General features: G+C 40.5%; 17 protein-coding genes and 1 non-coding gene across 28 annotated transcripts in view; 10 read left to right on the top strand and 8 right to left on the bottom strand.

The window, feature by feature from the left end:
- Positions 1-2,077, bottom strand: part of LOC115737401 — a 4,603-nt gene extending 2,526 nt beyond the window's left edge. The window contains exon 1 of the mRNA XM_030669510.2: positions 2,060-2,077. The gene's annotated coding sequence lies outside the window, so the exon portion shown is untranslated. The remainder of the gene's footprint in view (positions 1-2,059) is intronic.
- A 51-nt stretch (positions 2,078-2,128) lies between these two features.
- Positions 2,129-3,461, bottom strand: LOC115737457. The gene has a single exon (XM_030669574.2). The coding sequence runs from the start codon at positions 3,103-3,105 to the stop codon at positions 2,539-2,541; it is 567 nt and encodes a 188-aa protein (XP_030525434.1). The 5' UTR covers positions 3,106-3,461; the 3' UTR covers positions 2,129-2,538.
- Positions 3,462-6,930: 3,469 nt separating this feature from the next.
- On the bottom strand, positions 6,931-14,256 carry LOC115737297 (homeobox-leucine zipper protein ATHB-15). The gene is made up of 18 exons (XM_030669342.2): positions 13,100-14,256; positions 12,593-12,752; positions 12,257-12,357; positions 12,009-12,099; positions 11,671-11,766; positions 11,472-11,585; positions 11,311-11,394; positions 10,966-11,121; positions 10,810-10,884; positions 10,576-10,682; positions 10,295-10,487; positions 9,577-9,762; positions 9,388-9,468; positions 9,022-9,156; positions 8,574-8,899; positions 8,117-8,222; positions 7,612-7,761; positions 6,931-7,301 (listed from the first exon to the last, which is right to left on the bottom strand). The coding sequence occupies exons 1-18, from the start codon at positions 13,324-13,326 to the stop codon at positions 7,155-7,157; spliced, it is 2,535 nt and encodes an 844-aa protein (XP_030525202.1). The 5' UTR covers positions 13,327-14,256; the 3' UTR covers positions 6,931-7,154.
- Positions 14,257-28,691: 14,435 nt separating this feature from the next.
- Positions 28,692-30,497, top strand: LOC115737301 (CASP-like protein 3A2). Of its 2 annotated transcripts, none has more exons than XM_030669349.2 (2): positions 28,692-29,113; positions 29,904-30,497. In XM_030669349.2, the coding sequence occupies exons 1-2, from the start codon at positions 28,836-28,838 to the stop codon at positions 30,256-30,258; spliced, it is 633 nt and encodes a 210-aa protein (XP_030525209.2). In that variant the 5' UTR covers positions 28,692-28,835; the 3' UTR covers positions 30,259-30,497. The 2 variants fall into 2 exon arrangements, with proteins under 2 accessions (XP_030525209.2, XP_030525208.2); XM_030669348.2 differs by having other exon boundaries at positions 28,692-29,134.
- A 1,763-nt stretch (positions 30,498-32,260) lies between these two features.
- On the top strand, positions 32,261-33,591 carry LOC115737431 (early nodulin-like protein 1). The gene is made up of 2 exons (XM_030669554.2): positions 32,261-32,533; positions 32,981-33,591. Exons 1-2 carry the CDS (start codon positions 32,314-32,316, stop codon positions 33,376-33,378), a joined length of 618 nt encoding a protein of 205 aa, XP_030525414.2. The 5' UTR covers positions 32,261-32,313; the 3' UTR covers positions 33,379-33,591.
- Positions 33,592-51,087: 17,496 nt separating this feature from the next.
- On the bottom strand, positions 51,088-52,107 carry LOC115737300 (dehydration-responsive element-binding protein 3). Its single transcript, XM_030669347.2, has one exon. The coding sequence runs from the start codon at positions 51,971-51,973 to the stop codon at positions 51,200-51,202; it is 774 nt and encodes a 257-aa protein (XP_030525207.2). The 5' UTR covers positions 51,974-52,107; the 3' UTR covers positions 51,088-51,199.
- Positions 52,108-61,498: 9,391 nt separating this feature from the next.
- On the top strand, positions 61,499-65,482 carry LOC115737299. 5 transcript variants are annotated; one of them, XM_048275223.1, is made up of 9 exons: positions 61,499-61,706; positions 62,319-62,395; positions 63,012-63,240; positions 63,373-63,527; positions 63,647-63,692; positions 63,788-63,879; positions 64,011-64,107; positions 64,676-64,732; positions 64,996-65,482. In XM_048275223.1, the coding sequence occupies exons 1-9, from the start codon at positions 61,572-61,574 to the stop codon at positions 65,008-65,010; spliced, it is 903 nt and encodes a 300-aa protein (XP_048131180.1). In that variant the 5' UTR covers positions 61,499-61,571; the 3' UTR covers positions 65,011-65,482. The 5 variants fall into 5 exon arrangements, with proteins under 5 accessions (XP_048131180.1, XP_030525205.2, XP_030525203.2 ...); XM_030669345.2 differs by having other exon boundaries at positions 64,983-65,482; XM_030669343.2 differs by having other exon boundaries at positions 64,979-65,482.
- Positions 65,483-66,762: 1,280 nt separating this feature from the next.
- On the top strand, positions 66,763-69,112 carry LOC115737416 (cytochrome c oxidase assembly protein COX19-like). Its single transcript, XM_030669539.2, has 4 exons — positions 66,763-66,904; positions 67,723-67,811; positions 67,945-68,042; positions 68,646-69,112. The coding sequence occupies exons 1-4, from the start codon at positions 66,895-66,897 to the stop codon at positions 68,743-68,745; spliced, it is 297 nt and encodes a 98-aa protein (XP_030525399.1). The 5' UTR covers positions 66,763-66,894; the 3' UTR covers positions 68,746-69,112.
- An 839-nt stretch (positions 69,113-69,951) lies between these two features.
- On the top strand, positions 69,952-75,658 carry LOC115737430. 6 transcript variants are annotated; one of them, XR_007197306.1, is made up of 14 exons: positions 69,952-70,118; positions 70,586-70,997; positions 71,182-71,273; positions 71,619-71,777; positions 72,045-72,381; positions 72,643-72,761; positions 72,850-72,922; positions 73,006-73,223; positions 73,324-73,380; positions 73,466-73,631; positions 74,195-74,312; positions 74,394-74,501; positions 75,058-75,117; positions 75,201-75,251. XR_007197306.1 is itself a non-coding variant. In XM_048273591.1 (14 exons), the coding sequence occupies exons 1-14, from the start codon at positions 70,072-70,074 to the stop codon at positions 75,315-75,317; spliced, it is 2,088 nt and encodes a 695-aa protein (XP_048129548.1). In that variant the 5' UTR covers positions 69,952-70,071; the 3' UTR covers positions 75,318-75,658. The 6 variants fall into 6 exon arrangements, 4 of the variants coding, with proteins under 4 accessions (XP_048129548.1, XP_030525413.2, XP_048129549.1 ...); XM_048273591.1 differs by having other exon boundaries at positions 74,195-74,317; positions 75,201-75,658; XM_030669553.2 differs by having other exon boundaries at positions 74,195-74,317; positions 74,394-74,564; positions 75,201-75,657.
- Positions 75,659-75,682: 24 nt separating this feature from the next.
- On the bottom strand, positions 75,683-81,705 carry LOC115737408 (protein MODIFIED TRANSPORT TO THE VACUOLE 1-like). The gene is given in 6 exon segments (XM_030669524.2): positions 75,683-76,193; positions 76,431-76,739; positions 76,741-77,388; positions 78,130-78,285; positions 78,748-79,491; positions 81,081-81,705. Coding segments are annotated over 6 exon segments (2,106 nt in total). The 5' UTR covers positions 81,288-81,705; the 3' UTR covers positions 75,683-76,151.
- Positions 81,706-83,053: 1,348 nt separating this feature from the next.
- On the top strand, positions 83,054-85,386 carry LOC115737414 (photosynthetic NDH subunit of subcomplex B 3, chloroplastic). The gene is made up of 7 exons (XM_030669535.2): positions 83,054-83,384; positions 83,516-83,626; positions 83,723-83,779; positions 84,221-84,283; positions 84,681-84,743; positions 84,870-84,957; positions 85,078-85,386. Exons 1-6 carry the CDS (start codon positions 83,166-83,168, stop codon positions 84,945-84,947), a joined length of 591 nt encoding a protein of 196 aa, XP_030525395.2. The 5' UTR covers positions 83,054-83,165; the 3' UTR covers positions 84,948-84,957; positions 85,078-85,386.
- A 304-nt stretch (positions 85,387-85,690) lies between these two features.
- Positions 85,691-93,404, bottom strand: LOC115737413 (aquaporin TIP2-1). The gene is made up of 4 exons (XM_030669534.2): positions 93,386-93,404; positions 87,230-87,402; positions 86,706-86,956; positions 85,691-86,256 (listed from the first exon to the last, which is right to left on the bottom strand). The coding sequence occupies exons 2-4, from the start codon at positions 87,354-87,356 to the stop codon at positions 85,888-85,890; spliced, it is 747 nt and encodes a 248-aa protein (XP_030525394.2). The 5' UTR covers positions 87,357-87,402; positions 93,386-93,404; the 3' UTR covers positions 85,691-85,887.
- Positions 93,405-93,416: 12 nt separating this feature from the next.
- LOC115737410 (protein JINGUBANG-like) lies at positions 93,417-94,981 on the top strand. The gene has a single exon (XM_030669530.2). The coding sequence runs from the start codon at positions 93,550-93,552 to the stop codon at positions 94,894-94,896; it is 1,347 nt and encodes a 448-aa protein (XP_030525390.1). The 5' UTR covers positions 93,417-93,549; the 3' UTR covers positions 94,897-94,981.
- Positions 94,982-95,863: 882 nt separating this feature from the next.
- Positions 95,864-104,534, bottom strand: LOC115737409. The gene is given in 16 exon segments (XM_048274894.1): positions 95,864-95,908; positions 95,945-96,168; positions 96,295-96,335; positions 96,578-96,645; positions 96,791-96,872; positions 96,875-96,883; positions 97,227-97,292; positions 99,051-99,163; positions 99,585-99,894; positions 100,636-100,703; positions 100,907-100,986; positions 101,066-101,103; positions 102,773-102,978; positions 103,327-103,462; positions 103,955-104,018; positions 104,373-104,534. Coding segments are annotated over 15 exon segments (1,506 nt in total). The 5' UTR covers positions 104,411-104,534; the 3' UTR covers positions 95,864-95,908; positions 95,945-95,981.
- A 2,139-nt stretch (positions 104,535-106,673) lies between these two features.
- Positions 106,674-109,885, top strand: LOC115737411. The gene is made up of 5 exons (XM_030669531.2): positions 106,674-106,691; positions 106,741-107,158; positions 108,476-108,920; positions 109,045-109,160; positions 109,271-109,885. The coding sequence occupies exons 2-5, from the start codon at positions 106,807-106,809 to the stop codon at positions 109,684-109,686; spliced, it is 1,329 nt and encodes a 442-aa protein (XP_030525391.2). The 5' UTR covers positions 106,674-106,691; positions 106,741-106,806; the 3' UTR covers positions 109,687-109,885.
- A 652-nt stretch (positions 109,886-110,537) lies between these two features.
- LOC115737412 (auxin-responsive protein IAA27-like) lies at positions 110,538-113,171 on the bottom strand. Its single transcript, XM_030669532.2, has 5 exons — positions 112,410-113,171; positions 111,560-111,777; positions 111,117-111,264; positions 110,890-110,951; positions 110,538-110,794 (listed from the first exon to the last, which is right to left on the bottom strand). Exons 1-5 carry the CDS (start codon positions 112,973-112,975, stop codon positions 110,757-110,759), a joined length of 1,032 nt encoding a protein of 343 aa, XP_030525392.2. The 5' UTR covers positions 112,976-113,171; the 3' UTR covers positions 110,538-110,756.
- A 15,602-nt stretch (positions 113,172-128,773) lies between these two features.
- Positions 128,774-128,855, top strand: TRNAS-CGA. The gene has a single exon. It is a non-coding gene; the product is annotated as a tRNA-Ser (tRNA).
- A 1,232-nt stretch (positions 128,856-130,087) lies between these two features.
- Positions 130,088-133,919, top strand: LOC115737487 (transcription factor bHLH68-like). The gene is made up of 9 exons (XM_048275139.1): positions 130,088-130,689; positions 130,880-131,291; positions 131,502-131,576; positions 131,736-131,801; positions 132,085-132,150; positions 132,360-132,419; positions 132,879-132,926; positions 133,475-133,606; positions 133,639-133,919. Exons 1-8 carry the CDS (start codon positions 130,517-130,519, stop codon positions 133,601-133,603), a joined length of 1,029 nt encoding a protein of 342 aa, XP_048131096.1. The 5' UTR covers positions 130,088-130,516; the 3' UTR covers positions 133,604-133,606; positions 133,639-133,919.
- The last annotated feature ends 4,960 nt before the right edge of the window (positions 133,920-138,879 follow it).

Below are 138,879 nucleotides of genomic sequence, written 5' to 3'. Positions count from 1 at the left end.
ATGGGATCGAAGGATCCCTATATTATTATTATTATTATTAATTTTTTTTAATGCGATTCCTTGTTATAAAAAAAAAAAAAAATTGCCTACATTTTTGTGGATGACATTGTGGATCAATTGCTCTCGTTGTCGATACGCCTTTTATGAAATTAGGAAAATGTAAATTCGTTAGCTAAAAGAATAACTTATACACGTGTAAGACAAGAGCGATGCTAAGGGCAGGGAAAATTACCCCCCCCCCCAAAAAAAAAGTACCACATCGATTATAATTTATGCCACTTCGGTTATAAAACTTTCTTTTATCATTTGAATACTAAAACCTTTTGCATCCGTGCCAATTGAACCTAGACCATCGCGAGCAATGGCTGCCCTAACCCAGTGGCTGGCGTGCTCCGGCCACAGTGGAAAGAAAACGAAGAATGAAAAAAATAAAAAAAATAATCATCAAGATTTGCTCATGTTTGCGTTGGCAAGGCCACGTCGTCGTCGGCCGATTAAATGGACCGAATTGGTACAAATGCAAAAGGTTTATGACCCAAATGATAAATAAATAAAAAAAGATTTAGGATGGAATTGGAACAATTGTAATAAGTTTATGATTTTTTTTATAATTTTCCAGCTAAGCGTATGAAGAAGTTCCACTGAGACTTGTATATTGAGTGATTAGCATGATTAGATCTTATGTAGAAACAAGTGGGACCAAGTCCGATGAGATCGTCTCTCCCTACCTATGCTTCCGTCCGTGTCTCATTGAACTGTTAACCTATGTGAATAAGATTTGTTTATTCCTCTATAGCCTCAATTTGTTTTGCGGAACATTTCTATAAAAAATTTTTTTGGAAAGTCCTTTCTGGAAAAATAATAAAATTTTCTAGCGTTTAGTTAAGATCTGCAAATGAATCGAAAAATACTTTTTATCGTTTGGTAAGGAAAATAATTTTCCTAAATAGCTATTTACTATTCAAATGCTAGTGACTTGTGTATGGGTTGCCAAGGAAGTCGGCACAGGTACCGTGGTCCGAAGCCCATATCTCGACTTCTAGGCACGAGCACGTACACTAGTCTTGGGTCCACAAAAATCAAGCTCGAGAACTCGGTGCCTATGCTCGGCTCCCTAGCGCTCGGCCCCGAGTCCATTGAGGCCGGGCCTAAACCCCAATGCTTAAGACCAAGACCAAGACCCCGACGCCCCGAAACCCATTCCCCCGTGCCTATGCACAGGTCCATCGAGGTCAGGCCCGTGACCTTGGCGGCCAGGCCCAAGCCCATCAAGGCTGAGCTTGATATTGACAGACTAGGGCGTGGGCGCAGGGGACCTGTGCACGGGCACGAGTGTGCTGGGCGTGGTCTCGATTGACCTAGGCTCAAATGTCGGGGCCTTGGGCATGAGTGTTGGGTCCTAGGTCAAGCCTTGATGGACTCGAGCACGGGCTCGAAGGACCTGGGCTCGGTGTTCCAGGCAAGGGCACCGGTGTCCTAGGCTCGGCCACAATGGAATTCCAAATCGGTTCATACATTTTCAAAAGTGCAGCAGTAAATGAACGAAAGATCGTGAATATTTAAGTTTTGTACTCAACGAACAATCATTCTTAATATGTTCAGATTAGTGTTATAGACTGACTTTCACTCCCTTTTGATATTGGTGAAAAGTAAAGTCTGACGAGACCTTTGCGCCATAATTCTACTCCTGTTTGTTTGGATTTAAACGAAAGTTCTCGCCACAACTAATCATATTATTCGAGTTTCAGAAAATTATGAAAAAATTAATATTTGTGAATTTATGTGTCAACAATTAATTGCGATGGAATTTCTGTCTTTTTTTTTAAGTGAAATTTCTGTACCTGATCCAAATTAACAAAAACTCCAAACGTTTCGTTCGGTCAGAATTGACGCGGTAACTCACGTCCTCAATTCCTTTTAACATTCGACAGGAAAAACATGCTTGAAGGACTCAATTGTATAGATTAAAGTGAAGGGACCTCATTGAATATTTTAGAAAAGTAAGGGACTGCCAACACTTTGATCCATGAAATTCCGATTCGATGAAGTTCACCACCAATCGTGAGAGAGAGAGAGAGAGAGAGAGATTCTTAATTAACGGTACATTAATATTCTTAATTGGAAAGGGTGAATAACCAGATACACAACCAGCTCCTAATCAAACCAAGAGGGCTAATCCAAAATAAAGATCGAAATCTGTTCCACTTATCCTAGATGGGGAAAAAAAAGGCACATCTGCAACCTTAAAGCCCCATCAAAGATCTGCCCTAATTTTGACTCGTCGAAGGTTGATAACTCAACAAGGACAACAACCTAAAGAGAAAAAAAACCTTCACTTGGAAGGTAAACAACAAAAGGCTCGTCCATCAAGTTGTCATATTAAGTAGGGTTCAATCCGATACACAAGGACTGAACCTGTTAGCTTAAACGCAAAACCCTAATAAAATGGTGCACATGGTTGATGAAATATGAAACCATGTACACCGAAAATCCAAATCTGTGTGGCTAGACAGCGGTTCTTCTTCCTCGGAAATGAATTCAGTTGGCAAGATTAAGGTCATTCAAGTCCTTGGTGATGGCGGGAATGCAGCTTGAGCTCCTCGCGATCGTGCCGACTCTCTTGTGTCCTTCCCCGTCTCTAGGGCTTAGAGACTTAGTCCTCGCGGTGCTCTTCTTCAAGATCTCCCTCATGGCGCTGGCCTGGAACAACGCGGGGTGCGCCCGGATCTTCTTGAACTTGGCGCACGCGCTCATGTGCGTGGCCAGCGCCTCGTCCCTCCTCCCGCCATTCTTCTCCACCTCCTCCTTCACTGCCTCGGCGCACAGCCCGCATATCCACCTCCCCGAGAACCTCTTGCGCACCCGCTCGATGTACTCTGGGGTGCACTCCTCGCTCATGCCGCAGCACTCGCACTTGGCATCCTCGACCTCTGATATCAGCGGGAGGGGGGCGGCCACCTCCTCTTTCATCAGCTCGAACATCATGTCTGACTTGGTCCGGTGGAGGTTGTCGGTCGACAGCCTTGATGGCTTGGAGAAGGCGCCCAATGCCTTGCCGACAGACTTGGAGTAAGAGCTGACGATAGCCTCTCCATGTGGTGCCATGAGGGTCTAAGAATTTGGTGTGACGAGTTCGAGATTTTTTCCAAGGTTGTGCCAAAACCGATCGAGATGAACGAGGGAGAAGGAACTAACCACGAAGAGGAAAGGGAGTGCAATTGACGGCTAGAAGATCATGTCAAGGTGGGGAGACCCAAGTGCAGTATCCACATATATATAATGATAGAGAGGCCTCTCTCCTAACATGAACCTGTGTGTTTGTGTGTGCGAGAATCGTTTTAGATGTTGTATGGACCGTGATGAGTCTCGTGTCAGCTATCAACGATGCAGGAATCGCCGTGAACTGGCTAGATTTTTCAGGAAAGAAGCGGCCGAGAAAGAGCAAGCTGCTCCAACTTTAGTTTCAAAGTGTTATCATCAACGAGAGAACCGATGCATTTATTTCCAAGAGAACACTAGCTAACTGTTTTTTTATCTTTCTCTCTCTTTTTTTGGCTGATGGTGGTGATGACGAAGACTGTGTGTTAACGTGAGCGTGAGCTGCACATTGCATAGGCCAGGTATCTTTTCATGATCTTCTCTCCTTTTCCTGCTCTTGTTCTTCTCTTTTCTGTTGCTTTTGTTTGGAGGGAAGCGAGAAAGAGAGAGAGATCGGGGAAGAAAGAAGTATAAGGGGGAAATGGAAAGGAGGTGCCAGAACTACAGAAAATCGAAGTTACTATGGTTTTTCACAGTCTCGATAAAAAAGAAAAGCTGGCGAGATCTCGACCGCACTTCGAGTTTAGGCCTAACTTTATACGGAAACTCCAGCCGATAACCGAAAATGCAAATGGCTATAGAGTTCTTGCTGTTTACCATACTAAGATGGCTGTTTTAAGATTGGATCATATACTTCTCATATGTTTGGGCGCGCACTAAGTGAAACAAGTCTAGAGTCCAATGCTGTAGATGCGTGTCTGTATACATGTAGAGCATGACATGATTGAAGCTAATCACAGCGTGTGTATAATTTCCTAACATGATTATTATGCAGCAGTTGGGCAACTTAAATTGGAGTTAATTGTGTGGTCTGTATCTTCCTAATTAATGCTAGGAGTAGGCCTTAAGAAAGAGACATTCAGCTGGAGATTGCTAAACACCTCTGGAGTCAGAATGTCCATGCTATTTACGAGAAAGAGACACGGTGCGAGAAGATTGGACCGTATACAACTACATATACATTCATGCTTGCAAACGAAACTCGTCCATATCTTCGTACGTATATTCCTCACCATACGCGAAATTAGGCAACATAAATCCGTGCTAATTATGTGGCCCATGATTCTGCTTGAAGCTAGACCAAGAAGACCTTAAGAAAAAGAGACATATCTTCCACACAAAGTGGAAGAACTTCACGTGTGGAACTAACACAAACATGTCTGCGCTTGTTGCTGAAATCTCTTTTTCTTTTTCTTTTTTTCCCCTTTTCCTAATCTTGTAAAAGCATGAAAAGAAAGCGACTGCTCCGTAGCTTGCTCCCACAAAGAATCGCCAAAACTTCACGAGCCTGCGGAAGCCATATCGTGAGCTTTAGCATTCATGAATGAGCAAGAGAAAGGTGGTTGAGGTTTGTCGTCACGAGGAGTGGAGAGGAGAGGAGAGGTATTAATTATGAAAAGAAAAGTATTTGCAAGTTGTAGTTATCTTTACTTAGGTCGAAAGGTTTGAGGAATTAGCTAGCTTTCGTTACGTGGGTGTTGTTGGACGACAATCACGAAACCCTAGCTTTTCCTATCAAGATGTGATTTAGTCTCGAGGGGGAATTAGTTTCGTGGTCATTTTGTGCCATTTCCTTTCCCTTTCTGCTTAACTTGAAATTTTTCTAGAACAATTAAGAATTCAAATGTGTGAATGTTGGACGAAAGATGATGGGCGTTTGAGGTTCAGTTCGGAGGAATTCAAGAGAAATAAGAACATGTCATTTCTCGAATCGAGCATTTACTATTACTTGACTCTCAAAGGACGAAACCACGTCATCGTAAGCATTGCTTGTCCCACGTACATTTGATAACTCGAATAAATTTGATCTGGTTTGCTTAGTGAAATAACGACGAAGGTGTCAACTTGACCTAATTTGTGAAGTTTTGCATTTTGAATTGTAATGTACGCGAATGAAGTTCTGAAGGAGGATGAAAAAAAAAATTGGACTATGAACCACCAGAGAGTATCGTAGGTTAATCATAACAAAGCAATTTCTTATCATAAAAATCAAGGATACTCTCAGTTGATAATTTGTTCTCTTTTATCTTGCTCGACGTCTAGTTGGAATATACCATGATTGCACTCTCTTAAGGTCATTCTCAAGAGAACAAGACCTTTGTGCTCTTGTAAATCTTTTTATTTGCGTGAGATTGGTAGATTTCCGCACTCAATGGAGATTGGTAAGGCAATTAAACCCATGAAACAAAAATTACCAAAAAAGTCGTAAATTCATAATGTCTGTAGAGTGTGTAAATAAATTTAGGACCTTTTGTGGTACTTTTCCTGGAAGGGCCTGTCTAGAATTTGGACAGAGAGTAAGGTGTAGGACTAATCTCCACATGCGGCCGACGTGCATGGAGATGTCGGCACCGGCTGTGCCACTTAGATGGCCGACAACCACGTCGGTAATTTTCGGCCTAAATTTACGGGATAGACTAAATTGGTACCGACGCAAAAACATTGAAGATTAAATTGGCCTAATTAAAAGGTTCAAGGCTTTTTTGGTACTTTTTCTCCCCATCACTAATGAAAAACCAGCTTGTAACTTGCGCTTCGTCACAAAGTAATTCTTTATCATGAAAATCCCATTGCTATCTTCTTTAATTGGACATAAAAACAAACAATCACAAAAAAGTAAGATCGTCTATTTAATTAAAACATAATCCAAATACATTATAATGACCTCATCGGAAATTTTGTTGAGCGAATTAATTAGAAATTGATGAAATGTTCATTTGAAAGAATGAACTTAACCCCTCCTTACTTGATAAGTTCATAGTTTGTGAATAATCTGAATATACCATCACAAAATCTATATCAATCTTAATGATTGCATAAAATTAAGATGATAGATTGATAAATAATTGAGAAATGAAATGGTTAAACTTAGTATATGAACTTAATACTACCCTAGAAATGGCGCGTGCGCAAGAGAGAGAGAGAAAGAAGGGGAGAGAGAGAGACACACACAGAGTGGAACCGAGTGGGACGAAGAGAGTGAAAGTAGCCCGAAGGGCAGAGGGTGTGGTGGCGCAAGCTCGGACGACGGCGGCGGTTCCCGGAGACAAGAACGAGTGTGGAAGGCAGCTGGCGGGCGGGGGCAGAAGGGAGATTTGGGTTTGTTGGAGAGGGGCTGTGCTAAGGTCCAAACTATTAATACACATTGTCTTGGAACTAACTTCATTTTCGTCCCGCTCGAGGCCAGACTGGATTTTACGAACTGGGTCATTAGAAGCAAACAATAATTTTATTACAACGTGCACGTAAGCAAACTACCTATTCCGTAATACTCAATTCGCTACGTTCTTTGCATAAAACTTAAATCCCAACACTCGGCAGACAGCGAACGTGCACCTGGCGGGAGCAAACCAGCCGTAACAGCGGAGCTCCGACAAAAACGGCAAAGGGCGGAGGCTAGTGTGGCAACGACAAGCATGAGGATGTAGACCTTGAGTAGGTCCTAGTTTGACACAGGAGTTGCTGATCGCATAGAACATCCCGAAAATCTTCGATTGTTTCCCTTAGTTCAGTCGCAGTCATATCACTTTTCTACCTAAAACTCAATTCATCTCCAACTAGAACGAAAAGGTAACGTCCGTGTCCACGTCCACGACAATGATAATCAACCACTTCCAAGCATAACATCCAGGTCCATTCATAACCACTACACAGACATGGCAAAAGAGTTTGACATCGACCAGGTGTCTACACGACGAACGTCTAAGCAAAAGAGGACATATCAGTTCTAAGGTTCATAGACCAAAGTAGCTTTTTTAAGTAGCGGTTACTAGATAAAGAGCGTCTCCTTCACGACTTACATGGCTTATCATCGCCTTTAGCTTCTGCAGCAGAAATCACACAAAAGACCAGTTGATGAACATAAAGCAGATGCAATGGGCGTTCTCTTCTTCATTCATAACTTTCCACGCCACCGCCCTTTCGTACGACACTGGTCGTCCCATGCTCGAGAGGCAGATCCCACCTTGAAGACAAGCGAAACCCTGCAAGAAAAACTCGAGCAGCTTTAGCTCGTATCAACATATGCCGTAACCACTTTTCAGAGAATAATGGATGGTTCGAGTTCAAATGCTATTGCAGAATTACAAAAAGATCCCATTGAAGCGGCTAAATAAAGACGGAAACGCTGTCAAGAAGCAAAAAACTCAATTTAGGTGGCCTCTTTTTGCATCTAGTCCTAGCTCCCTGCCTTAAAAATATTTCTGGCTTGTCCTGAGTGACCCCATTTTGATCAGAAGCTTTTCCAAATAAATACTGTCTTGGGATAGAAGAATGTGGGAAGAAGTCCCAGACCTGTTGCATGATTTGCGGGAACTCTGAACAGAGAGTCTTTCGGCCATGATCATCGAATATCTTTTCAAGGGTTATGTCTTGCAGAGCCACCAAGGTGGTTTCGAGCATGTCCAGACCTGCCTGATTCGCAAACGTGAATACGGGTAAGGCCTGCAAGGAAGAGGAAGATTTAGAATATTGATCGTATTGCAAAATGGAATGTATGCCAGCGTAATACAAGGTAAGCTCAGAAACAACTGATAGTGATGAACTACAGTATTATTGCAGAATTGTGAAGCACACTATCCGCTCGTAAGTCCATCTACATGAGATGCATGATGAACAGTTGCAAACAAGTCGTCCTTAATTTAAGTTCACGAGACTGGCGGCCTTAATTTGGATCTTCTGAAGGAGATAGTTGCTTCGGCAACAACTTTGAGACGCGGATCTGTTTTCACTAGTAAAGGAACGATTCCCTTGTGGATCATTTTTCATAGATATCCTATGCAAGGGAACAAGAGTGCACCTTAAGAGAGCAGCACATGATAGCATCTGAGTGATGCCACAGGTTCTTGAGAATCGACTCACTTCCTTCATTGCTCGACTTGAGAAGATCCACCCCCAAGTAACACCTGCTCGTAAAGATGGTCCATCAGACACACAAGGTGATGTAATAGTTCACACATCAATCAGAATCAATGTCCAAACATAAGTTACCAGCTGTGTACCAAAATCAAAGGAACTTATATAACTGCCAACAATGAGAAAACTGTAGTTCCTTTTACCTTACACTGGTCAATAAGGAGAAGATCAACAGCATAAACGAGCATCAGTAAAAGGCAACATGCTATGAGTAACACCTATTCTCTTAATGGAAGAGTGTTTAAAATTAAAGTACGTTCTGATAACCTCATGATTTTTTTTTTCTGGGAGAATGTATCAAGAGCCTTGCACATTATAAATAAAAATAGAGATTGGCAGACCTATAACTATGGCAAATCCAGCGGGCAAGTGTTTGGGCTTCAGGAGTGCCAAGAGGCGTACGCAGACCAGCATGTGAACCGAGATTGGAAGGAGAAAGCGCCAATGCCACTCTCTGCACCGAGGATATTATGCTACGCACATATTGGCGGGCCATGGAGGCCACATGTTCCTGCATGTGGCTTTCGAACGCAAACTCAAACGCGATAGTCATCACTGATCTTGTACAGCCAGAATTAGCATTAATATCGTTAAAACTCCTATTTCCAGCTGGCCCTATCTCAAGAGAAGAAGCGAGGTCCAGCGTGCGATTAGGACTGGAAGCTTCCTGCAGTGCAACACAATAATCAATGTGACAGCAAAGAAATTGCAGGAATCAAGGGTTTATGCCAATTGATCACCACTGTATTAGTGTGAAGTGATGCTGAATGAAGTAAGTTTACGCCTCACCTTTACTGAATCAAGAGGAATGATACGGAACCCGGAAGGAAGAAGAGGTGCATCATCAGCAAAGGAAGCATCAATTGGAGCAAATATCAATTCAGCAAATGTTCCCACAGCATTTTCATCGACTCCACTGCACATCTGTGAAAAAATAGGCAAAAAGAGGGATTAACCAAAAACAGCAAGAAAAAGAAAGCACACGTGCTTGCTTGCACGCGTGCGAGAGAGCATACATCAGATGATTCTGGTCTATATATTAACTTAATTAAAAATCAGTGGTTGGCATGAAAATGGCGACTGATCAAGCCAAAAATATTGCTTCCTATATGTAACAGAATAAAATAATACAAGCAAAGCGGAAATAATACTTACTTGCAGGAAGAATATATCTCTAGGCATTAGGGCATCTTCTGGAGAATGGCCCATGCCTTCCAATTTGATGACCTCCAAGAACTTGAAAAGCACAAGAGAAGATAGAAATAGATAATCACAATCAAGCTGAACAAAATAAAAGGATGGTGCAAAAGGGTGTCAGATATAGTATTCAGCCATCAATCATACCTCTTCATGCTCGATAGTATGAGCAAGGGGAAGTATAACTTGACCCCCGAAACTCCCCATACGTGATCCAGGTAAAGCACAGGGACCAACCTTCACTGCTGCGGCTGAGTACGCATCGATACTATTGTCAGCCCATTCTGACCTATGCTCGCGGAGGAAGCGAAGGAGGACTGCAGGAGGCACATTCTGAAAGGGAAAGATCAAGCCAGGATAATGAGATTAGAAATAGAGACGTAATAGAAAACAAACACAAGGGTAAGTCAATCAGAAAGAATGCTTTGATCCAAATTGAACTGGAAGAAACTTCCCAAAGGACACTTTTATTCTTCTATTTGTGGCGAGGGTGGGGGGGTGGCTCTTTCCGGAATTTGACAACTAAATCATCAGAATGTAGGTTGCACACTATTTGCTCACACGGTGTACAGGATAACAAATACAGTAAGTGTCATTCACAGAAAAGCCTACAAGCCATTCACTGCACTAAAAACAATTTATGAGCATGCCTTTCTAGAGAATACATGAAGAGATTAATAGCTCCAGCGCAACCCGCAAAAATCCAAACTAGACTAAAAGATAACACCAAGTCGAATAGGCTCCAACGATTAGCCTATACATCATACATATATACAGTTGGATCATGAATCCACATACATAGTGATTGCTTAGCAGCATTTTTTCTCAAAATAACTCGGCATAAAAAGACGATTAGCATCCTCACCTGCAACAGCATAGAGGCCCTAGCACATAGGACAGCGTTGCTCACAGCTGGGAATCCATTCGAAAACGAAAGATTCAAACCCATTAGCTTGTCAGGGGATGAATTGACGAGAATAGTGACATCATCAATGCCATCATTTCCCATGATCGACCATCCTTCATCAGTAAATCCATTAAGAGCCTCATTAAATCCCCTGCACATCATCGTTTATCAGTTCAAAGCAGCAGCAAGAAACCATCAGCAATCAAAACATGAGCTGAATCCTTGAAGATGATTTTCACCTGCTTAACCTCTGGCTAAGAGCCCTAAGCGCTGCGGGTCGCCTTCCCCAGCCAGAAACATTAGGCTGTGAAATTTCCTGAGCTATCTGCCTCAGCTGCCGCAGAGCCTGATGTCAAAGATGGGAAAAGAGGGTGGATCAGAAAACCCCCACCGGCTAATATGAGACTCACCGTTTTAAAGTAACTGCTAAAAGATGTTGAGTCTAAACATAGGCATGATTCATGTCAACTTACTGCCATTGTCGTCTTCTGAGCAAGCATTGTGGAGGACTCGTACAATGGGCGCAGTACTTCAGGCACACTCCATGGCTGCGAGATGCTCAAGTTAGTACTATCGAACAGCAAGATATACTTCAAGCAAGATCATTGAAGATACTTCACAAGTTTTACCTCTAGATCCAAGTGATCAACAATGCGTATGATTGAACCACCACCTTCACATGGACGTACCAAGTAGCCACTAGGAAGCATCTCTGCTCGGACAAAAGGCTGCACTGGAGGCATGCTTGGACCATTTTGAGTATTTTTAAGTGACCTCTCACAAACCTAAACGTCATATTTACCAAGATAATGACATTGATAGTTAACCAAAGATATAGTAGACATGAGCAGCTGACATGGAAAGGTGTTCATTTGACATCTGCCTTTAGAAGAAAAGAAGTAGGGGAAAAAACAGTATTTCCTGGTCTAAACAAGAACACCAAAGACAAGCCAACCGCGTTTTCACCAACATACCACAAGACTCCCATCTTCCAGAACAGAAGTATAACGCAGCAACCAGAAGTCACGAGCTGGCGCCAAGGTTGTTGGCGCATAGAGCTGAATAATGAATAGAACCATGAGGAACACTCTACATTCTAGACTAGCAAAACACTTCACGCAGTGTATTTTATCACCTGCATGTAGAGCAGCTCAATGGTTCCACCATTTGCTGTCGGCAGCACGTTCAAAACATCCACGGCTCGACAGTCACGGAACCATGACGGTCGATCCTTCAGGATTTCAGCGACCTGAATCAGTTTCCAAGTCACATTTATGAACACATTGGGATGAGCTTCAAATACAAATTGGACAGAATGGTTCTGAGACACATACTCTTGTAGGTTCAAGACCCACGAGTCCGCATGCTCGTGCTGCGACACCAGTGCAACCATGAGAAATAGCAACGATTCCAATGGAATCCGGACCAGGCTAAGCAAATTAACAGACATCTTTGTCAATTTCTTCGCAAACACAACACCAAATGAGAAATAACAAAAACAAAAACAGCAGCTTGCATATTCCTGCAGTCGAATGGAGCTCAAAAATAGAACTGACTGTTCTGTATTTATATGAAAATCAATTTTTACAACATAAGTAAAAAGCTCTCCAGTTATTGTCTCAATGAAATTATTCATGCCGAAGACTGTAAAAGAAAATATGTCCCAAGATACCTTCATTCCAGGCATTTGGACCCACTCCACAGCGGTTCCAGTGGCCTTTGAAAGAAACTCTGCTAAAGTCTCTTCTGCAATGGACAAAAGCCTGCAAAGACAATATTAATTAATTATTAAAAAAGACAAAGAAAGAACCAAGACATTGTTTTTAACAGCGAAAGGAGACAAAAACAAAAGAAAAGGATCAAAAGGCCATTTTTTTTTTAAATGACAGAAAGTGACACCACAACCACATCCCCACTAACCCTGCAGGACTAGCATCCCTTGGAGGATGCTGAGATGTCAACTGGTGTTGACCGCTCGTCACCACCGATTCACAGCTTGTGTCTTTGGTTGCAAGCGTCGTCTGTAAGAAACAATTTCACCACCATGTCACAATCCAAAATGCTCATATACCACAAAACACTCATGAGACTAACAAGAAACAAAACCCTCTTCATTTGCTAACTATCAGAATCGCAAAGCGAAAACAACCAACTCAATACAAAGAAATGATCTTCCATTGCAGTATGTCCAAATCAAAACTTTAAGCATGTCACATTGTTCGATAGGAGAGAAATACAAGGGAAAAGAGAGAGTACGTTCTGGGTGTGCTGGCGGAAATAGCCATTCTCATACACCAGCTGAGAAACTTGCTTCTGCAACCTATCATTCTCCTCCATCAACAGCTTGTTCATGGCAGTGAGCTTCCTGTTCACAGCTTGCAAACGGGAAGCTTCTTTCCTCTGCTTCTCCCTGCATCTGCAATCAGCAAAAGCACACAGATACTTGCATATAACTACATAATACTATGGGAAAACGCCTATTTGTATCAAGTCATTGTAATGGTTAACACTAACTTCGGCAACATGCTTCACATTACTTTTTAACACTGGAGCGGCTTCTTAACAGGGTACCGATTCCAAAAATCGAAGAAAGAACAGATTTTCAGGGTTTACTCTTCGAGCCTTTACCGACCAATCAAACAAAGCAATGAGAACACAAAACCCTTCAACTACAAGAAAGAAGAAAAAAAAACACGGAACTTCATGAACTGACACATGCTTGCAGTGTTTTCTTGCCAAAAAAAGTAAGGGACATGGACATACCTTCTGTTCTGGAACCAGACCTTGATTTGCTTGGGCTCAATGTTGGAGAGAATGGGACACTCCCTGATCAGCTGTTGGCGACGGAGTGAACTGGGCTTCGGACACTCGTGGTAGAGCCTCTCGAGGGCTTCAACCTGCTCAGGCGTGTACCTCACATATTTTCCATTGTCCAAGCTATTGCTACTGTTGCTGTGCCCAAGTTTACCGTCCTTGCAGGAGGTTGCCATCTCCAGAAAAATTCAATTCAATCACCCGGAGAAATTCTTACTTCCCAAGGAAAAAGAACCACAGAACTTCTCAAGAAATAGTCCACAGTGCCGCCTGACCCCAAAGCACCTTCCTTTTCTTTTCTCGACTCTTCAGAGCTCCCACCCACAAACAAAATGCCAAATACCCAAGATTTCAGTGCAATCTTGAGAACTGCTTGATACAAACAACAAAGCAAATACTATCACCGGTCTAATTACGCAGTCTCGTCCCTTGTTGTCCCATTGAGAAGCATCACCGAACACAAGACAAACAGTGAAAAATCTTTCTCTAGAGATCAGCGCTTCTTCAACCTAATACCTTTCATAATCGCAAGCTTCATACATAACACCAACACCCCTCTTGTCTATTATTCAAGAATCGGAGCTCAACTCTTCAGGGTCACATGATCCGAGCGAGTCAGCAAGTCAACCCGGGGGCGAGTCTTCGGCATGCATAAAGTTGCGAACTTCGCTCACACCCAGATCCAAACTTCAGCTCCAGGAGCAACAAATGGCTGAAGAAGAAGCGGCAACAGAAGCTTTTCTCTTTTCTTTCTCACCGATCTTCATCGCGCCAATAAAGATTCTTCTGAGTCCACTGTTCATCTGCTCGTCCACACATCTTTAATGGGGGGGGTTTCACGAAAAGGATATAAAATCCAAAAACTTGCAAGCAAGACCCATAAATGAGGGGAGAGAGAGAGGGGGGGAGAAAGAGATGATGTTTTGGGTTGGGAGAGAAGTCTGGAGTCAAAAACAGGAGATCTCAGATATGGTGATAATTATTCCCTGCCCCTGCAAAATGGAGAAAAAGCAATACAATTCATTGAATTTGAGTAAAGGGTGTTGGGGAGAGAGAGGGAGAGACAATAAAAGAGACCAAAAGGAAGGCTTTCTTACTTGCACAGGAAAGCGGTTCTACTTTGGTTTTTTCCATACCCTCTTCTGTTCTGTGCGTGCTTTCATTGGTTCGTCACTTTCGGCTCAGAGCAAGGTCCTTTGCAATATATATATATATATATATATATATATATATATATATATATATATATATTTGTTTTTTAGCACAACACTGTCTCTCCCACTTCACTGTGTGCAACCACTACAAAACAGAGCAACAGACTATATGAATATGCTGTTTTTCCTATCTATGTATTGTATTTCAAAAATCATTAATGAGGTTCTCTGTCTAGTAAGGTAAGGTGTGAGGTCCAGTAAAGCCCGTCAAGACAGACAAAGGGGATAGAAGATATTCCTGCAAAAAAGTCAATCTTTGAGAGGTGTTAAACCACATTTGTCCCTCTCTCTCTCTCCCTCTCTCTCTCTCTGCGGGTCAATCTTTTGTGAACGGTACTAGGGTAATCTTTAATGATTTTGTGCTCAGAGGAAAAAGTTAATCTCTGCACAAATCTATCTAATAGGGCAATTAATGCGGGATTGCAAGAACTTGCCAAAGGATTCAGATAATAACTTCTTTTGTTTTCGTCCTTCTAGGATTGGAAACAAAAAAAAGGGGGGGGGGGGTGGGGTGGGGGGAACAGGGATCTCTGGAAATAGTATCTACTGCAACGAGACAAGAATCCAACACGAGACGTATTTGGATTAAGCCCGTCATTTTGATATGTTACATAGAGTTCAGGTACCCATCAACATGAGCTGATAACGAAAATGTCATCTTTGTCTGGTAAATCCAGAACCTGCTAACCACACTTTTGTCCAAAAGATCCCAAGATGCCAAATTCTAAAAACTGCGATTTGGATTCGGAACTAGTGTCTCCCTACAAGTATTCTTGGACCTCCCCATTCATGGCAATTCTGTCCATCCAAAAAAAGTTTACCCCAACAAGGCCGCTTCCTCTTTGAAGGGCATGTTGGTAAGTAACAGCAATCAAAAGGGGCAATTCAAGAAACAGAGAGCTTGCATCAGAAACTTATAAAATACTCTTTTATAGAGCACGAGAGAGAGAGAGAGAGAGAGAGGGGCCTGGCGTGGGACACAGAGAACACCATCATGAGCTTTCTTGCATGCGTCTCGGATTTTAAAGCTGGAAAACCCCATAAAGAAAAGAGGTAAAAGAGAAAACTCATTTCTTTTGAATTCATCCGTTCTTGGCTCGGAGCCATTTGGCTACGTCATGATCACTCACCCTCCCTCCATATCCGTATGCTGCATCACCATTCACGTACGTATACGAGATCATATATAATAATATCCCATATATTCCGTCCGAGTGACAGGACATGATGAGACGTGAAAACGAAAGGGGTGGGTGTGTGATGTAATAGATATTGTAAGATTGTAGGGACAAGCGGGAGGTGTTAGCTGGACTTATCGTTGGTTTTGTCTGATTGGGCTCTCATCAGAAAGTGAGTCATTTGCCGGATGGGGCCGTGATTTGCGACCGGATTTGACACCTAATCTCGATTTCGCAGGCGTTTTGGAGTTGGGTTAATTTTGGTTCGTCGATTCATTTCTTTGCTCGTGAAAACGAAAACCTTGCACTCGTGTGTATTTTGACTTCTTTTGATCGAAAACACCTAACATTTGTCCTAACATGTAAATATTGACACGTGAATTATCCTACAGTTTTTGACGATTTTGTTTAATGGCAAACGAAGTTCTAAGGCCATGTTTAGTTGTCGTTACTTTCAGGTGCGACCTTTCAATGTTCTTGGAAGAGCGGTCAGTCTGTCGAACGGCGGGCTCGAGCCATCACACCGCTTTAGGGTAGCAAGGTATCATTTTTATGCTTTATTTCGTAATCTTGAAAGCACTCGTCAAGATGTGAAATTACTTATTTAAGGGGACTTCCTCCTTAAGAACAAGAGAATTTGAGAAAAAAAAAAAAAGAATGTGTAGAGAGTGAAATGTCACTATTTGAAACCTGTGATGAATAACTTAAAATTTCCAACATGCGAAACTTAGAACCAACGTGGCGATGATTCCGATTTTCTGATTATATTCCCCGATACAAAAAAGCATGAGAAACGTAAATGATTCCGATTCCGTTATCGGAAACAGTTTTTGAGCAAAAACAAGAATAAAAAAAGTTGATTCAGTTTTGGAGCAAAGAAAAAAAATTGATTCGAAAAAAAAGTATCACTTTTCGGATCTTTTTTTTTTTTTTGCGTTTTAAATGCAAAGATTAAACAGGCTAAGAATATACATAATCAGCATCCCTATTTTAAGATCTATACTGTGATTGCCCTATTCATTATAGCCACATTTAACGACGGATCATTGTACCACACTAAAATTACTTATGAGAGTTTAAAATCTATTTGGACAAGTGAGAATTAAAAGGTGACTAAACTAATATGAAATCATACACTAACCCAACATAATTTCTCATATTTAAAGCTTAAAATGATTCATTATGAAGGTAAAATTAGACTGAATAGCATGAAAAATTATTATATGCAATATGTTATATAAGAAAATCAATATGAATTAATCTTCAATCAATTTGAAATGTTGGATGAAATTTCACAAAATAACTACGTAATTATTTGACTTAAATGACAAAAATTTGGAAAAGAAATTATTCCCGTTGACATAAATTTTGTGCAATTATAAAACACGTTCTGATTCTTTAAAACTCATCCTGAAAATAGAATCGAAAAAATTTAATTCTAATTAGAATCATTTTTTCGAATCAAAATCGTTGTCGTGCTGGCTTTAAGTGAATTGAATTCAGGCGGTTGTGTATAGAAGTTCTCCATCGTTTATGTCAAGGGTTCGTTCTCCTAGGCAACTCATCTGCAACTTGTAACTTGGGAACAATCTTTGCAAATGATGTAAATTACAGAAAATATAAGAAAAAATTAATTTGCAGATTGGGTTTTGTAATTATTATTACTTTTTTGGTCGGAGAGTTTTGTAAAAAATTGGGGTGGTGGGAGAATAGTATAATTGGGGATATTCATAACCCACAGTCGACTATTGCTGAGCTTAAATACACGAATAATTTCCTAATCCTCCGTGCTTTCACGAGAAGTTACATTATGTCCGCTATATTAACGATTATATCGACTTCACTATATTGACGGTTCATGAACTCTGCTATCTCGATGGTTACATCCTGCACTCTTCCTCATCGGTCACGTTAGTCTCCCTCATTTACCGATGTTCACTCCAGCACCTCTTGTCCTTGAAACCTCCGTCAACTAAATTGAGTTTTCTTGTCGACGAATTGCACCATACCAACGGGAAAATTAACAAAAAGTCATAAATCTACTATAATTATATCAGTTCAGTTTTAAACATAACTTTTGGCCAATTGAGTCATAAACTTTTTTACATTTTGCCAATTGAGTTCATCAAAATAATTTTGGGTAAAAATTGATGATATGGATATCAGCCGCCTCTCGACGATCCTAAGTGGCATTACCGGTATGAATGTGAAATTTTTTATTAAGTTTTTCTATCTTTTTTTTTTCCTTTTTTATTGTTAAAGGCTGGCAAAAGGCTGCTAGCCAAGAACTTGCGAGTGCTCACCAGCCGCAGCGAGGATCCCAAGCCCTCACGGACCACTAAGCAAGGGCCGCAAACCTCACTCTCAGTGGGTGAGGCTACGACCCTCGCAGCCCTACATGCAGCTCACCCAGTGGTCAATGGAGGTCTTTGAACATTGGCCCGTGGCCAATGGTCTCCTGCCAGCTTTAAAATATAAATAAAAAGAAAACACAAAAAGACAAAAATAAAAAATCACAAAAAAAGAAAAACCTCACTTCGTCATTGACAATGTCACGTGGATAGCCAGCGTCCATGTCATGATTTTCAGTCAAAATTGATCGGATAAACTCAATTGGCAAAATATAAAAAGGTTTATAACTCAATTGACAAATATATATATATATATATATATATATATATATATGGTTGAAGTAGCACAATTGCAATAGGTTCGTGACATTTTTAATAATTTTCCCTTATATCGACCAATTGTTCTTAACACAACAATTTTCCACTTCTTTGTACCATTGACTAGGGTGATTAGTTCCAGGATGGTTGGTCCCACCCTAAAATCGAGAACCTTCTGCTAGGGACCGATTCCGCAAGATGCGAACCATGAACTACCCGCTCATTCCATGGCTCCACCCGAGAACCGAACCACCAGTCCGGTTGGATTCCAATTACAATCCTAGCGAGCATCAACATTAATTAAAAAAGAAAATGGAACGAGTCCCCATCGATTGGAGGAGGAAAATTTTCAATATGCAAGATAACAAGCATTGTAATATTTGCAAAAGTTATTCCAAAAGGCATAGATTCACTTTGCTGCAGCTATCTAGCTAAGCTTAAACCAATGTGCCACGATCTCGCTTTATCGCTATAATTATTTCATGTTTCATACTTCGTGAAGAAAGGCATATCCAAAGTTATGCACTCAAATTAAGAGAATATACATTTGTATTATATAAAAGGATCGGTCCGGTTAGGCCGGTTGGATGGTTCCCACTCAAAATAGGGTTTTCTTGGTACTTGCCGGTTCAGAAAAATTAAAACCGGGAACCGGACCGTACCCGCCGGTTACCATCCAAAATCAGCCGGTTGGGTCCGGTCTGATCCGATTTGGGTGGATCATGATTTTTTTGCTCACCCCTACCTTTGACTAGTTTCCGTTAAACAAACCGTGAAGGGCGAAATTCTTGTGTCTAATAGTACTTGATTTTTTATGCTAAACTAAATTATTTCTTCAATAACGTACTTATTTATATGCGTGTAATGTTAGCGTGACAATTTTTAATAAGTAAATAGCTCTAAAACATTTGGCATCATTAGAAAAAAGGTTAAAAAAAAAAAGAAGAGGACAAAAGATTGCAAATAACTAAGACAATTATGAAAGAAAATGTTAAAATTCGAGGCGACCCGAAAAAAACACAATTACATGATGCGAGGAAATTTATCGAATTCACTTAGAAGGCCAAGAATAAATTTTTCAAGAGAGACACTTAGATTGCATCTGATGGTTGGGGACCAACTTAAATAGGGGAAATTACCAAAAAAAGCCCTAAACATTTTAACAATTTGTCAATTCAGTCATAAACTTTTCAATTGTGTCGATTTAGTTCTAAATCTTCTGATGATTTGCCAATTTAGTCTTAAACCTTTCACTTGTTTCGATTTAGTCTTGAATTTTTTTAAATTATGCCAATTTAGTCATAAATCTTTTGAAGTTTTGCCATTTTAGTCCTAAGCTTATTATTTGAGTAATTGGCCGAAATGACTAAATTGGTAATTCATAAAAGATTTAGGACTAGTTTGACAAATTATTAAAAAGTTTAGGATTGAGTTGGCATAATTTAAAGATTTATGACTGAATTAGCAAGTTGTCAAAAGGTTTAGGGCTGAATTGGTACAATTAAAAGATTTAAGACTGAATTGGCATAAGTGCAATAAATTTAAAAAATGTTGGACAATTTTCTCAACTTAAATAAGATGTAAAATTGTCTTATCTAGCATTTAGTGATTGTGCTGGAGGGCTTGATTGGCATCATTGGCGAATTCATTATGAAAATCAACATGCATGTCATTACTACGCACAAAAATCACAATTCCAAAAGTCTTTTTTTTTTTTTAATCTCTCTTCTTTCCCAGTTTTCCTTGTTTGAAAAATATAGAATGTTTAGCTTATTTGGGGAAAATTATAAAAAAAATCTTAAATCTATTGCGATTATGTCAATTTAATCATAATTTTTTTGTCAATTCAGCCCTAACTTTTTTGTAATTCTGTTAATTTAGACCATTCAGCTGGCCGACGCTAATGTGGCAAAATTTTAATAATATTTTAATATTTTTCAAACTTTGTAATTATTTTTCTTTGGTTGAGCCTGCTGAAGGCTACCGGCCACCAACCGAGGGCCTTGGGCCCTCGTTGGTCGCCGGAGAGGGTCGCGAGCCCTTGTCCAACTACCGACAAGGGCTCACAAGCCTTCGCCTAGGGTCGGTGACCGGCAAGAGGCTGCGAGCCCAAAACAAAAAATAAAAATGAAAAGAAAAAAAGAGACTAAAAAAATTAATAAAAAGATTTAAAAATAATTGAAAAATATTAAGATGTTGTTAAAAAATTACTACGTTAGCATCGACCGGCCAAATGGATCGAATTGGCATAAGTGCAAAAGTTTAAGATAGAATTGAAAAAAAAATTAATACTGAATTGATACAATTACGATAGGTTTATGAATTTTTTGGTAATTCTCATTTTATTTGGTGAGTGTGTCATATATATCACGTCCATAAAAAAAATTCGGACTCTTAAATTTGATGAGATTCACATGAAATCCACGAGATGAGACCGTCTTCTTTCATATGATTAATATAATGAAAAACTTCAAATTGATACATCCGGGACAAAATTACCCTTGATTTGCTTTCGTTAAATTTACCACGAAACCGCCAAGTTGAATAACACGTGACAGTTGACGAGTGTACCGGTTTGAAATTTTTACCCTCGATTTGTTACAGGGGTACCCGTTTAGAGTTTTTTCATGGTAATAACCCAATTTAACAGAAATTAAGGCACTCTAAATTTGTCACCGATGGGGTTTTTTGTGGCAAGAATTTAGTTTGTGGTAAATTTTTTTACCAGTATACCAACTTGAGGTTTGTGTGATAAAAAAAATTAGTGTAGTGTAAATTTATCAAATGTGTATCGGTTTAATATTTTTTGTGATACGTCAAGCCAAAAACATGCTTAAAAAAATTAGTTTGCGGTAAATTTTTCACTGGTATACCAGCTTAAAGTTTTTGTGGTTAAAAAAATTAATTTGAAATAAATTTATTAAATATATATCAGTTTAACATTTTTCGTGATACATCGAGCCAAGAGCCGACGAGGGCGGGGTTGTTGCGATTGGGTAGAATCAAGAATTTACGCGGGCACGCCTGTTCTTTTTGGCAAATACGATAAAGTCCGGGGGCTATTTGTAAATAGCCACGTTCGAAACGAACACGTGGCGTTGAATTTTGAAAATTTGAGGGGGAAGGAGTTGCTGAGAAAAGGGGCAAAAAAGAGACACTCGATGTTATGTAATTATTGTGTCAATTTACCTCCTTTTCTTTCTTTTCCTAATTCTGTCGTTGGCCGCCAAATCACGAACGAAACGGCGACAATTGGGCGACCCCTCGTCAATTAACCCCAAAAATTATAAACCAAAAAATTGAAAAGTTGCAATTTGAGGATGAGTTAGCTTCATAGGCAACCTTGGAGAGGCAATGATGGCCATCGCCTACTTAACCAGAACCCCAATTCCCAATGGACTCCAGCTGATTTTTTTTTTTTTTTGTCTCCATTCAAAAATCTAAAGTATAACGCGAAATCGGACCGCGTCGACCTCGCCGTCTCAATGAGGGGCCGCAACCTCTAGCCCATGGCCGGCAAGGGATTCGCTACCCTCTCCTAGGGGCTCGGCAGGGGTCATTGGTCCTTAAGTCGGCTATCGGCCCTTTTCACCAAAAAAGGAAAAAAATTAATAAAAAAATAGAAAATCGAAACCGGATTTTCAGTTCGGTTCGATTCATATTTGATTAGGGTTGCGATTCGATTTGGTTCGACCAATCACCACAACGGTTCGGTTCGGGTCGAATTTTCAGCAAAATCGAACCACAATCCTAGTCAAAATGACAAAATATGCCACAAGGTCAGAGATTTCAGAAGACAACTCTACATAATTCCCAACGGACATTAGTCTCGTTTATTGTTCACCCCCAACGTACTGTGAACGTGGTTATGCAGAGGTATTTGGGCCTAGAAGGAGGCCCGCCTTCGCCGCCCTTGTGGGCCTTTTGGACCATATGGGTCTTCGGATAGCGAGACGGTGTACAGAAAGCCCAATTCATATCTAAAAATGAAGCGAGAATGCCATCCTCGTATAGACATATCTTACTAACTTATAGAATCCCATTCAAACAATCAATCGGGGTTTGTACAATCGCGGATCGAGTTGGAGTCAACACTCCTCTACGGAACCAAGCCTCGAGGCCATAGCTTCTGCTAACTATCTTAAAATGAATGATTCCAAAAAAAAAATTCGAAAAATGATCGCTTGGTTCATTTGAAATAATCAGTTCAAATAAAATAATTTTATTATCGGCGACAATTTAAGTTTAAACTTTTTTTTTTATAAATAATGGAAATATTTTTTTTAAGTCATTTAACTCTCGCGAAACAAACGGATTCAGAATCTCTCTCCCCGGATGTCAATTTACAAACATATTTGCTTGACCGATTTTGTGTGACGAGCACAATCGCGACCTTAAAGAAAGATTCAAAGCTGCTCAGACCAAACCCGCTCATCGAAACCCCTTCGGGTACAAGAAGAAGAAAAAACAGGGGTTAGATCTTCGAGTGTTGTTGCCTAGATGCTAGAGCAGGCATCTACGCCATCATTGTAATCATAGCTTCTGTCTAGAAGGGCCGCCATATGTCAACCTTTGTTTGTCAAAAGACACACATTGAGCAAATGAACTGATTTACGCTCTAGATTTTTTCAGTCAAGTCCAAGCAGTTCCAATTATTTCGACTTGCGCCAAAATGTGGGCGTTTGGAAATTCTTTTTAGAAATCTCGTTCATCAAAAGTCAATCTTGAAAAAGCTGAAAGCACAAGACAGATTTTTCGGCATGCAAGACTAGGGTTAGTAATTCTTTTTCCAAAACTATCCTCACTGATTTTTTTATTTTTTCAATTTTGCCCTCGTTTTTGACTTTTCATCATCTTCCCTGTTGAGGACAGCCAACGACTGGCTGATGTGATCGCGCTACTCATATTATTGCCTGGGGTCGCACAAACCTCAAGCAGCCCTTGCCGAGGTTGTGCAACCCAAACGGCCTCTGCCGAGGTGGCGCCACCCCATCGAGAGGTTGTTGCGTGACCTAGGCGAGGGTAGCTTAAAGTTGCGCGAACTCAACAAGGGGTGGATTGGGGTTAGGACCCGGGCGACCCTCGCCGAGGTCGCAAGTATCATGTGCCCTAGGCAACCCTCATTGGCGATCGCGGCGATCGCCGGCAACCGCTTACTTTTTGCTAGCTTTGGAATAGGCTTTGAGTTTTTTTTTTTTTTCCTCCCTTTTTAAAGTAAAATGACAAGAGAAGTCTTTTGCATGAGTAAATATTTCAAACACTATTAAATCCAAAGACGCTTTACAATGGTATTTAAGTTACGATTTAAGAAGCAAAGTTTGCATTTGCAAAAACTCATTTGGCTTAAAGTTCTTTACATTTTTCCAAAGTCTTTTCCTAAAAGTCCAACCAAACACAACTTAAATCTTACCAAATCCAATCCGCGTCACCGTCGAAGGATGCCGGAGCGGGAAATGGATTAAACATTACCTACACAAAGACCCAATATGGATAGCGAATGGTCGGGAGAATGAAAATAGTAGAATAAAGATTTCATCTCTTCACTTTCTATGTGCCCCAAATGTTCACTTAGGCCCCGTTTGTTTTACGGAAAATATTTTTTCAGAAAATATTTTTCTCAATTTCTGGTGTTTGGAGGGCGGAAAATGAGTAGTATATGGAAAATATTTTCAGGTCAACAAAAAAATTCTAAAACTAAGAAAAATAATTTCCTCATTTTGAGAAGAGGAAAACATTTTCCTCATATTTTCTTCCTCCTTTCTTTCACACTTCTTTTCTTTAAAATTATTATCTTTTAATAATTCAAATTTTTTTTATTTTAAAATTTTTTATTTTTATTTTCTTTTTCTCTTTTCTCCTTCCTCCTACCTCCTTCCTCCGCCTACTTCGTCTACTCCGCTGCTGCTTCTTCCTCCGCCTTGCTTCCTTTGCTGATGACGAACCTCGATGATGGCGGCCTCCTAGTTAGGCGAGCTTGAGGCTTGACGATGCGAGCCTCGGTGTCGCCGGCCTCAAGGGAGACCACACTCACCGGATCCGGTTACTGCGGGGCTTGGCCTCAAGCGAGCGAGGCAGGTGAGGCAAGCCTCGGCGTTGCCCTAGGACGGCGAAGTGAGTATCAACGTCGTCGACCTTGAGGGAGGCGTTGCTTGGCTGGATTTGGCTCGACCTTGAGCAAGCGAGGCTCGGCCTCACTCGTGGCCGTGCAGAGGCCGAGCCCGGCCTTTGGCCTGTTGCCGATCGCCGCCATGGGTGGCGATCGGAGGAGAGAAATTACAGAAGGAAAACAAGAGAAATTTTTTTTAAAGAAAGCAATTAAAAAATAAAATAACTAATTTTTTTTAAAAAATAAATATTTATTAAAAAAATCGAATTAGTTAATAATTTTTTTTAGGAAAATAAATTCCTTGAAAATCCGATTCATTTTTAAGTATTAGCCAAACACTGGAAAATATATTTATTTTCTTGGAAAATAGCTTTTCGGACAAAAATTTCCGAAAACAACACATTTTCCGTGAAACAAATAGAGCCTTAATCCACTCAAAACTCTAGCATGCTCCGATGAACACATCAGCTAGATTTAGTCAAATTCCGATTACATATTTGAGAAAATTACATGATAGTTTTTAAACTTTGGCTTAGTATGCAATATCGTCTCCGAATTTTAACCTAATGTGCAATGCCGTCTCTGAACTTTTAATTTGTTCAAATGTGGTCCCTAAATTTTTTGTGCATGTTCAATCTAGTCCTTAAATTATATGAAAATGTTCATGTTGTCTCTGGACTTAAATTAATATAAGAATGATATTAAACATTTCTATACAGCTTAGGGATTATATTGAACATATACCAAAATTTTAGGGATCATATTAAGTAAATTAAAAGTTTAAGGATGACATTGCACATAAAGCTTAAGTACAGGTACTATATTGAAAAAATTAAAGAATTTAGGGACGATATTGTATATTGAGTCAAAGTTTATCAATCATTTATGTTATTTTTCCTAAATATTTTGGGTAAGCGAAATAGTCTTCATCAGAAAAACTTCTAAGTAGGGAAATTCGACTAGAAATGTGGTAAATATACACGGATTTAAATAGAATTTTTCCCAATTATTAGTAGTTGAGAGACCAAAACCTGAGAGACCAAAACCTATGGCAGGGTCTATAGAAAATTCACCTGGTGCAATGTGCGCCATGTGATCGTCTACCCATGTCTTTCTTTCTGTATCTCCCGGGTCAAAACAATTGCCAAAGGCGTCCATTCCAATTGTCCTGTGCACTCACGAGCATCCCCGTTTGCCTCCAAATCACCACATTTTGCCGCGTGTCACGCTGCCCGTGGCGAGATCAATTGTGGGCGCGAGTGGTGTGAGTCCTTGAATTTTGACTAAGTTGAGAAATGATTATTTGACTATCCTTAATTCATTATGATTAGTTTATATATTACTTAATAAGATATGCGCATATCTATGATCAATTGTGGGCGCGAGTGCATGCGCCAGAAGACCATGAATCTATGATTTATTTTTAATGTTGAAAATGAATCTATGAATTCACCACACACAAAAAAAAAAAAGCTCATTTTTTTCTTTAGGGAACAAAGTCCAAATCAGCAACATAACATGAAAAATAACTAAAAAAAAATCGAAGTACATAATGGCCGATAGTTCGCCACGAAATTGAAGGACATAGTCTTAAACTCGTGATTAATCATAAAGTCGCACTTTTTCGGATTTTTTGAAGCATTTGAGCTCGACGATTAGGGGTAAGTATCCATTTCCCATGTGACTGAGATGATGTTTCACATGGCATGGCATACTTTGATATTCATACGATTGAATTGGCCAACAAAAAAAAAAAGACTGAATTGACATAATTGCAGTAGGTTTATGAATTTTTTTGTAATTTTCTTTGTCATACTATCGGACCAGATATTTTTCTAATTTCAAAGTATGGTATGGCACATTCGCTTATAATCGTCATCATCACTATTAATCCTTCGCATACCTGTAAATCATCTCATTTATAGGCATCGTGCGAGACTCCATCCTCTGAGTCGAGGGCGCGACTAGTTTTGAAAGTGTGTCGCGTTATGATTTGAAAATGAGACCAACCTTCGTGTTGCATAACCCCGGCCGCCACAGTCAATCACGATCTCCACCACCCCACCCTCGCCGTTGGCCTCGACGATGTGCGCGGCCTCCATCCTCCGCCTTGTGTTTCTCTTTCTCTCTCCCACTATCTTTGTCTCTCTCCTTCGTGGTCGAGTCATGCCTTCCATCTCCGTATGTGCGCTCGCGCGCCTCGCAGCCATCAATATTGGTCGCTCCTTCATGGCTATCAAAGTCTAAAGTAGGCATTGCGTCCAAAGGTAGCACTTATTTCATGTATTTGGATTGGGAAAATTATTCAAAAAGTCATAAATCATTTAGTTTTACTAATTGAGCCCTAAATCTTCTCAATTTTGCTAATTGAGTTCATTTGGACATTTTTGGCCGGAAATCGCTGACGTGGACGTTGGCCGTCCTACGTGACACAACATATATTGACGTGGATAATTTTTAAAATTTTTTTGGTGTATTTATTTGTGTATTTTCAGATTTCATTCTCGTTGGGACACGTGATTTTTGCAAAAATTGTTGATCTTTTAATACTAAAGCTCCGTTTATTTTGCGAAAAATGAATGATGTGGAAATATTTTTTCTTCGGATGATAGTTTGTTATCGATAATGAAAATAATTACCAATCGATAACAAAATATTTCTAATCACTTTTGTTGATGATGAAAATATTTTTTGTTCAAGTTACATTTTTGGATGATGAAAATGATTTCGTTTATTGATTTTTCAAGCGATGCAAGCGATTGTTTCTAGAAAAATATTTTTCAACTAATTAATTTTTTGCAAAACAAACGGAGCCCGAGAATGTACATGGTGACAAATATCGAAATAAATCTGTCCACGGAGTTCGCATGCATTTTACGGCTCAATTTGTTTAGTGAAAAATGAGTGATTTGCAAAATATTTCTGAAAAATAATTACTTATATAGCTTACAAAAATTAAAAGATGAAAAATATTTTTATTGTCTACGTAAATGTTTAGGCGCAAATTATTGTTGGTTAGGTTTTTGTTGACTAATTATTTCAAGCGATATATGCGATTATTTTTAGAAAATATTTTCTAAATCTCTCATTTTTGCAAAATAAACGGAGCATGTCTGATATTGATCCAAATTGAATAGTCTCGAGATATTGGAGTATCTCATCCTTAAACCTGGTTCTCTGTGTTCACAAAGAGAATGTGGGTGCTAAGACAAAACACCAGTTTGTCCCACTTTCGGCGGGCACCGTGTCTAAAGGTAGCGCTTCTTGCATGTATTTGTATCATCAGGCCTACTGCATGACCGGGATAACTGTCTAAAAAATCAGAAATTTATTATACTTTGGTTAATTCTGCTCTAAACCTTTCAATTTTGTCAATCGAGTCCTAAACTTTTTTACGCTTTGCCTATGGAGCCATCCGGTCAATTTTAATTGGAAATAGTTGACGTAGATGTCGCATAGGATGGCCGATCTTGACGCGGGTAATTTTTTTTAAATTTTTTGAGCTTTTATATATTTATTTATTTTTTCTTTCTTTCTTTTCCTTTTTTTTTCCTACCAAGTCTGGCGAGGGTCGGTGACCCTTGTTGCCCATTGGGTGAGGGCCCTGAAGCACTCACTCGTTGTGGCGAGAGTTGGTCTGCCATTATCGCCGGGCTTCAAAGGAAAAAAAGAAAAAGAGACAAAGAAAAGAAAAGAAAATATAAAAACTTAAAAATTTTAAAAAACAAAAAAAATTGTTCGCATCAGAGCCGATTGTGGTACGTAAATGATTTTTGATCTAAAATTAGATGGACTCAATTGATAAAACGTGAAAATGTTTAAGATATAATTGACAAAATTGAAACGTTCTAAGAACTTTTGAATAATTTTCTCGTGCATAATCCGTTGGATCTTAAAGGTCCCATGTAGGTCCACACGATCGGACGCATCTCCTACATTGGACATATATGATTAAGGTGCAACAAGTAATTCTCCGTGGGTCCCGTAGAAAAAGTAGGTTTTCACTGTTCTTTAATTGTGATTAATTTTGGCCGTCATATGGCTATTAACTACACAAATGTAAATTTTTTTGTTTTCCAAACAGGACATTTCCCCGTGGAAATTTTGTCACATATTCCTGGAAAGATTAGCATATAATATATAAATTATAGAGAAATGCTTCAAGGACAATACTATCATAAATGGAATAATCTCAATCATAGATCCACACATTATCACCGTGTATTTAGCATAAAACATTCGTTGATTGGGGGATCGTATGGTAAAATTTAAATATTATCATGTTAGCAGCCTCTTAATATATACTCTATTTTAATCTAATACTTTTCAAACTAATCTTTGTACCGACTTGCGTATATAAGCCTCAAATGCTACCTCAGCTAACTCTTTGCCCTTCTTGCAAACACTCGCAAACTCAGTCCCTTTCTCTCTGCCCATCTCCAAAACGCAGGACGCACACACAACAAAGTCTCCACACCCACCATTATTTCTTCAAGGAGAGAGAGAGAGAGAGAGAGGATGTTCAACGGACAGAAGCTGCCACAACCAGAGGTGGATCTGCAGCTGGCCGAGGCAAATGCAGCGGCCGATCGCCAAGGCGCAACCATGAACGGGTTCCTCCAGGCGGCGGGGGCGCCACGCCTGAAAGGCGCTCGCTGGAAAGCCGACGTCATGCAAGTGATGCTGAGGGTGATGTGCATGGCGGCTTCTTTGACAGCGCTCTCGTTCATGGTGACTGCCAAACAGCACAGCTTTCTCGTCATCTACGACTTCCAGTTCCCCGTTCACGCCAAATGGTCCTTCTCTTACTCCTTCGAGTACGCCTCTCTCTCTCTCTCTCTCAATTTCGGGCAGCCATTTTAGTGCAATGAGTAAAAAAGGATTCGTTCTTTGCTAAATAATCCAAGTTCAAGAACAACGACGGGAATCTCTTCTGCTCCAGCATCACTGAATGAAGCTTAATACATTACCGCATGCAAGCAATTCTTGCAAACTCATTATATTCCCCTCTCTCTGTGTCTCTCTATTGTTTTTGGTTTCTCTGCGAGGAAACTGACCGGCTGGAACCGGAGAAATTGTCCTGCTTCGTTTTGTCATGTTGTGACTCGTGAAGCTTGGCATCAGTCAGCTGAAGGAAAGATAGTACTCCTTAAGAATAAGGTGTTGGAGGAATAGGAAAGAGAACCCGTGAGCAACGAGCATCTACCTACCCACCTTAGGACCATCTTGTCCTCTTCCCGAGAAAGAAACAAAAGGAAATAAGAACAGAAGAGCGTCTTTTGTTTCAACTCATGTCGATGACCCAACAAGAGTTCTCTACTGTTGAGTCATACGAATGATGCTGACCATGTTGTTGGGTAACAATATAGCTCACTAACTTAGCGTGCTACTTTCTCTTTTTCTTTCCAAGCAGAATTTTGTGGTCGGTCCCCCAATGTTGTGGATATTTACATGATTAGGAAGTTCGGTCGAAATAATTCTGCTAGATACACCAAACTTTCCCTCTCCTGAAAAGCGATAATTAGAGTTGATATATGCTGCGTGCTGCTCCGAGTCCAAGTCGATTTACTTGCGGTACTGATTCAGGTACTTGGTCGGCGTCTTGGGGGCGGTCGCGATCCACTCATGCCTGCAGCTGCTCGTTGGCATCTCGAGATTGCTCCGGAAATCGCCGGCTATCACTCCTTCTAGGAACTACGCGTGGCTCCTATTTGCAGGGGACCAGGCACTCGCGTATGCGTTGATGAGCGCCGGGTCGGCCGCATCCGGGGTCGCCAACCTGAACCGCACGGGGATAAGGCACACGGCGCTCCCCAACTTCTGCAGGCCCCTCCGCAGCTTCTGCGACCACGTCACGGTCTCGATCGCCTTCACTTTCCTCAGCTGCATCCTGCTCGCAACCTCGGTCGTCCTAGACGTCGTCGGCCTAGCCAAACACTAACTCATCCGCTCCGCATGTTCTCCTTCCTCAGTTTGTAAAAAAACGGTAGCTAAAGTCGCTTCCTTAGTCCCTCGTGCGCTAAGAGATCTTAGCACCACTTATTGATCTTATTTGCATCTCTCTATCACATTATAATGACATATGGGACAATATCTTCTAGTTTGTTTTCAAAATTTTCATTTTTAATGTTGCTAGTGGGCGGATAATGCGAGTGTCGGACTCAATTCTCAATTTCCTCAGATTCATGTTCATATGGATATCTTTCTCAATGATTATTGATGTCTCGCATGGAGGGGAATCAATATTGGGCTCTATTCAGTTTGGACAACTTTCAATGACTGAGGATATCTTTGAATTGCCGATGCCTTAAGACGGACCGGTTCACGAGATCGAGGGCATGGCTCATCACCCGGCAACATCCATTACTCTTTGCCTCATCGCCACTTCCACGCCTTTGTGCATAAACCTAACTACCGAGTCTGTTTTCACACATCTGTTCTTGTTTGCTAGCGCGGCGTTCACCCACGTTTCCACGTTGCTCATGTGCCACATGAAGTCTTAGCCAATGACCCGACCCGAGCACCTGGGCTCCATCATCGACTCAACGAACCGGTTCATGGAGTATTCTTTAGAGGCAGCAATTTTATGCTAAAACTTGCTTAGTGTTAGAAAGCGGGTCGGGACGGTCGAGTATGCGTTAGGCTTGGTCAGGTCTAATATGGGTCACTAAAATCAAATTGCATAAAAATAGGTCAGCATGGATTAAATGAGTCAATATGAGTTAGGTCATGTTCAATCCAACCCATTTATTTGACAGGCCTAGATTCCAAGCGATGTCCATGTTGATCAAATTATGAGATCTTGTATCTTTTTTTTGAACTAGACGATCAATTCTCGCCATTCTAATTCGAACTCATGGGCTCCGTAGCCGTACCAACGGTTTCACCACTTACTGTCTAGGATATCTTTTCGACAATGGCCGATACCTTCTAGTGACTAATTACTGTGACTGATATGGTTCTAGTCCGTGCATTGTGGTCTCCAGATTAGTATAAGTAGTTGTGAACATGAACATGAGCACAACATTTTTATGCACCTATTTCACATGTCAAAGCTAGCTGGTATATTTGTCGGCGCTTTGTTCAATCCTATGCATCTTCTTTGGTAACCTCCAATCCGATCAGGGAAACTACAGAAAATGAATCCGCTAATGAAGGTTATACATTCGGTCAAGAGGAAGAAACATACGGTATTCTAGCAAAACATTTTGGCTTCTTCAACCCTGTTCTTTTTTTTCACCCAAAAAAAAATAATCTCTGTTCTTTTACAAGGTCCATGGGACATTAGGGCTTGCACCGATGTTAGCAAAATGAAGTTGGCCCGTCTCAATTTTGCACGCTTGACCCATTGTCCAAGAGTGGCGAACAAACCAGCCGATTGGGTGGCAAAGGCCGAGCGAAAAAAACAAGAGCTCCCCATTAAATGGGTGTCGTATCTCTCAAAACCTATGTTGGGTATTTTAGTTTCTATTTTCACAAACTTACTTTGAGTTAATGAGATTTTTGGTATTTAAAAAAAAAAAAAAAACTCTGTTCTTCTCCAATCCCGAACCTACTTCTCATTTGCGGGCTCGACCCAACACAGGAGCCGCGTTACGGGCCTTCATCGTGGGCCATCCAGGGCCCACCTGCCGTGCCCGTGGCCCACGGGCGGGGGCGTGGCCCGGCCCATCAATGACCAGCTCAGCACTGCCGCTAGAAACGCCCCGTCGTTTCCGTTCACCTCATGGAAGGACACGTGGACAAAAAAAAAAAATGAAACTTCCTCCTCACTCCTTGACTGGCGAAGCTGACTCTGACCACCACCCTCCCACGATTAACCGCCATTAGCCGCCACGTCCCCGCTCCCACTTCCACGTTCGTCAGAGAGATAAAAACAAAACCGAACCTGCTTATAAAAACCACCTCCTCTCCTTTCGCTCGCTCCAAACGGACGAAACTCTCATGCACGTTGCTTCTACCGGTGTTCTTCTTTCGTCCAGTTCGTGCAAGAATCATGCGAAAAATGGCGTCTGTTTGGGGACTCTGCAACTGGGTCGCCGCCGTTTTCGCCGCTCTTGTTCTTCTCGGTGGAGTCTCCATGAAGGCGAAGGTTGAAGCTGCGAGGGAATTCAGGGTGGGTGATGGTGAAGGTTGGCATGAACCTGCTGAGCTCAACTCCTCACTGTACTCTGACTGGGCTACGAGGAACAGGTTCCACGTCGGAGATTCTCTCAGTGAGTCTTTTCTCTTCGCTGCTCTTTGTTTAGTTAAACGACAGAGATTTGATTATAGAAGAATCCGTGTGAATTTTCAGATGTTAAAGCTAGGGTTGTCAAAAGCTAATCCTAACTCTTGATCATGCAAATTTGGCGATGGGCTTTCAAATGTACTTACCATATGCATTACCTGGAGGGACGAAAATTTTGTTCCATAGATCTCACTTGTTATCGCTAGAAAAGATGCAAACTTTGGTGTGAAATCCTGACAAATGGCTATAACAATTTAGAACTCCAGAAAAGAATGCTCCTCGCCCGAGCGTTTTCAGTCGAAAGTTCGTTTTGTCGGAGTCTTTATGATAAAATGAGTAGCACGTGAGTAAGTATGGAGCTATTGCCTCTATAGTTCGGTGGAGGTTAGGAATAGCTTCGTTGTTGATCGATCGATTTCTCCATAATTTGAAGATTTCGAGTACAAGAACGACTCGGTCCTGGTGGTGGACAAATGGAGCTACTACCACTGCAAGGCGAGCGACCCCGTCACTGCCTTCGACAACGGGAACAGCACATTCACTCTCGACAAGCCCGGTTTCTTTTACTTCATAAGCGGGACGGCCAATCACTGCAAGAACGGCCAGCGCTTGATCGTCGACGTGATGTCTCCTCACCGGATCCCTCGCTCCGCTCCTCCCTCCATCGCCAGTGCTCCGGAGGCTGGCGTGGGTGGCCTTTCTCCTTATGCCTCCCCACTCTCTAGTGCTTCCTCAGGAGCAGCAAGGGGGACCTCACCAGCTGCGGTTGCCGTTCTCATGAGTCGATTGGCCATGGCTACTTTTGCAGCTAGGATGCGTTTTTATCATTAGCGTCAGGAGGATTTGGTGTTTAGGGGACTCAAGTAGTTGATTAATTTGTTTCCACTCGTCATTCCGTCATGGTTGTTTAGTTTATATTGCTCTAATTTGTTGAATTTGGTTAATGTGTTGGGTATCTAGGGTTGGTTATGTTTGATTGATGAGCATTTGTATTTGATTCATTAGAACTCGAGACATATTTGGAGGTTGGCCCTCTATTCTATAGTATGTTATGTTGCTATGCCATGTACGGATGTCCTTTTTACGTAGATAATTCCATGCAAACATGTAACTGTTGTCTACGTGCGCATGCATGTCCTTGTTGAGGTTATTATCCTAACCCTAGAAAATAAATCAGATGAAATGGAGCTCATCCTGAACGAATAGTGCCCAGGGCCTCTTCTCTTGACCGTGATATGGGCTCGTAATCAAAGTAATGTCGTGATGTTACAAACATGTACCACGTTTTTTTGTTTTGTTTTGTTTGCGTCTTTTCTTGTCTTGGGATTCGAATGAACATGTACTACGTGCTAATAAAAGGTCACGAAGGTGAGGACTGCTTAACTAATTATGTCTGACAGAGAAATTTGTATGCCCTCTGTTTTAGTGTCCCTTTAAAGTTTGAGTTTCACGAAACAAACAGATTTATCTTCGAGAATTAGACATTTTGCTACATTTCTAGTTGTCCTCGAAGAATCTATAAGGTCCAAAAAACCCTAAACTTATTGCACTTCTATCAATTCTGTCCTAAACATTGTAATTGTGTCATTTGGATCTTAAATTTTTTGACAATTTGCCAATTTAGTTGCTAACGTAGATGTTGTCCATTTTATGTGGCATAATTGATGTTGATGTGAATTTTATTAGGATTTTCAATTTTAATTTTTATTATTTTTTTATTGTCAATGACCGCCAATGGGGCTTCGACCACCGGCTAAGGCCTAGTGACCCTAGCCAACTATTGGGCAAGGGCCGCGACCCTCGCCCTCCCCAGTCATGTGTGAGGGTAGTGAGCTCTTGCCGAGCATCGGCCAAGGCTGCCGGTCCTTAACAATTAAAAAAAGAAAGAAAAGAAACGAAAAGAATTAATATAAGATTCAAAATACTTTCACTTGAACATTGTAATGTAGGACAACTAATGTCCATGTCAGCAATTTATGGTGAAAAAAGTCCGGAATGACTAAATTGATAAATTGTTAAAATGTTTAGAAGTCAAATGATACAGTGACAAGGTTTAGGATGGAATTGCTCAAAGTGCAATTGGTTTAGGATTGCTTGGACAATTTTTTTAAAAACTTGGCAAGAGCTATGAAACGAGTATGATTTTTTTTTAAAAGTGGCAATTATAGGTTAGTAATTTCTAAAAGTGGCAATTTAATCGGTATGATTTAAAAGAATAGTAAATTAAACATTGGTTAACAATTCAATGAAAATTGATTACCCAAAATTAGTGGATAAATTGACCGAAGAAAAGTTGGTAAATCACTCAAATGAAAGTTCGCAATTTCAGCTAATAGTTTGAAATTAAGGTGTTCTAAGAAAGGTAAACAAAAGTGTATAACGTATAAGGGATTTTTTAGGATGGAGCTAGCATGACCGTCCCACCATTTCTGACGGTGGGACAGTCAAATTATGACCACAAACGAAATTTGTGCTTTGAAACTACTTGGACTCCCCATTTCTTTTCTTTTTTTCTTTTTACTTTTATGTGTGTTTATTACAAGCTAAAATTAGAAGATAAAATTATAATAAGCACTATCAATGAATGAAAATACCCGATTCTTTCTTGATTGCAAATCAAATGGCCATGCGATCTCTCGATTAATGAGTGTTTTATGCAAAACACATAGTGATGATATGTGGGTCTACGTTTGAGATTATACCGGATTGCACGATCACTTGGTTATAATTTATAAAAGTAAAAAAAAATAAAAAAAAAAATTGGAAGGTCAAAAGGGCGAAACCGGATCAGGAAGTGATCCGGTTTCACCAAAAGCTTTTGTGGACAGAATTTGACCGTCCCACCGTCTTTTTCCGATTTTTTATTATCACAAATAAAGAGAGGTTGGCATAACAGAAACCATCTCAACGTCGGTAACAATGACAAACAAGAGCTAGTATCGCAAAGTTAGTCGACAACATCTTAATCGAAGAAAAATTGGTAACTGCAATCAAGAGTGGTGTTTCAAAAGGAGTCAACCAATTTAATTGGTCAGTAAGTAACACAAGTAAATGTTGGTAACTAAATATAAATTTTGATGATTTTTAAGGAAAAAGCAAATAAACGTCGGTAAATAACTCATGATGAACAAAAATTAATTGGTAATTTAATAAAAGAAAAGCTAGTAAATCCGTATAAGTGTTGATAAATGAAAGATGCTTGTAAAAATGATAAATAAAAGTTCATAAAAGATGCCAAAGGTTGATAATATATTAATAAATAAATAAATGTTGGTAACTCAAAACCAATTTGTAATTTAATCAGATAAAGTCGATAAATCACTCGGGTAAATTTCTACATATTCATATTAGTCTCAAGCCCACCCCACGTCATTGCTGGTAAAACATCTACCGAACGAACATCTCACGTACAATTCCTATAGTTATCCAACGCCCGCCGGTGTAATTTATGATTTTGACTTTAGGGTTGAGTCCGGAAAGTTTGGTTATGATAACATTTCATTACGAACTAGATAAAACCAATCACGATGCACAACCAAGGTTCTATCGAGTCATTTTCGGCGGGGACTTGAGTAATGAGATTGGAAAACGCGATTAGCCTATGTAATCCAACCATGCAAGGCATTTCTCATACGACCGTGTCCCTATGTCGTAGGATTGTCAACAGTTCTGTATTGATTTTCGTGACCCAACCAGAACCCCGAACCTCATCTGACCCGAATCGAAAGTGCTGTCTTTCGATTTTCGGAGGTTCTTTTTCTTTTGGCTCAAACTCTCCAACCTTGAAAGCCTTCGTTATGCACGCCACTGCTTCTTTCACTCCACCTCTTCTCTCTCTTTTCACACACGCACACAAGCCGCCACCGGAGTCCATCCACGAACCCCGGTCGAGGTCGCTGCAACAGTGGCCGACGAGCTCGGGTCAAGGTCATTCGTGGTTTCCGTTACCTTAAATTTGGTTCGCGACCTCAAACTGAGGTGGTAGACAAGGCGGCGACCTAGTGAACGCAAGAGAGAGAGACGCACACACAAAACACTTGAAGCCACACGGTCAATTAGAGAGAAACTAGGGGAATCGATCACCCCTATGATGCAGGGATCACGGTGGTTATGGGGTTGTACGACCCGTTTCAAAATTTTGAACTTTGAAATATATTCTGCATGCTCTAATACCTAGGGGCCTATGGGTGATCGGTTTCCGGTCCGATCCGATTCCCCTCAAGAATCGAAAATTGGACCGGTGGTCCCGGTTCTCAATTTTCCAGAACCGGGAATTGGACCACCGGTTCGGTCCAATTTCCCGATGGTTCTATTGGATTGGACACATAAAAAAAAAAATGCACCATTCCTGGACGGTTTCGGTCCAACAAATATAGAGGCTGGACATAAAAAAATTTCGAGTTCATTTCCTAAAACGGGTCTTTTAAGGCAAAGCTGATAACTTTTTGCAAGATTGTTTCCAAAATGCACATGGGATTCAAGCAGAAACAATCTCCCTTCGGGTAAAAAACGGCCTAGGAACCAGCTGAGGCAAGATCGAGTTGGAGATTTCGTTTGGGGACCAAAAAGGCAAGATCGAGAAAATTTCATGAGCATGGAGTTTTCTTGATCAAAATAAAAAAAAATTTGACCAGTCCGGTCCGGGCGGTTCGGTCTTGGCGGACCCTAGAACCGGGAACCGGACCGCTCCCTCTAGAACCAAGAACTAGATCACCAGTCCCGGTAGTCCCGGTTCGGGCGGTCCGATTTGCTCACCTCTACTAATACCCACATTGGAAGCTAAGGGTGCGCATGGCAATCCTTTTGCTTCAGAAATCAAATTCTGCTCCAGAAATTGGTGTCTGATAAGAGAAAGGCCTTTGATAACAGAACAAAATTTCGGCTTCTGGATCATGTCATTACCATACACAACGACAAGCTTTCTCTGTATGCTGATTAGTGAGTGGTCGTTGAGGACGGGTCTAATATCGGTGGGATTTAATCAACATTTTTATCTCATGAAACCCTAAAATCGAATTCAACAATTGATAAATCCAGCACAAACACGAGAGAGGGAGAAAACCTTAACCTCCAGCAGATCTGAGTTCCTCGGACGCAAATGATGGATCGGAGCTGCCGATGGATCTCCAAAAGCCGACGACGGAAGTTGACGAGGTGGCGTGGTTGGGAGCTAAGAGGGAGAGACCTTAGCAATAATGGGAGCGAAGCGCGTGTTGAAGATTCAGGTCGAGTTTGTTGGACCCAGACGACGAACAAAGAAGGGGATCAATGGTTCCTTGAGCTTGTTGGTCACGCGAATCGGAATCAGCAGCTCTGGGAGGCCCCGGCGGAGGCGAAGGCGTGATTGGAAGTGAGTACAGAGAGCTTCGCAATTGGGAGTGAGTACAGAAAGTGTACAGAGAGAGGCGCATCCCGTAATGGGAAGAGGAAAAAGGGAAGAGCTGAGGGTGAAAACAAAAATTTACTTTTGGGGAGAAGTATTTTTTTTTTTTTTAAACTTCTGGAAGCTACTAAAAAATAACTTCTGAAGCAAAAAATTACTTCAAAAATAGAACAATGAAATTACGTAACCGAATGGATTTCTACTCTAGAAACACTTCTAGAGCAGAAATTCTACTTCTGAAATGTTACCATGCGCGCCCTAGTTGACCGTGAAGACCTTGCAAGGTCCGCAAGTTTCATCCACGGGCTCTCCGGTACACCCTTTGTATTTACATTCTCTTGCCGTCGATTGTTCATTTTCTTTCCCTTTTGTGCGTCTTTTGGGACACTCCGTCGGACTGTCCACAAAAGATATGACCGACCACCAGACCCGGGAAAACGGAAGCATTGAAATGTCACCATCGCGATACCAAAACCAAGTTTAATCCCACGGGGTCACGCATTATGTCGTGCCCTCAATATAATCACGAGATTATCAATGAACAAATAAATATGGCGACCCCGCACGATTTCCACTTCGCCGTCGATCTTTGCTTTTGGAAAAACTTGAGTCGTCTTCCTGCTCTAAGGAAGAAAAACCAGCATATGAACCATTGATGCTGCCTTTCCCGCTTCAACGAATCGTACAAGCTAGTCAGACAAGATTTGCATCTCCTACGTTTCTCCACGCGTTGCCAGGTGTCGATTTCTGGGTGGAGTTCTTTAGAGATGTGCCGGCACTCCTCGAGCGCCCAATATTTTCTCAGTCAACATCAGAAATCAAGCTCAAATCCTATAGGGCGAGGCGGGGTTTCCCGTTAATTTAATCGGAGTTGTCCGGTCCTAGAACGAGATAGAACACGTACGCAGAGCTTTTGCACCGTTCCATATAAAAAGTGCGACGGAATCGAACACGCATCTTGAAGCTACACAAGTTGTTCTAGTTCTATCGCGGAGATGCGAAAATTTGATACTACAGAAACACTAAATCTACATATAATCTGAATATACGTTTTTAACAAGTCCGTGCTCGTTTTGTTGGAGATTTAAGCCGATAAAAAAGGAAAATTACTAAAAAAATCCTAAACCTATTATAATTATGTAAATTTAGTCTTAAGCCTTTTACAATTCTACCAATTCAATATATTTGGCGGGCCAGCACTGACATGAACTATTTTTTAGCATTTTTTTAACATTTTTAAAAATATTGTTCTAGTTTTTTGTTATTTTTTTAAGGGCAAATGCCATAAAAAATCCTAAATTATGCCCATTGTGACACATTTATCCCAAATTTTTTTTTGTGATACTAAAAATCCCAAACTTCTATCATAGTGACACATCTACCCTCTATTAGGGTTCCGTTAAAAATCTCCGTTAAAATCTGATGTGGCAATGACGTGGCGCCACATCAAATTTTTTTTTTAAAACCAAAATTTAAAAATACAGTTCATCATTATAGGTACTGTTCATCGCCACTGTTCATCGTCTTCAACCTCTCATCCCTCGGCCAAAGCTTTCCCGGAGCTCGTTCACCACAGCCCATTGTGGTCGATGAGGCGCTATTGCCGGAGGGGGCGGCAGAGGTCGCCGGCCATGGGTTAGGGTGGCTGGCGCTGACCAACCCCGGATGAGGCCTCGCTAGCCCTAGGCAATCAAACGACGCAAAATCGCACCTCCAACCATTATCGAAAACCAAATCCAAAACCTTCCGAAAAAAAATCCAAAACCTCACCTTAGGGTTAGAGAAGCCAAGCACCGACTTGATTTCCTCCATCTTTTCCTTCTCCTTGTCGTCTTCCCTCATCCTCCTCGTGTAGATCACGGTGCGAAGCGGCCGAGGACTTGAACAGTCCCCTCCCATGGCAACTCGCGATGGCCTTGCCTTTCTCGCCGTCTCGTCGCTACCGCCGTCGTCCCCTTCGCAATGATCGGGTGCATCGTCGTCCTCTTCGTTGAGGGGAAGAGGGGCATCGACTTAGCGGACGGAGAGAGAAGTTCTTGGACCAGGAGGATCCGCCGCTTCTTGTCGAACGGGTGCTCCAGCTTTTCTAGATCCCCGCCCGCTCATCACCTCGTCGATTCACCTCCAACAAGTTGTTGAACAACTCGATTTGGGCAAGTCTCATCGAGATTCACCTCCAACAAGGTATGAGTAAAAGGAAAGAAATAGCTCGAGGCCAAGCTAAGTTCGCGAAATCTCGCCCAGATCTTGGCAAGCCTCGCGACCCTTGCATGGGGCTAGGAGCCCGGCCACCTAGCCCGGTCGCCCCCTCCAATGGCGCCATCGACGCGGTGGGTAGCGGTGAACGAGCTCTAGAAGAGCTTTGGCCGAGGGATGCGAGGTTGAAGACGATGAACAGTGGCGATGAACAGTAACTATAACGATGAAAAGTATTTTTCAATTTTCGTTTTTTTAAAAAAATTTGATGTGGCGCCACGTCATTGCCCCATCAGATTTTAACGGAGATTTTTAACGGAACCCTAATAGAGGGTAGATGTGTCACTATGATAGAAATTTGGGATTTTTAGTGTTACAAAAAAAAGTTTGGGGTAAATGTGTCACAATGAGCATAGTTCAGGGTTTTTGGTGGCATTTGCCCTTTTTTTTAATAATTTTTCCTGTCTTTTTTGTTTCTTTCTTTTTTGTGGTTAGGGCCACCCGAAGGCTTGCCGGCTATTGGGGAGGGTTGCCGCCCTCGTCCAGTGGCCGGCCAAAGGCTCGTTGGTTGTTGGCAATGGTCGCGACCCTCGCCCGGTGGCCGGCGAGGGCTCATAGGCCCTCCTTAGTGGCCGGCAGACTCCTGCCAGCACTAAAAAAATAGAAAAAGAAAAAAAGACATAAAAATGTACTAAAAATAATTAAAAACTAAAAATATATTAAAATATTATTATAAATTATTTTCGTCAGTATTGGTCTGTCAAATGGATTGAATTAGCACAATTACAAAAAATTTGGGACTCAATTGATAAAAAAAATTATGATTGAATGACGTAATTGTATTAGGTTTATGACTTTTTTTTTTTTGTAAGTATTCCGACAAAAAATGCTTTCGTTTTTCCCATGATTCTTTTCTTAGTCCAATATCAATCAAATTTTTGCACGTTCGATTAGGTGTCTAATCTGTCGATATAGTACATACCATCAGAAATATCTGGGTAATGGGACCACACATCATTATCACTTCTCTAAGCTGTCTTTTTTGTAATTTTTGGGACAAGTCATGCGCCAACTGTACCAATGCGATGGCCGTGTTGTCCGATAGGCGTTGTTCAAATCTCGAAAGCTGGAGATGCCCAAGATTTTGGGAATCAATTTGATTGGGATGACTGACGATGTCCCGATCTAATTTCTGTTTCCGTCGTCAGATCTAATTTAGGCGCCGAGAAGACTTTTTACAAATTGAGCGAACCATATGATTAAGTTCCTAATAGCGGGGCAAAAGGCACTGTGGCACCAGTAAAATCTCTCGACACAAGGCAGCAATTCAATGCCCTTTAGTCCTAACTTTGACCGCGGCGTGTCACCAAAAAAACGAAGAGAATTACGCACCGTCTCTAAGGGTTCTAGGACGGTGAACACGGTCCCGCCATAGCCCGCGTTTTTTCATCATAGCAATTCATTTCCCGTATCTCGGGTCTGTTACTTATCAAGTTGTCTTCTTACAGAAATACCAACATCCTACAATCCTCATTACGATCGAAGTTAACATTCTTTATCAGCTATTGCAACCACACGGGGATCACTAGTGCACAAGAGCGGCCAAATGATGCGAGGGATTCAGATTTCTTTGTGTTTTGCGTGTTCAAGAACGACTCCATAGGCCTAACTAGCCTCACCTCTTGTCCCAAAGTGAATGAACTCTACCCCTCTACCCCTTTGGGGGAAAATATGAGCTTTTACGGCATCTTCAGCTTAGCTTAGGGCACTCGACGTTAAAACTTAACATATTTCTCGTTTCCCTCACAAGGCACGACATGTTTTGGACGTGCAAATTCGGGTTCTTATCTTGTTGGCAACTCCATTAATCTTTCCTATAAGTAAACAGAACTCTCCTCTAAGCTTCAAACCCTAGTTTTCAACCAGCATTGGCACCAGAGCTCGTGAAAGTTTGCGGAAAAGTAGAGTGGTTTGTGGTTGTAAAGTGGTCAAAATTAACTATCCCAATTCGTCCATCTTCACCATTAACCTAAAATGCAGCGTGTTCATTAATATGTAGGTTGTCATATTTCTTCTGATGACTTTTTGTATTTTTTTTTTTCATCGGTTAAGACTGCTGTTGATAAGTTGGTGGAAAATGAGGTTTACGTTAAGTCAGGAGAAAATTACCAAAAAAATATTCTTGTGCCAATTAAATCTTAATTGTTTTTTTTTTTTTGCTAATTGAGTTATAAACATTTTGCATTTGTACCAATTTAGTTCATCCGACCAACTTAGGGTGACCGGTGTTGACGTGATAATTTTTAATAACCAATTGTATAACACCACTAATAAACACCAGAATAAGCGATATTCATCGGGCCAAGAGAACCTCCTCGAGTAAAAGCTTGCACAGCCGGTTTGACCAAAATGAGGATCCAAATCAATTAATGAAATTTTAAAAAATATTATTAGAAAAAATGAAATGAAGTTTTTTTTTTCTAAATCGAGAAAAGTTATTCTAGCATTTTTTTTTTCAGATTTCTTCTTTTCTTTTTGTTCTTCTCCCTCTTCCTCTAGCCATTCGGCAAGCTCGCCCAGCCATGGCGAGGTTGCTTTGCCCAGCGACAACGAGGTCGAGCCTCGCACGGCCCTCCCCTTTGGCCGGCTGCCCGACCAGCTAAAGGAAGAAGAGAAGAAAAAAAAAAAAAGAAATAAAAGCAATAAAAATATGAAAATATTGCCACGTCAAGATCGGCTGGCTAAATTGGTTGGATGTGCCGAATTGACACAAATGTAAAAGGTTTAAGACTTAATTGGCCAAAGAAATTAGGATCGAATTGAGACAATTGCAATAGGTTTATAGCTTTTTTGGTAATTTTTCCCGTTAAATTATCATGCCCCTTGTGACTTGGCCGATACACGTACGAACGATTATTAGCGATTTCGGCTTCATGCTGGCTCTTTCTACTAAGATGTTTCAGTTTGGTAGGTTGTCTCTTTGCTTGCTGTTGGAGCCTTCGGCAACACAATTGAGAGAGCAGTGGGTTCTCTGCCATTGCCGGGATGGAGCAACTTCGGGCATGGCCAGCTCTTCGATGCAAGAACTTCTTGCACCGGTTTGGGGATAATTATGCTCAAGCCGATGACATCCACCATGTAATGATTTGGTACCTCATTTTGAAGTAATTAGTCTTAGCAGTGAAACAACATCTCTGCAAAAGGGGTAATCTTTTTGCGTGCCGGAGTCGAGCCTAAATTGTTGTCCTAGTCCTCATATCATGAAAACATCCACGTATAATTCTTTGAGCAACTCTCAGCCTAACTTGGACCACATTAGATCAGTTAGATCTTTTAACTAAATGGCTATATCCAAACTCGCCTAAATTTTGGCCATTTCATCGAATTGGTTCGATCGAGTTTGGACGGGCTCATGGGCCACTAGCCCCGGGATTAGACCTACTCCACCATTAAAACAACTTGCCATAGGCTTTAGAAAGACTTCTCACCTAATTTTAAGGTGTTGCGACGATAAAATACAAATTATCGAATACAAAATTGACAGGGACAACACAACAATTACGATCATAGCAACGATTCTCTTACATAAAACTTTACGTACGGAGAGAAAAAGTCTCCTATTTCCACATCAGTCTATTCGAAATGCAAACTCAAAGGCAACTTCTTACCTTGAGTTCCAACCAACAATTTCATAGAAAGCTCATGCCTACTACTACATGAATAGTAATCTTACACTACAAGGTAATGGACAAATTAATAATTTAAAAATGGTCAACAAAACTATCATAACATCTCAAAGAATCAAAGTACAAGTTGATGCTTTTAATTGATGGAAATATTAAATTATTTTTTTGCTAGTGCAAATAATTCAAACCTTTCCTTAAGTACTAGGGTTGAGCGTCGGTGCCTCTTATAGCAATCCACTAATCCTTATCGGATCAAACCTTCTCCACTAATCATCGGATTTTAATCGGGCAATTATTGTGATTGGATGATAAATGAGAAAACAACATTGGTGCTCGTGTATGAATTTCATCCGCTCGTTTTCTTTTTTTAACAAGCAAGAAAATATCAGTTTCTACAGAAGAAAGTCTTGATCTATGGTGTGCTTGTTTCGGAAAAAGTGAATGATTTTTGCAACAATTTTTTCTTAAAACGATCGTTTGTATTGCTTACAAAAATGGATTGAACGGAGACTATTTTCACATGAAATATTGTCGATAATGAAGATATTTTTCATTGACTAAATATTTCAAGTGATACAAACGATCAATTTTATGAAAATATTTTTCAAAATATTCATATTTCCACAAAACAAACGGAGTCTTAGGATAGGTTTTTTTTTTTTGTGGTCAAAAGTCTTAGGGTAGGTTTGTTTTTTGAAAAAATGAATGATTTTGCAAAATATTTTCCTTAAAATGATCGTTTCTATTGCTTACAAAAATGGATGAACGATAAATATTTTTATCGTCCAAAAAAATATTTAAATAATAAATATTGTTGGGTATTTTTATTAATTAACTATTTCAAGCTATACAAGTAATCATCATTCAATTTTTTTTTTTTTGACGAAACAGATGGAGCCTTAATTAAGGAAGTCTGTAGTTGAATTAGAGACAGCAATCGGCGCCTATTTCTACGAAGTTCTTGGTTTGGCGTGTCATCGGAAGTTACAAGTTTCCTTTTCCTTCGTTCTCCCACAGACATGGACAAACCGTACGGCGAAGATTCTTTCCTCAATCTTAATTACGACAAATCAAACTGATTAAGCTTTCTTAACCACCAAATCATGAATAATTCCTTTTGTTTGAGTTATAGTGGCTGTGAATGTAGTGCGAGGAAAAGCATTGAGCCAACTTTTGTTTTAGTCCTAAGCATTTTAATTTTATTAATTGAGTCCTAAACACTTTTAGGTTTTGCCAATGAAATCCATGCAATCAATTTTAACTGAAAATTGCTCAAGTGAATGACAGCTGCCTACATGGCATGATCGTCGCTAATGTGGTCAAATTTGATAATTTTTTAAACGTTTCCATTTTTTTTTTCCTTCCAAACCAGGCGAGGGTTGTTGGCCAACCCTTGCGAACCACTGGGTGAGGGTCGCAAAGCCCTCACCGATCACGGGCAAGGGCTTCGCGGTCCTCGTCTAGTGGCTAACGAGGGTAGCTGACCCTCACCGGACTTGGAAAAAGAAAAAAAAAAGAGAAGAAACAAAAAAAAAACATAAAAAAGCTATAAATATAAAAAAGTTAATATTTCAAAAAAATTATAAAAAAAGTAATCAATGTCTGCGTTGACTATCATACATGGCACCATCGACATCCATGTCAGCGATTTCGGTTAAAATTTGCCGAATAAACTCAATTGGCGAAAAGTGAAAACATTTATAACTCAATTGACAAAATCGAAAGGTTTAGAACTGAATTAGCTAATGTATAATATGTTTAAAATTTTTTTGGACAAGCATTTCGTCAAGGAGGCCGTTGCAGGCTCTTTTCTCTATTATACGAGGTGCTCTCGACCTAATAATTTTGATCGTGGACGTGCCATTAAACCTAAAGGGGTCCCCTGTGACCCATGGCAACCGGTCGCTTAAATGCAGCATCGGCCCCGTTCAGGAGACAATGACGAATAGCTTTGTGTCACTTCGGCTCTAATTGCTCCACATTTTCACTCTAGTGGCATCAAATCACATGCTCAAAAACAAGTAATCACATGCTTAACCAACTCAAAAGTATAAGCAATCATAACAAAGGTCAGACCAAGGGACTGATTAGAATCTTCTTCAGGATCGGAATAATTCGATGTAGGAAAAGCTAAGCACCATGCCAAATCGTGGGGGGCAAAATCACTAAAAATATCATAAATCTATCGTAAATATGTTAATTAAGTCCTAAATATCTAGGTAATTTGTTAATATAGTTCTTCTGGCTAATTTTATTTGGAAATCACTTACGTAGATGCCGACCTTTTACATGGCACAACCGATACCGACGTGGATAGGTTTTTTTGTAATTGCTATTTAGGGAGAGGATGCCTTTGTGCTCTCACCAGCCATGATGGAAAAAGAAAAGAAAAGAAATAAAAAAATTATCCACGTCGGCGTCGACCGTGCTACTAGGACAGTCGGTATTCACTTCAGCGATTTTCAACTGAAGTTGGCTGGAAAGACTACATTGGCAAATCATTAAAAGATTTTATGGCTGACTTTGCTAAATTGAAAAGTTTTCGTACAGTAAGTTCAAGACTTCTTCTTTTTGTTTGTACTTGTGCCAGCTCACGATCGATAACGAGAGAGACGCGTCTCTTTCAATTCCAAGTTGCATACAACACGTCCAAGAACGATGGAAGGATTGGTTTCGAAATTGAGGATCTGCTTCTCAATCACTCAACAAACCACGTCATCCGAAAAAACAAACCATGTCATCTAACCACGCGGATGATCATCTGCCAGGAACGCTAGGTTATCTTAATCATCCTCCAGGCTCCCAAGTCCCACGTGAACCAAATCTCCCCTCATGTGAATATGGGAAAACCTTCCCTCTAAACTCAAACAACGACTCTCCGTTGCTTCACTCCAGCGTCGAACCAACTGCCCTCAATATATTACTCGATCCTGAGCTGGTCGAACTAGAAAAAAATCTTGGGAAAAATTCAAAAAAGGGCCCGAAGTCCTCATGTTTTCTCAAATAAGGGCCCTAAGTGAATACTGTTTCAAAAAAGGGCCCGAAGTCCTCATATTTTCTCAAATAGGGGCCCCAAGTGAACACTGTTTCAAATAAGGGCTTGAAATGACCTTAAAATCTCAAAAAAGGGCCTGATTCAAGGGTATTTTAGTCTTTTTACTTATTTAATTTTTTCTTTTTATTATAAATTTTGTTATCTCGTTTCCAAAAAAAAAAAAAAAAAAAAAAAAACAGAGGAAGAAGTTTACGTTCACGGGCGGAGGGCCCCCTCACTTTAGGAGGAAAGGTCCGAGCCCTCTCCGGAGCACAAGGTCGCCTTGACCAGGCGACCCCCGACCCGAGGCGGGGACCGCCGGCCTCGCCAGATCCGGAGAGGGCCCGACCCTCTCCCGGTTTTGGCGAGGGCCGAGGCCCCGCCTCGTCCGAGGCGGGGCCGCCGGGTCGCCGGGTCGCCGGCGACCCCGCCGCCTCGCCGCCCCGCCGACCCCCCACCACAGGCGGGCCGGCGGGCTAAACACCCCCCTTTTTTTTTTTTTTTTTTAAAAAAAAAAAAAAAAAAATAATAAAAAAATTAAAATGTGAAATAACGAAAATACCCTTAAAGCCGGACCCTTTTTTGAAACATTATAACCACTGCGGGCCCTCAATTGAAACGTACTATATTACTTCGAGCCCTTATTTGAAACATAATTCACTTTGGGTCCTTATTTGAAAAATCAAGAGGACTTCAGGCCCTTTTTTGAATTTTTCCCAAAAATCTTTGCGTGGGAATTGACCCTGGAACCAGGAGCCAGGATCTTTCCAAGTTGAGGAGTCTTCAGGAGGAAAGTTCCTGCACAAAGCAAAGAAGTCGCGCGATATGGAAAAACGTCCCCGTCGCCATCGCAAAACTGTTAACTGCTAACTCCCGCAATGTCTCCCAAAAGTTGGACCTCGAGCTTCTTAGGGCCATGGCCATTTCGAGCTTAGCTAACTGTGGTTTGTGTGGACAGGAGCGTCGATGGAGTCGAGGTGGGGAACGTGTAATAAGGAGGACTCGCCTAGTGTCTTTTTAGGTATGTCGATCCCCTAGGGGCCCTATCATTTTCTCCTCAAGCACGATTTCGTTTTCCCCGTTTAATATGCATCGTAGCTCTTAGAATCGACAATTTATTGCTCACTTACGTCTTCCTACAACTAATTGGAATAATCCCCGCTTAAAAAGAGGATGCGCCGCACATTGAACCGTACCACCATATAGAAATCGAGATTTGATCTCAACCCTGAAGAGATCGATTTAGTTTTATATCGTTCATGGCCGAGCCCAGGCGATGAGTTAGGCTCGATTTACAGGCCAAGCCTAAACCCGCTATTGGTAAATGCCGTTCGCTCCGATTGCAACTCGTTCACGCCCCTACTGCTTTGAAGCATGTCGTGCTTAATTCAGATTGTGCTAGGCTTATTTAATCCGAAGCAACAATTGAGGTGCGGTTGTTGTGGGATCGGGAACATGACTCGCATCTTGTACTGTCTATTGTCTCCATGTGCGATTGGGAATAGAAGGGAGTTGATGGGCAAAACGCTTGTATGTGTCAAAGGCAATACAAGATGCATGTATGTGTTATTTTATGGGAAAATTATCAAAAAAGTCGTAAATTGAGTCCTAAACCTTTTTATATTTTATGTCAATTCAATCTATCCGGCCAATTTTGATCGGGAATCGCTAACATAGTGCTGATATGGACAATAAATATTGTTCTAATACTTGTCTAGTTTTCATTTATTTATATATTTATTAATATCTTTCTCTTTCCTTTTTTCCTTCCCTTCCTTCTTCCTCCAGCCTCAACGATCGACTAAAGGCAAGGGCCAGCGAGGTCGGACGGGGAGGAAGAAAATATAAAGAGAAAAAAAAAGTTACTAAAATATTATTAGAAACTGTCTATGTCGGTACTAGTCGCCCCATGCCGGTGTCCTAATTCCTTTCACGCTAATAGAAAATTTTCGCCACGGCAACTTTAAGCCCATCCCCGCTAGCCTAGATAACTAGGACTGCTACATTCATGTGCCTAAACAATTAGGATTGAACGGTCGAGCATGTGTAACTCTATAACAAGCACACGCACAACATACCAAGTAATATTACTAGCCCACAAGGAAACGATCGAGCGGCGGCAAAATAATCGGGATTTTCATGTGTTATTCATGCTCGGTGCAGCTATTTAGAACCGGGGCTGTAATGAAATATGTTTATGCGGATTGTCGGTACCAACGTAGATGACCTGCCTTAAAGTCAATTAAGGCCCTTATGCGAATACTATTCTCAGACAAACTAGGACGGCCGTCCGAAAAATACTTTATAGCATCGAAAGGAAAACGACAGTGTTCACAAATCGTTTTGAAATTGCATTCCCGCTCGGCCGCCCGGTTCAAGATCGAGCCGTCCGTTGCACTGTACGCTTCAATGGTGGAATTTTCAGGATATGATTGCGTTCCTCCCCATAGCCATTGGACCAGCTCAAGAGGCTTCGGGTCAAGCTCAACATCATGACGAGACCACTGCTCCAATGATTGATCAAACGCGTTGGAGGAGGGACGCTCCACGTTTTGATAACGATAAAATCGATTTAGTTTTTCAAAACACCGAGCTTCGACTCTTCTTCCCCGAGTTTGGTCCGCTCACACCCATGTTGGCCTTGCCATATAGGACGATTGGTGTTCATATCGACGATTTTCGATTAAAATTGATCAAGTGAGCTCAATTTACAAAACGTGAAAAATATTGAATATTCAATTAGCACAGATGCAATTTTTTGGATAATTTTGCCCGCCACACCCAATCAACGACGGCCAAGGATTCCAAGGAAGTTGGTCCCGCTTCTTAATTTTGACAGTGTCGCAACGTTATGATTGCGAAAATCAAAACCATAGGGTGTTGAGGAAAGTGACGTTGGGATGACAACGATGGGCCACAGAAGTTTGGATTTCACCATACGACCGTTACTAGACGAGGTGATTTTCTTCGGCTGTAATAAGGATTTGCAGTCATTTGTTAGAGATAATCAGGGTTTATCTAGGATAATTTCATGTGTTGGGAATATTTTATATTTCTTTTGATTTTATGTATATCTTAATATTGCGCGTATATCTCATTTTGATTGTGCGTATCTTGATTGATATATATTGCGTTCGATAGTGATCTCATAAATCTATGAATAGGTTGATGTAATCTTATACATCGAAATATAGATAAAATTCTCTAATTCATGTTTTTCGCGTTATTTTTCAAGTTCATAATTTAAAAATACCATTATATGAATGATTGGGGATGTCGGGGCCACTGTATAATCACGACATTTTTTTAGGGGGAATGAAAGTACAAGAAAAAAGGAAAAAAAAGATGGGTTATTATTAGCCACTCTTTCGAGGATGACATCGAAAGTACCATTGATTTGACAACATCCATGGCAACAGTAAATATATTTACCCTTGGCACGAGGGGCAATTCGCGTGAAAAGTAAAAATTGAAATTTCCGCGCTGTAATATCGCCTGCATATAACCTTAATTTACCTGTATCTTCTAGACGCGTGATGTTGATTTAGTAGGAGCTCCCACTAGCTCCAACCTCCTCTATTAAAGAGGGGGGAAAACAAATCAATGTGAAAACTCAATAATTCTCTACGCGTAAACAAGATTAGAAGTTTGGTTATACGATACAAAAGTTGCTTTTGTTTTGATTGAGTGATGTCCACGGTCCACCTCATGTTTCGCCCCATTAGGATTCGATTTTTGTCACTAGCGGCGTCCGCTGGTCAGGTGCACAAATTTCTCCGGGGGAGTAAATCCAAAACCCTCCAACGGTCCCCTTATAAGATTTTTCTTAGGCCCGTTTTCATGCATAGGAAAAACATCCCAAGCAAGCATCACAAATTAATGTGTGAGATTTGAATGGAAAAGCATCCGAAATAGGAAAATAAACAAAAAAAAAAAAAATCGGATGTCGAATCAAAAAAGGAAAAAAGAAAAACTGGAAGAACCGGATTGTCTCCTTGTACGAGCGACGAGCCGTGACCCTCAACTTGTGCTGCGAAGACCCATTTCTCGAGCTCTCGGCACGTGCCCGCCCACGCGAGTACCTGCTAAAGGAAAGGACTAATTTGCATTTGAGCATGGGGAAGTAGTCTGCTATATGGATTACTAAGCAAGACTAAGTGTGCAAGTATATAAGATTACTTTACATTGATCCAAGAAATTGGTTAGCATATAGCTATATGGACACATATGAGATGATTTCGTATAGAGAAACTTATAGTCTTATATGTTTTCCGAAGGAATAAAAAAATTAAAAAGGAAATATAAAAGGAAAAAATAAACAAAATAAAAAACCTAAAAATAATCATCCCTTGATTAATCCTGCACAAGCGCTTCAAATTTAGGAGGGTAACTACTCTCAGTCTCGGCCGCCAAGAACTGATGAAGAAACTCCGCACCAAAGTCGGCGTCTTCGCTCTCGATCAGCCACCGTGGCTGATCCTCCACCCAACCGTAGTCCACCGTGTCAGCCAGCAACATGTCGCCAGGCGACCCGGACGTCCCGGACCCGAGGCCGAACGCGAACCCACCTTCTATATTAGGCAGTTCGATGATCTCACTCAGCTCCTCGGGCTCCGCGGCCTGGGAGCATGATGGTGGCGGTGGCGGTGATACCAGCGTTGCCACGCCGACCTCCATCGCGGCCGCCCTTGACGCGGCGGCCTGGATGTCGCGGGGCGCGAGGGACGCGGGCCGGGGCAGGAGCTCGGCGAGGCGGGGGAAGTTCAGCACGGCCGACTCGCCCTTGATGCTCAGCGCGGCCACGTCGTGGGCGCGGGCCGCCATCTCCGCGGTGGGGAAGGTGCCGAGCCAAATGCGCGACTTCTTGCGGGGCTCGCGGATCTCGGACACCCATTTTCCCCAGCTCCGCATCCGTACCCCTCTGTACACCGGGTGCTTGCTGCCGTCCCGAGCCCGCTTGGCCGCCGCGGTCGGCTGGCTTTCGCTCCCCCGATCCGCGGCTTTCGCTTTCGCGCACGGCACGGGGTTCGACAAGTAGGACGAGCCGGAGGAGGAAGACGGGGAGGCCGGCGACGGGATCGGGGAGTCGCTAGCGGCGGCCTCCGCCGCGCAAGGTGGCTCCGGCATTGGTGGTTGCGTTATGGAGAATGGGTCGAAGGTTGAGAATGGGTTAGAGAGAGGGGGAGAGAGAGAGAGAGGCCTGGGTTTTTGTAGTGAAGGGTTAAAAGAGTGGGCACGCTCCTGCAAAGCGACCCATAACCTACCAATTATTATTATTGTTTTTTCTTTTCCCGCGTGACAAAAACATCCCAACGAAGAGAGAGAAAGGGTAGGAAACGATGAGGAAATTCATTATCAAACTTAGATAGTCAATAGCTTCAATTGACCCCATTATGTACAGCTCACCCATTTTATTATTATTATTCTTATTGTTTTTTTTTTTGGTGCCTTCTCTTACTCCAATCTCTAAACTACGTTTATAGAACAATGTGTGCTCGAGAGACTCTATATTTGTCAAAGAAACTAGATAGAAAACGAATGGTTGGAACCCCTATGCGGGCCATCTTTGAGTGAGGTTTCTAATCAAGTCTCTATGCTTTTAATTTATCTCGATAGGTTTTCTAATTAAGTTCATCCGACACCAAATTCAGCCGGACCCTGTTGACGTGGCACCGCAAGTCAGACGACGTCGCAGTGCGACGTGAATGAGATTTCTCCGGTGCGAACGTTCGCATGAACCGTGTTGGCTAAATTATATCCATCTCATACTCCGATATTTTCTACACGCACTTGCACGCGGAGTATATGAATATATTTTGGCATCTTGCGAATGCTATGTCACTCGAATTTGGTCAGGATTTGCTGTCAGAAGGACTTGATGAGAATATTTTTGTGAAAGCCAAAAAAAAAAAAAAAAACTTGATTGGACATATTAAACCTGCAAAGACTTGATTTGAGCGATTCATGTGGTATTTATGATAGACCTATTACCCTAAAAAAACCTCCAACTTTAACATTTATGATAATTATATTTAAAACTTTTTTTTGTCTTATAAAAATCCAAATTTTTACTTTTGTCTCAATTCTACCTATTTAATACAAAAAAAAAAAACCCTCAATTTTAATATTTGTCCTAATTATATCCGAAACTTTTTGTCGTTTCAAACAAAATCCCTAATTTTACTTTATCACAATTCTACCACCGTCGCCCTTACGTCCATAAGCACCGTTAGTTAATCCTATGTGGCTTAAATTTCTCGCCAAACTTACCCATGAATCTTCAAAATTTAGAAATAATATGTCTCAGAAACGACGATATTTCACATCGTTCGTCCAAATATCTCCATGCCCAGTCGTTCTTTAGCTATCGAGTGCCGAAGAGATTACGAAACGCGTCATCTTGAATGACTCTATATCTCCCAGCAATATGTACATGAAGCAAACAACATAAGAGAATTTCGAAAATTTTTTCTTGCCAGCTTTGCTGATGTGTAATTCATTAATGACGTGAAAATACCACGTAAGATTAACTATAGGTGATTATGGACGGAAATTTTTTTGATCACATCATCTTGAATGACTCTGTATCTCCCGGCAATATGTACATGAAGCAAACAACATAAGAGAATTTCGAGAATTTTTTCTTGTCGCCTTTTCCGAGGTGTAATTCATTAATGACGTGAAAATACCACGTAAGATTAACTATAGGTGATTATGGACGGAAAGTTAACATTGGTAGAACTGAGACAAAAGTAAAAGTTGGAGATTTTTTATGAGACAAATTTTTTTTTGGATATAATGGGACATATGCTAATATTGAGGGTTTTATTTGGTACTAGGTCGGTAGAATATGGACAAAAGTAAAAGTTTGGGGTAGAATTAGGACAAAAAAAAGTTAGAATTTTTTACGAGACAAAAAAAAGTTTTGGATATAATTGTTACAAATGTTAAAGTTGGAGTTTTTTTTGGGGATTTGGCCATTTATGAGATGATGTTCGACGCAAAAAATTAAGATACTCGGAATAGATGGTAGCATAATCCCATCGAATTTCTTTTTCTCCCCCTCCTTATGTAATATCTTGTGCTATTAAACACTAGATAAGCTAATGTATTGGAACTAATTTTTTTTATCTAAAGACAGAAGAAAGGTCCAAAAAAAAAAAAAAGAGAAAAAAAATCAACAAGGAAGAAGAAAGCCAAAACATAGAGTCGTGTACCCTTTGACGGGGCATGTGGGGGCATTCAAAGATTTCTATTGCATCCCCTCTATCTCTCCCCCCAATTATTGTGCTTTAGGGTTTCACGTACTTGTACCTACTGATTTCGTTTCCCAGGTCTGTCTAATTGATGGGAACATTTTTTTATGTGGGTAAAGGATGAGTATTAACCCTTCTTATCGCCCGAAAAATACTATGATTGGAAAGAAATATTACCAAATTGTTTCCCAAAAAAAAAATGGTATTTAGACTAATCGCAAATAATCTTTCATCCGAGTCTACTTGGAAACTCCAAAAGAAATAAAGAAAAATCCAGAGGTAGGTTTATTATACCCTTTGTCAGCTTAAATTGGGCCAGCTCCCTCGCGTAGCTCGACATTCTTTAATGTGTATTCTTGATGTGATTTGTTTACTGCCGTGCAAAAATTTTGGGGACAAACGCTCATCTGTCGAAGAGGAGGTGCAAAAGCAATTTGCGCTATGTCAATTGTTGAATGCTTTGAAATCTTCGCATTTACAGTGAAGATAATAAATTCTAAAGTTGGCACCCAACCAATTGATCTGACCAGGCATGAAGAGATCTGACCATGTTAGAAATCGTGTAATAATTGATGATAATGTACCCCTTACCCCCAACTCTTGCTGGTTCAATGCAGGAAATGAATAAAAGAATGCGCATTGCTCTCACATGCGCAAGTAGATAGACGACACAGGATTATACCCTGCGTGGATACTTCCTATTTTTTAAGTCTCGAAAGGTGCAATCTATTTTGTGATTAAAATGCATACGAGCATTTGACCTATGCGGACATTAACATCTCAACTAATTGATGGAGAATAAGGGGAAAACGATGTGCAATTTTGTTAGAGATGAGCGATTCTAGGTTTCATAGAGGTTCCATATGGAACCCGGAACCTATCCCGTCGAAAAAGATTAATCATTTTTGGGAACTTAGAACCTACTCTCCATACCTTGGAACAAATTATTTCACAAGTTCCGGGGTCGATTCCACGTTCTATATAGGTTCCGCCTATATTCTTAATTGAATGATTGAATCATCACTTTTAATGACCATCATTTATTGCTATAATCTACCGACCATAACTCATATTTAGACAAATGAATAAATATAAAATATTAATGAAGTAAAAATCTAATTCATAAATATCGCCGAAAATGGAGGTTCGGACTTATTGTTCCGTATTACACACTTGTCATTGGATGCTATAGTGATATACTATGAAAAACACAAAAATTTATTACAAGTAATATTGTAGGTTTCGGGTTCTATCTACTTGAAACCTATCCGTCGGAATAGGTTTCTCAATTTTTGAAACCCGAAACTTGTCTTGCATATTTGGAACCCGAAACTGGACATGTTCCGCACTGTTCGGTACCAAGTTTCAGGTTTCACCCTGAAATCATGCTCACTCATACAATTTACTTTATCGGTTATTTACAAGTCTGTCGGTTTTCTTTTCCATTTCAAAAATCAACAAATGGGAAAAATTCAAAAAGGGGCCCGAAGTCCTCATGTTTTCTCAAATAAGGGCCCTAAGTGAATACTGTTTCAAAAAGAGAAGTCCTCATATTTTCTCAATAGAAAGTAAGTGAACACTTTTCAAATAAGGGCTTGAAATGACCTTAAAATCTCAAAAAAGGGCCTGATTCAAGGGTATTTTAGTCTTTTTACTTATTTAATTTTTTCTTTTTTATTATAAATTTTGTTATCTGTTTCCAAAAAAAAAAAAAAAAAAAAACAGAGGAAGAAGTTTACGTTCACAGGCGGGAGGGCTGCCCCCGCCTGTGGCCACCGGCCCGCCGCTGGTGGGGGTCGGCGGGCTCGGCGAAGGCCGGCGGGGTCGCCGGCGACCCCGGCGACCCCGGCGGCCCCGCCGGTCAGAGGCGAGGCCTCTGGCCCTCGCCAAAACCGGGAGAGGGTCGAGCCCTCTCCCGGATCTGGGCGAGGCCGGCGGTCCCCGCCCAGATCGGGGTCGCCGGCCGTCGCCCGGGACTGGGCCGGGGTCGCCTTGACCAGGCGACCCCCACCAGCGACGGGCGACGGCCGGCGACCCCGATCTGGGCGGGGACCGCCGGCCTCGCCCAGATCCGGGAGAGGGCCCGACCCTCTCCCGGTTTGGCGAGGGCCAGAGGCCCTCGCCTCTGACCGGCGGGGCCGCCGGGGTCGCCGGGGTCGCCGGCGACCCCGCCGGCCTCGCCGCGCCCGCCGACCCCCACCAGCGGCGGGCCGGCGGCCACAGGCGGGAGGGCAGCCCTCCCGCCTGTGCATATATTTTTTTAATCAAGAAAAAGAAAAAAAATAATAAAAAAAATTAAAATGTGAAATAACGAAAATACCCTTAAAGCCAGACCCTTTTTGAAACATTATAACCACTTCAGGCCTCAATTGAAACGTACTATATTACTTCGAGCCCTTATTTGAAACATAATTCACTTTGGTGCCTTATTTGAAAAATCAAGAGGACTTCAGCCCCTTTTTTGAATTTTTCCCTCAACAAATTGTCACCTGCCTGAGGAGCCATCTCCTTTAACTTAATATTATCAAAAGGAGATGTTTCCGCTGAGAATAATTGCTTTGTTAACAAAGAGATAGAAAGGTCGATATTCCATTTCACTTGATGAGTTAAAAATGATTATTCGGACCTCTTTAGTCGACCAATGGCTGAATTAGTCAGCCCATGTGCAATCTGATCTTCCAATTTTTTTTTTAATTAATTATGAAAGGTGTGGCCCAATGGAAACAAAGTAGACTTGTTCACTCGACACTTCGCACGAATATACATTCGGAGTTTCAGGTCAACTACGGTTTAAGGACAAAAAATGTTTAGGTCGGAGTGAACATCGAAAGCATTTGAAGATTAGAGTAATCTCAAGATTAGGCAAAGAATCATAGGTCAAAAGTTCCGGGGATCGTCTGTGTCCCTCTTGCATTGGTGTCGTTAGGGTCCCCGGGACGAACGAGGTGTTCGTTGTGATGGGAATCGAGAAGATTAGAGTTGACATGTTCACGCCCTAATTGAAACCCGAATTATTAAGACTTCCTTCGTGAAAGTATGTGATGTTTTTAAGAAATGTTTTTCGGGAAGTTTTTTTCAGGAAAATGACAATATTTTTTTGTGTTCACTTGAAACCCGAAAATGAACTGAAAAATATTTTTTACTGTTTAGTATGGAAAATCGAATTTGATTTTTCTCCGTGCATTCCTTTTAATAATTCCTTTTTTATTTTCTTTTTTCGTTTATTTTTTGTAAAAGAGTCGAATTTTATTTATTATTTATTTTTATCATTTATTATTTATTATTTATTTATTTTTCCTGCTTCCTCCATCACGACCGATCGTTGGCGAGCTCGAGGTTGAGCTTGCTTGGCTGCTGGCCATCGTCGGGCATAGAAAGAAAAAAAAGAAAAAGACAGAAAATAAGAAAATAAAAATGAAAAGCTATTTAAATAAAATATTATTAAAAAACTCGAAACATGTAGATAGAGGAAATAGAAAAGAGAGATTGGTCTCTACAGAAAACGATTTTCTCTATACAAAAAAAGGAAATCATTTGCGCTACTTTTGAAGGTATTTTTTCCATTGACGGAAAATATTTTCTTTGAATAATTTATTTTCTGTGAACTGAACGTCGAAAAATTCAAAAAACATTTTTCTGGAAGATGTATGTTTTTCACGAAATGAATGGACCCTAAATGTTGGTACATGATCAAAAGAAATGACACTTTCACTAGTCGTTTGGGAATTTCCAGATAAATTAAAATCTAGCTCTCGCCAGTGTAGGAGCTATCTGTCTTTCCGCGGGACAAGACCTACCAAGCTCTTACGCTCTTCGCGGTTATTTTGTATATGTCCGTCAATCCCATAGGGTATGATCTTCATTTGCCAATTTAGTTGATTGTTTAATGGTTGTGTTTGGAAAAACTTTTGGGAAAAGCCTTTGGGAAAATGCAAATGCCTTTAGTCTGAAGAGATTTGGTGAAATGCAAAAATTGTTTGGTAAATATATATTTGGAAAGTTATTTAAGGTTTCGGGAAAAAATCCTAGCCACGGGGAGAAATCCTTCGGATTTGGATCCAACTCGGCTCCACCGTCCCTATGGCTGTTGTTCTCCGACATCGGCAAGCTCGCAAGCCTCTACAGCTCTTCGATACCTTCTCGTTCGGCACCGTCATTTCTTGAATGCGAACCACGTCTCCAAGTCCAGGCCCCATAGCGACACGAGCTCGAGTGAGGACGGGCAATCGGAGAAGCCCTCGGAGGGGTCACGGATGTGGGAGGCAGAGTAGCCGCTGTGGGCATCGAGGTCCCAGTCATGGAAGTGGGTGAGGTCCTTGGCGGAGCAGTAGGTGGAGGCGGGCTTGGAGGAGCAGGCATCGCATATCTGGAAGGCGGAGCAGCCGCTGTGGGCATCGAGTCGCAGTCGTGGCAGAGGGCAAGGTCCTCAGAGGAGCAGAAGGCTGAGGCGAGCTCGGAGGAGCAGGCGGAGCTGCCACCGTGGCCATCGAGGTCGCAGTCGCGGCAGAGGGCAAGGTCCTCGGTGGAGCAGAAGGTGGAGGCGGGCTCAGAGGAGCAGGCGTCGCAGATCTGGGAGGCGAGGTGCTTGCAGGAGTGGACGTTGCCGAGAATGTTGGAAAGCTAAGGCAACCCTATCTTGGGCTTTCAATATTTTGAAAGCTCATTTTAGCTTAAAGATGTTTTGAAAAAATTTACCAAACACCTAGACTTTAGCCCAAAGCTCCTTGGGAAAGCCCTTCCTAAATACAACCAATATTAACTTTATGATTTACATATTTGATACTATAGATGACATCCGCTTAAATCTCTTGAAAGACAAACTTATAAATTAACTATATGGGAATGATTGTCCACGAAGTCTTAAATTTATTGCTCGACAACTAATTGAGTTTTAAAATTTTCAATCGTGCCAATGCAGTTATTAATCTTTTGATGATTTATCAATGTAATCCTTTCAGCCAACTTTGGCTAAAAAATGCTGATATAGATGTTGGTCGTTCTACAAGGCACGATCGTAATCGATGTGGACAATTTTTGTATTTTTTTTTCTTTTATTACTTTTTTGATTTGTTCCTTTCTTTTTTTCTTTTTTACTTTCTTTTCCTTTTTTTGTGTGGCCGGCGGTGGCCAGCGACAAGCAAGCTTGGGTGAGGGATGGTTGGCAAGGGCCGCAATGCCCTCACCTGTGGCCAATAGCCAGCCACAGGGAAAACTCTAAAGAAAAGAAATGAAAAAATAAAAAAAATTGATCATGTCACCGCTGGCCGTGCCACGCAAATGGACATCACCACGTCAAGACTTTTTGGCCAAAATTGACCGGAAGGATCGAATTGACAAATCGCCAAAATATTTATGACTAAATTGATACAATCGAAATGTTCAAGACTGAATTGACTGTTATACAATAAGTTTACGACTTTGTTGACGATTATCCCTAACGACTTGGCTTGATCAGTAACATGACGGCGTGACATTGAGTAGGTTTAAATATTAGAGGTGGACTCTTGTACACTACGAAGAATATTGCCTTCTTGATTAAAAAAGTCATTTACCTTCTGCTTGCCTTTCCAACTTCTCTTCCTCTATTGATTACAAGGTATAAAAAGATTTGGTCCCCGATTCATATTTCGCCGATCAATCCTTCCTAATCCACATCTTTAGATTACTAAGCGAGGATGTAACTTTAGATATTCAATCAAATATTTACGTTGCCATATCGAAGAAGTGGATTTAATCTAATTACAAAAATATTTTTGTAAGATTATTTTCATTTTCGGATGTCACCCACACTCTGCATGGAAAGGAATACGAGCTTGACTCGATAACATGACAAGACTGGAACTAGTGCGAGGCCACGAAGCAAATGACAAACTGATGGAGGGGCAGACCGATGGGGCCGGAGAGAGAGAGAGAGAGAGAGAGAGAGAGAGAGAAAAATGGGCCTGAATTTATGGGCCATGTTTCTCCTCAAATTAGGCCGAATATCTTTATAGGGCCGGGTCGCGTCCACGCCCCCAGGCCCAAGTTGAAACTAATTAAAGTTCTCGGGTTGATACCTGATCCGCCGTGGAGCCCACGGTTCGCTCTAGTTATGTCTCGAGTTTTGACCAATGAATCGATTGAGGATCGAAGTCTGGAAAAGTGGCTAGGAGGCAAAGTTCCTCCTCTCGAAGGTGGAAACGCCAGGCGACGATCCATCGCGCTCGCGATCCGAGGGAGCTCTTGATCAGAGCTAGTAATCTCCGTCGTACACATGCGGCTTCATAAATTCCGACGGTGGGACCGAACCACGTAAATTCCAACGTGTTGCTTCCTCCGTTAATCTCCGGTCGCTTTCCGCGACGCTTGAAAGCATGGAATTGATATGGACCGTATAGATACTTGGACCTTGACGAGGAAAGCAATGGGGAGAGATAAATAATATTTTCCAAGCTGTTGAGAATGGAGTAGGATTGTAGGGGAACTGGTTATGGTGTTGAGTTTGTTCACCTAATATGTGCTCATAATGGTGTGGGCAGCTCCCCAAAAAACTTCCTAACGAGTCCAATTCCAGGCCATTGCGTGACGATTTCCAGAGTGGTTGGTCCAATAGATCGGCACATACATTCCCTCCTTGTACCGTAGCTCGAGTTTGCGTTAAGTTGTTCAACCTTTGATCTTTTCTGTACTTTAATATGCAGAGGGGAAAAAGGGTAATAAGTTTATGATTTTCTAGACAATTTTCCACGTGGATAAATGACATACGAGATTACTAAGTCGCACCGTTCATGACGATATTGAAAAGGCGCACTTGCTGTTGCGTGCTTTGAAAGGCAGGAACGTCGCTCGCTCGAGACCGACAGGGTTTAGCTCCATGGTCACGGAAGCCGCATTGGCGTGCCCGATATACGATCGATTCCGTCGGTCGCGACAAGCACGTCCCTCTTTTAGGACCACAACCAGCATTCGATCCTTGTGCTGAGCTCTACTACGTCAGTTTCTTGAGCCCCGCCGCGCAGGAGACACAGAAACGATCTTTGAATGACCAAAGTTGGTGTGGAAATCGTGCCCAGAACCGGTCCTGAAATCGGGGCGGATCACACAGAGCACGACCGGAGTGGGATGGGTTTTGTTAAAATAAAACGACACCGTCTTTGCCCGAAAAAAAGCCAGAAAAGGAAAATAATTTATGTTTTTGCAGAAAATGAAAAATTCATTTTCGAAGTAATTCCGTTCGAGATTATTTCCGATAATTGTGCGTATTCCAACCAGAATATCACATTTTGAAACTGGGAAATTTGATTTTTCTATTTTGTCTCTGCGTGGAGCCCAAAATCGAACTGCTTGCACGCGCCGACACGTGGAGCGCGTTCCAACCGTATGAGAGTATAAATAGCCCCGCGGACAGTCGTCTCTCTCTGCAACTGAAAGTCTGAAACTCGGGTGTTGCGGGAATCTCCTGCTCCGTTTGAGCAGAAGCTCCTCTGGAGATGGACGCGCCGTACCGCCTCGGCGTCGACGAGTCCTACCGGCCGCTACCTTCGGTGTACTTGGCCTTCCTCGCGATCTGGCTCGTCTCCGCTTGCTCTTGGACCTTCAACACCTACCGCAACGCCCACTTTCAGGTCCTGCTTCTCCACTCTCCCTCCTCCCCTCCGTCGACCGTTCTTTGGTTTCGTTAGCCGCTTTTCAGCTCGGGTTCGCTGCGTTCAAGTGGGGAATTGATTGTTCTGTCTCTCGTCAGCTGCGGTTATTACTGGAAATGGTTCCCTCGGTTCCGCTGAATTTAGTGAAGACTTTCCCTCGTTGTGAACATCCTCGTAGTTTCGATGTCATTCTCTCTGTTTCTTCGTGAGCATATTAGTTAACACAGCATATCGAACACGAATGCTGTGTTGCCTGATTGGTTGTTTGTATTGCTTAAGGGAACGCTTTGATTGTTTGTCGTGTACAAGTTGTATAGTCCAGTGTTGCCATTCACATTCCCTGGCTCAGTGAAGTCGCTTTTCTTCCTGGGTAATGTAGATAATCGCTTCATTTTTACATCTATGTAGCTATCATCTCTGGTGATCGTTCCATCTTTAATTCCAGGCATGTCGATTATCTTTTGTTTTTCCTTCTTCCTTTGTTTTTTTGGGGGGAGGGGGAGGAGTGGGATTCTTTTCGTGACGATACATCTTTTCCTTGGAAGTGATTTTCTCTTTCGTCTTTCGTTGTCTATTCTTATCCTAGAGCAGACAAGTAATTTGCAGTGGACGCTAGCATCTGTTCCTTTGATCAAGGCTTTGCAACTTATGCTCTCCTTCCTTTTCTGGTAAGCTATTTTTGTTTTTCATTTTTCGCCAATTATCTATGATAGGATGGAGTGGAGTGGAGGTGGTTGACGTTTTGATCATTTGAGTCCAAAATGGAGCTTCTTTCTTTTTTGCCCCCTGTTTCCTCCTTGGGACATCGTGATGTGTTCTGATTTTACAAACTCTGCATTACAGTACAGTGTCATGCTTTTTCCTTCAGATAATATAATCAAGTATTAATCTTTCGAACAATGGAGCTGGTAGGTAATTACAAGCATGTCGAAAAAGGACTGCTTGTTTAAACCAAGTGATGAATTAAGAAGCATGTTTATTTATGCTCAGTATTGCTTTCCCACATTAATTGCTAATTATCGTGGGGTAATATCGCAGACAGGAAAAACTGTATACCTTTCTAGAGCAGTTGATACATGTACTTACAATGCCAAGACTTGTAATCGAAATTCAGGTTATATCTGTAATCTAAAGTCAGGTTATATCCTTTAGTGGCACTAATTACTGTTTCAGGTTGGGGTGAAAGGTTACACAATGTAGGTGCTTATATCCTTCTGTAAACACTACTTATCAACTGCCTCTTTTCCTGAAAATTTGATCCAGCAAACATGGTGCCTTTTGCAGGTATTCGTGCTTTTATCTTCAGAGGTGTTCTTTATGGATGTCTTTTGGAGTCTATGTAACTGGAGTGCTCTTTCAGACAGCTTCTTTTATATCCTTCTTGCTTATTTCTCACGGATACTGCATCACCTGTGAGCGCCTATCCATAAGTGAGCGTCGTACAACAGCTGTACTTGGGAGTGTGTTTTATCTGACTCTTGTTGGTTACAGAGCTTCTGTTCCTTATTTTACGGTGAGCTTCATGAAGCTAGTGTGTGTTGGTTTCATTTTTTAATTTCCCGGCAATTTTTTAGGCGGAGTCTTTGTTGGAGATATGCATCTCTTCCTGAGCGGAACTCGTGACGTATAATGCATTCTGGTGCAGGGACTTCTGTTGATTAATTATTTTGTATCATTCTATACAATCTTTTACCACATATCTCAAAATCTATCAGCACTGAGGGAGCAGTTGAACTATATAGAAGACGAGGATGTTCATGCAATGCATGATGCTGTATTAATGAAGTACATCATGTTCAAGTACGCGGTGCCCTATCTGTCTTTAACCCCAGTCCTATGAGCATTGTTGGGTTTTTACCCCTCTCTCTTTTGGACTACCAAAGATTGAATTTGATTTGCTCTTCTTTTGGTCCATACAGGAAATTTCAGAGCGCAATGCAAATTGTGGCCATGGCCGAAATAGTGGCAAGTATATTATATGTCTGCGTCAATATTATGATCTTTTTTTATGGGCAAGGTAGGGAGTATAATTTCTAAGATGGCTTGGCATTTATTTACAGATATATGTAAACATTGACGACTCATCAACTAATTACTGGCTTCGGCTGTTAGTTCGAGAATGGGCAATATTCTGCATATTTTTGTACATCGGGTAAGTAATATTCAAGTTTATGAAGGTTTCCCTTATCAAATATGCCTCTTCTGAGTCCATGAAAGCCTACCATAAAAAATGGAAAGACTTCAACTATATGGAATTGCTGATTCTGTTCATGTTGGTCATAGGTGGACTTTCAGATCACAAGACCTGGCACCACGCTTCACAGTCATGCCAACTGTTAAATCTAAAGGCAGCATGGTCATTCCTCCTATATACAGTATTGTAAGTTATCTCATTTTGGAGACCATTGTGATTACTCCAACGCTACGTTGTATTTGGATTCATTACATTATCTTCTTAGAAAACTGAGGAGCCTTTGGTTGCCGTTCAATTTTCTGGGTTAAAGGTGTAGCGCTTGTTCTTTGTTGTCCCATAGTTGGCCTTAGTTGTGTAATTTCTGTTCAAATAAATGTTGTTGCTAAAGTTTCAATTGATCGTGGAAATACATAAGATGTTTACCTTGACGTAAATGTGCGAATATCTTGGCTTTTCTCTCCTTTAAAACTTGAGCTTAATAAGTTCACCACAAGAACCTATTAAAGGTTTCGCTTCCTCATGACATTAACTTTTATTTAAACTGTACATTCTTAATCTTATCAAAAGGCAGGCAAATAGTTCATCTGCTCTCATTGTTTGGTTCCCTCAACTCACATGTATCGTCTGCATGCTTCCTGAAAGATAGGGACATCTCTCCCGCAAATTAACTGAGCCCCTCTTTTGTTTTTTAAGCTTTGCTAGACTGTTGATCAATAACGACATCTTCTCAGCTAATGATTAACACTTGTTCCAGGAAATGGATGCAGCTACTTTTAAAGATTTCAGTCGTCACAAGTGGCACATTGGAATAGTAAGCAGCTCAAACTTAAACAACATAACCAAGTCTTTAAGCATTTGCTTATTTGGATTCGGTGTTAGCTGATACAGAAATCTTGTTTGTTTTCTCGGTTTTATTCTAGCTTACGGTGAATGTTAGTATGTGCCTTTTTTCTCTTAGTGAACCCTTCCCCCTTAAAGTCCTACCTAACCCTTTTGGAAATTAATGAAGAGTATCCAACATTCTTTCTACTGACCAAGTATGTCTGTGTTAATGTAGCCAGCTTCCCTTTGCGGCGACAAGAGCTGTAGGGATTCAATTCTTGTCGTGATTCAGCATCCCCACCCGCACCGGCTTACAAATCCCGACAAGCCTTTGCAAGCGCAGGCGTGTTAGTGGCTTCGAGTAGCCGAGTCCTTGCGAGTATATGCGTGTGGTTATGAGCTCACGGGAATAGACCAGAGCTCTGCACAATTGCCAGAGTTCAAGCGGGGTGTTTATATGGTGACTAGAGTCTACTTCTCAGCCGGATTTTTTTTCATTTCCCCTCTGTAGAAGAGCAGAGGAAGGGGCCAAGGAACGGCGACGATTCGCTGTCATCCCCTGGTGTAGCTAATTACAGCCCAATCAGGGAAACTGTATATTCTTTTCTCTTCTTTTTCTGATTTACCTGATTAGAGCTGCGTATGTAGAGAGGATAAGCAGCCTTAATCTCTCAATCAATGTCTTGAGCTCTCTACTCTTTGGCTACGAGATCTCGTTTTTCGCCGGTGGAGAATGAGGATCTCTACTTTTACACAGCGACCTCAGTTGCATGACTCGCTTAGAGTAGGTTGGTTTCTTTTTAGCAAAGTAGAACACCCGTGACGTTGGTCAGCTAAAATAAAATGTTATCGATCTTTGAAAATATTTCCTTTTGATTAATTTACGCAAGAACTCCTTTTTAGATAAATATTTTTAAATTATTTATTTCTCACGAAAGAAACAATCGGTGCATCAATAAACATTCAAAAGCGTGAGATTAATTGTTATTTTTTTTTATTGACAAAAGAAGTATTATTGAATTGAAGTGAAACTTAAACACCAGAGCCCAGTCTAGGGGCATCAAAACATAGAAGATCCCAAAGAAATTTGGGGATTAGCAATCCAAACAAGAAATAAAGATCTAGATCTATGGGCTTTGCAGACCCAATACGCTACACGGTTAGCTTGCCTAGAGCAATGGACCAGAGAGAAAAGCTTCAGACAATCTGACTCCAGTTCAACCACTTTGTAATAAGACGCCGGAGCCGATTCAGCCAGTCCGTCCAGAGCTCCAGATGCGTTTCGGATGACACAGGCAAGAGGCTGAGGACGAACCTTCGGCAAAAGAGGCGTCAAAGTTTGCATTTGAAGCTCGTCCCTTTGGAGGGATCCAAACACCATGTGAATCCTCTGGGGCTGAGTCAAGATCTCGCCTTTTCACGTTCCATTTACACCAATTCCTGAGTAGTTGCCTTGCTGATTCCACGATGTTTGCCGCCTCAGGTTTACACCTTCGAAAAATGAGTTCGTTCCTCGTTTTTCCAAATACCCCACATAACTGCAGTTACTAATTCGAAGGACGGTATTTGGATCGAATTTCTTTCGAATTTGAGTATCCATTCTTCAATTCTGGATAAACCCCTTCTTGATATGTTGATTCGTAGTGCAGGGTTGGACCAGACTTCAGATGTCCACGGAAAACAGATGTTCCACTGACTCTGGCTCTAGTTTGCATATTGGGCATATGGCTTCAGGTAAAACTTTCCTTCTGAACAAGTTCTCGCATGATGGAATTGCATTTTGACAGACATTCCATGTAAAAATTCTGATTCTCGGGGGAATTCGTATGCCAAATTCTGTTCCACAGCTTCTGGGGTGGCTGAAATGATGATGAAGAATGAGCGTCAGCTTTCTGAATATGGAGCTCTGGATCTCTTGTTAGCATAATGTTTCTCCGCGACAGCTCCCTATGACTGTCTTTTGTACAATTCGCATCCCATTACAGGCCTAGAACCGGCCCGAAGGGGTGTAACTTTGGGCCGGGCCATCCTATTGGCCCGGTCTAGCGGGGAGGGAGATCTCTCGATTTCTTCTCTCTCTCTACGCTGCTATTGACGTCGCGTCGAAGCACAACTGATCTGCCAAAGTTTCGGCGGATATCCCAAGTTGCAATGAGTGCAGGTAACGTCATCTTCGTTTTTCACAAGCATTTCTGGAGGATTTGGCGCTTGAGCTTTTGACAGCCAGCTTCTGGAACTCCTAGCTATTCATTCCAATTTTTCTTCCTTCTACTTCAATTTCTGTAATTTTCTCCATTGCTTTTTCTTGCATGTTCTTTATAACTGAACTTGTGCATTTTTGTTTATTTTTCTTATTTTTTTTTTCTGTTTGGGGTATCTTTTTCGTTTTGTATTGTGGTGGGGTTTCTTGACGAGTTCTTGAATGCTGCTGTTAGTGGCTTAATCTGTTCTATGGGATGGAACGAACCAAGTTGGTGAATTGAGCCCATGTTTTACCTTTAAAGTGCGTTGCATAGACTATTTCAGCTGGGCATGAGAAAAGCGAAGTCTTTTTCCCAGAACAAGAAGAAGCTAACTTGGTGATTAGTTTATAAGTGCCAATACCTGCTATTGTTTGAAGAAGAAGATTGCAAAGCTGCCTTGGGGTAGCTGGTCTTCTCCAATCACTAGCTAAACTGGTCATAAGTAGTTCAGGCCCTTTTCACAGAGATTTTTTGAACAATCAGTAGTGGCGGGTGTGGTGTCGGCAGTTAGTGGTGTCACTAGAACTAATGGTGTTTGAGGCGATGATAGGAGTGGCGGCGGTGGCGGTAGGGGTTGCATTAGGAGTAGGATAGTACTCGCAATCTGGCACGATGTACTGCAATTACTGCAAAAACAGTACCCTTTTTTTATATTACAAGATACTTTTCCTCTGGGGTGGTGGAGAAGAAGCACCTATACATGGCTGCATTCATCTGTGACTTGCAATCCTCGCAGGCGGTGCATTTGGAGGGAACAGGGGATTGCGACCAGTACCTCCAGAGAAAGGTGTCTTCCCCTTGGATCACATGCACGAATGTGACGTGGTACTTCTTTTGCGCTTTTGACAAGAAAGATATCCCAGAATCCTGTATCACTTGGGAATATTTGATTGACAGTTGGGTGTGTTTTCGACTTTCAGTTTGTTCTTAATCATGTTCGTGGCTCTTTATGCTTCAGGAGAAGAAGGATTATCTCAGTTGCCTCAAATCTTCGAGTCATCAATCTGACAAATGTAGACACTTCTCAAAAAAGTATTTGGAGTGTCGTATGGCAAAGTGAGTAAGCCTTGTAAAATGGATCACTTTTGTGTTGTTGTATATCTGCTGTTGTTTGCAAAGATTCCATCTCCGTGGTTCTTCATCTACTTAAGAGTTGCAAAACTTAGGGAAATCTTGTAGAAACGTTGATTTACACGGTGTTATGATCTGCCTCCTCGCAGTTTCCTTGATTCTAAAATCTAACGTGAATGAGGGGCTTCTGTTCATTTCTGAATTATATGATTATAGTAGTTGTATTTTCCAGTTTTGTGATAGAATAAAGTTTCTTGACGGGGTATTACTATGTCACTTGAATGATATCATTCTAGAGTTTTAGTATTACAAGCTACTCGAAGTGCCTCAAGAGTAAGTCAACTCATTCCGACTACTAAACAAGTTTCTCCCAAGACTGATTTGCCTTGTGGACTCAACTGAGCAGCACAACTACCAATTTGACTGCACAAAGGATTGTAATGTGTGGATTAGTAATTTCCTGATGATGCGGAGATGGAATGGATGTCTACAGATGTGGTTATAATGCAATGGGTACCCATACCCAGCTTCAATAAATAAAGTGGTTTTTGATATTGAGCTCACGAGTGTGCTGTTTGGATTCTCTAGGAACTTGATGGCAAGGCAAGACATGTCAGAACTAGGATTTGGAAAGGAAACTGGCACCGAAGCTCCAGCAGAGAATGAATCTAAGAGGATCGATGGGTGATTCTCCAGTTGCTGGCTTATGGATGGACTATACAGAAAGGAACATTTACCAAGGTCGCGACTCCGGGCAAGTCCTTGCGAAACTGAAGCAGCAGTAACAATGCTGTTTCTACAGGTGATTGGAAAGAAAAAACCAGAAATGAATCAACAGGGATGTATAGAGGGATCTTGCTGCTGTGATTTTGACAGGATGGTTTGTGCATAGGTACACTAATCGATTTCTCTCTGAACAATGATCTACAGACAGAAGTCAATGAGATGGCAAAATTTTTGGGAACTCTTTACCCGGGTGCTTGTTAACTCATCTTTTTTACAGTTTTCCTTGGATTATGGAATATTAGCTGATTCTTAGCAATGCTCTTTGGGAATGGTAGGTGCCGTGAGCTAGTGCGGGTCTCACACCCTCGATCTTAACTTCAAACCAAGTCCTAGCATGTTCTGATTGCTATGATTTCCGGTTGAACAGATAACTTTATTGCGTGAATCAGCTTTTTGTTTGAGGAAACCCCTCTGAGTACAAGTATTTGGAGGCGTGAAGTATTTGGAGCAATTAGGAAGATCCGGGCAATATACTCAGTCCTCCTAAAGCAACGAGGACAAGCCTTGCACTTGATGCTAATCTGCTAAGTTCTGAAAAGAGGCAGAAAAGCCGTGTCTTGTTAAACAATTCATCGATGAACTGGTTCATCGAACATCAAACAACACATACTCCTAAGTACCAAACCTCCTTTGGCGGAACATCTTGCCAAGCTGAAAACTTGATAAGGCAAGAAGCAAGTCAAGTCTTTTAAATTTTGAAGACCTTTTCTTTCCAGTTCTCGTTAACTTTGAAGTCCAACAAGACCCAAATCGCTTTTTCCTCGAGAATTCCCTCTTGTTTCTTCCTTTTTCTATTTTTTTTTCTGTGGGAACTTCTTGGTTTTTTCTTGTCGACACTGCTTTGAGATTATCAAACACACGGACAAGGTTTGACAAGTGTGATGGATGACTCTACATGGAAGTTCCCTATGCTGCAATATCTCATGACGAGGCATCTGTAACCCAAGTGGCGCATATGAACATCAATTCGACACAAACATTGAACACCTTCCGTGTCTGTGGATAAGCTCTTCCTGGTCATCTGGTTTAAAAACAAGAAAAGAAAGAGTCTTGGTTTTGGCTCACAGTGTTAACATATTCTTAAATTTCCAAAATCCTGGAGCGCAAAAAAGAAGACCCCTATTTCTAATTGTTTTTTGCACCTCGATGGCTTCGCTGAGGCATATCCTCGTCGCATATATTGGGGGAGACACTACAATGTTTGCTCCTTTTGTTCACTTCGTGTTTAATGGCTTCTCATTTGTGTCTGCAACTCCCCAAGCCTCTCAGCAACTCGTAAGCTCTCTCATTTTGACTCAAAACTTCATTGTATACCATCGTACCCATGCGGTTGTGTGACCCATATTTGGCATGGGAAGATAGCTTTTTGATGTGATTATGGACCAGAAAGAAGGAAGAAAAGGAAGAAGAAAGGAAATGGGATGTGAACCTTGTGGTGTGCTGGTGACTGGCTAGATACCTATTCAATGTGTTTATAGAAAACAAACATAGAGGTGGATAAATCATAGGGGATTGCTTATTTTGCCTATATGACTTGAATATAAATGTTTGATCTTTGAAAAACTGCTAAAAAGTTATGAACTTTGAAGGCTGAAAGTACGTGGGTAGATGTGGCTTTCTCATGCTGTATGTTCATCCTGTGTTTTTTTTTTGACCTTTTCATGATGGTGATCATGTTGTGACTGGTAAATCACGATTTTTGTTTTTGTGATTATTTTTTTGTCCTTTGAGGGTTTTCACAGAAAATCGCTTCATTCAAACAAGAAACCAAAGATTAAGGCCACTGCATTGAATCCGTCGAAATTAATTAGGAAGGACCGTGAGAATTATGGTTGCTCAAACAACTTCAGTTCTTCGAAATTCTTCCTTGCGTATCACCCTTCTCCACGGGAGTTTTCCTTGGAGGCACTGTCATCTGTGGCTTCCTTGTCCACTGATGAGACCATCGTTGAGAACTGGGGTCAAATTGTGAAAAGTCAAAGTAAGAAAATGGAGTTCAACCGGGTAAATTGTCTTGTGTGGGTGCTCCACGAATCCGCTAAGAGCTTCTCTGCTGCGATTGAATCCCTCGAATTGGAGGGAAGCAGTGCCGAGATTTCGATGGCTTGGCTCGGGCAGGATGTGCACCAGTGGCATAAAAGGATTTCTTATCAGGTATCTCCAGCCCACTTATTAGCTATACCTGTGATTATTCAGATGTGTCTTCTCAGTGTGTATACCCAATCACCTATCTATACATGTGTCCATAACTTCTTAACAATATCTTAAAAGTGGTGGTTTAGTTTGAATAGAGGGGTTGCATTCTTTGGAAGGATCATCATTTGTAAATCTCGTACAGGTAGCAGTTTATGGTATGTTAACGACGGCAGTCGAGGTGGAGATTTTGCTCTCTCATGAGCGTAGCAACAATCCTTCGGTTGTCAGGGAGATGTGAGTCTTGATTCTTTCACTTTCATGCCATCATGCTCTACCATACTTCTATAGAGCAAAAAGGAAGCAGCGATTCAAAGTTTCAGGTCCTAAATCAAAGTCGAACCAGTATGTTTGGAGTCGATGGAAGTCTATTGTTGCCCTTGCTGGTCCACCATGTATTTTTGTCAATGAGATCTTATCAAGTTGTTAAAGCCAGTTTGTCTCCAAAGAATCTATCTTTTGGTCAATGGTACAGTTGTTAACATTGTAAAATTTTGTTTGGACAGCTTTACTTAGTTACTTGCTCCTCATTATATTTCGCCGCTAGTCCAGTATCTGACTTTTACATCTCACATCCATCAGCTTGAGCCCGAGGCTGGACTTGATAAAGGAGTGCATAGAAAGTCAATTGAGCGAACAGCACACCGAACTAGTAGTATGGTTTAGGGAGGTTGAATTGCCACGGGTAGCTGGATTTTTCATTCCTCTGTTGAAGAAGTGGTCTGTGGAATATGCAGGAAGGTTAGTGCAAAAAAATCTCCAAGTGTTGCCTTTTCTGTTTATTCCTTGAGAAGCCTAAGTTTCTCCTGTTAGAAAATGTACTGTAACTCCAATCTTACCTCTCTGCTTATTAAGAAATAGAGTTGTAACGTTCTCATAAGTATGGTCGTGGACTCCATTGTTGCACAACTTTTGTTCCGCAGCTATCCATGGATAACATACTACAAGAACCTTGAAAAAGGGGCTATTCTATGATGCTAAATATGATCCTAAAAGATTATTCTCCAGTGGTGTAGCAGGAATTGTTATTGCAATAAGTTGCTGTTCGGCAGTGGCGAAATTAGGTCCCCGGCAGTCAAGCTGCCGCATGCTTTCAATGTCCATCGATGCTATTTTGCTTGAGCTCATGGAACTTTCTCGGGGCCTTGTGTCAGTGGAAAAAGGGCATCAATTAGCAACTGAAGCTGGTTTTGAATTGGACTTCTTGACACATTTTGGGAGGAAGTTCCTTCCCAGCGAGGAGAGTGAAGAGCTTGAATTTTGGATTGGTCTCGCTCAAAAGAAGCTTTCACTTGCATTTCAGAAAGAACCTCTTGTTTCGTGCATGGAAGACTCTCGTGACAAGGTTAGCGCTTCAATTTCACAGATGACTTTGAAACTGAGATCACTATTTTTAGGTCGAGTAGCAGGAGCTTCAGTAACATTATCCACCTTAATCTCAGTTTGTAATTCTAGGAAAGTTCTTAGGGATGGAAACAATTGTTATGATGATTAAAAACTTTGGGTTGGTGAACAATATCAGTCCTGGTGAATAATGTCAGTCCCTTTGAAAATGAGTCTCATACTTAAGACTGGAGTTCGGGTTTGGTTCATAACTATGTGGCAGGTCAAAGCGGAGAATTTAGCAATTCTTGGGCTATTTGCATATTTGGGAAGAAGAACTAGACTATACTTGACTAAAATGGGCATAAGAGAAGTGGATGAGCAGGTTAAGGATTTTCTCAGGTATGTGTTGCTTCACTAGAAAGCTATAGGGTCGTTTTCACATGCTTTTCGGTGTTCCCCATTCAGAAAAGATTTCATGTCTGTGTAGTTACTTGGAGTGTGGAATCATCTTCATATACCCCGGATTTTCTTCGGTGCAGATGTATCAGATTTTTATGGAGGTCAGATTCCATAAACCCTAGTTCAGAATGGGAAGAGATGTTCATTTCAATGTTTGAAATCTTTCTCTCTCTTCTTTCCCCAGTTGATAATTGATGAAATCGGATGGCTTGACTTTTATGCTTCACATGCAAGCAGTCCAGACAGGAAGAGATCCAAACAGCATGTCATCCAGGCGGAGACAGAGATTATTCTGTCTCGGGTGTTTACCACTTGCTATGATGTTTTCTCTGGTTTCGCTCATTTCAGCCGTTCAACATTGCAACCCTTAGATTCAGAATTGCTGGCATTTCTACTCAGGAGGTAATCTAGATCAGTGAATCCATCATTTTGGCTTCTTGCTTTTCCTCCTAAATTTCTAGCGATAAACCGACTTTGAAATTGTCTGTGATTAACTTTGCAGCCAAAGCCTGCTGAGTGCTTGTCTAGAAGATTATTGGGTGGTATATGATAGATCCAGGTAAGCTATTTATGCTAGTGGTCTTGTCCGTTATTTCTTGAAGCAAATGAAACCTACTTATTTCTGAAAATGTGGGCGTTTTCAGCAAAACTTCTAAGGCAGCAGAAACTGGTGCATCGGACCCCACATTGACTTCAGCAGCTAAGCGGAAGGCGTTATCAACAGTGCTGGAGGCACAGCATGAAGCAAGCGTGTCAATGACGCAAGAACACTTTGAGAGCGAGTCTCAGCATGTACCCAGATCGACAAAGGTATGCCCTATCCCTTCAATTAACACAAGTCATAACTGTGTCTACTTCCTTTTTCCTCTGCAAAGATCTCAAGATGTCCATAGAAGGAATTGGTTTTAGTTCTGACAATCCACGAGGGATAGTGGGGGAAAACTCTTTTGTTATCATGGTCATGGAAGTGGGCCGATCAGCCAGGATCATAACATCTAGACCAAACAGAAAGAAGCAAAGATTCAACATACAATTTCAATAAGAAAATGTCGACAATCTGAATATTTCCGAATGATGTGGAGACTGGGAAGAACTTACCAAAGAAGAAATGATGTAATACTTGGAATAAACCTTACTGTTTTAGTAAGAATGGCATCATTTCCTTTGGATGCAGCAATGGAATGTTTACCAAAGACTCTCCGACCCTCTTAACAACATATTTGGATTGATACGGAAACATTATTTGGTCTAACGATCCATGATGTTGGCTTCAGCTTGCGGTGTACACCTTCATTTTAGCTCTGGATTCCAAACATTACCTCCGTCGACATCATGATCCTATTTGATATACCTGTCTTGGCAACAAATTGCAGGATAGTAGCTCAAACATGACAGTTGCCATAGCCACTGTTGACAGGGTGGGAGATGCTAAGACCAATGCCCGGGATGAAGGCTTCTGCAGGAAGTTTGGCATCAAGTTAGTCTCTGCCAGTAATGTAAGCCCCATGATGCCTATGCAAGCTCATCGTCGTGAGCGAATAGCTTCTGATATAATCTCATGCTCACTGGCAGAATATAGGGATGGGCACCCAGCTACTCTGGATAGACATCACACTGTCGCTCGAGCTTCTCCTTAAGCAAATGCGGGGCCACAATATCACAACGAGAGAGAGGAAGAAGGTAAAGAGAACGTTACAAGATATTGCAACACTCATTCCAGTCACCATACTGATGCTAATCCCAGTGAGTACCAATTCAGCTCTCTGCTCTCTCGTTTCTCTGCGTAAAAATTGTGAGCTGAGCGCCACATTTAGGCTTGCAAAATGGAATACGAGAGGGAAGGAGACTCGACTGCCTTCGTTCCTAATGATTCTGCTTTATGAAATCCGGTGCATCATTTACTAGTTATGATTAGCTATCGTAGGTAACTATAAGCAGCATAACATTCTCGAATTTCTAAGTCAAATGACTCATATAACGGACAAAATGTGCATAATAAACATGCATGCATGTGGGCTCCCGGCTGCACACCCGGGCGGCCATTCCTATCCCTTCCGCTGCTATTGGTGCTTCTGAACTTGGCTTGAACATTCAAACAAAGGCCATTTGCTACATCATCTGGATGACATGAACAATCGCATAAAGGGAAATGCTGCTGAGATTTCGGTCATTTTCCTCCATGTAACTTCTATTATTAGCCTTTTTTGGTCCTGACTTGTATGTTTGACTTCGCCAGGTATCTGCTGTGGGTCATGCTGCCATGTTAGCCGCCATCAAGAAGTACATACCTTCACTGGTAATGCATACCGATCTTTCTCTTCGCTAATGCCTTTTTTCTTTGCCACGCTCTAATAATAATGTTTCGATTGCTGTGACCAGATCCCTTCTCCATATTCAAAAGAACGTCTGGACATTGTCAAGCAATTAAACAGGACTAAGAAGATGGAAGTCCGTTTGTGGAGCAACCTTGAAGACTCCTCCCTAAAGATAACCTAGGATGCGACTTGCTGCACGAAGCATGCCGTATATGCCACACATAAACATGAATTATCTGAAATATTGTAAAGTAATAAGATCAATTCATCAAAATTCAAAGCTTATGCTACTTCCATGGAGTTATGTAATCTCTCATCTCGTTGCATCTCTGATGCCTCGTTGCATCCAAAACACTACACAGCAGCAACGATTTTATTGGGTCCTGAACCGGTGTTGTGGCCAACTTTTGTTTGGCTAGAATGTTTTCTTCTGCATCATGCAATTATGGAAATCCAAAGGAATGAGACGAGGAGAACATGAACCTTTCCTCGCGTAGGCATGCAACTTCTTAGGAAAATGATCAGGACAAAGTTGAGAACGATCAATGACTGGAGAGAAGACCCGCTTATTGGTTTGAGGCAGAGAAATGCAATGGTACAAGAGAGACCGACTCAAACACACAAATGGGTAATTCACCGGCTCAGAATAGACAATTTGCACTTTGCTCATTTACGTACCTCAACGGCATTACGACCTTGACAAGTCGATAACTGCCATAGATGACTCATGCCTTTCATACTGTTGAACAACCAACATTTACAACCAGAATTTACATTACAAAACTATGCAAGCAATTTGAAATAGCTCCTCACTGGTTAATGGTCATTCTGCTTGTGACTTCCACTCAAATCTGTCACCAAGTCGTACTTGCTGTGCATGTTAATGGTATTCTGATGAAAGGGACGTATGACCATCTCTATAAGTAGATAGCTGCTTTGGTCACCTTCTCAAGCTTTACGAGGCGATTTTGACGTATTGGCAAGTGCTTTCTGAGAAATGTTACGCTCAAAATCCTTAAAGTGTCCTTTTTGAATCTTTAGCTGCAGCAAGATGATCCTGCAAGAGAAGACACAAGCACACGACCATCCAAAAATTACCTTCATTTGAAATCTCCAGCATGAATAGAATAAGTCAAAGCAACTCAACCAAAATTTACTAAGAATCCACCTTCACCATCCAAAAGATGACTTTAACAAGCGTACAATTCCTCTCACTCAGAGACTTCAAGGTCAAAGTAAGTAGCCAGTCAATGAAAATGATTATCAAGAAGATCATACGAGAAAAAATACTTACCGAGATAAAATCAAATGCTTTTGTCCCCTCTTTCTTCAAGTTGCTCCCCATCATATTAGGAGACTGAGTGGGAAAATTTGCCTGGAAAATATCAGGGAAGGGTGGTGAATGACTGCCATTAGCTCGGGTAACATGACTGGTGCCAACGCCCTGAGCATTCATATTCCCATTAAGTTGGAAGTTAGACGTGTTTGCTAGAATTTGCTGCTGAGCGAGAAAATTCCCCATCCCAACATAATTTATGGATTGTGATGGAAAAGCAGGATTAAACATCATCCCAGGAGGTATGCTAAATGGCAGGCTGCTAGGAGAGAGGCATGGCATTGGGACTGATGCCAGTCATTTGAGATTCAACAATTCTGTTCAATGTATCAATAGAGACCTGATAGCCAGGATTGCTTTTTAAATTTGACATTATGGCTTCAGATAGCATTGCAGGAGTTCCTTTCACCTCACTCTCATTCACAGACAAGCCAGCCATCAAAGCATTGACATCATTTCTCTGATTTACCTGCTCTGAAGAGATGTCAGAAGACCCAAAAATATCGAATAATTCAGGCCTATTTTCGTTGATTGTTACATGGTTTTGATTAACACCATGCTTATCATCAATAGTCATCCCCTTAAAGATATCATCAGTAGAGTCTTGACCTTGGCCACTGTGAAAAGAGACATCGGCAAAGGGATCATCATCATTTCTTTCTTCACTGGTGCTCACACCAGACCCAACATTATCTCCGAGCAAATCATAGATGGAAGGGGTCACCTCTTTGGTCAAGCTTCCAGTGTTTGCAGCACCTTGCATATATGTTAAATCATTTGTTCCATTTATGTAATCGGATTCGCCAGTATCTATTAGATCAGGCATCTGAACTGCAGTAGCAGTCTCAGCCTTCACTGGCTTACCTGAACCAATTGCCAAAGAACCTACCCGTTCTCCATCCAAAAAGCTAAGGACCTGTTTGCAACAGGGCAAACAAACATTATACATCAGGATTTTACCATAATGCTATTATATAAATGCATGAGTGAAGAAAAGCCATAATGCCGAGCAATCAATCTCATACTGTAGAAGTTTTGGGCTAAACATATATTGACAAAACTAGTTGCAAGAATCTAGATGTAAGGAGGATGTGTGCTACCTCATATATCATTTGAGTCCGCAGACTAACTGGTAACAGAAATAACATTAAAAAAGTACTGGAATTCTCCCCATATGGAATGAAACAGTAAAATATAGCGATGGTAAGGCTAGAGTACAGTCTCTTCTCTTATGATCATACTCATAAAAAAATAAGTGGCACTTGACCTTTTCCATTATGCAAAAGAGATTAATAGTCATGATAAAACCAAAAGGAGTAAGAAGCACTCCCTGATACATGTTGAGCTTTGATAATCATTACGCGAAGAAATATTATCTTCATTTAACTAGCTAAAAGAAGCATCAATTCACTCTCACAATTTACTCAAGAGGTTTGCATAGATGGAGTCTACAACTTTCCACTGTCTCTCACCTCACAATACAGAGCTCTAGCTCAACACGTATGACACTCAATTAAGATTTTGGTGCCAAATAGATCAACCGCATTGCACATGATGACACCAAAAGTAAACAATTGCCTTTTTCCTTCCCATAAATTGACACCATAGACATGGAAAGAAACTACAGAAGATCTCAAAATAATAGAAGGATGGGTACCTTATTTGCCTTTTCCCTCAAAGAAGCTTGCGGAGACAAAGAACATCTAATCAAAAGTTCTTTGTTTTCACTGAAATAAGAAGCCACAATTGAGAAGGGTTCATTGTCCTTTATCCTCACAATGGAGTCCAACACGCAGATAGCTCTCACACGAACCTGAAAAGCAACTAATTCATGAAGTATATTTATGATGAAAGTATAATTTGTCTTTTTGGCAGCCAGATGGAAAAAAAAGGACAATTACATGCCGGAAAAAGAGTTATCATTTTATAGCTGAGTGGCAGTTTTTGTTGCTCATATGTTACAACCTGTTGAACAGCTTTCATGGGCCACACCGATGTTTCAACATCCTGGACCTTATTTCACGAAGAAGACTAACTGATAGTTGATCATGAGAGATCCATCCACGCTCCGGACTCGAGACCGGACCCGACCCGATCCATACACTTTTGAGTGATCCTATATCCAGGAATCTTTTAGCCGATTTTCTTCTAGATGGCTGTTTTAAGATTACAACTATGGGAAATTAACCTTTTTTTACTGTGGCCACCAGTGGTTTTCTACATCTCTAATTCTTACTGCCTCAATGACACGAAAGTAATAATCCAAAATGAATACCTGCCATTGAGGAGACTGAAGCTTTGTTTCAAGGGCCTGGCTTATGGCCATTGGATCCAATTTTGCTGCCTCCACAAGGAAAACATGAGTAGCATCTCGAGTGGGTTGTAGACGAACACCACCAGATGTTACGATAGTTTCCAACAACCGCTCTTCACGAGTCTTGTTCTCGGTATGACTGGAAGTAGAATTCCCATTGGTCCATTCTGTATTTGCCACTCTCATATCTGGATTCCAGGAACCACTGGCCCGTTTTGTTGAGATCCCCAACCGAGCCTCATTGCCTGTTTCAACTGGTTCATACTTATTTGTGTCATCACTTTCTATTGTCAAAGATCTCTGAAGATTCGGACCTCTATAACTGCCATTTTCTTTCCTTCTAAATGACTGCCCCTGAGTGAGACTATCGAGTCCTTGCTTGATGGATGCACTTCCAAGCCCAACTACCTCACTGAGAAATGATTTCTTGTCTTCTGATGGCATTTCAATATTAGTGTTTCCAAATCCTTGAATTCTTGTATTAAGATCCTCAGTGGGTGCTGCTTTATTGTCCTGTTCAGAGAAGATGGTAGAAATTGCCTCATGAGCTGTGTCCCTCACAGCCTTATTCAGAGCATCCCCCTTAAGAGGATCTGGATGCCCCTTGTAATGGAATAATTGTCGAACTGCAACAGAATGTCTTTGCATCTCCCTGCGAAACTCCAAACCAGATTTTCCAACCACGTATTTAATTAACCTAAGAGCCTGCAGAAGCCATTTACTGGTTATTCATCTGTGTCAGAGTTAAAACTTCCTATGCGCTATTTATAGTTTATTAAAGACACGAGAAACGGAAGAGATATTCAACTTGGTCCAGGATGTGCAGAAGTCAGACATAGTAGCTCCTAAGCATTTGAAGGTGCTTTAGATAATTTATCACCTCACCAAGTATGTTGGACTAGGAAAAGAAATGAAACAGCTCCAAATTAAATCACATGATATACACAAAGCTGCAGACAGACAAGTTTTTTCTAATATTAACCTGCACAAGAGACATGCCTATTTGCAGGGAGATATCGTGATAAATCTGAGTTGACAGACGCCTAATATGCAGGGATGGATATTATGTCCACAGAAAAAGAATGGGGCGCCGTGCAAATGTTATCGGTCTCAGTCATATTTAATTTTGTTCTGATTTGAGTTAGTTATAGACATTCGAGGAACAACACAGCGTGATAACAGAGCTTGTAGAGCTGACTGTGCTCCAGCATGTCAGCTAAACAACACACACAACCTGCAAGAGGTAAAACCTTTTCTCCTTACTTCTAAGACACACCCCATAAACTCGTACTGAAAAGTGAACGTCCTGATTGCAATTCGCTGCGTTCAATAATCTAGCACTCTCATGGTCAGTCAAAAGATTCAACACGAGAAATTCCCTTTGTTCTCATAATTATCCACACCTTCATAATCTTTTGTTTTTGGATAAAGTAAACGATTTCAAGACTTCGAAACGATTGTGGGAGGAGCACACCCATTACATGCCCTTCAGTATTACAAATTCAGGAGCACTATCATACTCATAGCAAGAAAATCACTCAAACCAGGAGAACCAACTAGTAACTATTTCCCCTTCAAACAAGCTTAGACAAACATATCCCAAGAAGCTAATAAGCAAACCAATAGCTCAACTCAGGTACTAAACCGCAGGAATCCTCCATTGATCACAAAGAAGAAGTCTATCTGAATCAAACGGAGGCCCCCTTCCATGTATTGATATCTGCATCTCCATTATGGAAGACAACACTCCTCTCTTTCCAAATCAAGTAAATTGATCTTTTCCAGGCCAATATCACAAGTGTCCTCACAAATGCTTTACCTTTCAACTGTTGCAGAACCCAAACAAACTTAGAGCTCCAACCACCAACAACTCTCGGAACTCTACTTTAGTTCAACTAATCCTCCTCCCAACCCCCCACACTTGTTTAGAAAAAGAGCATTCAAAAGTTAGATGCTGCCTACTCTCTTGATCTGATCCACCTTCATAAATTTAAGATATATGTATGGTCTAGTCTTCAGACAGCTTAAGATGCCACGACAATCTCTTATGTATCGCAGAACTAAAATCAGGAGATCCAGTACTTAATACTTTACATGCTTGTGTCTAATTGACTTCCTGAAAATGATCCATTGCAACCATTTTTTTTCTTCACTCGCGTGAACAAGGTTCCTTCAAGATTCAAACTCTCATTGATTCTGCAGGACTAACCGGGTGCATGATCAGCTCCACACATACAAAACGTGAAATGAAACGAAAGCAAACCAATCAGAAAAGCAACACTCCGATCACCTACCTTCTGTTTGACGACGGGGCTCTTGTGATCGAGCCGCTTCAATATAAACTCCGAAACCTCCTTGACGATGCTGGCGTGAGAAGAACGCAGGAGCTCGCAGATTTCCTCAAGCTTGTAAACAGGCGTGACCTTGTCCTCATCGGAGGTCGCGGCGTCGATCAGCCGCGATCTCCAGTACGACTCCACCGCTCTCCTGCTCGAATCCATCTCAGCTCAACTCCCCCAAAAGAAAAGGGGAAAATATCCGTAGGAACACAAGCGAATTCACGCCGAATCGGATGAATAAATTCCGTCACCGACGTCAGCCGATCAGTCAAATCCGATCTCGCGAGAAGGTTCAAGTGCTAGATTGACAGGTTATATGGGAATTAGCAGCGATGTGCATTGATTTGATTCGAGGGGAATCAAATCGAGACTTCCATGTGAATCACGACGCGACTCCGAGGTGCGGCGAGAGATGTAAGAAGAAGAAGAAACAGGTGCGTGGTGGTGAGCGCAGTGAGTCGCCGACGCGTGTGGACCACGTTGCCCGTTGGAGCTGCAACGCCGAACCGGCTACAGTCGCGCGCAAATTAGCGGATACCGGTTCATTGTTCGGGCCCGGTCGGGATCGGCCTGGAAGCTAGGAAGCACCGACCCTCTTCAGGGCCTTCATGTCGTATCCAATACTCTCTCGACACTTTTTAACATGCGACTGACACGTAATCAGCGTTTCAGACACGCGAGTCTAGCATCCCGACATACTATTTCGACACGGACGAGTCAATTTTAAGCATTTTCAATTAATTATGGGCAAAATGTAAATTTTCATATACTATGCCATTCCAAAATTAATATACATACCCAACCTTACCTAATCGTGAATCTCTAACAGAAGAAAAAACTCACAGTTGATATTTTTATATATAGTAATTTATTATGTATTTATAAAAATATACATTTAATATAAAATGTGTCCTAATTTATCGAAATTCTTTATTTTTTAAAAAATGACGTGTCGGCGTGTCGTGTCGTATCGTGTTGCCTATCACGTGTGGATGTCGATGCTACTTAGCCTAAAAGGTTAGAAGTCCCAAGTCGGCCCATGATGGGGCCTAACCGGATGAACCTACTCACCCGACCGGTCCGAGTTAAAAGTACAATAGCATTTCAAACATCCGGCTTGCAAAAACCCAACGGACTGCTACAAACCTTTCTGATAAATTTATGCGAGTTTTAATATTTTTATTTTTTATAAATATTTCCTACTCCAAGTCTCCAACAAGTCTGTAATTGATTGCCGTGGACCCAAAATTACACGTCTAAATAAAACTTGTAAGTTAAGACAATCCAGTTCTTATGATAACAAAAATGAAAAAGTATCACAAATCAAATCCTATCCCTTTATAAAAAAAAAAACAACACAATTAAAAGATATCAATAAAATTACTTATAGTCGCCTAAATGAGGCTTGAAGTTGCACTTTTTTCAATATGATCGGATACTCGGTTGTACTCTCGAGTAAAAGTTTAGGAGTTGATTGTGCAAATTAAAAAAAAAAAATTCAATTTCGATTGAGCTTGATAAATGAAGGTTAGCACCTCAAAAATATTCGAGTAGAATACTAATAGTTTGTTGGCCAAAGTTAAAATTAGATGATTCTATCTCGATTGAAATTGAATACTGTTCAATTTAACGAACGTATTTATGAGGATAGTGAAGTAAGGATTTCAGTTACGTATCTAACGAACCGAGCTTCATACGTCTTTTTATCTTTTTGAGTTTCTAATATTTAAATGGAGTCGGATTTTGAGACGTAAGGAAATACCAACTGTCCGACGGCTGAGCCCATCATCATAAACTCCATTACGATGTCGGTGGAGAGACCGGCGATACACCGAAGTTCCGGGCCCGGCCAGTGAAATTTCAACTATGAGACAGTTGGGGTGTAACGTAGAAACCAGATTGTTGTTTCCTCGTATCCCCAGGTTTTTGCATTGGATAAGGCGAACAGGTATCATCACCACAAAACCCAAAACCAATCTCCATGCAAATATCAAGCAGACCCCCAAACAGTCGGAGAACCTCTTCGTTCTTCTTCAAGCAATGGGTAGCGTCCAATTGAACTCGTCCCATTTAGCTTCTCTCTCTCTCACTCCCAGCTTCAGCCATCGCTCACGCCCTCGACGGAACCACCTCGAACCTTTCAGGAGCCAGACGAGCTTCTCAAGAAGCAGGATCAGAGCAGTTGGAACCGTCCCCGAGAGCGGCTCTGAAACTGCAGCTCCAGAGGAACCGCCGCGTGTGAACTTCGCATTTGTCAGCGTAAGTCCCAAAAGGGGAAAAAGGGGAATTGAAGATATTCACGTTTTCTAAGGTGATTTTTCTGTTAAAGTTGAGAACTTGAGATTGCCCATTTGAGGTTGAATGTGTTTGTTGGTGGAAACTTTTGTCAGTCGGTTTTGCTTCCGGATGGGACTCCAGACGTTCATCTTCGCACGGCGTGTGGCGGGCAAAAACTGAGGGACATCATGTTGGATTCCAACATTGAGTTGTATGGTCCCTATGTAAGCATGAGTGGACCATTTTTGGCAAATGTTCTAGCATTTTTATGTGTTTGAGTCTGGGCTGATCTGATGTTGGTTTTTTGTGATGATCTTCAGGCTAGACCTTTGTTGAATTGTGCTGGGGGAGGAACTTGTGCAACTTGTATGGTTGAGGTCGGTTTTTTCCTTCGCATCTTTCTCCTTAGATTATGGTTTCTGAAAACAGTTTCATGGGTTCGAGTTTGGTTACAGAAAGTTAATGAACTGTATAGACCAGTGAACTTTAAGAATTAAAAACCAAACAGGGTCGAATGAAATATCAATACTAACACATTTGTTGCTGTAATGCCTTATAGATGCTTGGATCTGGTCCTAATGATAACTACTCCATAAATTGTTTGGACTAGCTTCCCATTCAATTAGTCTCCTTGGTGAGATAGAGCTTGAGGAAGTGAACTGGTTCTCTGCAGTTGTCACCTGCCTAACAGTGCTTACTTTCGAAATGACATCAACAAAGCCTAATAGAAATGTGCCCGTGTTGCACGATTCGAGTGACTCATTTAAGGTGATGAGGAAACAGGATCCCTGACATGGAATTTTCGGTTCTCGTGTTAGGTTGTTGAAGGAAAAGAGCTACTAAGCCCTGTCACGGACAAAGAGAAGGAAAAGCTTAAAAAGGTAAGCAATATGTGTTCCGATTGTTTAGATGAGCAACTTGCCAACGCAGCATTTACGATCTACATCAACTAATTCATTGTGGCAACTTGGCACCAGCTGTGGCACTCAAATCGCAAATCACAGGAATTCCAGCTTTTTAGTCTATAATAAACATGAATTCAATAATGCAATAAGCATCTCCCTTGATCTTTGTTGATTTTCCCAAGTTATGTACTAGGACTAGAAACTATTTCTATGCTTAATGGGACTTTATTTCAAGTGTTATGTCCTGTCCAATGGGGCCGGAGAGAAGCATCCATGAATCCTTAAGGGACTATGAGCTGTTTTTCTTGTTTTGGTGGATTAAATGTAATCATCAGTCGTTGTTCTGATGCTTAATGTCGTGTATTTTCTGCAGAAACCAAAAAATTATAGGCTTGCATGTCAAACAACAGTTGGTAAACCAGATTCTAGAGGGCTGGTAAAGATGTCTTTCCTCATGTTTTCTACATTTAGAGCAACTACTTTCGAAAGTTTCACTATCTTATTAACTATTCTTCAATCGGATATTCATAAACAAAATGGATCCTCTTTCATTCTCTCGTAGGTTGTCATACAACAATTGCCTGAGTGGAAGGCTCATGAATGGAAATATGAGAAAGTGTCACTTTCGGAGTCTTCATGATACGTATTTTGTATGTACTGCATCGTGAATTGGCAAGCTCGATTCTTATTTTTATTTTTTTTTTTTTTTTTACGAGACTATCGGATAGTTCCTCACAATCTATTGAACTGAAATGAATTTCCTGTTGCAGTTTATATAATTTGTGTCTATAAAAGGTTTATCAGCAATGGGTAGAAAAAAATTTATATGCTGTACATAATTTGGAAACTAGTTAATCTTGTACGCAGAACTTTTCCCTGTACAAAGGGGATTAACGAAAAGTTCAACTAAGACATCTTTCGCTTCTCCAAGGTGTGAACTAATAAGGGGAAGTGTGAATAGACTATGACGACGGTCTTTTAGAAGCTTACTTGTCCAGCTATTTATGTCTTTACTATTGTAGGATAAGCGATCTGATAAATCTTTACTAAGTATGACCAAAATGCATCTTGTTTCATCAGGATAGATGCTCCTCCATTTTTCCTTGAATTGGATCAGTGTTCACTTCACTCCAAGGTAAAGAATCATCCTAGTATCTCATAATGGCATGTCCTGTGAGCATGGAAATTGGAAAAAGGAAAAAGAAAAGGTCACATAGCAGGAAACTGAGAGCATCCTAGATCCAAAAAGCTGTCAACTCCATCAATAATTTGCATGTGTCCAAACCATGTGAAGCCATTCTCTCGCAGATGGTCTCACCCCCCATTATCACAAGCAAAAGGAAATCAAAAAGCAAGTCACAAGAAGAAAAGGACATTTTTTCCACAGCTCACCAACTTCATTCATTTTCTTGACAAGACAATGGACCACAACACAAGGCTTTACAACAACCAAATCAGAGAAAGCTGAAAACAAAGAAAGAAGAGAAAAAAGAAAAGAAAGAGCAGCAGAATCTGCTCCTCTCTCTTTTATTACAAGAACAGTGGGATTGTAAGCGCACACATGGTTTAATTTGATTAACTTAGAACTCGTTGGCAAGAGGTGCATGGTCCGAGTGCATGAACACGTTTCCGTAGATGAGTCCCGCCAGGCCACCTCCGATGAGGGGCCCGACCCAGTAGATCCAGTTGTCGTGGTAGTCTCCACTGACCACGGCGGGCCCAAAGGAACGGGCTGGGTTCATGGACCCGCCGGAGAACGGGCCGGCGGCCAAGATGTTGGCGCCGACGATGAAGCCAATGGCTATGGGGGCAATTATTCCCAATGAGCCCTTCTTTGGGTCAGCTGCTGTGGCATACACAGTGTAGACCAATGCAAAGGTGATTATGATCTCCATGACCACCCCTTCGATCGCTCCAACTCCAACTGCAAGACTGTGAACAGGAATTGCCTGCAAAATAATTTAAACCAAGTGTTTAAAACCAAAAAAAAAAAAACAACAACAACAACAAATCAATTAAACCGAATATGAATCATTAGCTTGCACTGGCCTTACAACAATATGAAGGGTACATCTTTGGCTTTACAGAGAACAGTGAAAGTTCTTCTTAAAGAAAGAAATGGTACAAGCTAGTCTGCTTGCACAAACTGCTTTCATGATTAATGTACCCGAAAAAAACTCCCTAGCATAGCACAAAATTATAAAAATGAAAGAAAACTATACAACAAGGGAACCTTAATGGAATATAGCATGTCATTAAGTTATCAAACCAAATAGTCTCAGTCAAAATCAACACGACTCTGCCTAGTTTGAGGACATTGTTCGCAGCACAACCAGTCAAATGCACTTTCATTAGGTTAATTTTACAAGTCCAAACTATATGCAAGTGAAGTAATTACCAGTCCTCCAGTGACAACTTTGAGAAGCAAGCAAGCAACAATGGAGCCAACAAGCTGGGCAATCCAGTAGAAGATGCCTGTGAGGATGGTGATCTGGCCACCCAGGGCCAGCCCCAAAGTGACAGCTGGATTGACATGGCCACCAGAGATATTTGCACCCACTGCCACTGCAACAAAGAGAGCAAACCCATGGCAAACTGCTATTGCCACTAGCCCAGATGGATCAAGAGCAGCATCTGATGTCAACTTATCTGTAACAGCACAATCCACCAAAACAGAACATGTTATTTTCCACTCAAAGAACAAGGAAAAACCAGAAGGTCACTTGCTTGTTCTGCACTTTTTTTTCTTCTTTTTTCTAATGTTTTGCTTACTGGGTCATTTTCTTTTTAGGGTATCTTGACGCTGTAATCGCCATAGCTAAATCTGATGTTTCGACTCCAAATGAAAAAAAAAAGAACTTTTGAATGGAAGAAATGAAAGCAAGTAAAGCTTTTTGGAAGAGGGGGTCGAGTGTGATTGACCATAAGCAATGGCTGAGCCAACACCAGCAAACACAAAGATCAAGGTGGAGATGAACTCGGCCAAGTAGGCCTTCAAGGAGCCGAAGCTGAACGAGTCATCAAACCGTCCAAACGCAATCCCTGCCATGTTTCTTGCTACTGTAAAGAGAGGGCCAAATCAAAGGAAGAGAGAGTGAGATGAACAAAAGATGGAAGGAAGGCGAAAGCTGATGCTTCAGATAGCACAAAAAAAAGTCATTCTCCAGGCCACATGTATATATAATGACACTTGGAGCACTTGTGGCGTATTAATGAGTATAAAAACAAGCTTTATTAAATGGAGGACGAGTTTCAGCATAATCCTATCCTATGCTTCAGAATAATGCATGAGCGGATAGAGGGAATATGCCCATGCGGACATGTCCATGCATATCCAAATTTTAGCCCACACCCCGTGTTTTGTCTTCTTTTATATCTTAGATTTTGACTTAAATTATGGTAGAATTCAGCGCACAACCACAATAAAATTGAGCGTAAAAACAAGAAAGAGTAATCGAGACACAAGATTTATCCCGATTCACTTTTAAACTAGGGTTATATCCAGCGGAAGAAATAATATAATTAGCACAATAAACTATAAAAACCCTATGACGTCCAGAGAATGCTGCCCCCTTGAGACCCTTGTCGAGACCGCTTCCACGGATCTCTGCTCGCTCATCGAGGAGCAAGATCTCTGTATTTTTCTATCGAGGGAGGTATAAATCGCAACCCCCAACAAAAATATTGTTATTCATCAGTATCCTCGCTGTCATCAACATGCTTTTATGAAAGTGTCGTGAAGCTCATCAATGATTCTCCCATGTGACTTGGCCAAACATTTGCCCGGAAACATCGATGGGGTCGTGAGTTGAAGCGGCAAACGAAAAAAAAAACAGAAAGAGAAAGAAGAACGATAAAGAAAAGATGGCGTGATAGGAGCGAGAGAGTGAGTTTGGTCCACATGATGCACCGACCACAGATTATTAGCATAACAAGTCGTGATGGAACTGTGTGCGTCGTTGATGCTTGGACTGTGTGGATAGGATTGCTAGGTCACGTTCATAATTCTTGTGGGGTTGTCGTAATCGTGCTAACTCATCGTTCTATGTAATGATCTGTTCTTTTGGTACCAACCCTTTTTTTCCTGGTCTCTCGTCTCTACTTATACAAAAAATGGGATCAAGATCACATGCAAGGGATTTAGCTGGCTTAGTAGAGATCGGTAGGGAGGAATCTTGAAGATAATCTTGGCTGGTTTCGGCATTCAAAGCAGACCAGCTTTCTGCAGAAGACGACGGCGGTCTTGAGCTTTCTTCCGTTATCTATTCACCATGGTTTTGGCTTTAACCTTATGTTTTAAATTTTCAACTTGATGATTAACTCATCCCGCCACTTACTTCTTACGAAAATGGGAATGTGATTTGGGATTAAGTGGGGTCCTAGAGTATTTTGAGGAATGACATAATCTGCACAAAACTGGAAGACAAAGTCAGTGGCTGGATGGCCACGAATGATTTCTGTAGTATGATAAAGCTTAATCCACTAATCAACAATAAAATGATTTTGAGTGAGCTCCTTCCTATTATTTTCAAATCACCAGTCGCAGTGCTTAGTTTGGAGGGACAATTACAAAAACCTTTCGATCCTAAACCTTTCCATTATGCCAATTGAGTCCTAAATCTTTTTAACATTTTTCCAATTGATTTCATTCGGCCAAATTTTGGCCGAAAATTGATAACATGGATGTCAGCCGTCTTACGTGACATGGTTGGCACATAAATTTTTTTTTTTTTTTTTTCTGTTTTTGTTGTTAAGGGCCGGCCAAGGACTGGCGACCCGCCAAGAGGCGCCAGCCTACTAGACAATTCATGGGACCAATGGTCATGACCTCGCGAACTTAGCTTAAAACCAATAATCGACATGCTCGAAGTTTAGGACGTACCATTCCAAGGCAAATTCTAATTGGATAATTAACACAATAAAGGAACCACTCACAATGCATTTTGAAATTTTCTGGGACAACAAGTGCAAAGCATAGGTGCTTTTAGGAAATTCGGATATTGCTTTAATTTAGGAAAATTATTTTAGAACGAAAAATATCCACTGGACAACACTGAAAATACCAAAAAATAATAATTAATAAGAGAAGATACATAGACGATCATAAAAGAAATCACTTCTCTAAACAGCTCAACCTGCTTTAATTAACGTGGTCAGCACATGATGGATAATTTTCTACGTGATCGACTTCGTTATAAAGTTGACGGGTAGGTAAGACAATTACACAACGTCGAACTTCTTAAAACCAAAATCGACATGCACGATTTAGGTGTTCCAGGCATTGTCACTGGCATGCTTTTGTCTGTGACAACATCCTTTCCATGAGAGCGTGGATCCATAGTGGAGTTGGACATGAACGCATCGAGTAGATGCTGGCCTGAGAAAATCATAAAAAAATCTTAAATTTATCGTAATTGTATCAATTCAATTCTAAACTTCTTTTTTTTACCGATTCAATTATAAACCTTTTGTAATCATGTCAATTCAGGTCATTCGGCTAATTTTGACCAGCTGAAGGTATAATACTTTAATTTTTTTTAATTTTTTCTTCTTTTTTTCCTTCTCTCTCCTTCTTCTTCCTCTACCCGGCGACGACAAGGCTCACCCTCGCCATTGATCGGAGGGGGCGAACTTCACTTGAGGTCGAGCTCGCCAACCATTGCCTATGGCCGGATCAACTAGAGGAAGAAGAAGGAAGAAGAAGAAAAAAGAGAGAAATAAAAACAAAAAAAATTAAAAAAATTAAAAAAATTAAATATTATGTCGCCAGTCGACATCCATATCAACTCCAATCGGGAAAAATTGACCGGATAGACTGAAATGACACAATTGTGATAGTGTAGCAGTGAATCGGCAAAACAAAATTGTAGAATTGAATTGACACAAGACTTAGGTTTCAACCAAAAAAAAAAATAAGTTTAAGATTTTTTTGGTAATTTTCCCACGACCCATCAAAACTTCACAATGTTTTTTAAGAAGTGAGTCCTGTTTTGAGCAAAAGAATATAAAGTCGACTAGAGCATAACCATTAATCTTACTCCAAATGGTGACATCTAGTTTTATCTTAACACGATGTCTTAAGCACAAAATTCGCTATAAATAAAACTGTTTAGTAATGGCAAAAGGACGTTTTGAGTGATTATATTTGTGTACGGCATTCACTTTGGTGCCAATATTTTTTTGAATCATTTAAGTGCCAATTTTTTGAAAAAAAAGATTATTTCAGTGTCAACTCAAGTGAGTTTCACTGGAAATCCGACATGACATCTACGTGGCACGCCAAAAGATCCAAGTTAGCAATAAAAAAAAGTCAAAAATTAAAAAACCAAAACATTGGCTAAAAAACTAAAAAATAAATGAAAATGTTTTGTTGCAATCCCTCCCCGCCATCGCCCACCATTACCAACAATGGTCGGTGAGAGTTGTCGAGTGGCTAGCGCAAGCAAGGTCGCGCCAAGGTCGGCGAGTCTCAACATTGCCTAGTTCTGCGAGGTCCAACCATGGCCAAGCCTCGCCGACCCTAGCGAGGGTGAGGCCCGGTCGTCGCTAGGTGAGGTCATCCTTGTCCAACCACGGCAAGGCCTCGCCGACCCTAGCAAGGCCTAACTAGCCATCCCCACCCTTTGCTTGCCATTGCCAACGATGGTGGGCGATGAGAGCTTGCAAGCTCTCATCGCTGCAACCTGGCATTTTCCTCTCTTTTTATTTTATTTTATTTTTTAAATTTTTATTAGGTATTTGGCTTATTTTTAAATTTTAATTTAATTTCTAAAAATATTTTCACTCATTTTATAAAAAGTCAAAATTCCACGTGACATCCACATGGACTGATTTTTCAAAGAAATCTGCTACATAGATGCCATTTGGATTGACTTTTAAAAAAAAATCCATGTAATGTTAAAAAATTAATCAAAAAAAAGACACATGTACTATTTGGCCGATATATTTCGCCGTTGGCACTAAAGTGATCTTTTTTTGTCCGATTTGACACTTAAGTGATCCAAAAAAATTTATTGGCACCAAAATGAGCTCCATATATAAATATTATCATTCCATGTGTTTAGTAACTCATTTATAGGCAAACCGCAAGATTTGGGCCATGGTTTGGATACTTGACTTAAAGAAAAACCCTAGGTTGCGGCCTTATTGGGCTTTTAGCTGACTTCTTCAACAGCACACTTTTGATCCCCCCCCATTTCATCCCAAGTTATAGAGGCAAACCGTGCCATCAACCATCTTCTGAGATCGAATCACATTCCCATTTATGAACCACAAGCTATACCCTCAAGTCCTTTTATGGTTCATGGTAGTTGGTATCGTCACATCATTGCTCACCAGATGACGCTTGCTGATCTGCCCATCTCATTAAGAGAAAGCATGTTCCACGATCGTCGAGAGACCATCTAGCAAAATTTTGTCCTTGTTTTAGTGATTACAGCATGGCGCTTGCATCAGTTACGTTAACAAGTACGTGCACGGAAACACCGGGACAAACAGAAGTCTTGAGGAAAGATGAACTCCGACTGATGGTATTTGTCCCTTGGATTTTGATGCCGACAAGCAGCGAAAGGAAATTGTTCACCATCCGGCGGCTGTCGAAGTAGCGCGAAGAGGGTCGAACCATATGTTGTTTAACAGCAACAGTTTCAAAAGGAAAAAAAAATGCAAAAGTACAGCATGAGTGCCAATATTTGTGTACGGCGCTTACTTTAGTGCCAATATTTTTTTTCGGATCACTTAAGTGTCAAATCGGAGAAAAAACGAACACCGAAGTGTCAATTTCGGCCAAAAATGATTATTTAAGTATTAATTCCAGCCAAACAATACACGTAACATTTTTTTATTAAATTCTTAATGTTACGTGTCAATTTTTAAAAAAAATCAACCCACGTGGCGTCCATGTGGGTTGTTCAAATTTAAAAATAATTATTTAAAAAAAAAAATAAAAATAAACAGAAAAATAGCCTAAAAAAAAGGGAAACTTGAGTTTGCACCGGCGAGGGCTATCGCCCCCACCATCGCCGACAATGGCCATCGTTAGGCGAGGCAAGCCGCACGCCGCCATGGAGAGGTCGGCCTCGCCGTGGGTTTGCGAGGCCGGCAACAGCAGGGCCTCACCGACCCTAGTGAGGGTCGCCGGGGCTCGGCAACCCGCCTCGGCCATCCCCCACCCCTCACCGACAGTTGCTGGCGATGGTGGGGGCGACAACGGTGAGGGCAGCCCTCGTCGCTGCACTAGACTTCTTTCTTTTTTCTTTTTCATTTTATTTTTTATTTTTTTTAATGTTTTCAACTTTTTGCTTTTTTTTTTTATTGCTAACTTGGAAGTTCCGGCGAAACTCGCTGGAGTTTGGCATTGAAATAATCGTTTTTAAAAAATAATTGGCATTTAAGTGGTCCAAAAAACATATATTTCCACTAAAGTGAATCTTCTGCTGTACTTTTACCGAAAAAAGAAGAGGGGCGGGGGGTGTGGTTGGTGAGGACTAGAGGGCATCTAACTCAACTGTCTCTCTTCCCTCTGAAATGAGTGCTTTGGTTGGTGTCCGAGTCCGAAAATGAAGTGAAGCTAGACACACTGTGAGTTGTCCCCCTGATCTAGCTGTCTGCTAACCATCTCCCTTGTAAATAAGTGGTAGGTTACGCCATTATTTGATTAGAAGAAAAGTCGGTGAAAAGAAAAATGAAAACCATTACCAATTTATTGGCCTTAAAGATGCTGCATTCACGCACACCTTCCCACTTCAATGTTCCAACTTTCAGCCAAAACCCAAAGATCTGTCTCTTGGTTGCCTACAATCTGATTTGTTAGTGATTATGTTTAAGAAACTGGTAGCCTGACGGCCCGACAGTATTTCTGACCACACGATCTCCTAACCAATAAGTATTTTATGCAAAACATGCGGTGATGGTGCATGGATCTTAAATTGAATTTATACCGTTCTTAATAGTACTACCAGGGAAGAATTTCCCTTTTGCTTATTAGCTGATTTCTTGAGTTTTTCACTTGCCTTTTCCGGATCTTGTGTTGAAATGATATTGACTGCATGCAATCAGCATGGCTTGATTAAGAGAGAGAGAGAGAGAGAGAGAGAGGAACAAAAGTTGATGTTTGTTCACGACATTGAAGAAGGTGCACTCACAGTTGAAGTTCCCTACTTGCCTAAACCAACCATCCCAAGAGCTCCAACCGAACTCCAATCCTAGAAAGAAATCTCACAGATCTTTCGGGTTTGATCGGTATGGACTTCCACGAGAAGATGACGCTATGGAGCTACATCGACGAAGAAGCAAAGAAAGTTGAGAAACCTACTCGTCCCTGCGTCCTTAACCTCCGGAGCTCGAGCGAACGCGATGATATGCAGTTTCCGGCCGCTAGAATCTCTGCTGCTTCCACAACATCGATCCCGGCACGGCCTATGAGCCCCGAGACACCTTGGACGTTATCGCCAATTCGCACATCTCCTTCGCAACCTCTTCTCTACCATTGCCTAGCCTCCCTCCACCGCCATGAAGGCAGCATCCTTTCTCTCGCGGTATCTAAAGACTTCATATTCACAGGAACCAAGAGCTGTAGGATCCATGCATGGAGGCAACCGGATTGCGGGGAAGTGGGTTACATAAAAGCTAGCTCAGGAGAGGTTTGGGCGATCTTAGCTTATGGGAGGATCTTGATCACCGCACACGGGGACCACAGAGTTCGTGTATGGGGTGTTTCGGCCGCGGACAACTTCCGGCCGAAGAAGATCGCCACGCTACCCCCGAAGAACTCGTTTTTCGTGTTTCCGAGGAAGAGTTCGAATCAGAAACATAAGGATTACATCTCGTGTCTAGCTTACAACCACGAAGAGAAGCTCTTGTACACCGGCTCGTGGGACAAAACAGTCAAAGCGTGGAAAATCCTGGAAAACCGGTGCGTCGATTCGTTCGTGGCTCATGAAAGCCACGTCAACGCGATCGCGATCAACCAAGACGACGGTTGCGTCTTCACCTGCTCCTCGGATGGTTCGGTGAAGATATGGAGGAGGGTTTTCGGGGAGAGCTCGCACATCCTTACCATGACGCTAAAGTTCCAGCTCTCGCCGGTCAACGCCTTGGCACTGTCCTCGTCGCCGAGCACGTGCATCCTCTACTCCGGCTCGTCCGACGGGATCATCAACTTCTGGGAGAAGGAAAAGACCTCGGGAAGGTTCAACCACGGAGGTTTCCTGCAGGGTCACCACTTCGCGGTCCTTTGCTTGGCCGCCGTGGCGGATTTGATCTTCAGCGGCTCCGAAGACGCGACCATCAGGGTGTGGAGGAGAGAGGAAGGGAACTGCTTCCACACCTGTCTCGCGGTCATGGACGGGCACCACGGACCGGTGAAATGCCTGGCGGCAACTCTGGAGAGGGAGGCCACGGTGAAGGGCTTGCTGGTTTACAGCGCGAGCTTGGATCAGACGTTCAAGGTATGGCGAGTCAAGGTTTATCCCACAGAGAAGGTGAGCCCGCAACACTCGGCCATGGAGGATCAGCAAATCGATGGTGTGGATTTTGAGGCCAGTCCGGTATTGTCGCCCTCGTGGGTGGTGAAAAAGCTTCAGGTTTAATTCAGAATAAGCCTTGCTCGATGGTTGTCTGTGGAACTTTCTCTGTTATAATTCCCTTTGTTGAAATTTTGGTTGTCTGCTCTCTGGTTCGAGTCACGTCTCCATGACCTAGAAAATAATTGTTTGGGACCGATTGACAGCATGTCCATACATCATTTTAGAAAGAACTATCCTAATCCAAGGTTTTTTTCTTTCTTTTCTCCCATATTATCTAATGACCTACTCGTATGGGTGCAAAACATAAAAGTGAAAGCAAAGGTTTATCATTTTACATTAAATAAAATACCAATAATTTTTATTATTTTAATTTTTCACCTTTGCTTCCGGCCATGCGCCGCATGCGCGGCGCGAGCTGCGCCGCCGCTTTTTTTCAAAAAATTTTACAAAGTTCATTTTACAAACAACATTTTTGTCAAAGTTTTGTTTTTAAAATACACTTCAAACACTACTTCATTTAAAAGGCTTATTTGCATTTTTCAAAGTCCTCAAATTAACAAAAGGCGTATTCTCCTTTCTAACCCCAGACGGAGAAAACTGATCTTTACATGAATTCCATGGATTAAGCGTAGCCTACGGCCAATTTCGTACATTTACTCATGTACTTACAGCTCAACAATTTAGTTTTCCCCGTGTTCAGTAGAATCATTCTCGTTACAAGAACCGAGAACTCGGTAATTAAAATCCAGGTTATACGACCACGCGACATGACACAGTTTCATGAAGCATCTGTTCGATAGACATGGAAGAACTTGAGCAGTTTCTCGAATTCATCTCTGGTGAGAAAAATCTTCGCAGTATGGGTGTTGTGAAATCATATGGACTTTTTCCATCTGTTAACGACCATGAATTGCATTTCGTACGAATCGCGAGTTCCTAAGTGCAATGGTAGCGAACTCTGATATCTTCTCATACGACTCTCTTGGAAGGGACCAACTAGAATGTTATAGAACAAAACCAAAACAACTGCGAGAAGAGAATGCTAAACCACCTAAGAATCATTAGATTTCTCATCTACTGATGGAATGAAATCAGTCATACAGTGAATCAGTCCAACTGATGGAATGAAATATCAGTCATACAGTGAATCAGTCCAGCTGCATGCTTTCTGGGAAGGGAATCGAAGCGCAACAGTGATAATAACCGCTCTCATCGAACACAAACCTTTGTGAAAGATGAGCCTCACGAAGGAGATAATCCCCCCATTCCTCGGATCCGTACTGTTTGAATATCCCTCTTGCGTCAAATGAATCCACCTTTCTTGTCCTCCTCTTGCTGAATCAACCCCAAATAGACACGTTAGCAAAAGATGCAGCGGCGTATAAGTCGGAGACAGTTAATGAAACGATGCCATAAAACTTATGAAAGGAAAAGGGAAAATCAAAAGGATGATGGCCGCACCAGCTTTTCCTGTGCCTGGCATTCATGACTGTGGCGTGCAACTGCAATTCAAGGAGGCAAGTGCATTAAGACTCTGTGCTCAAGGGATAAGCTACATAAAATTTGACAGCTCTTTGATTTGCAATATGTTTTTCGACTCTTTTCAAATGCTTAATCCCCCTACAAACTCGAAAAAATTTCCGTGTACGCCTGTCTCTGATGAAACATGGTAATATTGCAGACATCCATCATGCCACCAGACCCCCGAAACACACAGAAGAAAAGCAAAGGCCATAGAGAGTACCTTTAACTTTTGTTTAGCATCTTTCTCTAACACAAGTCCTGCCTCAGTATAGGCATCAATAATAACTTCTAAGAATTGTTAGGGAACTCAAAGAATTACTGATGCAGTCAATCAAAACATCCAGCAGGTAGCAAAATTTCCCCCCATGCATTCCCTAAGCCACAGATACAGGAAAATATATTGATAGCACTTGGACACATCAGAGGAGGATACGACAGGCACGTAAAAGTCTGCCCTCATTGCCGATCTCTTCCGGAGGAGCATAAAGAACACAGGCTTTGGCCGCAGAACCACTCCCATGCAGTCCTACAAGGAACAGAAAGAACAGGTTCTCCGTGACCATGTACTTCGAATGCCAAAAAAGGAGTTAAAAGGGTTAAAATTCGCAAATTATATTCCCAGTTATTCGTTTTCAAGGGCATATAGCTCTGTTATTGAAATAGTATGAATATTCTTAAGTTTACATCATGCAAGCTACCAACAGCATAAATAATCAAAGAGGCCTAGCAGAAAGATCATGATATATTAATTAAGATAAGAGTAGATGCTTTTGACTGAAGGGACCTGTGAGAACGTCGGAAGAATACTCGAAAGAATATTATCATGTTGGGCTGCATAATTGACCATTCCAATTTCAAATGAACCTTACCAGTCCCTTAAGCCTTATGAAGATGGGACGGTTATCCAATGCATCTCTGACTTTTGAAGAGATATTCTGCATAGAAAATGGAGTGATTTACTTGAAGCACATCAACTTAGGAAACAACATTGTAAATATTCTACGATTTTTTGGAGAACTATATCTTTACTCAATCGACTTTATTAAAAAGTACATAACATGACTTTATTTATAGTGCCCAAGAGACACCCAAAACTCTAATTACCTATATCAAAACTCGTCTAATAACCACTGACTAATACAATTAGATATACTTCAACACTTCCCCTCAAGCTGGAGCATTTAGCTTGCAAATAACAAGTGCAACTTCCTTCAGACATCTCTGACTAAAGTTTAGTGTAAGCCGGACCTTCCACTACATAATAAATGTGGATGTATTGAACTGGATTTGAGACAACGACAATTGAGTAAGCCGGACCTTACACGACAAATTGAATGAAATCCACATTGACTGGATAGAAGCGCTGAAGTGACAAATCGAGCAAAGAAACTTCACACCTTTCTCTTCCTCAAGCAATGAAGACAAAATCATGTGAAGATTGATGAAGTGTGCTGGACTTCGGCACTCACAGTTGCTTTGCTCGCCAACGATACTCACTATAGGATATAGGTGATATTAACAGTAGAGGTTGTTAAGGTTTCGACGGATTAAAATTGAGAGCTTTTGCTGAAGGCAAGTTCCTGTGGCTTTTTCCTTCTTCTTCTTTTTTTTTTGGCTCATAAGGAATTGAAAATGACACAAACCTAACAAACCAGCAACCCACAAGAATAGACAGCTTCACTGTTAAGGAGGAGCAAAACCAATGGCTTCAATTGAGAACAACCGAGGACAACAAAGGACATCAATGAATAACAAGGAAATGCGCGACGGAAGGGAGCTCGACCAGCGGATGAGTCGTGAACAGAGAGGAACAAACAACTGCTCTTGATGACGAACAGCGATGTTGTCACCGACTACATGGGAGAAAGGCTGATGATGAACGATGAGGCGTGGATTGGGATCACATGGACAATAGAACCTTGATAGAAACGAAGTTGAAAAACACAGGGGATGTGCTGGCCAGCAACAAAGGTGGAGGATGAGCTTCGATGACGTCAGAATGTAGACGGAGATGACGGAGAACAGTGGCCAGCTAGAGAGAAGTGGACCACAGAGCTCGTGAGTGACAGAGAAAGGATGAGCAATGGATGGCGAGCATCAAAGGACTACTTGCACCTGATGACGACAAACAGAGGAAGAGGTGCAACTCTTCAGGTCTGGGTGACCTGAGGATAGATGATGACAGTGACGTGACCAACTCAGACAGAGAAGATGATAGCTGAAAGAGTGAGATGGGTCAATTTTGAGTTGATTGAAACCCTAGACTGATGAGGGAGATAGCGGTGGACAATGAGTGGTGAACTTAGAGAACAGGATATGGGAGGCACAGTGATGGTGGTGTCGAACAAGGAAGGTGGAACCAGTAGCGCGACGTTGACGAAGATTAGACTCTTTTTTCTTTTGTTTACCGACGACAAGAAGCAGCAGAATCTAGGATTTTGATTTGGGTCCTTTCTCTCGAAGGCTCTGATACCATGTATATACTTAAGGAACGTCAAGAAAGAGGGACAGAGAGACTCAATAAAGACTACATCTTTACTAAATTGACATGACAAAGGAGTACATAAGATCGATCCATATAAAGAGCATAAGAGAGACCCAATTTTCCAATTACCTTAGTTAAACTCACCTACTAACCACTAACAAATATCAGTATTACTTTAACAAACATTGTGTTGGATTAAACGATATACCTGCAAAACCTCAGCAGCTGCAGCAACCCGATCTTTGTTCCACAACTTCAACATGAGTACAGTTAAGTGGAATGTTTTTGGCTTGATAAATATGGATTTGTCAATTCCGAAGTCTGAAAAATTAGCTCAAAGTGAGTATAATTCTAACACATTTGGAGGGAAACATATAGGGAAACAAGGAAGAGTCAAAGAATCATAGATAAAGAAATGTGCACTTGAAGAAGAAACATGTAAAACTCAGTTCTAAGAAATATGTCTTATATGCCAATGAAACAAAAGCAAAAGGTAAAAGGCAGGAGGAGATATCAAAAGGACCCCAAAGCCACTAGTGTAAAAATCAGTAAATTTTCACAATTAAGAAAGATAGATAGCATCACTTCACCCATCATGATGATAGGGGTCTGAGAGTCTCTGGGCATACGTGTATGAATATGTGCATTTTAACGTGAGGTGCCAATAACCACAACAACCCAACAAAAGGCCAATTCAAACTGCTGAGACCCTTGAGCATAAGAGTGGCAGGCTTTTCCTTACCAGATAATGAGGAAGATGATGTTGCTTTTGGTGGGTAACTAACAATTGGTATGCTGGTGACGTCGACCTTAACTTGTTCCTTCCCATCTGCAACTTCAAGCTTGACTGCAACATTCCTTGACTCCTGCTCACTGTCTTCCCCTTCAGAGTTGTCTTCATTTGAATCCATATCTACGATCGCATCAGCAGAAGAATTGCTAATACCCAGTATGCAGTTTTGAAAGCTGAAAAGCTTGTCAACCAATCCAGGGTGTATTGCCAAAGGAAGTGAAACAAAATGAGAGTAATCGAGACTTGGGCTTTCAACTGCCTGCAATTTGGGAATGTCAGGAGATACCAAAGATCATCATCTGCTTAGTGGTCATAAGAAAAAGGTTCGACCATGCAAGGTCCCAAAACAAAAATTTCTCCGTATTCAAAGAAAAACCTAACACGAGACTATGCCAACTCATTGGACCATACATTTTTTAAGATAGAATTACAAGATGATCAATTGCATTATACAAAGTCTATGGACTAACTTACAAAATTTGGGTACTAAGACACTAACTATTAATAAAAAAGAACTGAGCAAAGTAATTTTACTTAAGATGGAGTAGCAAATAAATGTCAAAAAGTACAAATTTGTGTAGCTTTTTCACTGAGGAACTATTAATAAACATTCAAGGACGTCACGTTGTTTCATCATTTGGAGTTGAAGATTACATCCATTGAAATGGAGAACAGAATAATATTCAAACTTCACAGATTTTCTCAAGTCACATAAACACAAAGTTCTTTAAAGACTAGTGGCATAATGCTTAGGCTCCTAAAGCTATTCCCAAAAGCACATCACCTGCTGATGGAACTAATAAGCAAAAATTTTACAGCTAACTTGGCCAGTCAACTTCAATGAAACTGATCCAACATCCCGCTAGAAGTTTGAGAGTGCTAATAAGAGGCAAAACTTGGACATATTTAATAGATGCTTGCTTTCGTGGATTAGTTACTAAGGAATACAGTTATACTCAAAAAAATCTGAAACTCTGTTAGAATCACCACCACTACTTACCTCACCAATTATAGTTTGAATCTTCTCCAATGCACTATTCACAGCTTCTCTGGAATCTCCTTCAATAACTGTATCAAGCAACCTTGGGGCATTACCAAATATTATAAAGCAAAGTACAATTAGAAGACAATAAGAATTCACAATCATGAAATGCATTCCGAGACAGAATTACTCATATGCACCCAAACTATTAAAGATAAGTATCTCTTCGAGAGCTCAAGGAAGTATGAACAAGGTTGTGCATCCATTCTATCTAGAACCAAAATCTTACCAATGTGATCATCCTTCCTTGATGAAGGAAATATAATATCAACTTTCATCTCCTCCTCAATCTTCTTCTGAGTAAATCCTCTGATGAATGAAATACAAAATCATAAGGGACTAAGGCCACGAGTTTAATTTGAAACAATCATGAATCATAAATCTGTACCCTTTTCCTTTTATGAAATGCATTAGTGAAGAACCTACCTGTATAGAAAATGTAGCGATGAGATGACATGTCAAAATAAAAGACAAATGGTTACAAGATCTTTAGATGCATGTTCTTGGACAAACTAACATGACAGATGGTTATATCGCCGACTAAATCAGCTCAAAAGAAGTATCTTTCCAACTACATGATGTCAAACAAGTATTTTTTTTTTCGACTTTAGCTTTGACATGACCGACAGACGTATTTTTATAATTTGTCAATTGCAAAGCATTGACTTTGAATAGGATAATTGCACACGCCCTTGCTTAACCCCTAGCTAAATCATTAGATATTACCTTTAAGAAATGCCCTCAAAAGGTAAAGAGGTCTGGAGCCACATTGATGGTGATGGATTACTAGGTACATTTTATTGCACTCATGGGGAACTCGTGTACTTGGGGCTCTACTATCACGAAAATATAAACCCCACCCCCCCGGGCAACCCAAAAAAGAAAAAATTGATCCAATATTAAGTTTGGGTTCACCAAAAAAATAATCCCATGGACAACAAATGGTTTTCAAGTTTTTACAGCTTCAATAATTCTTTTAAGAACTTTTATATGCAAGGCATTTCATTTTTTGCTGCAATAAGTGAATGATCAGGTGGCCAACCGCATCTAATAAAATAGACTAGGTTGTTGTAAGAACCATTACTACTCCTTAACGCTATATAGTCTAAATCAATGTTTTCATACCAGGACAGACCAGTAGGTTCCACCGGTTGGACAGGAAACCGGACTATGGTCTGGTCCGGTCCAGTCCAGACCAGTCCTTTTTGTTTACCCCGAATCTTTAACCAATTTATTGACTTGGTGAAAAAATATAAAGTGTTCAGCCCCAATACTTGTAGGTAAGAGAATGCCATATCCACTGAAGTAGGCATTGCTGTTAGTGTAACCAGAGCCTAGACCGGAACGGTTTGCCCAGATCTTTGGCCAATTTATTGACTTGGTGAAAAAATATAGTGTTCATCCCCTGACCATTGTAGGTAAGAGAATGCCGTTTCCACTGGAGTAGTCATTGCTGTTTGTGTAAATCAGCATGACAGATTGTAAATTTGTTTGTAAATTCTCTAACTTTATTGACCTGGAAGTTCAACCAGTTGACCTGCGAACCAGAACCTAGACCGGTTCTTTGACCAGTCCAGGTTTAAAGACATCAGTCTTACACTCTGCAAGCAGCCAAAGGAATGAAGATGGCAAAGTTTGTAATTATCTCCTAGTGGCGTCCACCACCATTTTTTTTATTGGCTCAAATCACCTTCTTAAATACGGGGATCCTGCAAACGTCAACGCTTAATACTGAGCTAAGCAAACAAAACCAGTCGATAAATGAAGATAGAGACAGAACAACCATTTCATTCTGTCAGCACTTTCTCTTCCTTAAGTTGGCACAGGATTTTGCAGGCCAAGGATCTTGTAGGATAAATGTACACTTGCAACTCTGGCCCATTGCATCTCCCATGGAAAGACTTGCAGAAATATACACCTCACAGTTCTGTCAAACAGTCCTAAGATATTCAACTTAGTGTAACTTAGTTGTGCTACAGCTCATGTGAACCTTACATCCTAATTTTAGCAGGAAACACTAGATGCCGTTTGATGTATGAAAGCATGAAAGACAAAATATGCCTTGCAAAGATAAGAGCTAATTAACAAAACTTGCCTCAACTGAAATACTATGCTTTTCCGGATAAAGGACAGGCTCTGTATCTGCACCAACACCTGGAATGCTAGAGCTGATAACTGATTTAGTTATATCAATTTCTGCTTCAGCTACGTCCTTCTCAGCAATTGAAGCTGGGCCAATTATGCTCCCATGTACTTCTTGAACTTGAGTAGTACCCTCCGACTTGATTGTCGCATCTTTAGCTGTGAATTCAAGGAGATAAGCATCGACAAAGATTGTCAGTATTACCTTCAGAGCCTACTCCCTACTAAATACCCATGCCAGATTTATGTGCTGATATTCCTGTAACATAGACTTCACAACACAGTCAAATTATCGTGAGACTGTTATAGCAAGAATGGTGCACACTTTGAGTTATCAAAACTTTAATGAATGGAAACCACATAATGTAATGGTCGGAAAGAGTTGCAAAGGACAAGTCAATTCTGACTACTTTTGAGAGCCAAAGGTTCTTCATTCAGCTTATCCAAAACAAAATCAACCATTGCATACCAAATCAAATGAAACAACATTTCCAGTAAAGAACTAACCTTCAAAACAAGTAGCTTGAGTAGAAATTGGTCTCCATGCGAGGTCAATTTTTTTCAGCTTCTTTTTCTGCTCCACAGAACTCTGTGAATCCTTTTTGTCCATTGTCCAGTTGCAACTCACACCGTGATAAGCAAACTGTATGTAATTCCATCAATTGGCATTAGAAACTCAAGAATTGCAGCAGAGAAACATAGATTTACCCAGAACATAAAATGATAAGCAGGATGTGGTTAAGACAAATTAAATCGGAGATGAAGTATATAACTTATGCATACATAAGTGCCCCTGCTACAATCTTGGATACAAGCTTCCACATTTTGATGCGTGCAGTTGGGTTAAGCAGAAATTTAGTTAACGTACGTCGATTCATCCCCCAACTAAGACGAGGTAACTGAACATAAAGAAGTACAATTCCTGCATTTCCTTCCGTTGACAGAACTTTTGTCCCGAGAAACATCAATAAACAGACATTTCAAAGATCTGCGCTCTGCAGTGACAAATGTTACTACTCATGAAATTCACTCCCTCCTATCAGTTAAAAATAATCACCCACTATCCAGCTTCTGTCAAGCATCATAACTTTTTCCCCAATATCAAGGAACGAACAAAGAGTAAAGACATTTGTACCTCAAAAATATTCACAGGACGTGATACCACATATGAGCTCGTGAGCTTTAGTGCGCGATCCAATCTGCGGAAACAAGAAATAAACCATGTGCAGTACTTTCAAATAGATGAACCGAAAAGGCACAGCTGGAACTGTGAAGTTATCAAAGCACAAAATGAAGAAACTTTACTCAGATTTCGAGTGCAGCACTTATCTATATCCAGCTAGAGGGCGCAAAACAAAAATCGAGCGCCTATCATTCCTCATTCAAATCCCTTCCCAAACATATGTGGGACTGAACTTAGCAGAGTGAAATCCTCCGTTAACTATCATTCGACGATGTAAAGATCACGTTTTTCCGGTCAAGAATAACGTGGGTCGTTCCTAATTTCATAAAAAAAACAAAAATTTGAAACGGAACGGGGAACTGATGATTACCGAGAGAGCGCGAGAGACCTGGAACAGCAAGCGATCATTCCTGAAGTCTTCGGTGCCTTCCTCTCCGACTTGGAAAAAGGCAAGGCAGGAGGAGGCGGAGGATGACGGTGGCGGCAGGTGTCGCTCACGTGCCATGTTCAAAGGATTTCCATGGCGATTTTTGATTGGGCGGATTCGGATTGTTGTTCCACCGAAAAAAAAAATTAATCATATGTCTAGATATTTTAATAAATAATGACAACATTTTTTATTTATTTATTTTTATAAGGGATAATTTTTAAAAAAATATTTATAAATCATACAAAGCCAAATAAACACAGTCTCAGATATGAATTAGATTTGATAAAAGTGAAATTAGCGTAGATTATCGTACCAAAATACATTTGAAATGGAATGGGAAAACTTTTTAGCATTAAGGACTTGATTATCTTAAGGTATCATCGGTTGCAAAAGATACAATAGAATCAAATTATCAATTTACATATGAACTAATTAGTATAAAAAAATCACAAAGACAATATTAATATAGTAGTGTAGGTATTATATATGGTTAAATGAAATTGAAAGGACGAGAATGGCTATGATTCCCTTTTTTAATGTTTGGTGGACATTTAGAGAGTGAATGATAACCATTATATTCCAGAAATAGATTTCTGACTAAAAATTGTTTTTTCTATTTATGTTTCCGGATGAGTTTTTGAGCAAAAAAATACATTTGATAACGGCATAAAATTTTTGATCCTATAATAGAAATTTGTTTGACAACAGTTAAAAAATTTTACTTCTAGAAAATGCAACGCCTAGCCGATGGCGGCGAGAAGCAATGACCGGCCGGTAGCAAACGGTGGTTAGTGATGGCGGGTATTCGAGAAAAAGTGAGATTTCTATTTCTGTTTTTCGGAGAACTAAAAAATTATTTTTTGCTCATTTCTCATTCAAATCTATTCCTAGAATAACTTTTTGTTTCAGGAATAGAAAAATAGAATTGCGTTACCAAACTAGTTTATGTTCCAAACCTATTTTAGAAATAGGTTTGGAACAAAAATTCTATTTCTAAAACGTTTTCATGCACCTCCTTAGAAGTTGGAATCACCATTCCAATTAATGCAACTAAGAAATCGTCATAGTAGTTAATAATAAATTAAGTATAGTATTTGAATATCTCATTAAGATATTTTTTTCTATATTAGGTTATAGTGCATGAATGATATGATTCGGATTGACTAGTGAATGAACAATATGATTCGGATTGACTATTTAAGAATTCCGATTGAATTATTATACTTCAACTATAGTAAATAGTTAGCAATAGCCGATTCAATATGATTGATGAGTAGGATGATCAATATTGAAAATCAATCATTATAATTTAAGTTTCGATAATTCTACTTTTAAATTATCTGTGATAAATACTTATTTTCTTGTTACAATCAATTAAATATGAGTGATGTATATTATGATTATTACTAAATAATTGTTGATTAAGAATTCGATTATTTTACTATAACACAAAAGCGGTGTAAAATAAATTTACTAAAAATTCCTCATTGACTCCTATTCCCATGACATTTTTGCTTGTAAACCAAAGGCAAGAATCCAAGAGTCATTTCATTCCATTCTCACAATTTACCAAACAAGATATTGAAATCATCATTCCCAACTAGACGTGGCGGGCCTATTTTATAAAAAATACAAACCGATTGATTCGGTAAGAATCGCGGTTCCAGCCCAACGGCTCTTTCCCCCCAGCCTCCCCCTTTAAAAAAAAAAAAAAAAAAGGTCGGAACCGTGGACCTGGTCAATGGGCCGGTTCCGAACCAATTTTGGGCCTTCGATTCCATCTGGCCATATCTATTCCCAACCCTTCCATTCCATTTCATTTTTTTTTCCATTTTATTTTCTTCCACTACACAAAACTCAACATTACTGTATAAAACATATAATAGATTGCCTACTAATCGGGGGATTTTCATTTCCGGATTAATTCACTACAAACAGTCTATCTCGAGTTCGTACCGAGATGAAAAAATCGCATTTTTGTATTTGAATTGGGTAAACGGATTCATTCGTGTGGTGGTTATCTTTAATAGAAACAGGGAATGAAATGTTAAGAAGATAAGATACGAATTCTCGTTCATTTCTTTAGTGCACTGAGCAAAAAATTTCGATAAAAATGTTTAGTTAAAGATGGAGCTTTTTCAGAAAAAGGCATGTGATTATATTAAATACAGGCGGGATTGAAATGTTAAAAGGTACGAATTCTCGTCCAAGTATGCGATTTAGATAAATCTTGGGGTTTGATTTAAAATTCAGATAAAGATGGTTGAAACAATCTAGAGAGAGAGAGAGAGAGAGAGAGAGAAATTGAAACAATCTGAAAACACCGGGTGACCCTCGCACACTCGCATCGCTCACTTCTCACTCTCTCGCTCCGATGCTCGAGAGAGTCCTCTCCATGCGCAGACCTTCGCCGCACACCGACGACGGCGAAGGCGGCGGCGGCGACGGGGACGCCGCCTCCCTCTCCGCCGACGAGTCCAAGACCAAGAAGCAGAACCACGTCTCCATCCTCGTCGCCAGGATCACCAACCTCTCCAAGCTCAACCACGTCTGCCCCTGGCCCTGCGTCCTCATCTGCCTCCTCGTCCTCTTCCTCATCCCCTCCGCGATCCGCCACTCCCGTAACATTGTCTGCATCTCCGACCCCTACGACCCCGTCTCCCGCGCCCGCTTCTTCGGATTTGACGGCCTCGAGTCCGATTTCGGCTCGCTCGGCGTTCCTTGGTGTAAGTTTCTCCTGTTTTGATGGATTTTAGCCTTGTGAGGGACGCAATTAGGGAGAAATTGCGGGATTGGATCTGGTTTATTTGAATTTGGATCGGAACTTGCTTCGGTCTCGTGTTTGAGCTGAAATGAAATTTGGTTTTGTTAGCTTTTCACTTTTTGAGTGTAGACATTGGGATTGGTTTGATTGCTGAATCTAAGAGCAAGGTAATACATGACTTTTTGGCTCTCTGAGTGAGCTCAATTTAATTAGAAAATGCCCTTCCTCCAAGGCGTTCTTGGTAAATTGTTTTCCAAATGGGCGAAATGTGGCTTGGAAGATGATAGAGAAATGAATTGTTGAAATGTCCGAGTAGTGCCCCTGGTCGTTGAACTGTCTTTTGCCTCTGTTGTTTCATCATTATGAATATCGTGCCCAAGGTATTTTCTGTGCACACATGAACAATGGAGGAGGTTTGGTCTTGATTATTTGCATGTCTGCGATATCTACTGTCATCACATCTAAACTGAACTTAATTAGATTAGCTGGATCTGCTGAGGTTTCCATGAATTTGCTGTAATGAGAGAAATTGATGTCTTTGAAGCTTGATGTAATATGCTTTGGTGTGGTAGCTCCGTTTCAGTTTCATTGCGAATCTCTTGCTCGGTATTATTGTGCAGTATTGGATATGGATTTGTAAAATTTGTATCTCGATTGATTGTGTTGTAAACACCACTATTCCGTTTTTGCTGAATTTGGTAAATAAATTTTTATGCCAAAGTTTATATTAGTTTATTATAACAATAGCAATCAAGGTGCTACTCCTCTCTGCTGCTTACTGCTCAGGAGCTTCTAAAGAATTGACTGATGAAGTGTGAAAAATGTCATCCTCAGCATTGATTTTTTTTTTTTATCTTTTTGGCCGGAACCTCAGCATTGAATTTAGTGTTCTGGCATTTGATGGAATATGCAAAACTGGAATTTATGATATAGAAGGTCTATGCTGCCAGTCCGTTGCTATGCATCAGTAGTCATTGGTAAACCTGCATCTCTTCTTACACATTTACATGAAATGCAGGCACCTTAAGGGGAATTTATAAGTAGACATAAGTTTACTTGATAAGCATCTTGTGCTTTGAATTCACCTGTATCGCACTTAAATTGGTTAAATTGAGCTGGGATTAGGGAAACCCAGATCCGCAAATAATTTCATTTTCAGCTTTTGATTTATGAATTCATTCAATCTTCGATGTCACATCGCTTATACTTTATAATTTGTCGATTCATAGATGACTTTAGTTGGAGTACCTAGTCATTTGATTTTTCTACTTGGTAAAAGGCAGATCGAAACACGGAAAAAATGTTGAATGGACATCCAAGGATTTGCTCAAGGGGTTGGAAGAATTTGTACCTATATATGAAACCCGACCAATCAAGAATAATATGTATGGAATGGGCTTTGATCACAGCTTTGGCTTGTGGTTCATTGCACGGTGGCTTAAGCCAGATCTCCTGATAGAGAGTGGTGCTTTTAAGGGTCATTCGACTTGGGTCTTGCGGCAAGCAATGCCAGACACTCCAATTATTTCACTTTCACCCCGACATCCTGAGAAGTACCTAAAGAAGGGCCCTGCTTACGTTGATGGCAACTGCACGTACTTTGCTGGGAAGGACTTTGTTGATTTTGGAAGCATGGACTGGAAAACTGTGATGAAGAAACGCGGGATCACTGATCTCAGTCGTGTTCTTATTTTTTTTGACGATCATCAAAATGAGTTGAAAAGGTATAGTTTGACTTATTTCATTTGTATCCCTAACCTTTTGGTTCCATTCATGCTAGTGAAGCCAACTCTTTTCATTGCAATCGGATTACCCATTGCTGCTCTTGTACCAATCTTTCAATTGCAGGCTCAAGCAAGCACGGAGAGCTGGTTTCAGGCATCTTGTTTTTGAGGACAATTATGATACTGGGACTGGAGATCATTATTCTTTAAGACAAATCTGTGACCAATTTTATATTACAGGTGCTACAGCTCTCCTTTATCTCTTAAGGAATTAGTGAATTAGGGTTCTCTTCAGTTTGGGGATAATCAGGATTAGTTGTTGATTCCCTTTGTTGTGCAACGTCTTTCAGGGGGTGGCCACAGCTGCTTTAAGTTTAGCGATGAAGCCAGAATTAGAGCGAAGAGAAAGAAGTTCTGGGAGAAGGCAGTGGATACAGATGAGTTATGTGGTCCCGGCGAAGCTTGGTGGGGTGTTCGAGGCAATATGCGTGATAACTTCAACCACAGTAATGAACCTATCTCCTACACACAGCACTTTCAAAACAGCCGATTCCTCGAGTCAGTGCTTGATGTATATTGGGAGCTCCCTCCCGTTGCCGGCCCTTCTCTCACACATCAATCCCGATATGATCCTGCTCGCACCAGCCCTCCAATTGTGGAAGATGGTCGGTTTCGCTTATTTCAGCGGCTTGGCTTGTCGGGATTCGATCGTTCTGTATTTAACGGGTATACTCAGATGGTATATGTTGAGGTATCAAAACAATAGTCGTAACACTGATGAGACAATTTACCGTGACAGGCGGCCTTGCCTTCTTTCTCGAGACTCAGACTCGTGTTAATACTAGTGTTAGGCTTGGTTTTTTCACGTTGCTGCAGTGTAGTTATCAGGTTCATTTTCTGTTGTATTCTCTATTTCCAGTTTTCGGAATGATCTGCTGCGATGAAATGCTTTAACATTCTTTCTCTGGCTTGTTGGTGCTGTGGATTTGGCGAGGAGAATGCGTTGATATCCTCGTCGGAACGATTGAATAATTGGAAGATTAAATGGATATGCATCAAGACGACACTGTACTGTTCTGATTATCCACCCGAATGGAAATCCTAATTCAATGGAAATGTCAGTGACTATCTAAACAGTACGATGGTAGTAATGCAGAGTGCAGTCCTTGTGCATGTGTTTTGAACACTTGTTACATAGACACAGAAGATTTCAGCCTTCGTGACTTGGCCCTTCGCCTTCGGCGGTGCAGGTGAGGATCAGGCCTCTCCATTCTAATCCTTATCCAGATGTGTTTTAGGAACCAGGGACCGTCTTCCGAAACTGGAAGACCAGCGTGTGAATTGAATCCAGACATGTTCAAATGGCAATGGAAACCTAAGAAAGAGGTCAACGAAGTCAACTAGTGGAGGCACGGTGGAAAAAATGTGGACTTGGTTGACCCAAGTGTGAGGATATGGTCGGTAGACGAAATCAATCTCATTTCATAAATCAAATCAGGTAAGCCCATGTAATTTTCAACCATTTGTAGTCTCCCATGATTCTCGATGTATCATGAACCATGAAACTCATGGTAGATAGAGACTAGAAAGTACCACAGAGAGAGAGAGAGAGACTCATAAGCAACAAGCAGACCATTTACATCAACAGGAATTCGAACGTACAACGTCATAGGAACCAGAAAAACAAACATGTGATCTAGACATGATTCAAATGAAAAACTTCCATTCAAGGAAACTTTCCAAAGCTTCAAGGGACAATTAGCAACAGATATAGGGATTCAATAGAAATATATCACTCAAAATCCTTTTTAGAGGAGATGTTAAGCGCCTTGCCCGCTAATCCCGGCTCTTGCATTTCTCTGCGGCCCTTGGAGCTGCAAGCGAAGAATTGGCCAGTGACATTAGGTCAGATCAAATGAATTTCCTAGTTGATAAAAACTTGTTCGCGCGTGCGGTAAAGAACCGGTACCTAGACCAATTGCTTCAGAACTCTTCATGATCCTTAGTCTCCTACATGAGTCGGTGAACATCCTGAAGACGGCATATGAAGAGGGGATTCAGAATAAGAAATAGAAACAGGCTATTTGATAGCTTGGATCTTCTTCATTTCAAGAACTAAAAATCAGAGTCATGCCCCAGAAAAATCAAGTCCTAAGGGGAGAATGCTCAGGAGTGAATTTCAGGAGAAGTGCTTACTCCCAGGGGACATCACCCACGAGCATCCAGTCGCCGTCCTTGTCTTCGTACGTGAGAACATATTCAGAACCATTGAGGAGGTCGGCCAAACGGCTCTCACTCAGGCTTTCTTGCCCCAGAGGCTCATGAGAATCACAATGCCCTGATACTGCCATTCGCAATACAGAGTCAAGGCATGGATAATCTTAGCACCTTCTGAAACGAAGGCATTTTTGCATCCACTTATAGTAGGGCAAGCCAAGTACCAGAACGAGACATGAAAGCTCGCTGATAATTCATAAGAACAAAGACTGTTCGAAAGTTTAGTCGCACAGAGTGTACACATAGACAACAAGAAGTGAAAGACAGTGAAGTTAACATATTCATAATTGAAACCGAGCACCACTGTGTTTGTCTCATTAAAATCTCTCGTAGTCTCCAATGAAATGGGTCGGAAACTTTACCGATGGTGAAGCAGCTAAACATTTTCTCAAGAGCAGTGGAGAGTTCCGAGTAGCTGCTGTAGGTTTTGAGGTCCACCTTCCTCAGATAGGGAGCTCCGTCCATGCTGACCTTCACGTAGAGGCATTTGCCTTCCGCGTCGTCGCTGTTCTTCGCCAAAGTAGAGGCCGTGGTGTTCTTGCGAAATGATCGAATTGGTGGCCATCCTACTACCTGTGCCCTGTTGAATTGCATGTTGCACTTGCACATTCAGCACTCACTTAAGACTAAAAACTGAACACTTTACAGGTGAGCAAACCGAAGATGGGAATATCTCGGTGAACGAATACAGTATGATCAGCCTCCAATTAGAGGATTTTAACTGAGAAAAGATCTTTAATTCTCTTCTTGTGATCATTACAAAGACCCAAATGGTGCACACAAGAATAAACTATAAAGAAGCTGATCCCAAGACAAGCAGCTATCTTTTGATGGCCTTATTTGGGTCATAAGGCAGTTTGCACCATATGACACTCTGAGGAGTGAGAAGGGGATTTGCCCAAGAATCAGGCGTACATGCAGACAACTGAGAAAATTCTACACTGTGCAAGCTCAAACACAACAAAACCCAAATGAGAAGAAGATCATGGGCCTGGGTATCAACCCTGGTTAAGACGGATCCTTTCACTAATTACCTTGCACAAACAAACAAACCAAAAGACAAAAAACCTGCAGAAAGCATAGAGTAAAAACTTATTCATCATCAGAAGATCACGTAACTCCAAAAAAAACTTTTAAAGAAAATGAAAAAGGGGATTAATGAAACCCAAAAAGCTGGGTATGACTCCGGAAAGAGCCAAGAGCGAAAATTACTTTGCAGCTGGTGCAGAGCCATGCTCGCTACCAGCAGCACCTTGATTCTTCCTCTCCCCTTGCTCGGGCTTTGGAGACTGAGGAACACCACCAAGACCCTCTTTCATGGCTGGTTTGGACACACAAGGTTGCAGGGTGTGGACCCCATTATCACTCTCCTTGCCGCTTCTTGGAGACAACAAAACAGGACCCCCTTTGGCCAAATCAACCTCAGATTTACCGTTGCTCGCGGAGAACACCCATTTGCTGGGACACCCATCAATGGCATCGCAGAACACTCTCTTGGCTCCTGAAACCGAGTTCTTCGAAGAGCTCAGAGCGAAACCCAAAACACCACTCTTGCTCTCCAAATCTTTGCCAAACAGAGAGACGCCAAGGGCATGCCTTCTCTCCGGAGACTGAGAACCAGGCAACCCAAGCCTCAGCTCGGTTTCTCTGAGGTTAAGAGAGGACTTCTTCTCATGTTCACCCGGAGAAGAAGAGGGCAAGCCCTTCTCGGAGCTCCTCGACATTAAAGAAGGCTCTTTTAAGCCTATGTAATCATGTGCCAACGGTGCAGTAGACATCAAAGTTCCCTCAAAATGAAAAGGGAGCTCCAAGCTTGCGGAGATGAAAGTTTGGAAGAGATGTGTGAGGGAGAAGCAGAGGATTAAACTGTTGAGAGACGGAGAGAGTAGTGAAAAAGCAGTCACTCTGGTTTTAGCTCAACACAGAGATAGAGAAAAGAGAGAGAGCTGGTCTGCTCTGTTGATACAGAAAAGAAGCTTCTTTGACCTTTTCTATAAGCGCCCCTTTCTTTTTTGGCATTTCATTTTTTTTTTAATTTTTTTTTAACTTTCATTATGGAAAACTTTAATCTGATTATTTTTTTTTTAAATTATTCTGTTTCTTTTTGCTTACCACTGCATCAAAAGACGGATGGATTTTTGTGTCTGGGAAAAAGAAGTTGCACCTGGCTCAAGATGTACTGTCAAATGTCAAATTGTATCATAGATTAAGGCAAAAGAATGTCCTTAAAAAGAACAGAGACCAAGAAAAAGAGTGTGGGGGTGTAAAGGAATGTCGTGTGCGATATGAAATTGGTAATTGTCTTGTTATAGATACAAAGAGGGGAACAAAATCACCAAAAATCATAAATTATATTCACTCGACACATTATCCCAATTTTTTTTGTGAAGCCAAAAAAAATTCAAACTTGTGTCCGCATGATACATTATTCTATACTTGTAATAGTATAACACATTTATCCCAAATTTTTCGTATGACTTCAAAAATCCTAGATTTGTATCCAGGTGACGCGTTTATCTCAAACCGTGTCATATGCCCACAATTTGGAGTTTTTTGTGTCACAAAAAAATAATTTTGGGTAAATGTATTGTACGGATATAAGTTTGGGATTTTCATTTCACAAAAAAAAAAAACTTAGAGTAAATGTGTCATGCGGGTAAAAGTTTAGAGTTTTTTATGTGATAAAATAAAAATTTGAGGTAAATATGTCACAGTGAATATAGTCTGGGATTTTTTGTGGCCTTTTCCCTCTAAAAAAACATGTAGGAAGCATCTCACATAGAAAAATGACCAAAATAAAACTAACAAATTCTCTGCCAAGAAAATATGACACTTGTGATTGGAATTCGCATCTATAGAAAGGCATAATGTAATATATATATAGAAAGATTGTATGCCTCGACGATTTTTATCACCGTGGACAAATTTTTTATCATCTTATGAGAGAGGCGTGACTTCCGATCGGAAGCTTGGTATTGCATTTCAATAGTTATCGCAATCTCAAATAGATCGAGAAGTAATTGTTCAATAAAATCAGAAAACATTGAATGCATGCTGGAGATTCAAATTAAGTATCCGCACTGACAATGAAGCAGGAGCAATGTCATTGTTTAGTTGATTCAAACTTTGTCATTTGCAAGATCTCTGAAAGCTTGTACAACAGCAGAACCACCGAGCACCGACAGCTCACTCGGCATCATTTCTCGGCCATTATTACATCGTTGAACCTTAGACATGCCCACTCAGCCCACTGAGGAATTCCCCACCCAAGTGTTATATATATATATATATATATATATATATATATATATATATATATATATATATATATATATATGTGTGTGTGTGTTTTGTGTGTGCTATATATCACACATACAAAAATTTTAGAAAATGATATTAAAGCAAAATATTCATAAAGACAATAATTATGTACCATAATCACTCGGTATTTCACATGTAGCCTCCAAACTTAAATTATGTATGCTCAAAATCGTCTGTGTTTTTCCTCAAGCAAGAAAAGATTACTTTCGCGATGGAACCCTAATCAAAGAAACACAATACCACGTAACAAAAGGGGTTGGAAAATGCCGGCAAAGAGTAATTACTTCAGAAGAAAATTAATTGGACCGATAATAATTTGTAACTCGAATGCATGGCCGGTATGGTATGATAAGTTAATCGCGACCATTGTTGTCGAGTAGGATCGGTACGGCGAAATGCCTTCTCTACGTCAAGACCTGTGCCAGTAACAAACTAATCGCGGACATTGTTGATTAGGAAGACTTTGGAGTTTTTCAAAAAAAAAAAAAATTCACTCAATCCTGATACCATGGAAATTTTAAGCATATACTTGGTTGAAAAGTCGTTAGAGTTGATTCATTTTTTCCGCGGGGATGTGTGTTGCCCAAGCAAGCAGTATTAAGGCCCCTATCTACGATGTTGTATTGAAGCGTGTATTTTTGTCGACAATGCATCGCCTTAATTATGATTAGACCTGTAAAAATCGATCACAAATGAGGTTTAACACAATATGAGTGTTAAATGGGTTGTAAACGAGTTTACAATTTACTTAAACCCGATTCACTCTCTTTTCATTCTCTCTCGCTTTTACTTGATCTTGCGTTCATTTACTTCGCATTCTTATCGGTTTTGGTATGAGTTTTCTTATATTGGATTAACTATGGAAGTGTTTTAGGAATAAGTATGGGTTAGATATACGTTGAGTGTGGATTAGGTCGAGAATGAGTTACTAAATTTGCATTACAATAAGCGGGTTAAATAGGTTATCAGTTTGACAGGTTTAATCATGATTTGTCTATAAAGTGTAATTGCGAACTTACACATAGCTGACCGAAAAACCTTGTAAACATTTCTCATTCCATGAAACTACGCATGATTTGTCTGTAAAATTTATGTTTTTGGACTGCGGAAAAAGGGATGGAAAAAAGATCGATAATATATGGAGACAGAGAAAAGTGCAGCACACCACAGAAAGGGATTGAACAAAAAGGGAACGACTTTCCATGGCAGATGATCATCAACTCAGTGACAAAAACCCAGATCTGTCATCGAAAGATTTTACCATCAGTCGTCGCGTTTTACGTGCAGAGATGGTCCACCACATTCGATGATCAATGTGGTGGTGTTGGTGGGTGGTGGGGAAGAAAAGAGGAGGAGGAGGAGGAGGAGCCCATTGAAGAGGACAGCATGAAAACAAAACCCTAGAAAAAGCTCGAGAGAGAAGAGAAAAACATCTGACACGGAACAATCACAGTTCATGAACTTCACATAGGGAAAATAAAAGCGTCGACAGTTCGTTGTTCAGAACGTTGTCTGAAGAAGCGCCATTGAAATGGAAGGGTCTTCGGCAATGGAGGAGGGTCTATCGTTTTTGGGCCAAACAAGAAGGACCAGACTGGTCTCTCGTTCATTCTTTGGCTAAACGAGACTAAGCTCTGGATTAAGCTCGTACCCTTTTTAAATTATGTACTTTTGGTTTTGCTCCATTTAGATTATTAAGAAGGAAAAATAAGGGACTTGTAGATTAGGTTTCGTTATTTAAAGAAAATGGGCAGATCATCTTCTTGCTCTTTTGAGTAATGAGATTCATTTCTTGGCCAAGAAAAACCTAGAACAAGCACATAGAAAAGTTTCTTGGCCCCCCCAAAAAAAGAAAGAGAACCGGATTTTCCATGGCGGATCTTCAACGCGATTGACTATTAGTCTTTAGAATATCCAACGTTTTGATTTCGTCCCATTAAGATTCCGTTGAGTTTGAAAATCCCGATCTTCCCTGCTCGTTTGCCATTGCTCTAACATCCGGGGCATCGACGATAGGCTTCTCGTAATTTGAACTAAACGGTTCATTGAAAATTGAGAAACTGATGGTCGAACCGAATGGGTTCATTCGATTTGTTGATTTATGGTTTGTTTTTTCTCTGTATATCGCAATCTTATGGGTGAACTAAGGCTCCATTTATTTAGTGGAAAAAGGAATGATTTGAAAAATATTTTCCTAAAAAGGAACGTTTGTCTTGTTTAAAATGAAGAATGGTTTTATTATCGAAAACAATTTATGACTAAACATGTCCGTTAATAATAAAAAAAATAGTTCCTTCATTTTGGTAAATGATGGAAGCCATTGATTTTAGAAAAATTTTTTTTTAAATCATTCATTTTTCAAGAAATAAACATAATATAAACTTGCTTAGGAGTTGCATGCGCCGGTGTAGCATTTGTACATGTTTAACAAGGAACGGCCCAATTACAACAAAGGGACCTATGAAATAGATTGAGAGTTCTTAGCCTCTTCTAATTTGGTAGTCAATATGGCAAAAAGCACATCTAACATTTTTGGTTTCAATTTAATCTTTTCCTAAGTCGAGCCTAATTGATGAACCGATGATGCGAATGACCCCTTTATGTTATTTTTTCACATGTAATTCGCCAAAAAAAAAATACTTCCTTTTGTTTCAATTTGTAAATGTACTTTTTCACGGTTTGACTTGATAGGGTCCTCTTGTGAATGTCATTTGATAATGCTTTATAATAGCCATTGAGCATAGTTCAAAATATAAATTAATTGTTAATGGTTTGAAAGCGAGCCAAACTGACAATAGGGTTAACATCATTAAAATCTCAAACAAGTACCCATCAATTTATTTGACAATAACTAATTTTTCATCTGGAAAAGATTCCAAACTAGTACCGATGCAACCACATACTCATTTCAAATCGATTTTCGTCTTACCAAAAATCCAAAATTAGTACTCCTTTTAGTTTTGGGTGAATATATCGTGGATATCGATTTGAGATTTTTTACCAGACAAAAGTTAAATTGGCAAGTATGTGTTATAACGCTATCAGTTTGACTTTTAAATCAGTGTTAAACCTGACAGTTTTTTTTTTTTTTTTTGGTCGGAGTTAAACTTGACATTAATGAGTTGGATACGAGTCAAATTTTTCCCAAGTTGGCAAAGTCTTGTTTAGATTGAAATAGGCCCAATACCAAAAAAAAAAAAAAAATCTCCAATTTTAACATTTGTGACAACTATATCCAAATCTTTTTTTGTCTCATAAAAAATTTCCAACTTTTGTTTTTGTCCCAATTCTATTCTAAAATTTTACTTTTATCCTAATTCTATTGACCTAATATAAAAAAAACCCTCAACTTTAGCATATTTCTTAATTATATTCAAAAAAAAATTTGTCTCATAAAAAAGCTTTGACTTTTACTTTTGTCTCAATTGTACCACATTTATGCTTTCGTCCATAATCACTATTAGTTAATCCTACATGGCATTTTCACGTCGTTAATGAATTACACCTTGGCAAAGTTGACATAAAAAAAAAAAAACAACCGAACTTCTCTTATGTTGTTCCCCTACATATTGTCGGAAGATACTGAGTCACTCAGGCATATTTCATATTCTCTTTGGCACTAAATAACCCAAAGAACGGTTAGACAAAGAGATATTTGGACAAACGATCTAAAATTTTATCTTTCTTGAAACCTACTGTTTCTAAATTTCGAAAATTCATTGGTAAGTTCAACGAGAAAATTCGAGTCACGTAGGATTAACTAATGGTGTTTATAGACAGAAGACCGACGATGGTAGAATTGAGATAAACGTAAAAAATGGGGGTTTTTTTGTGAGATAAAAAAAATCGGATATAATTGTCACATATGCTAAATTGATGATTTTTTTTTTGTATTAGATTGGTAGAATTTAGACAAAAGCAAAAATTGAGGGTTTTTTACGAGACAAAAAAAGTTTTGAACATAATTGCTACAAATGTTAAATTTGGAGTTTTTTGGGTATTAGGCTGATTGAAATATGGGATTAAACCGACCACTCGTACGCCCCTTTCCCTCCTCTTTTCGTGTTTTTCCCGGGGGGTTGGTGGTGTTGTCCCTTCTTTGTTGTTTTTTTTTTTTTTTTTTTTTTTTTCCCCCTTTTTTTTTTTCCTGGTCGGCGTGGGGGGTGCTCTCAAAAAAAAAAAAAATATGGGATTAAACCGAACAAATCGAACCGTAAGCACAAAATTCGTGACTAGACAATTTAATTAGAATCCGACCAAAAGAAAAAAATATATAGTTAGAAGGAAAGAAAAACCATAAACATAAACAAAAAGAAGACAAAAACGTACGATTCAAAATAGTAAATTTTCCCTCTGTCAAAAATTGACAAGAAAAGGCCTGCTTACTTTTAACAGATCATTGTGTTTTACTGGGCGAGCGCAGCGATGTGTCGGGCGTTTTTATTAAAATTATTATTTATCATTATTATTTTGGTCGGGGGTGAATCTTTTTTCGACCACGCCCGAATCTCGACGTAATTATTTTGCCACCCCGCAGTTAAAAAAAAACAAAAAAGTGGAAAAAGATTGGTCGCGTGCTTCCGATCGGACGGCACGCGTGCCCTTCCGCAGTTCAACGGGCCAGATTCAACCGTCGCGTCAAAGGAAGTTCGCCGTTTGGTAGGATGCACTCAACGGGCACGGCGGCGCGGCGGGGGGGTTGGAGTTGACAGGGGCAGCATTCCGTTGACCTCTTCATTGACCCGTTGACTGGGGCCCCCTGAAGAAAAATGATGAGGATCTCCGTACCAAGACGTGCCTTGCAAATAAACGAAGAAAAGAATTTTAATTCAAACATTAATCGGTCATTCTTGTACTATGTTATATGGATATTATGTTGCTCCCCATGAATTGAAATGAATAGCGAGTGCGGCAACCAAATGATAAAGAAGCGACATCACCTGTCATGATTCACGAAGTCACAAACTTTAAGTGATATATCATTAGAGAGCATTTCTAATTAGTTCGACTTAACTCGGACTTTCGCTACCCAATTTGGAGAGACTTATGCCGGCTTCCGCAATTTTAATGGGGCTACAGACTAGCGGTGAGGAGATCGTATGCTTGCGGATAGACTAAATAGTTACGACTCAAATTCAACCTTCGACAATGCGTGTGAGACTCTCGTAGTAATATCTCGAGACAATCACCACAGTGAACATTGCCCCCGCACCTTTAAACATATGAAAAGGTGCGTACTTCCTATCGATTTGTTTCAAACGTTTAAACATAAGAGCTTGCATAAGGGTTATTAAGAGGAGACTCGGTATTTCTTCGTCTTCTCCTAATTTCTTCCTAATGACTTTGCATTTGAAATTTCGAAAAACCACAAAATATAGACTAAACATCCTATAATATTTCCTATCAGAAGTGGAAATTAAAGTGATTTACTTATGAAATTTCGTAGATTATTTTATGTGCTCTAAAGTCCACACACCATAGTAACCAATAGGGGTGTGAGGCCTGGTCACACCCATTCCGAGATCAAAACTAAGGGAACCCAAGTGCTCATTTAATCACAAGTTGTACTAAATGGGTCCAGAGCACTGGCTCAAGATAATTACCAAAAAATTATTAAACCAGCTGCATGGATGTCATTGGCCAACTTAATCCTTAATCTTTTGATGATTTGCTAATGTAGTACTTTTTGACTAATTTTGATCGGAAATCGTTTTACGGTGCACAACAAGTACTCGTTGACCACAATGAAAAAAATAAAAATAAAAATTATAAAATCCAGAGTAATAACTTAAAAAAAAAAATCGCAAAAATCATTCTCATCAATGGATATAGATTTAGGATTTTTTTTTCAGGCAATTTTTTCGCATGGGCTCTGATACCATTGTAGAAGGTCACACTTAAAAAATTTTAAATTAACAAGTGTAGGGAGATCGCACAAATATAAATAACATTCCGCTGCCAAGCGATATAAGATAATATTCCAATAACCGGATACTAATTATCACGTTCCCCTCAAGATAGAACCATTATGAGAGGGCGGCTTCTTCGTAAAGATGAAATCATGTTTGAATTTTAAATTGACATGAGGGCAAAGCTATATATTATATACTATATAATATCATTAAATTGGATCCCCAAGACCTTCGTCCGTCGGTATACATTACTTAAATAAACCTGCGCGCTTCGCCTGATCTCCACATCTGAGATATGCTGTCAAATCCCACAGAAGAATGAATCAATTAGGCCTTTATTCTCTAATTGAGATGCTGATCTGATCATTAGCCGAGCAATAGGTTTTTGGTAACGTGGTAAAGGTGTTTTTATTTTAATAAAAAATACTAAAAAATACTATTTTAATGATGACTTTTATCACTTACAAAAGTGAATGAATGAAAATATTTTTATCGTCTACAAAAGTGCTTAAATATACATTAATGTCAATAATGAAAACAACTTTCACCGGCCGGTTATCTCAAGAGATACCGACAAAAAATGCTTTTCGAGCAATCAATTTTCAACGATACTTTTTTCTCTCGATTTCTTATCGAAAATTCATAATAATTACAAATCTAAAAAAAATAATACGTGGTCTATGAGTTAATATAAGGCTCGATTTGTTTCATGGAGAATGAATTATTTGAGAAATATTTTGTTGAAGATGATTATTTATATCGCTTGAAATAATTAGTCAATAAGAATTGTATTCGGCATCGACAATAGTTCATGTCTACATATTTTTGTTGATAGTAAAAATATTTTTCGTTCATTTATTTATGTAAGCAATACAAGGGATTTTTTTTTGGATAATATTACCCAAACCATATTTTTTACGAAATAAATGAAGCTTAACACCATTTTAAAAAAGTTTCAAATGATTAGCATTAGGAAAATAAGTCAAATTTGTGCACTTGGCTTAAGACTCTTGATCTAGTTGGAAATTTCTCTCCTATAGGGGCCTTCGCAACCTGTCCATTTAATATATAGGGATGGCAAGCTCCATGAATGCGTTCTTTATTTTAACATGACGGTGCCAGCACACGTAGGCACCCCCAATTGCCAATCATATTTTTTCTTTCTCTAATGACGGGGATTACTCTCTTTTTGCTTTACATCCAAAGGATCCCAAGGTCTTCAAATGAAACAATTTAAGGACTTATTTAGGTACAATCCACCATAAGACTCTTGAAGGGTTTAGAGCATTTTGGATGCAACAATAGTCTCGAGCAAGGGATCGTACAAGCCCAATTTGGAAGGTTTCGTGCACTTTCACATCGGAAAGGTGTAATTTTTTTCTATTTTTGGGAGAATATAATTGCTTATTGTTTCATCGGAATTTCTCCGCGACAAAATATCTTTCACCGCAATTCATTTTTCAGCTTTTAAATGTGATAAAGAGCCATGTGACGATATTGTACAAAAAGAGTTCCAGATAGTGAGAAAATCAACTCGCGAAGTTTGTAAAGATTCCAATAGAATTACACAAATATCATCTCAAGCATAGCTTGACCCGATGGAGAGACTCTATAAGTACAACTCAATGGTAATTAATACATATAATATTGAAAATAAACACACAAACCGAGATCAAATCAGAGTTTGACTTGATGGAATGGCTAAGTGAGGCACAATTTCTTTCAAAGGTTAGCGAACCAACGCACACAAATCAGCGTCGGAGTTTGACTTGACGACAATATCTTGAATACACTTCAATTATGTATTATAGTTTGACTCGATGGTGCAGTATATTGGATAAATATAGACGACAGAGTTTGACTCGATGGCAATAATCCGAAAGCTATAGCTAAGAAAAGTAAAGTGCAATACGATAAGTAAATATAAGATAAGTTTATGGATTTGTTCGGGGGGCTCTTTTTGAGGTTGGTCTGATGGTACTTACAATGGTCGAGGGAGTAACTGCTCTTCAGCGGTTGTGGTTTTAGCGCGCAATGGTTGCCACGTTTGTCATCTTCCACAATCCCTTTTGACCAGGTCTTCAAGCAATTCTTTAACTGTCAACACCTTAGCACCAGCTCAACCTTTAACTTAGACCAGTCGTGTCCAGGTTCTCCACTTTTAGGACTTTTGTGTTAAAATCCCAATAACTGTCGATTAGCTCCAAATTAACTATATCAGCTAACCTCTTTCGTTCGTGCGGCTCATGGCTAATTCCTCCATACTTTACGGACTCCTGAACCGAAGTTTCAAGGAGCTATTATGTTCTCCCGCCAAGTAATTTGAGAAAGAATTTTCGTCTCCTTTGGTACTCCTTGAAAAATCCTTGAATCTCTAGTAGAATCACTTTTCGTTGGCACTCATGTCTATAGCTTGCTTTATCTCTTACTGATCGACACTTACAATGATCCACAAGCGTCCTGCGCGTGGTTCTTTCGTCGTCTGTCAAAGTGTTTGCCTTCCACGTGTTTATCTCATGTGTCGATTTTTCACGTGTATTGATTTCTTACATGCGCAGCGCGTATTTTGACGGTCAGATTATTTCGAGCGCCAAAGCTTGTAAACGCAAATAATCAATATCAATTTTGAGGTTGAGAATTTCCCCCGTTACATCTGGCAATTGAGGTTAGGATGGATGCTGTCTGGTCAATCGCTTCAGTGGTGGAGCCACTAGGAACCGAATTCAATTACTGGCCCCATTTGTTCCCCACGCCATGTCTATAGCATTAAAGTTCCCCCTTGAGAGACTGCAACTTTGTTAATTACTAAGAACAAATTTGGTCCCTTCGGAATCCCATTTGCCTTAATTTTTCAGTTTATCCGTTCTTTCGGAACAATTAAAAGGATTCGTGGCTTATATATTAACTCCCGAAAAGCATGTGGTGGACTCCATAAAACAGAAATATTTGGATAATTCAAGCTTAAGGAGTGCTCCTAAATCTAGATTCAGTCTTTAACACGATCCTTTGTTTGTGGGGAAAATTGTCAAAAAAGTTTTAAATTTATTGCAATTGTGCCAATTTAGTCTAGATTTTTTTTTTTTGCAGATTCGATTCCAAACTTTTTGCAATTGTGTCAATTCAATACATCTAGCAAATTTTGATATGCCAGTCTTTACGTGGGCGCTGGCCGGCCGGTGGCATAATTTTTTAATATATGAATATTTTTAGATTTCTTTTTTTTTTTTCCTTCTCTTTTCTTCTTCTTCCTCTGGCTGGCAAGGCTCAACTTCGCCGTCTCTAGGCGAGGTCGAGCCTCGCCAACCGTCGCCTCTCACTGGACCGGCTAGAGGAAGAAGAATAGGGAAGAAAAAAAGGAAAAAGGAAATAAAAAATTTAAAATAATAATAAAATATTATGTCGTCAACCGGCCAAAATTTTTCTTATGGAATGAGCATAGTTGCACAAGATTTATGATTGATTCGACCAAAAAAAAGTTTATGACTGAATTAGCACAATTATAATAAGTTGAGAACTTTTTTTTTGTAATTTTTTCTTTATTTGTGATACTTGATTTTAATCCATAATTACAATAGATTTAGAATCCACGTAACAACGCTCCAGAGGATGGTCGACACCGGTTACCCCTTAGCCACGAGATGGCGGGTCCTATCATGAAGTTTAATCAAATCGGCCCCCCCTCTCTCTCTCTCTCTCTTCTTCTTAGTAAGAACCAATCTAAAGTTTACGTGCTCTCGTCTCTTTATTCTCTCTCTCTCTGTCTCTCTCTCTCTCTCTGTTCCTGCAAGCGTCTTTTTTTCCCCCCTTCGTTTTGATTATGATGGCACGAAGAAGAAAGGCCCAAGGTTTCTCTCCCCTCCCCATCAAATCTGCAGCGGCTGTCCGATCGAACGCATACGTTTCGATTCGAGTCTCTCGATCGTGCCTTGTGGATTCCCACTACGCATCTGAGTGCAAGAACTGATAATCCGATAAGCCCCCATGCCTCCCCCTTGAAATGGGATTCCTTCTGTCCCTAAGACATTTGGCAATAAAAATCGAGTCTTTGTCATCCGCGGTGGCATTCAAAAACAATCTTTCCTAAGATTGAAATCGCAAGAGACATGTGTAAAGCATTAATTATGCATCATGCATAGAGAGGTTTTGGAATGTCCGCACACCATCTATGGCCACTCCACCAGCTTAATATGCAAATTTAGGGGAGAAATTAGCTTTAAAAAAAAAAAAGGTCTTAAACCTACTGTATGGATGCCGATTCAGCCATAAACCTGTCAGTTTAGACAATTCGGTCATAAGCCTTATGACCCTTTGCCAGTGTGGTCATTCCGGTCAATTTTTGCTAGAAACTGCCGACGTGGATGTCGGCTGTCTCACGGGACACAGTCAGCGTCGGTGCGAACAATTTTTGTAAATTTTTAATAATTTTTCTGATTTTGTTCCTTATTTTTTCCTTGCCTTTTTCTTTGTTTTTTTTTTCTTGTATCCCACTGCCGGTCTGCGACAATGTGGTCATTCCGGTCAATTTTTGCCAAAAACCGCCGATGTGGATGCCGGCCATCTCGCGGGACACGGTTAGCATCGGTGCGAACAATTTTTGTAAATTTTTCTGATTTTTTCCGTGATTTTTCCTTGCCTTTTTTTTTTTTTTTTTCCTTTTATCCCACTGCTGGTCTGCGACCTCGGGTGTGGCCGGCGAAGGTCGTCGGACATATGAAACCGTGAGACGCAGTGTTTAGAATACAGTCCTTTAAATTGTACAAGAGCTGGCTAACCTACTTTTATACATGCACGAAATCCTTCGCGCGATACCGGGAGATGCAGCGTTTTGGAAATACCGTCCTCTAATCCCATCCCCTCGGGCGCATCGATGGATGGTAAATCGCGTGTCGATAGCACTTGAAACTGAGCCCGGAATTGCATTCGACGTGTAGTCATTATCGATTGTTTTATCACGTTTCGATGTGTGTTCAAGTGGGTCGAATCTCGAACTCTTCTCTTATCGCTGTCACTTCTAGCTCGAAACAGTGATTTCCCATTCACCTGGAATCCGGGAAATTTTCTCTCTTCCTTTTCTTCTCCCCACGCTCGATGGCGACTTCTCAGGAAAGGAACGCAAGAGCTTTCAACCAACATGAGAAGGAGGATATGATGTTGAGCTCGGTGGGATCGAAATCGTGGTCAAATTTATGGAGCGGGATGAACAATGTTTGCCTGCATGCATCGCCAACGAAGGGATGTGGTCATACATTCACATAACTTATTTTTCCATCTCGTTCTCTAGGACGTTAATTTAAGGAACAAGTAACGGTCGAAAATAGTAGAAACTATTTTCCAGATTTAGCATGGTATACGTGACCTTTTTTGTCTGGGACAATTGTCCTAAAGCGTCATAAATTTGCTGCAATTTAGTCAATTCTATCTTAAACATTTCAATTTCGCCAATTGAGTCATAAACCTTTTAACACTTTGCCAATTGAGTCAATCCGATTAATTTTAGCCGGGAAAAAATGGCATGGACGCTTGAGATTTTACATGGCACCGTCGGCGCCGACGTGGCACCACCAAGGTCCAAATCATCAATTTTCAATTTTGATTAGACTTACTCAATCAGCAAAATATCAAAAAGTTATAACCTAATCGACAAAGTCAAAATGTTTAGAAAAAAGTATGATAGGTTTAGTACTTTTCAGACAAATTTTCCCTTTTTTGTCCAAGAATCTTGCATATTTACTAACAGCCAAATTCTCTTAAAAATCACTAGGGGATTGTCCCAATAGTCATTTTTCCTATTGGAAAGAGGGAGGTGGGGGGCTCGAATCCCTACCTTCGGAGAGAGTAGAGTGGGGACTAGTAAGGAGGGAGTACATGGCATATAACGCATACAGTGTGGCTTGTATAGTAATATATTATAAGATAGAATTAGACAAAAAAAAAATTTATTTAAAAAAAAATTTATGTCCAATCTCATTCCGACCGTAACTTCAAATTTTCTTTTTGTCTAGAAAGATATTAACTTTCAATTTGCTTCGGTATCCAAAAATCTCGCCACTGATTTTGTTCAGAATACGGTGCCTATTACTAGCTGGGGCATGTCGTTGTTCTCGTGAAGGGCCAAAGTTTGAGCTGTTGACATCTCACGATTCGCCATAATTGCACGACTCTCTGAAACAAAGGAAAAGAAACAGCTCCTTTGCCTGTGGCCGTCTGATATTTGTTTCCCTGCGTACGCTCTCGTGCGTGCATGCATGCATGCCATTCTGTGGTCGGAGAAAAAGTGAGTTTTTTTTTTTTTTTTAAAAAGCCGTACCTGAGAAATTAGATGGTATTGGAGAGAATATACGACATTATCGGAATCGGTACGTGAGATACACCTCAGGAAACGAGAAAAAAAAATGCTTCGTCCCGTCTTGCGTGCACGAATTTTCTGACGATTGAGTTTAGAGCATTTAATGACGATTTGTTTAACGAGAATTTAAACAACAGGGCTGCGTTTGGTCGTCCTGGATTTATGGTCGATAGGATTGGATAGGATATGATAAGAAATCTACGGATTTAGCCATATCATATCCATCATTTGGTAAACTATGGATTTAAAGTCGGATATTCTCATATCTTATCATATCCCGCATTTGGTAGAAACCGTATATCAATATAAAGGACATATATGCCCTACGTGATGATCATGAAATATTCCGATCTTATTACTATAAAAATAATGTTCTCATACAAAAAAAAAAAAAAACTTGAAAATATACACATATATTAGATTTTCGAACCTCTTTGCAAAAAAAATAAATAAAATGAAAATAGAAACAAATGAGACAAGAAAGTTAGCTTTTATATGACGGATAAGAGAAATCCTATCCGACTTTATCCTACCCCATCCCCTAGGATTTTTTTATCCGGGTTATATCTCCCTATATCCGATATTATATTATCCGGGACACCTACCAAATACGGGATAAGATAAAATATATTCTATCCCGAGTTTTATACGGACGACCAAACGCAGCCCAAGAACATATGTTTTGTCTTCCCATGAGCAACCCCAACCCCGTACTTTTGATTGCAAATGGGCCGGGTCGGGTATTCAGGGACTAATTTTCTAATTTTTTTCCCTTTTTTTTTTTTTTACACATGTGCATGTACTCTTCTTGTGATGACATTATAGAACAACGCAGTGCCCTGACGGCCCAAACATTTGGGCTGGGCTGGGCTGGGCTGCGCTGGACACGATTTCTCCATTTTTTTTTGGGGGTTTATGTAGCAGAAACCAACTTCCGACCCCCCCGAAAAAAAAAAAACAAAGGTAGTAGTAGAAACCGACTCCAAATTTCCTCTCGCAAAATTCAAAAAAAAAAAAAAAAACGCAAAACATAGCCCGAGATAAATCGCGAACTTTGTTGTGTCTTCAACGAATTTTGAGTTTTGCGGCGAGGAGTCAGTTTTCGACGACCGTTCCTTTTCTATTAATAGGCTATGTTTCCCTTCATTTCCGGCAAGAGGGGTCAATTAGCGGCAATCTCTTTTGTCTAGTCACAGGTTATGATGAATGCACCGAAGATCCGAGAATTTCAAGGCTGGGATGAGACGCGTTGACCAAAGCGTCTTAAGCACATAATTCGTTTAGATTAATTATAAGTTAATATTAGGACATAGAATAATGGTGGTGGTGGTGGGAAAAATGAGAAAAAAATTTGGAGCACGCCTCCTCTCCACTGACAAGGAGAAAGTGGGGCGAGGGCACATCAACGGCGACAACTTGAATTACGTTTCTTTTCTTTCTTTTTTTAAATTTTATTTCAGGTGCTTGATTTCTTCACAGGCCTTCAAGATTCAAATTGACCAAAGCGAGAAACATGCGGGCCCCCACCTAGCTTTCGCAATCTTTTTCATTTTCAATTTGCCCGAATTTTTTCAATAAGTCGAAATGGTTTGGGAAGCACAGGCCATTCCGCGAGAAAAATTTTGTTCTGGTCCCTTCTCTTTGGGCTCTAGAAAACCCCCCAAGCCCGACCCATGATTCTTGGGTCGGACGTACGAAACCGTCTTTCTCAGGGCGACTTCATATCGTTATCGCGACGGACTGATGAGCATGATGTGGTTTATCCGACTTGGGTGTCTGTAATTATATACGTGGTTCTCTTTTTTTTTTTTTTCTTTTTTTGTGTGTGTGGCAGATGGTATGCATAATTATAAATTCACGTTCCAATTAAATGGGAAGCTCATCATGATTCATGGGCAGTGTTAAGGAGCCTCGAGCTATATGCTCTTGATGGGGTCGATCATTTCACGTATCAATTCGGTTAATATGTAGGTTTCATCCGATTGCTTCGTGGTAGCGTCGATATGTCCGAGTGGTTAAGGAGACAGACTCGAAATCTGTTGGGCTTTGCCTGCGCAGGTTCGAATCCTGCTGTCGACGCCTTTACACTCCATTTGTGCTTTTGTTTTTGTCTTTTTGCTGCCCAAGACTCTCATTCGCTATGTTCTAACTATTGACCCCTTGTCCATAGGAAAAAAAAACATAAGTCACGACACCAAATTAGATTCACATCCAACTATATTGGTGTTGCTCATGCTGAAGATTTTGAAATAAAATTTCTGTGCTTATGCACCAACGAGGGATGTCCAATTAGATAAAAAGATCGTCATATTGATTGTGGACGAAATGATCTGCAAATTATCGATGGTCCATTACGCACGATTGTACTCTAATTTCATCTCTTTCGCCAAATTCAATGTGTTAGGAATGCAATTTCTATTTTTTTTTTTAACTATCCTTTTCTTTTTGGTTGACAAGCTTCGATAGCGTACCTTGACTTTGCACGGAACTTGAATCTTACTTGCAAGAGTGAAAGCTCGAGATGTAGAACGATAGATGAATATTCAATGAAACTAAGGCTTTGCGACATTTCATTTGTGGTTAAATTGATGGATACTCACTTACTTGACTCTTATTTTAGAAGAAAGTGCTGAAAATTTTAACTCTTCTTTTTAAAGTACTTTAGCGCCAAAATGGAGGCAATTGCCAGCTCTACTTTCCTATAAGCGTGGCTCAACCGCCATCACCTCATTCGCCTTCTCGAATGCTCTTTCGCAACGCAAACTATTGAAGCAACTTAGTAATCATCAATAACTATGCCGGTCTATAATTAGATCGATTCAATTGACGGACGAGTCAACGAGGATCATGTACATATAAATTATGACGATATTTCCATTCGAGGTTAAAATGCACTAAATAACAGGCTATTAACTTGGTGTTTTTTTTTGTTTTTTTTCCACTTTGCAAGGCACACGAGTCAGAGAATTTAATGAACCATATTCCTTGGATGCAACCATTGGCACGTTGATATTGCCCTAGGAGGCAGAACAGTCGATATGTCATGTACATATTATTATACCACACCGTTAGTGGCACATTACCCTACCTCAAAAGAATAAGATAACACGAAAACAATCCCGAGGTATGCCACCCCCGGATTAAGGGGGGGCAAGGCTCCTACAGGACTTGAAAATCATTAAATTATTGCACAACCCACCATCTTTTGTGCCCGCCCCCCCACCACAACTTTATAATAACGCATAAAATATCTAAGGATAAACAAATCAACGCACCCCAGAAGAAAGAAGAAGGGAAAAGGGAAGGAAGGACAAAAAAATGGATTAGATATTACAGAAAATGCTGAAGAAGCCTCTCCCTGTCTCTCTCTCCGAACCCTAGAGACACTGTCTATGAACATTCTCTTGGAGGACATAGGCTCGAGGTGTTTCTTCAACCTGTTCTGAGGAAAGCAAATAGTAATCCTCTCCGAAAGCTTTCAACCCACAAAAGGCTTGTTTGGATGTATGAACAGGGAAAGAAATACATGACACATGGGGAAGAGAAAGTAAAGAGAAAAAGGAGGAAGAGAGGGGAGGTATATATATTTTTTTTGGCCCTTTGGATGTTTCACTTTTTGGGTTTTTAACCTCTCCTCTCTTTAGAAGGTCGGGAGTTAGAGGGGAGAGAGAGAGAGAGAGAGAGAGAGAGAGAGAGAGAGAGAGAGAGAGAGAGAGATCATAGGTTCACTTCACTAACAAATGATGGCAGGAAACCCTAACTGGTGGAACATGCATCCACTATCTTATCATCATCACCACCATCATCAGCCTCCTAGCAATTTGTTACCTCCTCAGTATGTCGTTGGATCCCAGAATTCTCTTGCTGATAACCACACCCAGGAACTTCCTCAGTCTTGGAGTCAACTCCTCCTGTACTCTCTCTCTCTCTCTCTGTGTTTGTGTTTGTGTTTGTGTGTGTGTGTGTGTTTCTGTCTCTGTGTGTTGTGAGAGAGAGAACTGATTTTTCAGCTTTCCAGTCAAATCTGGAAGCTATGTTGCGATATCATTCTTCTTGATTCTCTCTCTCTCTCTCTGTTTCTTTTGTTCCTTTTTTTTTTTCAGGGGAGGATTGTGCGGTGACGAAGATAACTACAAGTATGGTGCGAGTCACTTTCAGGCAAAAAAGTTGGAGAACTGGGAAGAGCTACAAATGGTGAACAACCCAACTTTAGGTGTACACGTCGTTCATCATCCTCATCCCCAGCTTGTAGATGTAAAACAAGAGGTATCTCAAACCAGCTGTGACGTGTTGTACAGCCATGGAGTTCATGAAGAGTTGTTCCTGGCACCAAGCAATGTCAATAATAAGCCTGCTTGGCCAAATAGTAGTAACACCATCATGCCTGTGTCTTCTCCTACCTCATGTGTCACCACTTTGAACAATAACAACAGCATGTTGGACTTCTCTAGCACCACCAACGCCGACAACAACAAGAACAGCAACAATCAATTGCGTCCTGATCATTCGTCCGAGGTTGGTGAAATCTTTTCCAATTTTCCTTTTCCCTTTTCTCCTTTGTGTGTGTTTGTGTGGGTGGGTTTGTTTTGTACAATGGTTATAACACTCTCTTGGGGTCAAGATCGTTTAGGTGGACTTCCTGCCGCATAAGTGGAGCTGGTTCCTGTGTTCTTGCTATAGATGCATGTTTGACCCTTGACCTGAAACTTTTTTTTCTTCCTTTAGTGTAATAGCGCAGCCGCTGGAGGGGCATGTAAGAAGGCCAGGGTTCATCCTTCTTCGAGCCAATTACCTCTCAAGGTTAACTCTGCGCATCTCTTTCTCCCTCCCTCCCTCCCTCCCTCCCTCTCTCTCTCTCTCTCTCTCTCTCTCTCTCTCTCTCTCTCTCTCTCTCTCTCAAGTATACAACATGCAGTGATGAAATTTGAGATGATTCTGTGTATTCAACGAGGCATGCAGGTGAGGAAGGAGAAGCTAGGGGATAGAATAACAGCACTCCACCAGCTTGTTTCCCCTTTTGGGAAGGTAAACTTAATTTGAAAATGCTGCTTCTTGTTCATACCCAACCCCAACACATGTTGATGGACAAAAAGGACATATTTTGCATAAGCTGATTTTTTATATGAACAAAGCCCATAAAAAGCAGAATTTCCTTCTGCCAAAAATTCCCCTTCCTTGCTCCTTTACTTGTGTTTTTTCACAGTCTCCTATATATGCTCTCCTTTTAGCATTAAAGAAGGACCAGAAAGATAACTTAGGGTTTTGTGTTAATTGTGGAGTGTGTTCTTTTCTTTTTCCTTTTTTGCAGACTGACACTGCTTCTGTCTTGTTAGAAGCCATTGGGTACATCAGATTCCTTCAGGGTCAAATTGAGGTGTGATGTTTATTTGCTCTCACATTTTTATATACGTGTGCAAGCTCTGTGCAAAACACCAACTCAGAATCAGTGAAAGGCATTTGCATTTAGACACTATAAAAGTTCCATACTTTGATAGCTTTTCTTCATGAAACATTCTCTCTGAGTAATCGCAGTTTGCATATGACATTTTTCTTTTTCTTTTTTGTTTTACATGAATGATGCAGGCTCTTAGCTCTCCGTACCTGCGCAATAATGGGTCTGGAAATATGAGGAATCAACAGTCTGTAAGTGCTTGGCCACAACATACATATAATTCATATTCAAACAGAAAAGACTAATGTCAAAATGTGTTTACAAATTTGATTTTGAAGTGTTGTGGAAACTCTGAATTAGTCTTTGAACAAGGAGAACATGAAAGCAACGATAAAAGATTACCGCACCACTTTGTAAATAAATCTCTGATTTCAGTGCTGGCATTATTCGGCACAAAATTTGGTGTATGCATCTTAGAGTCTCAATATAGTTAGCTTACGATCCTACTAAAATACGACTAATTAGCTGAAAACCATAGCCAACACCAGACCAGTGCATGTACTAAGTGTCTGCTATAAGACTTGTTTGAAGCAAAGTACAACATCTTCCCCCCTCTCTCAAAAGACACATATATAGTTGAACTTTAACAGTTTGCTGTTGTTAAGACTATAGTTATGTTGGTAAGTTCATGAGAGGAAACCTTTTGTCAGGCTCAAGGAGAAGGGAATTTTGCATTTCCTGGAGACACCAGCTTGCAGGTATATAAACTGTGCTTCATTGGATCTGTCATCCTCTTAAATCAGCAAAAAGCAAGTAGCTAGAGAGAGACAGACTTTGTTTATTCTAGACCAAGCATCTAAGTCTGCTATTTTAGGTGGGAAGAGAAAGCTTTAGCGAACAAGGTTCCCATAATTTATACGCCTTTACCCTCGTAAAGTCATCAAAAGCATCACATATATAAACCAAAGACTTGACATTAGCTTGGAATCCTAAAAGGCTTTTTGCTAGGATATGATAAAAGTTCTCTTGTCCTTCTTTTTCTTTTCTTTTCACTGCATAGCTCTTCGAGGACACCCGCCCAATCACAAAAGCAAAACCCTAACAAAGGTCCACCACTTTAGCATAAATTTAACAAATATAAAGCCCTTTCCATTTGATTCCCTGGTATTTTGCAGGATAAATTATATGACCGTCATCATTGTTGTCATCATTTAGATCATCATTATTGCTCTAATTTGATTATCCTAAGAAACAAGTGGCGGGACGAATGATTTAGAATTTGTATATGTATGTTTTGGTTTCTCAGGAAAACCAAGACAAACCAAAGGACTTGAAGAGTAGAGGACTGTGCTTGGTTCCTGTCTCTTGCACGATGCAAGTCGGAAACGAAAGCGGAGCCGACTACTGGGCTCCGGGACTCGGTGGCGGTTTTTGACGGGGACCCGGTCGGGCAGTGGCGGGGACATCGACGGAGCGAGCTCCCAGGGAAAGACATAACATCATGAGCAGTCACTCTGCTTAAACCTAAGGCTGACTGCTCATGATGCTATGCATCCTTGTAGTAGCATCGACTCGATGGTTAATTTATGCGGGTACTTGATTTGATTAGAGAACTCTAGCCGTTGTGTTTCTATGAAGTTCACGGATGATAAGTTACAACCTAGAATGGTTTTAGGAACTAATATATTGATCCTTCGTTATTAGATGAAATGAAAATCCAAATTATGTCCCCCCAACATTTTCACTCAAAAGCGGAGTTTGGAATCTTGGGTTTGAGATGCAAATGTTAGAAAATAGTAAGTTCTCAAACAATGCATGAAATTACCCACTTTACTTTCATATCTCATCTTCATAACTAAAAATTGATGGATTTTAGAAAGGCGGGTAATTCGGAAACGGTCAAACGGATATTGGTAAGCGAGTCAGATAAGAGTCGATAATTTAAAAGCCTAATCGATAATTCATTGTGAAAATGTTGTTAAGTAACTCAAACAATATCGGCAAGAGTTGGTAGTCTCAATGAAAGTTGGTAATTTGAGAACGGTCAAATAGTTTTTGGCAAAAGACTCAAATAAGATTTTTTTTTTAACTTAAAAAAAAACGTTGGTAACTAACTCAAATACGCTGGGAATTTTGCATAAAATTTGGCGGGGATAATTACCAATAAGGTCCTAACCCTATTGTACATGTGTCAATTTAATCCTAAACCTTTCAATTGTGCTAATTTAGTCCTAAATCCTTTGATGATTTGCTAATTTAATCCTAAACCTTTCAATTGTGCCAATTTAGTCCTAAATCTTTTAAAATTTTACCAATTTAGTCCTATGTTTTTTGAAGTTTTGCCATTTTAGTCCTAAACCTATTATTTAAGTAATTGGCCGAAAAGACTAAATTGGCAATTCGTTAAAAGATTTAGGACTAGTTTGGCAATTCGTTAAAAGGTTTAGGACTAAATTAGCATAGCTAAAAGGTTTAGGACTGAATTGAAAAATTGTTAAAAGGTTTATAACCGAATTGACACAATTAAAAGGTTTAGGACTGAATTGACATAAATACAATAGGTTTATGATTTTTTCGATAATTTTTCCAAAGTTGGCGACTTCATAAAAAATTGGTAAGTTACTAGAAAAATTGGTAAGTTGTTGAAAAGAAATACATAAATAATGAAATAACACTTAGTAACATGGAACTAGATGGTAACTACATGGAAAGAAGTTGGTAAACCACTCGAACTAAAGTTGGTAATTTTTAAAAAGTTTGTGAGCAACACAAATGGGAATTGGTAATTCCTTAGAACAGTTGGTAATTGCCGGCCAATCAAATATTTACTGGTAAGTTGGAACGAATGTTGGTTAATTAGAAAGTTACCACACAAAAATTAATTAACCAGTCACATTTTGCTCAATTAACAAGAGTACCTAGAACACACCTACATTATGTCGTAAATTACAACACGGAATATTATTCCATTTTGTTTTATCATACCAAAAATTAGAACATGCAAACTAACGTGGACAACCAAATAGAACCTTTTCATGTTGACTTGACTATTCGGACTCGAAACCCCACTCGAGCTCGGTCGAGTATAAGAACTTAGGCTCGAGCTCGACCAAATTGTAACATAGCTATATGTGGATTCGAGCTCGAATTTAACAAGCTCAGAGATTCACTCTGTGTGCACTTATATGAAGGTTAAAATCTGTAATTTTCACTTATTTGTTTTTTCGTTTCTTGCAATTACGAAATGCTTATGGAAAAAAAAACAATAGAAGCTCAATAAAGCTTAAGAGAGCTTGTCGAGCCGGCTTGAACTCGACTCCATAAGATACTCTAGTCATTTGAGGTCTAGACTAGTCGATCCCGAATAATTATTGGGTCTTGTCCGAACTGTCTTTTTTTTTATTTTTTTTCCTTTTCATTTTTTTTTGGTTTGCGTTGGTAGCCTCATGCTGGCCACCGATAGAGGGTCAATGGCGAGGGTTGCGGCCCTCGTCGGTTGTTGGATGAGAGCTCGCGATCCTTGCCTAGCTGTGGCTAGGGTTCGAGGCCCTCGGCCGATGGCCGGCAGCCTCTTGTCGGCCCAACCAAAATAAAACAAAAAAGACAAAAAAAAAATATAAAAAAAAAATTATTTAAAAAATTCTTAAAAAAATATTGAAATATCATGAAAATGTACCGAATTGACACAATTGCAAAATATTTGAGACTGAATCGACAGAATCATAAGACTTTTTTGATAATTTTCCCGTTCATAATATCGCCATTTTTAAATTGTCGCAGCAAGAAACACAAACTTTATTCCAAGATGTGATGTTTTGTGCAGGACAGGCTTGGGAGAGTCATCTTTCAAGAATTCAAACATGACAACAGTAGAATTTATGCAATTCCCTTCTCCCTTTTCCTTTATGGGACGACCTTTTCATGACTACTTATTATAGCAATCCATTTCTCTCTCGGTTGTCCGAGACAAGACTACCCCATCTTCTTAACTGGAAAGTTCATGTGGGCTGACCCGAATATGCCAATGTGGGTCCTGTCAATTCGGGTCTTTCTTTCAGATCGTACTCGATTGAATTGTGTGAATTTGCAGGATAACATAAGATAAAATTAATGGGAGGGCCGCTCCGCTCGCTCCAGCAACCAAAGTGTGTGCATGACTCCAATTCTGTCGTAACTCTCACGTCACTCCCCACTTTTTGCTTTAGGAAAAAAAATTAAACTTTCTTCTGTGCTCCCCGTTGAGAATTCTTGTGTCCTCATTATACATACATAAGCAGACCTACGTGATGATGATCTTAGCGGGTCTTTCGTTGCTCAAACCTTTCTATCTTTCTGTATCGTGGGTTTCGATATTGTTTGTATTGCATGAAAATTGGTCAGAACGAGCTGAACGAGTCAGCATGAGTCAAAATTTGGGTTCGGCACCATAATATGTTTGCCAGATTCATTTGGGCTTTCTGGTTTTCTCTGCAAGTATGCAGGTCATGCGAGAGCAGATAGGCAGAGAGGGGGTGGAGAGAGAGTAGAAGGTAACGAAAGCAATCAGCTACACATGCCATGCCTCTTTGAGGTGATCATTTCAACCTGAAAAAGTTATTACAACAACCTGAACATTAGCATTCATTGCACTCAAATCCTCTGTCTCTGTCTCTGCTTAAATCCAAAAACACAAGAGTGTCTTGTTTCTTCTTGTTCCCATCCCGCGGAGTTTGTTCTCGCATGTCCCAACAAACACATGAGCACAACTCAGCACGAGAGAGAGAGAAGAGGAAAGAAGAAGAAGTGAAACCCTGTAGGGAAAAAATACCAAAAAAGTTCTAAACCTGTTTGTTGCCAATTCAGTTCCCAACCTTTTGATTGTGTCTCGTTCGCCTTAAACCTTTTGCATTTATGCTTATTTTAGTTGGAAACAATCGACGTGGATGACGACTGTCCTATGTAGCGTGATCGGCGTGCTGACATGGACATTCTTAATATATATTTTTTCTTTCATTTTGATCGGCAAGGGTCGCTGTTCCTACTAGATTTGGGCAAGGGCCTTTATTGCGTAGCTCACGGTCGGCAACTCTTGCAGGCCAAAATAGAAAAAAAAGGAAAAAAAAGAAAAAATAGTAATGAAATACTCAAAATGTTCACGTCAGCACCAATCATGCCATGTAAGACGGACGGCGTTTACGTAAAAGATTTTGATCAAAATTGATCGGATGGACTCAATTGGCGTAAATGCGAATGGTTTAAGGCTAAATTGGCGCATTTGAAACATTTAGAACCAAATTAGCATCAACACAATAGGTTTAGGACTGTTTTGGTACTTTCCCGACGCAAAAAATACCGAGTAATGTTGGAATTGGAGGCAAGATGGAGATGCCATAAATCAAGCATTGATGGTTGTGGAGGACCGTACCAAGACACATGACTCAAGCTTGATGAGGCGCGTACGATTTTCCGTCGCGCTCTCATATTCAAGAAGTGTAATATCGTTATTATGCACGCTTAAACTCAACTTGATCAAACATGTAATCTAAGTTCGTCTTAACTCTCATTAGCATGCATTTCCGAAGTTGAGCTTCAAACTGCAATGGCACGTAGAGAAGTCGTGTTACCGAAGCACAAATGCTTGATTAGGATCATCAACTGTCGGAGTCAAATGTGACTAAAATCCCAAGGCACATCGATTTCACCCTCGAAATCATGAAGAAATATAGTGGGCCTGTGGTGACGGACGCACCAACCGAGATTTGTAAAAAGGCCCACTTTGGAAGTGGGCCGAATTTGGAAATCTGCAGCCCTTTCCAATAGAAGTTGATCCAGAGAATCAAGCCCAAGTTGTCAAATTGACTGGACTGCCACCTGAATCTCCCATTAAGCTTTGTTCGAGGACCAAAGGTGTCACGAAATCCACAATCACCGTGTAAATAGTCATCGAACATGTCAGGTCAGGAGGTCGATGATGCATGATGCTAGGAAAATGGCGTTCCCGAAGATCGAAACGATAAAAGCCTTTAGATCTTTGCGAACCGTTAGTCATTTTTGGGACGTCGCCAACTTTGAACTCCTTGCAATTGCTCGCCCAATTACCCCCATAATGACATATGGACACGTTAATTACGTCCGGCAACTGGGTCTTGCGGTCGGATGGCCCAATGAATTGAGAATGCTGGCATCGGATGATATGATGATTTCGGGTAGTTCAGAATGTTAAAATCTAAGTAGCGCCGACACCGACACTAACACCGACACGCTACACGACACGACACGACACGATACGATACGCCGACATGTCATTTCTTAAAAAATAGAGTATTCCGACACATTGGAACACGTTATATATTACATGATAAAGTATCGTGTATGTATAAAAATATTAGTGGTAAGCTTCTTCTTCTTCTATTACGGATTTACTATTAATTTTTTTTTTTTTGGGTTGGCTGGGTATTATGACTTATGTCAATATATTTTTCGATCCATGATTTCTTGAAAATGCTTAAAATTGACCCCATGGGTGTCGAAAGATTGGACTTGCATGTTTGGAGTGCCGACTATGTGTCGATCACATGCCGAAAAGTGTCCGACACAATACGGAAGCCCATGAAGAGTGTCGATGCTTCTTAGGTTAAAATCGCTAGTTGGTACATTTGAGTCGAACATTGCGATTGCAATGATCACTAAACAAATTGTAGAAAAAATTGCTGAGCGAAAAAACACATGATA

The sequence above is a fragment of the Rhodamnia argentea genome, chromosome 2 (assembly GCF_020921035.1).
Source record: "Rhodamnia argentea isolate NSW1041297 chromosome 2, ASM2092103v1, whole genome shotgun sequence".
Taxonomy (NCBI): Eukaryota; Viridiplantae; Streptophyta; class Magnoliopsida; order Myrtales; family Myrtaceae; genus Rhodamnia; species Rhodamnia argentea.
This window is presented reverse-complemented; position numbering and strand designations above follow the sequence as displayed.

Coding starts and splice junctions, on each gene's coding strand:
- LOC115737487 (XM_048275139.1), top strand. CDS start 130,517: ATGATGGCAGGAAACCCTAACTGGTGGAACATGCATCCACTATCTTAT. Junction 131,577..131,735: donor CGAGCCAATTACCTCTCAAG/GTTAACTCTGCG, acceptor CGAGGCATGCAG/GTGAGGAAGGAGAAGCTAGG. Junction 131,802..132,084: donor TTGTTTCCCCTTTTGGGAAG/GTAAACTTAATT, acceptor CCTTTTTTGCAG/ACTGACACTGCTTCTGTCTT.
- LOC115737412 (XM_030669532.2), bottom strand. CDS start 112,975: ATGTCTACTGCACCGTTGGCACATGATTACATAGGCTTAAAAGAGCCT. Junction 111,265..111,559: donor GTTTAGCTGCTTCACCATCG/GTAAAGTTTCCG, acceptor TGCGAATGGCAG/TATCAGGGCATTGTGATTCT. Junction 110,952..111,116: donor GTGGGTGATGTCCCCTGGGA/GTAAGCACTTCT, acceptor TGCCGTCTTCAG/GATGTTCACCGACTCATGTA.
- LOC115737413 (XM_030669534.2), bottom strand. CDS start 87,356: ATGGCAGGGATTGCGTTTGGACGGTTTGATGACTCGTTCAGCTTCGGC. Junction 86,957..87,229: donor TGGCTCAGCCATTGCTTATG/GTCAATCACACT, acceptor GTGCTGTTACAG/ATAAGTTGACATCAGATGCT. Junction 86,257..86,705: donor AAGTTGTCACTGGAGGACTG/GTAATTACTTCA, acceptor ATTATTTTGCAG/GCAATTCCTGTTCACAGTCT.
- LOC115737416 (XM_030669539.2), top strand. Junction 67,812..67,944: donor ACATGCACGAATGTGACGTG/GTACTTCTTTTG, acceptor TTTATGCTTCAG/GAGAAGAAGGATTATCTCAG. Junction 68,043..68,645: donor TTGGAGTGTCGTATGGCAAA/GTGAGTAAGCCT, acceptor TGGATTCTCTAG/GAACTTGATGGCAAGGCAAG.
- LOC115737299 (XM_030669343.2), top strand. CDS start 61,572: ATGGACGCGCCGTACCGCCTCGGCGTCGACGAGTCCTACCGGCCGCTA. Junction 63,693..63,787: donor TGGCCATGGCCGAAATAGTG/GCAAGTATATTA, acceptor ATTTATTTACAG/ATATATGTAAACATTGACGA. Junction 64,108..64,675: donor TTCCTCCTATATACAGTATT/GTAAGTTATCTC, acceptor CACTTGTTCCAG/GAAATGGATGCAGCTACTTT.
- LOC115737301 (XM_030669348.2), top strand. CDS start 28,836: ATGTTCAACGGACAGAAGCTGCCACAACCAGAGGTGGATCTGCAGCTG. Junction 29,135..29,903: donor TCCTTCTCTTACTCCTTCGA/GTACGCCTCTCT, acceptor GTACTGATTCAG/GTACTTGGTCGGCGTCTTGG.
- LOC115737414 (XM_030669535.2), top strand. CDS start 83,166: ATGGGTAGCGTCCAATTGAACTCGTCCCATTTAGCTTCTCTCTCTCTC. Junction 83,627..83,722: donor TTGAGTTGTATGGTCCCTAT/GTAAGCATGAGT, acceptor GATGATCTTCAG/GCTAGACCTTTGTTGAATTG. Junction 83,780..84,220: donor GTGCAACTTGTATGGTTGAG/GTCGGTTTTTTC, acceptor TTCTCGTGTTAG/GTTGTTGAAGGAAAAGAGCT.
- LOC115737297 (XM_030669342.2), bottom strand. CDS start 13,326: ATGGCAACCTCCTGCAAGGACGGTAAACTTGGGCACAGCAACAGTAGC. Junction 9,763..10,294: donor GGGCCTCTATGCTGTTGCAG/GTGAGGATGCTA, acceptor TTTCCCTTTCAG/AATGTGCCTCCTGCAGTCCT. Junction 9,157..9,387: donor GAGATATATTCTTCCTGCAA/GTAAGTATTATT, acceptor ATTTTTTCACAG/ATGTGCAGTGGAGTCGATGA.
- LOC115737457 (XM_030669574.2), bottom strand. CDS start 3,105: ATGGCACCACATGGAGAGGCTATCGTCAGCTCTTACTCCAAGTCTGTC.
- LOC115737300 (XM_030669347.2), bottom strand. CDS start 51,973: ATGCCGGAGCCACCTTGCGCGGCGGAGGCCGCCGCTAGCGACTCCCCG.
- LOC115737430 (XM_030669553.2), top strand. CDS start 70,072: ATGGCTTCTCATTTGTGTCTGCAACTCCCCAAGCCTCTCAGCAACTC. Junction 72,382..72,642: donor TGGAAGACTCTCGTGACAAG/GTTAGCGCTTCA, acceptor ACTATGTGGCAG/GTCAAAGCGGAGAATTTAGC. Junction 72,923..73,005: donor TGTATCAGATTTTTATGGAG/GTCAGATTCCAT, acceptor TTCTTTCCCCAG/TTGATAATTGATGAAATCGG.
- LOC115737431 (XM_030669554.2), top strand. CDS start 32,314: ATGCGAAAAATGGCGTCTGTTTGGGGACTCTGCAACTGGGTCGCCGCC. Junction 32,534..32,980: donor CCACGTCGGAGATTCTCTCA/GTGAGTCTTTTC, acceptor CATAATTTGAAG/ATTTCGAGTACAAGAACGAC.
- LOC115737411 (XM_030669531.2), top strand. CDS start 106,807: ATGCTCGAGAGAGTCCTCTCCATGCGCAGACCTTCGCCGCACACCGAC. Junction 107,159..108,475: donor CTCGCTCGGCGTTCCTTGGT/GTAAGTTTCTCC, acceptor ACTTGGTAAAAG/GCAGATCGAAACACGGAAAA. Junction 108,921..109,044: donor CATCAAAATGAGTTGAAAAG/GTATAGTTTGAC, acceptor TTTCAATTGCAG/GCTCAAGCAAGCACGGAGAG.
- LOC115737410 (XM_030669530.2), top strand. CDS start 93,550: ATGGACTTCCACGAGAAGATGACGCTATGGAGCTACATCGACGAAGAA.